This window comes from Sturnira hondurensis, unplaced genomic scaffold (assembly GCF_014824575.4).
Source record: "Sturnira hondurensis isolate 20B ecotype Veracruz unplaced genomic scaffold, ASM1482457v3 Scaffold0004089, whole genome shotgun sequence".
NCBI classification, from domain to species: domain Eukaryota; kingdom Metazoa; phylum Chordata; class Mammalia; order Chiroptera; family Phyllostomidae; genus Sturnira; species Sturnira hondurensis.
In genome coordinates this window covers 491,851-631,493 of record NW_028076720.1, presented here as the reverse complement: position 1 = coordinate 631,493, position 139,643 = coordinate 491,851, and the positions used below count along the sequence as shown (strand labels likewise).

Sequence of the window (139,643 nt, the reverse complement as noted above, 5' to 3'; positions counted from 1 at the left end):
CACCTGTGTCTCTGGCCACTTTTTGCACACACGGACACTCCTGGGACACTGCAGGGACAGACTGTCCCCAGGTGCTAGTGAACCTGAACTCCCTGATAGAGCTGATTTCCAGTCAGCAGTGGACTGCATCCTTCTGGAGCTTGTGATCTCCTCGGCCTTTGTGTGACGTACAGCTGGGGTCTGCATATTTGGTTTCTTGGCGCTTTCTCTGCAGGTGGGAGGATGGGTTTGTGCTGTGGGTCTTTGTGAGAGCAGGTGGTGGGCTCTGAGATGTTCTTTTCCAGCTCTTTTTTGTCCTGTGAAGCTATGGTGTTGTTTATCATCTGAGGACCTTTGCCTCCTGCCACAGAGTAAGTCGTGGGCTGTTCCACTGAGGCTTTTAGATTGAACCAAGAGCAGAGTATGGCGTTTCTCCTGGCCAGAATTTAGGAGCTTGGCAGTTGGGGACAGTCACGAGCTTGGTTTATTTTCCCACCCATCTACAGCTTTGACCTCCCATCTCCTTTCCTCCCCACCTCTGGAAAAGCAAGCGGTTATGAAGGTGGGAATGGTTGGTTGGAAGGAAGACGGGACACTGACACAAGGGGAAAGCATTTGGGAAAAATGATGGTGACAGCTCCTGGCAGTGGGCAGATAGGCCTCAGGCTGTTGAGGGCTCACGCGGGACTGTGGCCAGTCTGCAAGCATGTGTAAGGTGCTCGGAGTTGGCAAAGGCGAGGCAAAATGTAGGCTGGTCTGGTTGCCAGCCCTGCTCTTCTTCACACCCAGCCACACCTCCTCCTTTCCTGGGTTCTGGCAAGCAGACTCGCAATTGGTGAGCAGTGGAGGTGTGGCTGAATGTCATGCTAGGCACAATAGATCTTTCTCTGCATTCTGATGATGTTGGGAAGTTTTCTTGTGGGAGTTGGCTGTTAACACTGTGACATAGTCTCTGTGTCTAAGAAAGTCTTTTGTTCAAAACTTGTGCTGAAGGAGCGCAGCAAAGGAGAGCATCTCTGTTTATGGTGCCTTTTCAGGTGTCAGGACAGGCATTCTTGGTTAGAAGTGAGCTGGGGCTGTCTTCTGCAGTGCAAGCCAGGGAAGTTGACATTGCTTGGAGGGGTGTTCCTGCCAGATGAGGTTTATTTATATGGCCAGTGGCATTCTAGGAGTCTGTTTGTGTGTTTTCTGTTTGTTTGTGTTCCGTTTCAAGGAGAGAGAAGCTTCTGATTTTTAAGAAGGAAAAGTCTGACCGCATTAACCTGGCATTTTCTTTACAGGACAGCCCATTGGGGTTATTAGAACATTTATCCATGTCACTGTGGGCATAAGTTTATGTGTGGAAAACGCTGATGGAGGGTAGAGGAACTCCAGGGCCTTTCAGGGCTACAGAAAGTTCCCCCTGGACCCTGTGCTGCTCTCGAGGATTTTGCACCTTGCCCGGGGAGCTGCTGTTTCTTTCGGGGGCACACAGGCCATGGGCCAGCAAGGACAGAGTGCAGCTCAGTGCACATTGAGGTTGAAGGACACAGGAGGACAGGGCAGAGCTGGTGTGTCAGGGTCAGTGAGGGGAAGGTGATGGGACTGCTGCAGCAATCAGAGGAATGGGAAGCACTGAGGGTCCCCATCCCGGCAGAGGGGACCAGAGAGGGGGAGGGGTGCTGGAGAGGAAGGATCGGTAGGGCCGGAGCCCCAGAGAAAGGCTCTCATTTCATTGGAAGTACCACATGCTTTAGGTTTTATTTTAGCTTTTGCCCTTGTAGTCTTGGAGGCTGAAGGGTTTCTGTAAGGTCCTGGGGTCGGAAGCTGGAGAGTGGGAAAGAAGAGGGAAACAGATTCGCCCAACACCTGGTGGGCTCACCTCATCACTTACTTACCAGATAATCTATTTTTGATCATGTTAGGTGTTGCTCAGATTCACAAACTAGATCATGGGGGGAAATGTTTGCGGCATAAACGTAATTCCCAAGGAAAGGTTTGTGTTTAACTGGTGTGTAATTTATGTGACTTAAGTTAGAAACTCAGTTTCTCCTTTAGTTGTCACCTTTAACATGTTAGATGATTAATTTTAGCAAAACAGAAGGCACGAGACTGTCGATACTGTTTTCTGGCTGATGGTAGATTTCCCTGGGTAAAGCTCTTAATGCATTCGGAAATCTTCAGTGTACGAATTGAATTAATTACCTTGAAGTGCTACTGCTTTTTTCTCATGCAGCTCCAGGATGACAGGCTTGAGAAGCAGAAGTAGGATTTCCATGCCAGGTCCCTACTGATTTCTGCCCCTCCCGTGGGACCTGTGTCTAACATTACCAGTTTATTCATTCGCTCGTTAGCAAATACTCCTTATACATCTGGGTCCTTCCTGAATGTAGGATCTGATGAACCCAGAAGAGAGTTCAAAAGGTCTGCGGGCCCCAGGTGATATCACTAGTGTCTCCTGGTAGGTGAGCAGGTGAGCAATGAGATGGTCGCTCCGAGGTACCCACCCTCAGGGAGCTCCCCTTGCTGTTTCTGCTGACCCAGTCCATGTGGGGTTTTGTCTTTGTCCTTTGTAGCTCACAAGGTTAGTAGTTACAGAGAACCAACCGGATTGTCTGTCTTTCCCTCACCCAGAGGTCATCATTGTTTCCTTTCTGTCTTCTTTTAAACAAATTAGGCCCTCTGTTGTATACTTGACTGTTTTTTCTCCTGCTGTTTTTACTTCACATTTTTCAGGGGCATTTCTTGCACACTCCACACTGCCTAGTATTCCCCCTCTCTGGGTGAACCAGAGTTGCCATGGTCCTATTGGTAGACATTTACATAGGCTGTTTCTAGTTTTTAGGAGTCATTTCTTAATGAATGTTTTCTTAATATAAATCTTACTCTAAATTTCTGACGGTTTCTGCCAGATTCTGTGTAGAGGAATGTGCCAGGTCAGAAGAGCAGAGAAGTCTAAGGTATTACATGGTAATGATTACTGACTGCTTCCCAGGAAGGTCCTGCCAATTTAGGGCTCCCCATTCCTCAGTCCCTGGCTGACAGGGAGTGTCAGTATCACACGGAACCTCTACTAACTGGTACTGAGAAGGGTTGAAAGCAAGGAATTTGAATAAGGCTTCACTGTTGGTTGTGTGACTGTAGACAGGGACGTGCTTTGTGCCTTAGTGTCCCCACCTGTGAAAAGAATGCCAGTGGTTTTCACACCAAGACTTTTTTGGAGGAGTAGCCATGATGACACATGTAAAATGGTCAGAAGAATGCATAGCAGATGGTAAGCACTTAAATTTAGTTATGATTTCTAGAAGTGGAAAATGACATTAATTTTATTTTGAGCAGTGGTGTTTAAAGTTGCATCTATAAGGGGTATATATAATTATACAGAAATTTTATTTTTATTCCCTGACTCTGAATCGAACTCACAACCCTTTGGTTCACAAGCCAGCATTCAGTCCACTGAGCCACACCAACCAGGGCTGGAAAGTTTAAAGAATGAATATGAACTCACATGTGCTGACCACCCTGCTTTAAATGTAGGATTTTCTAGGTTCTGAGAAGCCCTGGCCAGTGGCCTTCCTGATTGTAATCTTTCCTTCTCTCGCCCTGAGGTGACCTGTATCCCAGTGTCTATGCTAATCAGGTTTATGGCGTGTAAAGTATATCGTTGGACAGTTCCAAAGTGCAGGGAGTGAGCAGAGCATCAATGTCCATGCCACGAAATCTTGTACTTGAGCATTCATTGTACATTTGTGGTGACATGCATGCAAAGTTGATGTTGATGGTGCAGTTAGTAAAATGCACAGATATGGGTGTTTACTGAGTCCTGAGACCAGTTATCCCTGAGGACTGGATGGCCAGCTGCTGGCAGCCTGACCTAGTGTACTCTGCCCGTCTGGCCTGCCTCTCGCTGGGTGAGAGGCTCCAAGGGGCTGGAGGAGACAGTGAGAAGACAGATTAGGTGACCACTAATGGGGGCGAGGTGGAGAGCACCAATTGAACACTTCTCCCCCCCCTTCTCATCCTTTCGTCACCCTGTTCTATGGCCCAGAACAAGCAGTCTTAGTCTGGTCTTCATTTAAATCTAGCCAGGCACCACCTGGAGCTTCAGCTCCTAAGTGTGGGTTCATGCTGGTTAGGACAAGCTACGCTTTGCTGTGTGTTGTTCTGCACAAGAGCATTGAGGACCACTTGTCTCCTGTGTGCCAACTCCCCATCTGCCCTCAATCAAAGGCCCAGGTGGGCAGCATATGTGGCACGGTCCATGTTAGGAGCACATGCAGGCAGGATCCTGGGCCCAAGAATCCCCTCCTGCAACCTTAGTCAGTAAGCCATGCCCTGTCTTCCCCTTGAGTGTACAGCATACTTCTTTCACAAAGTGCCTCCATGTATGTCTGTTGCTGGTGCACCCAGGGTGGGTCAGTTTCACGGACCTGGAACTTGGTCCTTAGTTTTGCTGCTCCCCTGTAGTTCTTCACAGTGAGAGTCTGGGTGTGGGAGAGGCTGCCGTGGTTATTGCCCCAACCTCTGACTGGTTTTCTGTGGCGGGCCTAAATTTCTGAATTTTCTGGGGGTGAGAAGAGGTTCTTAGCAAAACATCATTTGTTGGTGAGCACAGCTGACCTGAGAGCAGAGTCCCTTTAGGGATGAGCTGGTTGGATCTGATGGCAGCCTCCTACCCCTTTTACACAGGGTCCCGGGGGGAGGTGTTCCCTCTGGTATATTGAGGGTACCTGTCCGGGTGCCTTCAGAGCTCCAGAGTGCACTCCATCCAGACAGCACTTAAAGGCATCTTTCCTTTTTGAGTTTGGGATCGTTTCCCTTGCTGACTGGAGCCTAAGCTTTGTGACAGCATCTTGCCCATACAAGGCCCTGGTTTTGATTTTGATTCCTCTGCTGGTGTGTTAGGGGAGCTCAGCCTTTCTATATTGTTTTTTCTGACTCACAGTTAGAATTGGGCCTGGTGATACATTATATACTTAATTTAGTTTTAGTTACAGATGCATAAACGGCACTTGGAAAGGGCTTGAAGGACTTATCTTATGATTTGATGGCCCCTGCTTTGGAGAAACTTTCTGTTATCTTCTGTGTTATTTAATTGTAAAAGTGTTCCTGGCAGCCTCAGCTTGAGTGCTTTTTATACATTTACTCATTAAATCCTCACAGCAAGCCTCAGAGTTCCCGTTCTTCTTACCCCTGACTGTGAGGTAAAGGGTCTGAGCCACAGAGAGGTAACATGACTTGTTAAGGTGAGACAGCTGGTGAGGAGCAGCGCTCACTCCAGCAGAATGTGTGTTCTTAAAGTTCTGTAATACCCTTCTCTGCTGGTACCTGTAACTGTTGTTGTCTACCCGAGGCCCATGTCTAAAGGTTTACACAGTTTAGACACTACTGATTAAGATTTTGGATCTATTTATTCTTTTCTTTTCCCTTAAAGATTTATTTTATTTTATTTTATTTTTTAGAGAGAAGGGAAGGGAGGGAGAAAGAGGAGAGAAACATTCATGTGTGGTTGCCTCTCACATGCCCCCAACTGGGGACATGACTGGCAACTCAGGCATGTGCCCTGACTGGGAATCGAACCATTCACCCTTTGGTTCACAGGCCAGCACACAACACACTGAGCCATACCAGCCTGGGCTATTTATTCTTGTGATATCCTGGAATTAAGGTTCTTCCTCAGCGGGTTTGTGGAAAATTCAAAAATCTCAAAGAGCCAAGACACATTTAAAGAATCCAGTTGTAGCTGCTGAAGTATGGAGTGTAGGCCCCCAGCTTTGAATCTTTGGTCCCTGTGAAGATCTAGGGTCTCCCTCTCTGAATGTGTGACTTTCTCATCACATTGACCCAGAGTCTAGCTGCAAACTCCCCCAGCTCAGTCTTCACACGAAATCCTTAGTTTGCACTTCCTCCTTTCTGAAGAGTTAAAGAGACAGATAAAGTCAGATCCAGGAGGGTCTGAGGAACCATCAGTCAAGCTTCAGGTTCACCGGTTGGCCCTCCTGGCCCTCCTCTTCTAAACCACAGGGTTCAGGCAGGATTGGGCATTTGGTGGGTGCTCGGTGACTCTCAGTTAGTGGGGTGCATGGGTAAATCACTTGTAATTGCCAGGTATTTTCATTTTAAAATGGGGGACAAGAAAAATCATGAGTCTCCCATCATAGCACAACTCCTGCAAAGCATTTTGGAGAAGAATGCTCCTCCTCAGCTGGGCTCCCTCCCCTGTGTAGACAGATGCAGGAGCCCCGGTTCCGCCCCTGCCAACCTCCTGTGGGCTTCTCCCCCAGATACCTGCTGTGGCCTCCTGAAACCTGAAGGAGTTGTCTCACCTCTCCACTTCCTCCTCTGCTCAATGCAGCACTCTCCTGCCACCAGGTAATTAAGGAGTGTGAGGTATGCTTGAAAAACTTGGCTCTGCATTTTAAAAATCAGCTCCCATCTACCGGCAGTTAGGTAGGGAAGTGTGCCACTTTGGAGGACATGAGGTGTCTGCTGTGAGGTTTGATGGCAGGGGGAAAAGAAATCCAGGAAAACCCACAGGTCATTCATTTCCTTGCCCCAAATTCATTTGCATTTCAGTCTATTTGTCAATCAAATGTTTGGCACATTTAACAGGATTGCACATTGGGTACTGGATATTTTGATGCCGATATGTTCCTAAACTCTCTTAGTGGCCAAGCAAGGTACTACATAATTAAATGGAGCCTCGATATGTTTTTGGTGGCTATGAAAATGTAATTCGACCTCAGAGTAATTTTCCCTTCTAAGAGGAGACTGCTGGACTCAGTACTCATGAAGTTCAAAATGCTGGAACTCCGAAGTTCTTACATACAAGTTGTGTGAAACAAATTGAAGTCTACAGATTACTCAGGAACTATATTGACATCTACAGGTTACAGATGGGCTGTATTTTTCAAGTTCCTTTGGAAGTCAGTGGTTTAAAACTTGTCCTTATCTTCCTGTCAGAAATGCTGTGCGAAGGGATGGTTGTAGTCTTCTCGAGAACCCCGTTCGCTGGCTATGAAAAAGTGGGGCGGGCACAGCAAGTGGCAGTTTCACTCTCTGATTCACCATGACATGCTAACAGGTATAGGAGGAGATTTACATTGGGTGGAGTTGAGTGGCCATGGTGAGACCCACTTTTCCAGAGACTCCAAAGGTGTTAGTGTTGATGGCTGACTCTTCCTGACCGAATTCATTGGCAGCAGCCATCCTTCCTTGTTCTTGATAGAGCTGTGCTGGGGGCACACCTTCCTCAGTTCTCTGAGGCGGTGCAGGTATGGAAGCTTGTCCTGGCAGCACACAGGAAGAAAGGAGGGGTCTTATTGTGGGAGGGGCATGGGGAGATGGTTGGGGTACTATTAGTGGGAAGTAGGGGAGGAAAAGTGGGGACTGGGGCACGGCCTGTGGGAAAGGAGTGTCTTTGATGTAGCGCGTTGGCCACAGGGAGTCATAGGTGGTCACAGCCTTTCCTTGGGTGTGAGGGTCTTGGATTTGGGGTGCATGCACATCTTTGTGTAAGAAAGCTCAACTGTCATAGCTTGTGGACTGGGCAGGGAGCTGTGTTGGTCTCTGTGACCAGCTTTGTTTTGTTAGTGGGGACAGGGTTGAAGGACAGGCACACCTATGGTTTTGTTGCTTTGAATTTCTCTAGAGATTGAAATTTCAGAAGCTGTTGAGTAACCAAAAGTATTTACCTACCATAATTTTGGGTCACCAAGCAGACGGCCAACCAATTGGGCTGTGCTGAGAGGGAGTGATTTACTCACAGACCTGGGTCCTCCAGGCTCCCCAGACTGTGCTGCCCCTGCAGGGCTGAGGGCTGGCAAGCTGGAAGGGGGCACCTCAGGAGCCTGACCAGACCCCACCCACCCTGACACTCGGTCAGCAAGTGTCTTCCAGATCCTAGAGGTGTCAGAGTGCTGTTTGTGCAGCTTGGATACTGCCTCAAGATGTTTCCAAAAATTAGTCCTTAGAATAACAGCTATAGTACAAGTAAACATGTGGACTTTTCACACTGGAAGAGAGCTTTTTTCCTTCGCTTTTCTTTTCACAGTTGATGCTTTAAAGATGCTTTACAAGGTAATATTGCAACCATCATTTTTTTTAATGCAGAAGTAAAATTGTTTATGAAACACACCCATGCCAGTGAGTTATGCCTGTGGGAAGAGAAAGCCTGAGCACTGAGCTGACGCTTCGAACATCTCCATCTGGGAGAGGGCTGACTGCTCTTGTGCTGAGGTGCTTGGCTGGCGAATGTGACCGAGGCAGGAAGGAAATCACACAATTCCACGAAGGAGGAAGGCTGCTCATGATGAATTTCTGTATCGTCGTGCCCACAGTGCTGGAGTGGAGGGGATGCTGCGGGGATGCTTTGGGAGTGGCAGTGGTTTGTTTACCAGCATCTCAGAGCCTTGGGTTGATGCTGGACAGCACAGTGTTGGTTAGGTTGTCATGAGACCCTGGTTTAGGAGGAGCCTGGGTCCTCATGGGCAGCTCCATTTCTCAGGGTCCCAACCCTGTGGTTTGAGGTACCTAGAAGGGATGTTTCAGAGGTACCCAGGTCCCTGCTTGGCACCCAAGGGTTTGGAGGTGGTCTGTGCCATGAGACAAGCTGGACCTCTGTGTGCCTTGGGACCTTTGCACTAGCTACTCCTGGGCTGGGAACACTCCCCCCCCCCAGGTTTCTTTAGGGCTCTCCCACCTCCTCAGGTCTTTGCTCAGATGTCATCTTCCCAGTGAGGGCTTCTCTGATTGTTAAATTTACACCATCCCCATGCAAATACTCCTGTCTCCCTTCCCTGCTGTGTTTTCTCACAGTAATTATCATGGTAGGACACACTATAAATTTTGTTGATGGATGGAAAAAGGCAGCATGGTCTCAAGAGCACTGCATTTGCCTTGAACCATTGAAGCTGCCATGAGATGCTGGTGGAGAGCCTGCTATTTCACATAAAGCATGTGATGGAACATCAGGGGTGTGTGTGTGTCTGTGTGTCCATGTGTCTCTGTCAGTATTACATCATCTGTTGTCACCATTTCCCAACTCCAGCATTCTTTCTGTACTTGACTTGGGTGTTGATTTCAGAATAATGGTTTTTCTTCCTGATTCATGAAGGCTGCTGTATTTTGAATCTGAAACATAGGGGAAAGTGAAACTTAAAATGTGTGATTAGCTCCCCCTGCCCTACATTTCACTTTCTCAGTATTAGTATCTCCAGCCAAGCCTCCATCGCCCTCCCCTGGACAGTGCCACAGCACTCCAACCATTCCGTCCGAGCCCATGCTGGGGTCACAGCAGCCAGGGGTCTACTCCGTAACCCCCCCGCACTTGTCCAGCTCCACCACAGTTACCCTCACATCTTTAACCAGCTAGTTCTGTAAATGACATCAGGCTGGTTACTCCATTAAGGTGTCACTTCTTAGGGGTAGTGACCACCCCTAAGTGGTCACTAAGTGACCTAAAGCCATGTCCCTGGACACTAGCTGGCACAGTGGTCATGGTTGTTGAGTAGTTGGCTTAATAACGTAGTTGATTTACCTCCTTTAAGAAACTCTGATGCATAAAATGAGTGCATAGATTTTTGAAAAAATATATTCTATTGATTATGCCATTACAGTTGTCCTATTTCCCCCCCCTTCATTCCCCTCCACCCTGCACATCCCCTCCCCCACCTTTCTCCCCCCTTTAGTTTATGTTCATGTGTCACAAGTTCTTTAGATTCTATATTTCCCATACTATTCTTGCCCTCCCCCTGTCTATTTTCTACCTACTGTCTATGCTACTTATTCTCTGTACCTTCTCCCCCCTTCTCCTCCTCCCACTCCCTTGTTGCTAACCCTCCATGTGATCTCCATTTCTGTGTCTTCACTATTGATTAAGCTGTCCTCTTGGTTTGCCTTTGTTTTAGGTGTGGTTGTTAATAACTGTGAGTTTGCTGTCCTTTCACTGTTCATATTTTTTCTCTTCTTTTTCTCAGATAAGTCCCTTTAACATTTCCTATAATAAGGGCTTGGAGATGATGAACTCCTTGAATTTGACCTTATCTGAGAAGCACTTTATGTGCCCTTCCATTCTAAATGAAAGCTTTGCTGGATAGAGCAATCTTGGCTGTAGGTCTTTGGATTTCATGACTTGGAATACTTCTTTCCAGCCCCTTCTTGCCTGGAAGGTCTCTTTTGAGAAATCCGCTGACAGTCTGATGGGAACTCCTTTGTAGGTGACTGTCCCCTTGTCTCTTGCTGCTTCTAGGATTCTCTCCTTCATTTTAATCTTGGGTAATGTAATTATGATGTGCCTTGGTGTGTTCCTTCTTGGGTCCAAGTTCTTTGGGACTCTCTGAGCTTCCTGGATTTCCTGGAAGTCTGTTTCCTTTGCCAGATTGGGGAAGTTCTCCTTTATTATTTGTTCAAATACGTGTTCCACTTGTGGCTGTTCCTCTTCCCCTTCTGGTACCCCTATAATTTGGATGTTGGAACGTTTAAAGATGTCCTGGAGGTTCCTACGCCTCTCTTTATTTTTTTGAATTCTTGTTTCTTCATATTTTTATGTTTGGTCATTTTTTCTTCCTTCTGGTCCACTCCCTTGATTTGAGTCCTAGTTTTCTTCCCATCACTATTGGTTTCCTGTGCATTTCCCTTCATTTCAATTAGTTTAGCCTTCGTTTGTTCCTCTAATTTGTGACTACATTCAACCAGTTCTGTGAGCATCCTGATCACCAGTGGTTTGAACTGTGCATCTGATAGGTTGGCTATTTCTTAGTCACTTAAAAGTATTGGCTCTGGGGCTTTGAGCTCTTTTTCTACTTGTGCCATAATGTTTTGGTCAGGTGGTGCCTATTACATATGAGGGGCGGATCCTTAGGTGTTCACCAGGGTGGGGCAATTCAGGTCATTGGGTTGTGATGCTGTATGTGGGGGCGGGGTCAGAGAGGGGCAATGGCGATCCCCTCTGCTGCTTCCCACAAGCCCCTGGGGTCTGTCTCACTGCTTGCTCCTTCGCCTGGTTTATCTGCGCACAAATGTGTGGCTGTGGTCAGCCAGACGTCTTGTGCCCTCACTGGGTCTGCCTTTGCCACCCCGCACCTGGGATCTGCCAACTGCCGGCTGTGTGCCTGGGTTGGTCTGGCCTACTTTTCTTGTATGACCCTGCTCCGCCAGCCACTGGCTCTGCCACTCTTACCAGTCTGGCTGAATGGTTCGTTGTTGTCAGACTTCTGTACACTTGAATTTTCTATGTTTTGGTTGCATTTTTGTTACTAAAACTTTGTTGTCTTTAAACTTGGTTGTGCGAGGAGGCACAGTGTTTCCACCTACACCTCCATCTTGGTTGGAAGTCAGATTTTTCTGAAATAACAGGAAAACTGTGGCTTTGGCGAGTCAGGTGTACTCTGAGAAGTCACTCCACAGTCTGAGCTGTCTGTGCCGGGTGACTTAAAGGTCTCAGGGCTGCCCTTGACCCTCCCAGGACTGAGAATGCAGAGTTGTGGGGCGTGCCGGAAGCTGCAGCCAACATCGGAATGTGCCTGCCAAGCTGGGTGCCAGGGGGGCACTAGAGAGGTTCCCAGGGTGATTCTCGGAGTCGTGGGAATTTGAGGTGGCGCAGGATGGTGGCTGTGTGCCATGGGTGCTGCCAGTGTCCCCTCCCTGCCTCTTCTCCTCCTATCCAGGGTGCCACCTCCTCCCCCTCTGGCACCTCTGCACACACTGCACCGTGGTCTCTGCTCGGACTCTGGTCCCCCGAAACCAAAGCAGGCAGGGCTCCGCTCAGGCCCCAGAGCATTCTGCACCCACAGAGCGTGCGGATGGTGTCAGCCAGCCACCAGCAACAGTAAGGTGACTGACTAGTGTATGTCAAATTATAGTGAGGTGGCCCGTGTGCCTTAAAGGAGAGGCTTATTAACACCTTCTAACCTCTTGCTGGAAATGTGCTTTTGGGCTGAGTGAACTTGCCAGGCATCTTGTAAAGTAAAAGTTAGTGTCAGGTGTATTGATGTTTACAGGTGGGGAAAGCCTTGGCTTAAACCTTTATGGTGGGGCAGAGTCTATAAAGTAGGGGTGTCAAACTCATTTTCCCCAGGGGCCACATCAGCCTCACAGTTGCCTTCAAAGGGCCAAATGTAGTTTTAGGACTGTATAAATGTAACTATTCCTTAACCAGGGGCAAGGAGCTCTATGCTGCTGCCGGGTAGAAACAAGGTGCTGGGCTGTATAAAACAGGGTGGAGGGCCGGATTCAGCCCTGGGCCTCGTGTTTAACACCTGTGCTGTAAAGGATGCAGAACCCACTGGATCTCAGTCCTAGACCCCCCACAGGGGACAATGCTATGAATAAGGACAAGGGATTAAATCTTAATGCTTTTTACCTGCCTGCTGTCTGGGGGCTCTCCTTCCTGGAGAGGTGCTTCTCCACAAGAAGGGACAAGGTGCCTGTGCTCAGATGTGTCTCCTCACACACAATTTTCCTGGCTGGGTGTGTTCTCCTTCTGCAGTGTGGCTCGCTCTATTGTGGAATAATCAGGGTGTCCCTCATGGCAAACAGAGGGGCTCCTAGTTGTGTCTTTGGAATTGCTGTTCTTATTGAGAGCTGTGTCATTAGTAAAAACTAACTACTAACAAACAAAAACCTTAAATCAGAGAAATTACTGGGTATAATCTCATGGCTAGTGAAATGTCCAAAGCTGGCATTTGGAAACAGCAACATCAAGCCGAGTTCCGCCCAAACTTGTGTGTTTTGAGGCAGGAGTCCAGGGAAAACTGACAAAGGGAGCAAGTGCAGTCCTTGTGCCTTGACAGCGTGTCTTTGGGCCTCGGCCCTGGGGCTGCTGTCAGGTTTAGGGTTTGCTTTCAGGGAGCAGGGGGTTGTGCTGAGAAACGTTTGGACGAATGCGTCTTTGCCCGGTTGGTGTCTTATCCTCTTGAGAGTTGAATGTGGATATGGCTGCTGAGGAAGTTGGGTGACCCCTCACCTCCAGTAGAGGTGTGCCCACTCCCTCCTCAGCCTCCTCCAGCTCTCTTGGCCACTCCCCACGACCTCCAGCCCTCCTGCATGTCCATTTGGCTCAGGAGGACCACGAGTGCTTTCTTCCACTCACTCCTGTATCTCTCAATGTAAAGTCACAGCCCTGGTTGGCCATCTTAGTGTGAGGCCTCATTAATACTGCCGTTTTATACTGATTACGTCATAGGTAAAAGTTTCTTGTTTCCAAAACACAATCTTGTGATTTTTTTAACATGCCTTTAAGCTGGTACTGCAGTTTCGCGATCTCAGCTTCTTGTGCTTGAGCGTCTCTCTCTCTCCTGCTCTAAATGGCAGTGCAGGGTCTCATTGCACAAAGGGCCTGCCCAACTGCTGAGTACTTTGAAGGCGGTCACCAAACACTGGTGGGCATCTTCCCGCAGAAGGGGGTGTAGAGTCTATGAGGGTAGACCAGAGCCTCTCAGATGGGAGCTGTCCTGTTGAGTGTAGGGGTAGTGCAGTATCCCTGCCCTTACACACCAAGTGCCAGTAAAACTTTTCTTCCTCCCATGGTTGTTACAACCGAAAATGTCTTCCAGGCATTGCCAAGGGTGGGAAGAGGGTAGAATTGCCTCAGTGGAGAACCACTGGGATAGAATATGCATCAGGGATCCCATGGTGTGGGCTCCCTCCTACTGGACTGTACTTAGGTGTAGCCCTGGCGTCTTCCAGGATGAACCCCACACTGAGGGCAGCCACAGGACTGAGCCCATTGCCTGTTCTAAGGTTCACTCTCATGTACTGGACACATGCACTCACCTGGATTTTGGTAGCATATTTGGTCTGACCAGGTGTTTTTGGCACTGGGCTGCTGCAGCATCAACCTTGAAGTCTTCTATATCCACATGTGTGAACACGAAACAGCACATCTGACACTTAAATTCTGCAGAGACAAGGGCAGCTCTGCAATGCCATCTCTGTTGCTCTTCTTAAAAGATTTTTATTTATTTTTAGAGAGAGAAGGAAGGGAAAAAGAAAGGGAGGGAAATATCAATGCAAGAGAAACATTGATCCGTTGCTTCTTGTGTGCACCCCAACCAGGGACCAAACCCGCAACCCAGGCATGAGCCCTGACCAGGAATTGAACTGGTAACCTTTTGCTTTGCTGGATGATGCCCTACCAACTGAGCCACACTGGTCAGGGCTGTGTTGTTCTTTATACTTGAATCATGTGTTACTGTCTACCATACCAACAGATACCACTAGTAATTACAAAGCATTTCACTTTTTGTCTTTCAAATCTCAGTGTTATCTTACCTCCTGTCTCCTCTCTCATCTGCTCAGATGTTTGGGGGCTTTTTCCATGATGCTTACCATCCTCACATGTGGATGGGTGACAGAGAGGACGTGAGCAGGTTTTAGCCAGCACAATGTTCCACTTGCTCCCTCTTTAGTGGGTAGCCAGGTGCTGCCCTGTGTCACTGGGCCTGTTGGGTGAGGTCCAGCACGGAGCCTGGGAATGGGCAGAGGTGAATGCCGAGGTGAATGCCAAGGGCCACCTACTTGGTTGACACCTGCACTCAGGGTTGGCCTGGCCCAGATTGATTTTAAACCTGCATTTTTTAAGGGGCAGTGATATGTTCTGGAGACTTTTTTTTATTACCAAAGATATCACTTTGATAAAAGAAATCTTTCAGAAACATTAACTCATAAACCAGACTTTCATTAGATTTAACCTTCTCATTGACTTTGAAGGATTGCTCTTCATGGGCTGGACACTTGTTCAGTTAGCACTCAGGAAGCTTGTCTTGGTAAGTGTTCCTAAGCCATGTTCACTGTATGAAAGCCCTCCAAGAGTGTTTGAGGTCTGGGTTGTCTGTTGAAGGGGGATTGTACCCAGATCTTCAGTGCTCTCTTGCTTCCTCTGGATTCAAAAACACCTGCTGCCGGCTGTCCCCTGCCTCCCCAGGCATTGCAGCTGACCCTTTGGGAAACTCCTTACTGCTCTTGGATGTTGCTTATGGTACCTCCCAAAGTTGAGGTTCTGCCCACTGAGAAGAAACAATGGGCTGTCCTCTGCCTGTGCCAAAAACCATTATGTGACAGATTTGTTGGTACCTTTATTGGATTGTCTTTGAGAAGCATGTGATATACAATAACATTTTTCCAGATCCATCACATTTTTCCATCACATTTTATTGTTTAAAAACTTCATGTTTCACATTTTATTCTGTAGTTCACATGTCAGTTTTGAATTAAAAGTATTACTTGTCACTGTCCTGTGTGCATCTTCAATTGTCTCCTCGAGCCTTGCTTAGCAGATGGCTGGGCACCCAGGTGAACTTAGGTGAGGCCTGTAAACAGTCCCATGTCAATCTGGTTTGCACACTTAGTAGGACAGGTGTGGTGGGGCGGGGCATGACAGAGACAAGTGGTGCCCTCCCTTCCTCTGTCCTGCGGGGGAGTGATGGCTACCCAGTGGGCATGGGCCAGAGAGATCGCAGCAGTGCTGTAGTGCCCAGGACTGCGCTGTGTGAACGGCTGGCTCCTCCCTTGCATGTGTTCCTTCAGGTCACACAATCCTTTTGCTTTTTGGTCCCAGGATGTACTTAGGATGACCCTGGAGACTCAGAGAGCATTTCCCTCTTGACTGTGTAACGGGAACTCCATGAAGTACTCAGCGCTCTGTGCACAGCCCTCACTGGTGAAAGGTGAGGGTACTACTAGTAGTGCTGGTGAAGGCAGTCCAGGCCTAGCATGGTTATTGCTGGGCCTCAGCCTGCCGGCTGTGACCTCTTCTCCATTTACCACTGCTCCTGGGAACAAAAAGTTCTTACTAATCTCTGGGGAAGTCATTGAATGTGAATGTACTTTTGTTATGATTGTATACTTTATTTTGTTTTTTTAATATATTTTATTGGTTTTGCCATTACAGTTGTCCCATTCCCCCCTTCATTACCCTCTACCCTGCATACCCCCTCCCCCACCATTCCCCCCCCTTTAGTTTCTGTTCTTGTGTCACAAGTTCTTTAGATTCTATATTTTCCATACTATTCTTGCCCTCCCCCTGTCTATTTTCTACCTACTGTCTATGCTACTTATGCTCTGTACCTTCTCCCCTCTTTTCCTCCTCCCATTCCCCTGTTGCTAACCTTCCATGTGATCTCCATTTCTATGGTTCCACTCCTGATCTAGCTGTCCTCTTGGTTTGCCTTTGTTTTAGGTGTGGTTGTTAATAACTGTGAGTTTGCTGTCCTTTCACTGTTCATATTTTTTCTCTTCTTTTTCTCAGATAAGTCCCTTTAACATTTCCTATAATAAGGGCTTGGAGATGATGAACTCCTTGAATTTGACCTTATCTGAGAAGCACTTTATGTGCCCTTCCATTCTAAATGAAAGCTTTGCTGGATAGAGCAATCTTGGCTGTAGGTCTTTGGATTTCATGACTTGGAATACTTCTTTCCAGCCCCTTCTTGCCTGGAAGGTCTCTTTTGAGAAATCCGCTGACAGTCTGATGGGAACTCCTTTGTAGGTGACTGTCCCCTTGTCTCTTGCTGCTTCTAGGATTCTCTCCTTCATTTTAATCTTGGGTAATGTAATTATGATGTGCCTTGGTGTGTTCCTTCTTGGGTCCAAGTTCTTTGGGACTCTCTGAGCTTCCTGGATTTCCTGGAAGTCTGTTTCCTTTGCCAGATTGGGGAAGTTCTCCTTTATTATTTGTTCAAATACGTGTTCCACTTGTGGCTGTTCCTCTTCCCCTTCTGGTACCCCTATAATTTGGATGTTGGAACGTTTAAAGATGTCCTGGAGGTTCCTACGCCTCTCCTCATTTTTTTGAATTCTTGTTTCTTCCTTCTTTTCTGTTTGGTCGTTTCTTCCTTCTGGTCTACTCCCTTGATTTGAGTCCTAGTTTTCTTCCCATCACTATTGGTTTCCTGTGCATTTCCCTTCATTTCAATTAGTTTAGCCTTCATTGGTTCCTCTAATTTGTGACTACATTCAACCAGTTCTGTGAGCATCCTGATCACCAGTGGTTTGAACTGTGCATCTGATAGGTTGGCTATTTCTTAGTCACTTAAAAGTATTGGCTCTGGGGCTTTGAGCTCTTTTTCTACTTGTGCCATAATGTTTTGGTCAGGTGGTGCCTATTACATATGAGGATCCTTAGGTGTTCACCAGGGCAGGGTGACCCAGTTGCTGGGTTGTGATGCTGTATGTGGGGGTGGGGTCAGAGAGGGGCAATGACGTTTGCTCTGCTCTCTCTCTCGGATTTCGGTCCCCTCTGCCCCTTCCTGCAAGCAAACCAGGCCCCCCTGGTGCTGGCTCCCTGGTGTGTGGGCCTATGCACCCTCCAGGACCCTTTGGGTCTCTCCAACAAACTCTCTGTGAGCCTGGAAGCTTCTCCCAGTACCTTGACCCTGAAAGTTTCTCCAGGTGGTGCTTTCAGGCTCTAATTCCCATCACTGGGGCCCTGGCCTGTGCGGTCTGTCTCACTGCTCGCTCCTTTGCCTGTTTTATCTGCGTGCGCGCGCGCATGTGTGGCTGCAGTCAGCCAGCCACCTTGCGCCCCCACTGAGTCTGCCCGCCGCCACCCCACACCCAGGATCCTCCACTGCCACCTGCGCTCCTGGGTTGGTCAGGCCACTTTTGCCTGCCCAACACTGCTCCACCAGCTGCTGGCTCTGCCCCTCTTACCAGTCTGGCTGAATGGTTCGTTGTTGTTGGACTTCTGTACAGTTCAATTTTCTGTGTTTTGGTTGCGTTTTGTTACTAAAACTTTGTTGTCTTTAAACTTGGTTGTGCAAGGAGGCACAGTGTTTCCACCTACGCCTCCATCTTGGCTTCTGTTCCAAGGGATTCATGTCTGTTTCAAGACATGGAGTCAATGCTCTCCTGGGTTCTTTCAGTGGGGGAGTACTACTAGAAACAGATCTGGGTGCTGAGTTCATTTTGTGTTGTTCCACCACAGTCTGGGGTGAGCAAGCTAATGATGTCACTTCTCAAACACTTCAGGGTCAGAGCCAGAAAATATTTTTTAATGGTTATGCATACAACTTATACATATTTCTGATTTGAGGCTATCTAATCTTTAAAAAATTTTAAGTTGATTTTACAGAGAGAGAGAAATATTGCTTTGTTATACCATTTATTTATGCATTCCTTGTTTTCTTGTATGTACCCTGATTGGGGATCGAACCTGCAGCCTTTTTGTGTCAGGATGATGCTCTAACCATCTGAGCCAGGGCCTGGGCCAGGGCTGATCCTTTCTTACTACCCTACTAAATTTGTAACTGTATTTATACTCACTTCTCTTCAGTGTTTCATTGATAACTGTTCTGTTGTCACTTTGTTGACAAATTACCAAATTGCCTTCCAAAAATATTTTAACATCAACGTAGGATTGTGGTGCCAGCTGCACTTGTAGGTATATATGAGGTCTGTCCAGAAAGTATCCAGTCATGCAATATGAAAAAGAGACATTTATTGAAGAAGATACAATGATGCCTCAGTCCCCTTCAAAGTAGTCACCTTGGGCCCTCACACAGTTCTCTCAATCGCCATCAGCTGCCCCATTGTATTTTCTTGAATCTCATCAATGGTCTGAAATCTCTTCCCTTTCAAAGGTGATTTTAATTTTGGGAAAAGCCAGAAGTTGCAGGGTGCCAAATCTGGGCTGTAGGGGAATTCAGTCACCTGTGTGATTTGATGTTTTACAAACAAACAAAAAAACTCTCCATGAAACACAATGCATGAGCAGGTGCACTGTCATGATGAAGTTGCCAACAGCCCATAGCTGTTGCCTTCTTAATCATTCAGATGGTTTCTGCAGAGGAATGTTTAAGCTTAAAGCAAAATTTGATACAGATTTGTTGCTTTACTTGCTCAGTCACTTTGAATGTGACAGCCACACAGTACACATGCTCACTCAGTGACATCTACCACTCCCACTGACTAGTACATTGAAGTCATCATCTTTCATGCATGTGAATTCCAGTCCACTCTCCTTGGCTGCCAGGTTATAGCTATGTAGAACAAACCTTTCTCATTATATTAACAATGGTTGGACTTTTTCTGAACAGACCTTGTACTTGATTTATCCTAGTCTTGCCAGCTTTGGTTGTCTCTGTATATTGAAAATATATTTAATCATTCTTACCTATTAATTTACACCCCCTGTTGAAAATGTTCTGTGCAGTGTGCTGTGTCTGGTTGCTTTAAATCATCTTTGAATACCATGTACATATTCTTTTTCTGTAATTGTGTTTTGTTTTTATTTTTGTAACACGAAGAGGGAGGGAGAAGGCAAAGTGGCAGGGTCCAGCCACATCCCCACAACAGTTTATGAAGCACATGTCTGTCTGGATTTGTTTTGAAAAGACGATTTCAGTTCTGTGTTTCAGGAAAATTCCCTGGACTGTCAGTCTTAGTGCAAAGAGCTTAAAATGAAAACTTTTTGTCTGTTACACAAGGATCCAAAAAGAGGTACAAAACAAACCTGTTTGGAAAATGCCCCCCTTAACAGAAGGGCCAGGCTCTAAGGATTCATTAACACAGAGAACCTTCCAGGAATCAAGTTGGCTGCAACTTCACAAAATCAAAAACACCAAGTAACATTTCCAACTGTAGAATGCTGGCTTAAAAAAAACAACTTGACATAAGGAGGATCACAAAATGCACAGGTGGGGGTCCCCCCAACACTTGCCTCTTGTTTCTATTCTGAACAAACTCATGGACTAGAGCAGACATGCAGTCTGGGTGGAGACACTCGAGTCTCTGGGAGATACAGGGCTGGCCCACTGCCCACCTGCCTGCCTGGCTTCTTTTCTGGCTGACCTTCTTTCCTGCTGGTGCCTGGGGTCCTGCCTCAACCCCGGCCACCAGACACACTTTGCCCACTACCCTCCAGGCCTTGGCCTTTCTGCCACTGCAGGCCACCACAGCCACAGCCCTTGGCCACCTCCTTTTCCTTGACCATGTCGATGATCTTGTTAAGGATGCTCAGGCACTGGATGGTGCTGCCAGGGATGTAGCACTCGGGCATCCGTCAGAACTTGTCCCTGTCCCTGGATGTGCAGATCACCTCACACAGGCTGATGTTCATCCAGTTGCCACAGCTTACCAGGTGCTTGTTGTGTGTCTCCCCATTTTTAAGCTCCACCAAATGGGGTGATTCTGAGCCCTCTTCAGCAGTGACCTGGCTCACTGGTCACTTCCATTGCCACCCTACTGTGTACATTTCTCTCTCTCGGTTACCTGAAGTATTTTGGTGCCTACCCTTGCCCATTTCTTCATTAAAAGTCTTGGTGATTTATAGATCTGAACGAGTTCTTGTATATAAATTAATGCAGTCATGTGTGATACAGCTATTTTTTATAACATCTCATTGAAATTTAAATCATACATACAATACAGCTCATTCATTTAAAATGTATATCTTAGTGGTTTTTTAGTGTGTTCCTGAAGTTGTGCAAACATCTCAACCATCCAATTCCAAAACCTCATCATTCCAAAGGGAAGCCGCAGACCCATTAGCAGTCACTCCCCATTCTCCCCTTCCCCCAGTCCCTGACAGTCACTTAACTACTTTCTGTCCATATAGATTTGCCTGTTCTGGACATTTCATCAATTGAATCATATAGTATGTGGCCTTTTGTACCTGGCCTCTTTTACTTAGCATCATGTTTGTAATGCTCATCTATGTAGTAACATGTAACCATACTTTCTACCTTTTTATGGCTGCATAATATTTGATTTTATGACAGTACTACGTTTTGTTTATCCACTTATTTGTTGTTGATGGACATTTGGGATGTATCTACCTTTTGGCTGCTGTGAGTAATGTTGCTGTGAACATTCTCGTACAAATGCGTTTTTATTTCTTTTGGGTATATACGAAGGAGTGGAATTGCTGGGTTCTGTGGTACCCGTTCCTCTTGAGAAACTGTCAGATGGTTTGCCAAAGTGCCTGCACCATTTTATATTCCCAGCAGCAGTGCATGAGGGTTCCAATTTCTCAACATTCCTATTAACACTCATTATTATCTGTCTTTTCTATTCTAGCCATCCTAGTGGGTCCAAGTGGAATCTTATTGTGTCTTTGATTTGCATTTCTGTAATGGCTGATGATGTTGAGCATCTTTCCATGTGCTTGTTGGCCATTTGTATTTCTTTTTCAGAGAAGTGTTTATTTGGAACCATAGCCTATTTTTAATTGTGTGTGTGTATTTTTGATCGATTTGTAAGAGTTCTTTATATAATCTGGTTACAAGTCCTTTATCAGATATATGATTTGCAGATACTTTCACCCATTCTGTGGGTTGTCTTTTTACTTTGAAAGGACCAACTTCCTTTGTGGACAAGGGTTAGCTGCAGATGGCATGTAAGCTGAGCAGTGATGGGCAGGCTAACTGGCCATTGGGTGGGGTGGGAGTGTTGGCGATTTATGCAGTGCTAAGGGAGGAATCTGGGTGGTGGAGTCAGTGGGAAAGCAGGACAAGGAGGGCTGGGATTTGAGCAGGGAAGGGACTTGGAGGAGGAGGACAGCAGCCTGAGCAGTGTGGCAGAATGTCAAATGGCCTGCTGGTACTTGGCGTTTGTGTTTCAACAATGTCGGTACTTTAGTTCATGCGTTTAGGAAAAGCGAGCTGCTTTGAGTCTTACCTATTTTTCCTGTGTCTGCCAGTATGACACCGTTCCTATTCAGTCCAGCGTGGTGTTATGTTCCTGCCCATCTCCATCAATGGTGAGGACCCAGACTGAGTCCGGCACGGCCCCCGTTGTTCCCAGTGGTGGTAGCAGGCAGGGCCCCACCACCATGGACAGCACTGCAGCCGAGTCCCGACCAAGTGCCAACTCACTGCAACACGCCGCACAGCCACCACCACAGCCTCGGAAGAAACGGCCTGAAGACTTCAAATTTGGGAAAATTCTTGGTGAAGGTTCTTTTTCAACAGTGAGTCCATGCTGATGTTGTTTGTTGAATGAGTGTGTTTTCCTCGGACAGGCTGATCTTCCAGACTTGGAGCTGGGAGACCCAGATACCAGAGTGTGTTCTTTCCCTGGAGGAGGGTATGAGGCCCCTGGGGGTTCTTCTGTTCTGAGGGTGACTTGGAGCCACCAAGCACATCACGTGGCTTAAATACCTAAACCATGATTTTGTAGGCAAAAGCATTAAAAGGCATCTTTTAATCCTATTTTTTTTTTAATGGCAGTTCATTTAATTCTAACCAGGGATCAGCAGGTTACATTCCATGTCCTTGTATCACATTGGCAAGGCTCTGGGAAGGTTTCTGTTCCTTAGATTAAAAGTTAGTATCTCTTCAGAGTTTGGGGCAAATATGTACCAACCTTTATTATTTTTCTTATATTTTTAAAACTATATATGAGCCCTGGCTGGCGTAGCTCAGTGGATTGAGCGCGGGCCTGCGAACCACACGATCGCCGTTCGATTCCCAGTCAGGGCACATGCCTGGGTTGCAGGCCAGTTCCCAGCAGGGGACCCACGAGAGGCAACCATACATTGATACTTCTCTCCTTCTCTCCTTCCCTTCCCTTCCCTTCTAAAAGATAAATAAATAAAATATTTTAAAAAAAACTATATATGACATTAAATCCTTGACACTTGGCTAGAGTTACAGCATAAGACTTGCTGACCTCCAGATTTTTGTGTCCTCGGTGTCATAAACAGCTGTTATCAGGGCACTCTTAAGTCCCACTCAGAGTAACTCTTTTGACTACTTGAGTGAGTTGTGTCTGCCCTGTGGTATTTTTACTTTAAAAGCAAAGACGTAAAGGTTCATAGCAGCCCCTCTGTTGAGGTGGTAGCCCCATGTGGCTATGGTGGGGGGGGTGCTTGCTACAGGCTCGGCGGAGGCCTGAGTACCTGCTCCCCAGCTGGCGTGTACAGTTTAAGTCTATGCCTTCACATAAAGAGACAGTGTTGTGCTTCTGTGGTCTCCAGGTGTGCATTGTGGGCACACCAGGTAGTGGTGCTGGAGCCCCTCACTGCAGCGGGGTTTCTGAACAGTGAGCCTTCCTTGCCTGGCCTTTGTGGAGAAACCTTATATGAAAATTGTTTTCTCTATTTATATTTATGAAATATTTCAAAATATAAGGAAGAACATGAAATATTATAGCTCATCCATGTTTTCAACATTGTTTTAATTAACGTTAGTTAATTTTTGCTCCCTTTACACTTTTAACTTAGATTTTTTAATTGGCAGTTTTTATTTAAATTATGAAAGAATTGTGTCCTTAGAATGAAAACTTCTAACTGTGAGGATAGCCCTGTTCCTTCTGGTAATTACAGATTCTTTCAGAAAGAAGAAACCATTTTGAGGAGAACCTTGGTGTTCTTCACAGCATCTTACAACAATGCAGTAAAAAAAAGAGTTCTTTGGCCCTGGCTGGTGTGGCTCAGTGGATTGAGCACTGGCCTGCGAACCAGAGTCACTGGTTCCATTACCAGTCAGGGCACACACCTGGGTTGCGGGCCAGGTCCCCAGCAGGGGGTGCATGTAAGGCAACCACACATTGATGCTTCTCTCCCTCTCTTTCTCCCTTCCCCTCTCTCTAAAAATAAATAAGTAAAATCATTTTTTAAAAAAGAAGAAGAATTCTCCCCTTTCTCAACTTCACTTCATTGGCCATTTATCTTGACTGGGAGATAGGGCTGACTTGTGAATTCTCCCCGTGTCTGGTTTTCTGAGGATAATCATGATGTTCACATTAGTTCTGCCATCAGCAGAATGTGTCATACCTTTTTCTGTGGATGAGGGGCACTTCCTGCCCTGTGCCTCTATGTGAAATGCTGAATTCACACAATAGAAGGATGACATAACTGTCTTTTTCAGAAAGATTTCCGTTAAATGTTAGTACTCTTTAACAGTTCTTTTTATTTACTTACATAGCTGTTACATGCTCCTGTGAAGAAATTTAACATAGTATAAATATATAACCAGCTGACTCCCTCAGCACTTCCCAGCACCTGAAAATGAATAGTCCGCACAGGTACATTCCTCTGGAAAGACTTTTGAGATCTTTCTTCTTGAGTATGCACAACCCAACCTCATTCTTAATGACTGCAGGGCATTTCACACAGTGCTTTTCCAGGATTTCTTTTGATGAATCCTGGTGAATAATTCTGTAGTGGCATATAATTCATACCCAGGGGCCTCCTGAGGTCTTCCCAGAAGGCCCAGGGATATCCCAGGATTTGGGCAGGTTTCCATTTCCTCTCTGGTCCTTGGGCCATCCCCCTGGAGGTGTCTTAGGAGAGGCATTTGTACCAGCTGGAAGTGGTGGGGGCTGCCTAGCATACCACCAAACTGGGCTCGTTGGGCAGTTGCAAGTTGTGCTCAGGTTGCGCCCAGGGTTCGCTTGTGTAGAAAGGCCTCTCCCGTGTTGTGCAGTGCCCCATTAGCAGCTCTGTCCGCCAGGTGGAGTTTGAGCACCAACTTGGGCCTACCACAGAGAGGACCCGGCTGGCTAGGAATATGGCTGCAGCCTGTGATGAGGGAGCTGGTCTGGATGTTTCTGTGTGTATACTTTGGTGCACAGTGGGGACTATTGGCAGCTGATGAAGAACCTCTTGGAAATATTGGAGAGAGATATGTGTTTGCTGTTAACTATTAGAGTGCATTAACTTGATCATTATATCCAGCTATATTTGTTAGCACAGGACCAAAAATATTTAAATGTAATTTTACAGTGGGAGCCGGGTAGCCTGTGTGATTGGTTGTGGGGTAACTTGTGAGACTCACTGCCCTGGTTACATTTGGTATTTTTTCTCTTCTCTTCCCCCCCTTTCTTCTCAAACCAGGTTGTCCTGGCCCGAGAACTGGCAACCTCAAGGGAATATGCTAGTAAGTACTGACTCCAGCGAGCTGTTTCTGGGACGCAGAAACAGCACACATCTGGGCTGACGGCCACCTGGCTGCCCAGTGCTTAGGGGTTTCTGTGCTGCTTTTAGGGAACAGGACACGGTTGGTCTGTCTTAGAGACCATGAAGCCAATGGCTTCGTTATGTGAAAAAAATGAAAAACTTTATACCAGTTACCTTTATGTGTTATATCTTTAGTATTTTCTTACCATTTCAAATCGTGGTAACTCACTTCTCTCTTACCTTAAGTTAAAATTCTAGAGAAACGCCACATTATCAAAGAGAACAAGGTCCCGTATGTAACCAGAGAGAGAGATGTGATGTCGCGCCTGGATCACCCCTTCTTTGTTAAACTTTACTTCACGTTTCAGGATGATGAAAAGCTGTGTATCCTTTGAATAGTCAAAGCGTTCTGAAATCACACAGTGACACCTTATTATTTTGGCATCATGACACCATTGTTGTTTGCCAGTAGCCCCTTCTCCCAGAAAGGAAAAGGGCTGTATATTCTAAACACAAAGGAATTCACAGCATGGTTGGGGCCCCTGGGATTATTTGAAGGGAGACCATCACAAACATTTTTTTAGTTTTTTATTTATTGATAAGCATTGTATCCAAAAGATTGTTATTATTTTAACATGGTAGCTATACATTTATTCAGAGGCTTTCCTCATTTCTCTAACCAGCATTCATAGATTATCTCTCAGGTGTCATGTCCTGTGCTCAAAGCAGGGAAGTGAGGGAGGAGGTATGATCTTGGGCACCCATGGCTCCTTGAAGGTGGGAGCCTATCTGCCCTCTTTGGCTCAGATGTGTGAGATTTGGTTAGAAGGGATATCTTTACCAGGCTCAGCAGTCAGGTTAGAAGTCTAGGGAGTGAACCATAGGATCCCAAACCCTTTTTCCCTGTACCTAAATGCTGTCCCCTCCATGGGGTCTTCACCCTCCTGCCTCCTGCCTCCTGCGGCATCACTCAAGTCTGCTCTTACTGCCTGTTTCAGTCTCTGATCACTCAGTGTCTCTGGCTCTCCACAGCTGTGCAGCTGCATCTCCATCAGAGACATCATACCTGCTGATTCTTTGCTTTATTTGAGGGCTTCTTATGTTCTCTGAATTCTCTTTTAATCCTTGGAGTATTGTATTTTTTCTCTTTTATCTTTGCTTAGGGATCAGGAAAGCAGCACACTATGGCAGTCAGGATGGGCCACACACATCTGCATCATGCAACTTATCTCAGGGCCTGCCCACTGTGTAGCCAGGCTGGCCAGTTTTCTCCCCACTCCTCAGTTCCTTTCCTGCCATTGTTCTTCTAAACCAAGACTTCCTTCAGCCCCTGTTTGCCCAGTGACTGTTCTTAATCCCTACAGATGATCTTATTTTCTGCTCAGCTGAGAGAGATTGGACTGTCAAATGAAGTTGATTCAGAGCTTGTTCACATTTAAACCTCAGTCTTTGCATCTTTTCTTTTTCTCCTGTTCTCAGGGTCTCCAGAACCCTTTCCCCTCACCACACTACTTGGAAATTGATCCAGTGTCTGAGGGTTTACCTACCTCATCTCTTCTCCCCACCAGTTCAGGCTTCCTTTCCCCACCTGTCTACACACAGATTCTTCTGGGTTAAAACTTTGCTCAGTCCTGTTCCCCTTTAACACTATTTTCTGGCTTCGTCAACTGTCAGCTGAATTTATTTTGTTTATTGAGAAGTCTTTGCTGAGCTCTTGGTGGTGGGCATGTGCTGATGAATAATGTGAGGGCTCTGCTTCGTGGAGTTTACGTTTTCGTGCAGTTTACGTTTTCGTGCAGGAATTAGCACAGGTGACCAATACCTGTATGGTAAACTCTGAGGGGCTGAGAGTAGTAAAGCCAGGTAAAGGAGTGTCAGAGCATGCTGCTGTTTTAGCTCGAAGGGCTGAGTTGACAGTATCAGGCAGAGGCCTGGATGGAACAAGGACAGGAGCACATATGTGTGGGTAGGCTTGGTGGGGGTTAGCTCTTTGAGCTACAGAGGCCTGGTGAGAATTTTGGATTTTCTTCTGAGTGTGGCAGGGAGCCCACAAAGGTCTCCAGCGGAGCAGCCATTCACTCTGGCTGCTGCTTCACTGAAGTTTCTTATAAATAAATGAGTGGGGGGAAATTAAGTCAAAGTGGCTCTTTGGTGTGGACCCAGAGCCTGGGTGCGCAGTGGTGCTGTAATTGAGCAGAAAGAGACTGGAGAGAGGCCAGGCCAGGGGTGGAGGTCACATTAGCATTTGACACATCCATAGGTACTTGCTGCTGAAGGCCAGGTGGGCTGCTGGGTGGTTGCCAGCAGAGCTCAGGGAGGACTTAGGTCTGCCTTAGCAGCCTGGACAGCGACTGTGAGAGGGTGCTCAGTAGGGGGAGTGGTCCGAGGTCTGAGCCTGGGTCACCCCCACTCACAGAGATTGGCATGGACTATGGAAGAGACTGTGGAAGGGACCCTTCTGGAAGGTGGAGAAGGGGACTCGTAGCCAGCGAGTTGAAAGGACATAGACCTGAGGGCCACAGGACCGGTCTAGTGCATTGAGCCTGGGCCTGACCTATGGCTTGTCCCCTGTGCAAGTTGTTGACAGTGGCAGTTTAGAGGTGGGAGGAGGATTTGAGAGAGAGGTAGGGAAATACAGACAGTGCACAGGGCAAGTTCTCCCCAGTGGATTTGCTATAGAGGGTAGCAGTAGTCTGGTAGCCAAGGGTGTGTGGGGAGGGGAGGGGGTTTCTTGTTGGTCTGTTTTAGGTGCTATGGAATGTTCATTTCTTACCTGGTTCCAGCATCACTCCTTGTCCCCACTGCTCTGCTGTCATGCTGTGCAGCAGCCGTTAGTGGCCTACTGAGGACAGACATTGACGGGTCCTTTTCATGTCTGTTCTGTATCTCTTACCTCTGAGGCCACCTTGACCCTTCGCTCCTTGTGCTCCCTGGGACTACTGTGACTGTGTTCCTCCTGGAGCCTATGGGGAGTCTCTGACTGCCAGAGTTTCTGGAGGCCCAGGCTGCGCTTTCTGTAGAGCCCATGGGACAATATGTCTTCTTGGTTGGGGAGCTCCAACGAATCACATGTACTTGGCTTCATCTTCTCCCAGGATCACATGTGGTGGGATTAGGTGGCTCAGGGTCTAGATGAGCGAACTTGCTCTCTGACCAGACAGGATGAGGTGGAGGGGACTCTAGGTCTTTGTCCAGCAAAAACTGTTGCTCTTAAATTTTAAGGGTAATTCCAACACCTGTGAAGGCCCTTGAACCCAGGGACTTCTGCACTGGTTGAAACCCTTAGTGGCATGCATTGTATTGGGAGAAAGAAAAGGAAACTCTCTGCCTGAAGAAAAGCCTCAATATGCATACCACTCTCCCTTTAGCCATAATTTACACATTGAAGAGAGCCTAGAACAACTGCAGGAGCAAAGTCCCCTTGGGGCAGGTGAGGCAAATCCTGGGGACACCCCTGTGGCAGCCTGGAAACTGGGGCTCTGGAGATTCAGCCTGACCAGACTCAGCCCCTGCCCCCAGGACAGGGAGCTGACCTCCAAGACACTCCTGAGCACACGCGCCCACCCTTCTTCCCAGGCTCCTACAGGGATGTAGACTGAGGGGTTTCAGAGGCTGTTATTCAGTTAGTCTGCATTTTTCCTCCACCCCCAACTTGCTCATCCTTGTGTGTCCCCTCTTGCAGCTTGAGGCATGTACCTAGGCCTCCGGAGGCTGTGCTCCAATACTATCTCCTTGACTTTGTGACCTTGAGTCAGTCTCCTTGCTTAGCCTCTCTGGGCCACATTCCTCTGCAAAGTACAGGCCTTGGGCTGACTGGGCTCTGGTACAGGCCTGGTCTGTGCTTACCATCCTGGGAATTCACCCTCTCTGTGCATTAGCACAGACTTCTCAGTGCCCTGGGGCATCAGCTGTGCTGAGGGAGGTAGAAACATTCTAGGATGGGAAATGGACCAATGAGGTCTGAAAAAGTGCTTCTGGAGGATGAGAAATGTGTGCGGTTGGAGGCAACATAGGCTTGGAGCTGTGATCCTCAACATCTGTCATATTCAAAACTTGTTAATCACCTTAGCTTCATAGCTGAGGAGAGAACTGGAAGTGTCCCTCACATAGGAAACAGGAACTCGGGGAATGGTCAGATAAGGGGCAGAACCTGTGAAGCAGGGAGAAGCACTGTGGCTGTGGCCAAGCCTCTGTGGGCTGCAGGCTCCTGGGAGACAGCATTCCTAACTGGTGAAGCTATTGGGCTGGTCCAAGTGGGGCCACCTGCCCAGGCAGCATTGAGCTCCTGCTTGGGGTCGGGTGGTCTAGAGTAGCCTTCTCTGTAGAGGGGACAGAGCAGGGCAAAGAGGGAAGGAGGCCTGGTTGAGCCCCTTTGCATTCCTGAGAAGTAAGGTTTGTTTTTTACCTTCAGGTTCCTGTTAAACATCGTTGGAAGGGTTTGGGTGGCCGCATGTGGGACTGGATGCAGGGCAGGTTTGGGCAGCTTTGGTGGCCAGTCTCTTCCTCCCAGGCTTGTCTTCACTGTACTACAGCTTCAGGTTCCTTCCTTGGTGGGATATGGTAGTAGTGGCTTGGAAAATAGAAGCAAGATGAAATGCCCTGAGCACAAGCCAACCCCTTCCTGTCCTTGGTTGCCAGGGGGCAGCAAGGTACCTGTAGATTTCCATTAATGGGCTCAGATGTTTGGTGTTTCTAGAAGGAAGAAGTTATGTGGGATCCATTTATTGTTGCAACCATTAGTCCTGTTTAGAAAAGAAAATAGAAATAAAACATCACACTTCAGTAGTGTCCAAAGGAAAGAAGGCTTTGTTCCTTCAGTGATTGCCCAATAAATAGATTGAATCAAGATGTTAATAAAATGGCATTTCCGTTACAAAACTTGAAAAGAGTGTTCACTTGAGAAGCCTTTACATGAATTGGCTCTTAGCACAGCATGTGGAAGGCAGCTGGTACTCAGTAAATGTGTACACGTTGTGCAGGTGTGGAGACTGGACTATGATGGAGAGGCCCCATCTCCACCTGCACCATACATAAACCTTGGCTAGAGCCTGCGAAGAGATATTAGATTGCCATCTTGAGCAGCTTTTTTTCATTGGGGCCACGGTGCCTTCTGGAGCCTTTGGGGTCCAGAAGGGGCACTTGGGCTGAGAGACTCTTGTCATTGTGTTTTTGGTAAGAGGGCCTTGCTGTGGAGCTGGGGTCTAGAATTCCCATTGGCCATGGATCTGACCATGGCAGAGTCTGACTTGAAAAAGGGCACTTGTCTTGGACAAGTACCTTAAATTTTTATTAATAAAAAAAAATCCTGCCCTGATCAGTGTAACTTAATTGGTTGAGCATTATACCACAAAGTGAAGGGTCGCTGGTTCAGTTCCTGATTGGAGCTCGTGCTCATGTGTGAGTTGCAGGCTGGTCCCCAGTTGGGGGCATATAAGAGGCAACCTATCAGTGTTTCTTTTGCACATCGATGCTTCTTTCCTCTTTCTCCCTCCCTCCCCCTCTCTCAAATTAAATGGATAAAGCAAATATTTATTAAAAATTCCTATTGGATTAAGTTTTTAAAAAATGACTTTTGCATTCTTCCTTAACTGTGCAATATTTAGATTTTGGCCTTAGTTATGCCAAAAATGGAGAGCTACTTAAATACATTCGCAAAATCGGTTCTTTCGATGAGACGTGCACCCGATTTTACACAGCCGAGATGGTGTCTGCTCTAGAGTACTTGCACGGCAGGGGCATCATTCACAGGTACCAAGCTCAGGACTGGGGCTCTGCTCACAAGGTCCGGGGCAGCTCTGGTTTGTTTAATGGAGGGTGGGATGCCTCGTGTGAGAACTAAGAAGAGTTCACATCACCCTGAGTTTGAGAGCCTCACAGACCTTAAACTTTCAGATGAAATTCCTCATATGGCTGTTATTAGGCTAACAATTTTCTCACCCATCTTGACTGCTGCTTTTATTTTTGTCCCTTGTAGTTTTTGTGTGTACTTGTTCTGGTCTCACTTTCCATGACTTTCTGATAAAGTCAAATTTAAAGTATTCAAGTAAGCTCCCCCCACTTTTTAGTGATTTTTTAAAATTGTGGTAGAAAACACATACTATAAAAGTTACCATTTTAATACTTTTTTCAGTTTTATTGAGAAATAATTGACATACATCAGTGTATAAATTTAAGTTGTACAGCATGATGGTTTGATTTACATATATTGCGAAATGATTACCATAATAGGTTTAAAAGCTTTTTACTTAATGGGTTAAAAATGATGGATTATACTTCAATGAAAAGTTTATTAAAAATAATAGATACAACTATGAAGTAATGTAATTTGAATATCTGTATTGATTGTGAACTTTAGACTTATATTCTTTATTGTTAGTCTGTAAAGATTATATGTATTAACCAGTTCATTTTTTTTCAGCAAAATTTATAGTAATAACTATAAATAGTAATAACATTAATATCGTAATAACATTACTATTGTGAATATTTCTCTCAAATGTAAAAAATCTGCTTTCACAGGGACCTGAAACCAGAAAACATTTTGTTAAATGAAGATATGCATATCCAGATCACAGATTTTGGAACAGCAAAAGTCTTATCCCCAGAGAGTAAACAAGGTGTGTGAATGCTTTATTTCCAGCAAATCCTTGTTTAGTGTTTAGATCGAAAACAACCACTTAGCAGTGCAGTGAATTGCATTGTGTTCGTCACAGCGACAGGTGTTTGTCACATCTTTGTTAATGTAAGATAGGTGCTCGTGAGCTTTCCCAGGGGAAGCTGTGTTCCTGGTGTAGTGGTGGGAAGAGGGGCTTCCTAGGTCGCTGTGGTTGGTCTGCCTGGCCTTTAGTGGGGGTGCTGGGTCACTAGGCCTTCTCTGCATGTTGTTATCACAGGTCCTTTCGAGTACCCTTGAGGGCTCTTTGGCTGACCCTCCTTAGTCTTAGAAGATGCTGGGGTGCCATATTTGTTCCTGGTCTCTCTTGCAAGGGCGTGGGGTCAACGTGATCAGCTCTCAGCATTTCCGGTTGGTACTACAGCTTGTAACTAGGAAGGTGGGGCTGAACTGCCTCTGTATCCCTGTGCCTGCTGGCTTTGTCTTTCTCCCTGCCTCCTGTGTGCAGCTGCCAGTGGTGGCCCAGACACACCCATTGTAGTATAGGGTTCTACAGAATCACACAGCAGGGGCTGAGTTTTACTTGCTGGTCAAGTATGTTTCTGATTGTCCTAATTATTGTTCCCCTCGGGTGCTTCCTAGCATTGGATTACATAGTGTGGCAGCTCTGTCACCTGGAGAGGGGTTGCTGACTTGGGCCAGAAGAGCGTCCTGGGTATTGTTGCTAGCCAGGGGGCATTTCAGCAGAGGCTCGCCCTGCCTTTCAGGTGTTTTCTAGGTGGAAATCAAACTCTGGAAGTATAAAGAAGGCAATTTTACTTCTGAAAATTGTTGTCAAGTGTTGACGTAGAGAGCGGGTAAAGAAAGCTCTTTATGGTGAGGTTTGGGGGAAGCTGAGGGTCACTGTGCGTTAGTAAGTGACCTTGAGAATAAACTGGGGTCTTGGGACAGTTGTGACTGTCAGAGCCACCCTTACCCAGGAGGTTGTTGCGGGGACCTCCCTATACTGCATGCACCTCTCTGCCATGAGAGGAAGACCTTGGTGAGAAGTGCTTGAGCTAATGGGTGTGCTGGGTGTGAGTACAGGGTTTGTTGGCAGAAGGGTCAGACTGTGAGCATCACATAGCAGTGGGGGAGAGCTTGGTTTTTCAGAAAGCCCTCTAGCTCAGCTGGCCTGGCCTCCTCTGGCTTGAACTTGATTTGCGGCTGGATTAACAACCTGTCGGGCAGCCACTGAGCTGACCCCTGGTGCCGCTCATCCCAGCCAAGTGTGAGCAGAGACACAGACCTGTGCTGCTGGGAAGCACCTGGTGAGCCTGCCTGGGCCTCCATGCGTTTCCTATTGCATGGTGCCTTGTCTTTCCTTTCTGGTGTTTTTCCAGCCCCATGTTTTCAAACAGAGGATTCTTGTGAAGAGTGTAGTTAAGATTCAGTTAGTTCACCCTGACCAGTGTGGCTCAGCTGTTGGGGCATTATCCTGTAGAGTGAAAGGTCACCAGTTTGATTTCTGATGAGGAAACATGTCTGAGTTGCAAGTTCAGTCCCCAGTTGGGCACATAGGAGAGGCAGCCAATCAATGTTTCTGTCCCTCTTTCTCCCTCCCTTCCCCTCTCTCTAAAAATAAATTAATAAAATAAAATCTTTTTTTAAAGCAAGGTTCAGAAGGGTGCAGGGCAGAGGGGGGATAAAGGGAGAAAAATTGGGAAAACTGTAATAGCATAAATAAGAAAATATACTTAAAAAAAGATTCAGTTAGTGCTTTAATCTCTGCACAGATACTGTGTTACCAAGACAACATCTTGGATTTGGGAACTTCCCTGAGAATCCTAAAGCCCCACACTTTTGGGGCTGAAACAAAACTTGCCATCATGGGACAAGTTATTATTTTGTCAACAAGTCTTAATCCTGGCCTCACTTGCCTGCCTTTTGTAGCTCCCTTCCCTCCTTCCCACATGGGGTATCAGAGGATGGGTGGCCTCCCACCTGGAGACACCCTAAAACCTTGATCTATTCTACACGTGCCTATTATATAGTAACATCTTCTTGACCAGTAACCATGTTTTTATGGATATGGTATAACTCATAACTGTATCATTGTCCATGACAGATGCAAACCAAACAGAAATAGCTATGTCCCCAGAAGTTTTTGTTAGGCTGCTCATCACCTCATGTGTGACTTCTGCCATGGGTCCCCCAAGTAAGCCTTAGAAGACACCCACTTCGAGGTCCAGTCTGTCCTTTCTTCCTTCACATAGGTTTTCTTCCGAATCTGGTATTCGGTACAAGCTAGTCCTGTTACCCTGTAGCCATTGAAAAAACATAAGAATTTAAATGCATTGGTGAAATAATGAAATAAACTTGCTTTTCTTTTTTTCTGGAAGCACAGGCTAAAAGTCCTTATATTGTAAACCAAGGAGAATTGCTGAATATAGAGATGAGTTGATTTTTTTTCCTTCCTAGAGGAAAAGGGAAAAAACATGTGGTTATGCAAATGATTCATTTTAGTAACTTACTCTCATTTTCTGTTTGAAGTACTTAGGGATTTATTCCTGTTTTAGCTTTTTAAAAATTTTTTTAAATATACTTTATTGATTATGCTATTACAGTTGTCCCATTTTTTTCTGGCCTTTATTCCCCTCTTCCCTGCACCTTCCCTTCCACCAGCATTCCCCACGCCTTAGTTCATGTCAGTGGGTCATACATATAAATTCCTTAGCTTCTCCACTTCCTATACTGTTTGTAACCTCCCCCTGTCTATTTCGTACCTACTATTTATGCTTCTTATTCCCTGTACCTTTTCCCTCCTCCCCCTCTCAGCTGTTAATGCTCCATGTGATCTCCATTTCTGTCATTCTGTTCATGTTCTAATCGTTTGCTTTGTTTTTGTTTTTTTAGGTTTGGTTATTGATAGTTGTGAATTTGTTGTCATTTTACTGTTCATATTTTTGATAATCTTCTTTTTCTTAGATAAGTCCCTTTAACATTTTATGGAGTAAGGGCTTGGTGATGATGAACTCTTTTAACTTGACCTTATCTGGGAAGCACTTTTTCTGCCCTTCCATTCTAAATGAAACCTTTGCTGAATAGAGCAATCTTGGCTGTAGGTCTTTGAATTTCATGACTTGGAATACTTCTTTCCAGCCCTTCCTTGCCTGCAAGGTTTCTTTTGAGAAATCAGCTGACAGTCTTCTGGAAACTCCTTTGTAGGTAACTGTCTCCTTTTCTCTTGCTGCTTTTAAGATTCTCTCCTTATCTTTAATCTTAGGTAATGTAATGATGATGTGCCTTGGTGTGTTCCTTCTTGGGTCCAACTTCTTTGGGACTCTTGAGCTTCTTAGATTTCCTGGAAGTCTGTTTCCTTTGTCAGATTGGGGAAGTTCTCCTTCATTATTTTTTTCAAATAAGTTTTCAATTTCTCGCTCTTCTTCTTCTGGTACCCCTATGATTCAGATATTGGAACATTTAAAGTTGTTCTGGAGGTTCCTCAGTTTCTCCTCATTTTTGTGAATTGTTATTTCTTCATTCTGTTCTCGGTTAATGTTTACTTTTTCCTTCTGCTCCAAAACATTGATATAAGTCCCAATTTCCTTGCCTTCACTCTTGGTTCCCTGTGTGTTTTTCTTTATTTTTCTTTGAATAGCCTTCACTTTTTCCTCTTGTTTTGTGACCATACTCAGCTGTTTCTGGTGAGCATCCCGATTACCAGTGTTTTGAACTCTGCATCTGATAGGTTGGTTGACTATCTCTTCATCGCTTAGTTCTTTTTTTGGAGCTTTGATCTGTTCTTTCATTTGGGCCATATTTTTTTGCCCCAGGACACCTGTTATGTTGTAAGGGGCGGGGCCTTAGGTATTCCTGGGGCGGAGTAACCCACATCACTGGGTTGTGGTGCTGTTTCTAGGGGCAGGGTCTGAGAAGAAACAACACTGCTTGCTTGGCTCTTGGCAGGCTTTCAGTCACTTCCCCCACTATTCACAACCAAATTGGGCCCTTCTGATGTTGATTCCTGGTTGGGCGGGTTTGTGTATGTGCTAGGGCCCAGTGGGTCTCTCCAACAAGCTCTCCTGTAAGGCTGGGAGTTTCTCCTGTGACTGCAACACCCACAGATTTGTGCAGCTTGAAGTTTTTGTTTTTGTTTTTTTTTTAAATATGTTTTATTGATTATGCCATTACAGTTGTCATATTCCCCCCCTCCATTCCCCTCCATCCTGCACACTCCCTCCCCCACCATTCCCCCCCTGTAGCTTATGTCCATGTGTCACAAGTTCTTTAGATTCTATATTTTCCATACTGTTCTTGCCCTCCCCCTATCTATTTTCTACTTACCGTCTATGCTACTTATGCTCTGTACCTTCTTCTCCTCCCTCTCCCCTGTTGCTAACCCTCCATGTGATCTCCATTTCTATGGTTCCACTCCTGATCTAGCTGTCCTCTTGGTTTGCCTTTGTTTTAGGTGTGGTTGTTAATAACTGTGAGTTTGCTGTCCTTTCACTGTTCATATTTTTTCTCTTCTTTTTCTCAGATAAGTCCCTTTAACATTTCCTATAATAAGGGCTTGGAGATGATGAACTCCTTGAATTTGACCTTATCTGAGAAGCACTTTATGTGCCCTTCCATTCTAAATGATAGCTTTGCTGAATAGAGCAATCTTGGCTGTAGGTCTTTGGATTTCATGACTTGGAATACTTCTTTCCAGCCCCTTCTTGCCTGGAAGGTCTCTTTTGAGAAATCCACTGACAGTCTGATGGGTACTCCTTTGTAGGTGACTGTCCCCTTGTCTCTTGCTGCTTCTAGGATTCTCTCCTTCATTTTAATCTTGGGTAATGTAATTATGATGTGCCTTGGTGTGTTCCTTCTTGGATCCAAGTTCTTTGGGACTCTCTGAGCTTCCTGGATTTCCTGGAAGTCTGTTTCCTTTGCCAGGTTGGGGAAGTTCTCCTTTATTATTTGTTCAAATAAGTTTTCCACTTGTGGCTGTTCCTCTTTCCCTCTGGCACCCCTATAATTTGGATGTTGGAACATTTAAAGATGTCCTGGAGGTTCCTAAGCCTCTCCTCATTTTTTTGAATTCTTGTTTCTTCATTCTTTTCTGTTTGGTCATTTTTTTCTTTTAAGTCCCAGTTTCCTTTCCATCACTATTGGTTTCCTGTGCACTTCCCTTCATTTCAATTAGTTTAGCCTTCATTTGTTCCTCTAATTTGCGACCAAAATCAACTAGTTCTGTGAGCATCCTGATCACCAGTGGTTTGAACTGTGCATCTGATAGGATGGCTATCTCTTGGTTGCTTAGAATTATTGGCTCTGGGGCTTTGAGCTATTCTTGAGCCATAACATTTAGGTCTTGTTGCACCTGTTACATGTGAGGGGTGGAGCTTTAGGTGTTCACCAGGGTGGGGCAACTGGGTTGCCCCACTGGGTTGTGATGCTGTGGGGGGGGGGCGGGGTCAGAGAGGGGCAGTGGCATTTTTTCTGCTCTCTCTTGGATTTTGGTCCCTTCTGCTGCTTCCTGCAAGCAAACTGGGCCCTCCTGGTGCCAACTCCCGGGTGTGTGGGCTTGTGCACCCTCCAGGACCCTGTGGGTCTCTCCAGCAAACTTTCTGTGAGCCTGGGAGCTTCTCCTGGCACCTCAACCCTGAAAGTTTTTCCAGTTGGTGCTTTTAGGCTTTAATTCCCGTTGCCAGGGCCCTGGTTTGTGTGGTCTGTCTCACTGCTCACTCCTTTGCCTGGTTTATCTGCGCACGAATGTGTGACCACAGTCAGCCTGCTGCCTTGTGCCCCCACTGGGTCTGCCTTTGCCACCCTGCACCTGGGATCTGCCAACTGCCACCTGCATGCCTGGGTTGGTCTGGCTGATTTTTCCTGCCTGACCCCGTTCTGCCAGCTGCTGGCTCTGCCCCTCTTACTGGTCTGGCTGAATGGTTCGTTGTTGTCAGACTTCCATATAGTTCAATTTTCTGCGTTTTGGTTGCGTTTTTGTTACTAAAACTTTGTTGTCTTTAAACTTGGTTCTGGGAGGAGGCACGGTGTTTCCACCTATGCCTCCATCTTGGCTGGAAGCACTGTGCTGCAGCTTGAGGTTTTGAGGCTTTATTTCCCCATGCTGGAACCCTGGGTTGCGCGTCTGTCTTGCTCTGCAGTTGCTCCTACCTATTTATCCACATGCAAATGTGGCACCACACATCTGCCAGCCACCACCTCATCCACTTGGTCCTCCAGCCACTGCCTTGCTACATGTCCTTTCTACCCCAGCTGCCCATCTTTATGCCCCTCCTACCAGTCTGAATGGTTGTTTCTTCTTTAACTTCTTCATTGTCAGACTTCCATACAGTTCAGTTTTCTGGCAGTTCTGGTTATTTTTTATTTTTAAATTTGTCGTTGTCCTTTTGGTTGTGCAAGGTGGCAAAGTGTGTTTACCTATGCCTCCATCTTGGCCTAAAGTCTTAGCTTTTTATAAAAACTTTTGTGCAAAGTTGGTTCCCTGAAAACATCTTAAAGCTTCCAAAAGGAAAGTGTTGGTGGGAGCTCAGATTCTTTAGCTCTTTAGTAAGCATGTTTCACCTTCCTCCTAGTAAGAGGCAGGTTTACAGATGTCCACCTTTACAGACATCTGTCCCAGTGGGTTGCTCCTGTCAGGGGTATGAACCCTGCATTTCTCACTGCTGCCTATTGGGTCAGAGTGGCCTCCATGCCTGTAATGGGCAAGGGTGGGAGATAGCAGCAACTGTTGAGGGCATATAGGGTTGATGAGCACTTTCTAGCACAGAGGGCTTATGACTTCTGACATTGCACAAGGACCTCACAGACATATTTTGGGTGTCAGTTTAATCACATGGAGAAGCCCCTCTTGTGTGGCTGTGTCCCTGGCCTTTGCCCCCTTTACAAGAGGCTTGGGTTGCTTGGGGGCTCCGGAGGTTCAGACTGGGAGTTTGTGCCTGAGAAACTGTCCTGCTCTGTGCAGGGTTTTCTGGTACACAGCCAGGTGTGGAGGCTCCACTCACCAATAGAAGGGGTGGGTTGGCCAGGGTGGGGTGCAGGACAGCTGGACAGGAGACAAAGGGGGAAGGCTTCAGAGCTGAAGTCATTCTGTCATTCCAGCTGTACCTTTTCCATGTGACCCCTCTGTGGACAGCCATTGTCCAGATCCTCAGACCAGCACCAGTCCCCTCTAGGTGTCCTGTGGACTCAAGACTCTCACAGTACCTCTGTCTTGTCACTCTTCCAACACAGGCAGGGCCGCCCTCTTCCTTTATGGAAGGGCTGCTTTGAAACAGATTTTTTTCCACCACAAAAGCACAGTTCTCATGACAGAGTAAAAAGTCAAGGCTATACTTACACCACCAAAAACAATTCTTAACCATTAAGGAATGGTTTACTCTGGCTTTTCATATTTTTATTGATACAGTCATAGCTGTGACTTACGGAGTTTTCATTTTTAAACAGAGTACCTGCTTTTTTATAAAAAATTTAAACTATACATGTGACCCAGTTCCCATTGTCATTGATTTGTTTTCCCTATAAATATTTTACTAGTTATCATTAAAATGTAAGCATCTTTTTAAAAAGCAACTATAATATCATACTACTTTATAAATAAAAAATAACAGTAATTCCTTAATACTTCAAAACAGTGTTAAATTCCCAATTATAATTTCACATCATAATTTTTTTGGTTGTGGCTTACTTGAATCAGGATTCGAGTAAAGTTTTTACATTTGAGTTTAGCTAATTTGTCTCTTAAATTTCTTTTAATCTGTAGCTTCCCTTCCATCTTCATTTTTCCCCTTGTAGTCTGTTGAAGAAACCAGGTCATTGTTTACCAAAATTTGCTGGCAGGATCTCTGGAGTCGTGTAACATGTTTCTCTTCTCTCTGTGTGGCCTGTACGTTGGCGGTCAGAGCCAGCCACTCCGACCACGCTCGAGTTCAGTCCTCTCGCACCAGAGTCCGGCGGTGGCGCCTTCTCTGTGGGAAAGCATCTGCCACCCACTAGTCTCTTCCTGCGTGGTGTCAGCAGCCCTTTAAAGCCATAGTGGCTTAGATCCATTAGGTCAGTGAAGAATACAGAGTGATTATAATCAATAATTCTTTCATGAGACGGAATTCTTCCTTAAAGAGAAACTTCTCCAAAGCATCTATTTGCTTAGCTAGTATTATTGATTGTGCAGGCGAAACAGTATAAATGCTTGCTCCTTTCCGTTTATTTACCACTTTTGAATACCATGAATTGGACCACCATCATCCTCCAGTGATGACCAAATCATCGAAAACATTCTTACCCCTGCCTCACAATATACACAGACATTAACTCAGATGTTGGATAAATTGGGGGTCTGAATGTAGGGTCTACAACTACTAACACTCTTGGAAGAAAGCATATCAGTAAATCTTCATGACCTTGGGCGAGGAAATGGTTTTTAGGTGTAACACCAAAAGCACAAACAACAGAAGGAAAAAAATATGTAAGTTAGACCACATCAAGTTGTAAAACTTTTGTGCCGTGACACCATTGAGAGTGAAAAGAGCCCGACAGTGTGGCTCAGGTGCTGAGCGCTGTCCCGCAGAGTGGGAGTTCGCTGCCAGTCCAGTTCCTGGTCAGGGTTGTGGCTGGTCCCAGTTGGGGATGTGCAAGGGGCAACCAATCGATGTTTCTTTCACACATCAATGTTTTCTCTCCCTTTCTTTCTCCCTCTCCTCCCCTCTTTCTAAAAATAAATGAAATAATTTTTTTTAAAAAGTAACAAGGCAACCAACTGAATAGGAAATAAAATCTTTTGAATCATATGTTTGATAAAGGACTTGTAGAACTCCTAATTGCAAACAAAAAAAACATTAAGAAATGACAATGAGTCTAAAAAGACATTTCTCCAAAGAAGATAAACAAATAGACGCTAAACACAGGAAAAGGTGCTCAGTGTCATTAGGTAAATGCAGATCAAGACCACTGTAAGTACCACTTCATACTCTCAACAGCAGCTACGATCAAAAAGATAAGTATTAGCGAGGACGTGGAGAAATGGCAGGCGGGAGTGTCAAATGGTGCAGTCAGCTTTGGAAAACAGTCTGGCAGTTCATCAGAAGTTAAATATAGTTACCTTATAATTCAGCAGTTTTACTTCTAGGCATATGTCCAAGAGAATTCAGTGTACGTTCACATAAAAAGTTGTGTGAGAATGTTCATAGCAGCTTTATTCCTAATGGTCAGAAAGTGGAAACAACTCAAGTGTCCAACTAATGAATAGATAAAGTGTGGTCTATCCATTACAGTGGAATATTATTCAGTCATGAAAAGGAAGGAGGTCCTGATACATGCTCCAGTCTGGATGAACCTTGAAAATACTGTGCTAGCTGGGATTTTGGTTGGAATTATGTTGAATGTATAAATCAGTTTGGGGAGTGCAGATGCCCCTTAACTTATGATGGGGTTATGTTGAGATAAACCCATCATAAGTTGAATATATTAGAAGTTGAAAATGCATTTAATACACCTAACCTACTGAACATCATAGTTTAGCCTAACCTACCTTAAATGTGCTCAGAACACAATATGCAGACACTTTGGCAATGTGGGATACTGTGGAGTATTGGTTATTTACCTTTGCGGTTGCAGGCCTGACTGGGACCTGTGGCCCACTGCCCAGTGTTCCACATACTGCTTGTCTGGGAAAGGATCAAAATTCAAAGTACACAGTCTTGTGTCATCATGAAGTTAAAATATCATAAGTCAAACCATCTTAAGTCAGGACTGTCTGTTGTCATCTCAACAATATTGAGTCTTTGCCTTGGCTGGTGTCGGTCAGTGATTTGAGCGCTAGCGTGTAAATCGAAGGGTCACTGGTTTGATTCCCAGTCTAGGGCACATGCCTGGGTTGCAGGCCAGGTCCCTAGTGGGGAGTGTGCAAGAGGCAACCACACATTGATGTTTCTCTCCCTCTCTTTCTCCCTTTCCCTCTCTAAAAAATAAAATATTTTTTAAAAATTAAAAAAAAACAATATTGTGTCTCTGATCCTTCAGCATGGGATGTCTTTCTAATCCGTAATTTCTTTCAAAACTCTTTCTCAGAAATCTAGTTTTCAGTGTATAAGCTTTGCAGTTGTTAAACTTATTCCTAAATATTTTATTTTTTAGGCTCTTATAAATGGAAGTTTTTTTCATTTTCAGATTGCTCACTGCAGGTGTTTAGACACACAGTGATGTTTGTGTACAAGGTCGTGTCTTCTGTGATTAGAGGTAGTTTACTTCCTCCTTTCTAATCTGCATCCCTTTTATTTCATTTTCTTGTCTGTTAGAATCTCCACTACAACATTGAGTAGAAATGGCAAGAGTGGCATCCTTGTCTTGTTCCTCATCTTAACGGGGATGTTTTCCATCTTTCACTATTACATTGTTTATCTTGGCTTTCATAGATACATGTCTTCATCAGGTTGAGGAGGTTTCATTCTGTTATTATTTTATGTATAGGAAGATACATATTATGTATCATGAAGAATGTTGAATTTTTGTTAGATGCTTTTTCTACATCTCTTGAGGTGATCATGTGGTTTTGTCCTTTATTCTAATGATACGATATGTACTACTTTGGTTGATTTTTATATGTTGAATCAGCCTTGCATTCCTGGGATAAATCTCCTTTGCAGACTCCTTTTTATGTGTTGTGGTATTCCATTTTCTCATCTTCTGTCCAAAAGTTGACCACATTTTGTGGATGTTTGCTGTCCTTCATGTTTGGGTTTATGGGTAAGACACTAACAGTCTGCACTGTTGGCTTGAAAAGAGTGTGGGTATGTCCTGACCTCAGAGACACTTCTTCAGGTTCCTTCTTCCCCACTGGCTTCTCAGTCTGACTTACAGATCTCTGGTGGCCAGGGTAGTCCATGGCCCAGGATGCTGGTCACTTTCTCTAAACCACTTTGAGGGTAGAGACAATATCCTCCTCCTTTCCCCTGACCGTGCGGCCTATAGGTGAGGGCCTCAGTGGCACAGAGGAGCAGCGTTGACCAGCAGTGGGTCCTGGGCCTGCTTTTCCAGTAGCCGGAGAAGTTTGACCTTTGGTGTGTCCCTAAGCTTCCAGGGGGAGGTGACTAGATGACCTCTGTGGTTTCCTAATGTTCTTTCTGGAGCCTTTACCCTGATGTCACAGAAGCCAGCCAGCCAGGAGAAAATTACTGGTTTTTATTAAACTTTAAGTGAAACTGAGCATTTCCTTCAGTCAGGAAGGTAGGCAACAAATATCTGTGCTAGTTACACAGTGCCGGCCTGGAAGGTCATGGGAGGTAGGTTGCTCTCAGTGGCATGTGGCCGCTCTCCTTAGAGAGTCCATTTGCTCTGGGGGAGGTGGGTGGCTCTCATACCAGAATTCATGATCCTTCGTCCTCCAGTCATGGGGAAAGGCCGAGGGCAGCTGTGTGATCCCTAATGCCAGAGGACGCCACGTGGAGGGTGCCTCAGGAGCAGTGTGGTGGGGCAGGTGACTCTTGCCTGTGGTTCTTTGTCAGGGATGCATTGACGAAGTCCCTGAGGTCCTTGGGGCCTACTGGGGTGACACGGGTGTCAGTGCCTCCTCTCTGGTGATGGGTGGTTCCAGAGGGTCCTGCTGCTACCCTACCCAGGTCTGCAGTTGAACTTTGTGAGCCTTGCATCACACAGTCCAGTACTAGAGGTGGCAGGATATTGGGTCCCCAGCCAGGACACATGAGTCTGATTCCCTTCATCGCTCCTGATTTCCCTGAACAGTTTGTAAAAAGAGAAAGTATCCCTTCCCTGTACACAGCCTGCAGGGACCCTGTCCTTTCCTGCATCCTGCACGTGTTCATTGTGTGCCTGCTCTATGCCCGGGGCTGTTTTAGGCACCACAGGCTCCTCGAGATACTCCAGCTGAGAGAATGTTGGGTTAGTCTCACTCATGTTGGGGAGGGGGTCAGGAGGAGCCACCCTGGTGGTCAGGGCAAGTGTCACTGAGCAGGTGACCTTTGAGCCAGACTTGGCAGGACAGGGTCTCAGAATGCAGTGTGAAGGGTGGGCCTTGGATGAGACAGGCTTTTGGGATTGTAGTCTGATTCCAAGTGACCAGTGCTGTGCTGACAAAAAGCTCCAGTTGGTGTCCATGCCAGCCATTGTGTCTTGGTAGATGAATGTCCGTAATGGTAAGTTCTTTGTGTCTCAGCATGACCATTTGCTCTTCTCATCAGCCAGGGCCAACTCGTTTGTAGGAACAGCCCAGTATGTTTCTCCAGAGCTGCTCACAGAGAAATCGGCCTGTAAAAGGTAACCTAATTTTTTCTTTTTTGATCCATTTTTTTATGCTTTGAGAATGGATCTTGTTCTCTTGGAACAACTGTTCAGTGGGGACAAGTGTGGCAGACAGGTCTGTATTATTTAATGAGACTTCTTGCTTTTCCCAGAGCCTGGGGATCCTTGGTGCTGCCTCCAGTTCTGGCATTCTGGCATTGGTAGCAGCCGCAGGTCAGCTGCTTAGTGTAACAGACCCTGCAGACTGTGGGAAGAGTCTCAGAAGGCAGTGTGTGTGAGAGGGGACGGAACCATTTTCCTGGGGCCCAGCCAGGACGAGCCAGCCATGCTCAAACTTGGGACAGGCCTGGAAGTAACTGTGGGATTGAGGGTGTTGGTAGTTGCAGAGTAAATTATGGTATAGAGGACGCTGGGGCTGGGGTTTTGCTCACAAGTGCAGAAATCTGAAGAGTGGAGAAGGGTTAGCAGGGCAGCCAGGCAGTGGAGGAAAGGAAGGTAGGGGCATTTGGGCCAAGAGTGGGAAGAAGTCTGGGGAGCTGTCCGGTAGGCATGAAGCAGGTGAAAGACTGAAGTGGCAGTAGAATCTGGGATTTCAGGTGTTGGGGAGCAATTCTAGGCAGTGACAGGTTCTGTGGTTAAAGTTTGCCCTTGGATCCTTCCTGCCCAGGCCAGCCAGGCAGGTGGGCTCCTGGCACCCTTCCTTGAGTTGATAGAAGGTCATAGGGTCACTGACCTATATTGACAGGCTGCCATCCTAGAATAACAGAGTGACATACCAGAGGCTGCAGAGGAGTGAGTGGTTCCAGGGACCACAGCTCTGTTTCTGAGTGTGAGAGCTTTTAAACAACTCTCTAAGGGGTGGAGCCACAGGGCAGGAACATGATGAAGGATGCTCTGAAAGATTAAACTGGGTCTCTAGGCTCTTGGATTTTGAGCTCTTACTGAGGGCCAGATGCTGTGGTAGGCTAGGGCTTCCTAGGTGGGGCACTTCTTCCCAGGGGACACTTGGCTTTGTGTGAATAGTTTTGGTGTTACAGTTTGGTAAGGGTTGGGATTGGCATCAAGTAGGTGGAGGCCGTGGGCGCTGCTCACTGTCCTGCAGTTCAGAGATGGCCCCACCGCAAGAATGATTGGCCCAGATCTCTATAGTGCTGAGGCTGAAACACCCTCCTCTGGGTGGTACGTGCTGTTGGCCAGAGTCTCAGTGTGTGTCACTGCTTCGTAAGAACTAGCTTTTCCTCAGTGTGGGGTTTACTAATAGGATGAGGCAGCTCATTAACACTGATGGGAGAAGATCTCCAAGCTCCACTGAATGAGATAAGGAAGTCACAGAATGACCACTTTCTGTGTGAAAATGGGAGGGAGAATATCTACTCAGATCCATTTGTTCATGTATTTATAACTCTCTAGAAGTCTGTACAAGGAATGGGTAACTGTGATAGTGAGGGAACAGGGTTGTGAGGAAGATATCAATGCATATCTTTTTATGCTTTTTAATTTTTTAACACATGATATGCAAAAATAGTTAAGATTTTTGAAATGATTTTAAAAATGACACAGGGAACATTTGATTCAAGAAGAGGCGTAAGTAAACACAGCTCACCTCTTCACACAACCACATCAAAATTACAACTAAATTATAGACCAGCAATCACTCAGAACTATCAGAAAGCAAGTTGAATGGAAGCCTGACAACTATTGGAACTAAAGAAAGCACATCAATCCGAAAGGGTAGGAGACACAGAGAGGCAGAACAAATGGGTCCCTGCACCCACTTGTGGTGGGTAAAAGTTCAGGAAGAGTATCTCAGGAGCTAGGGATTCCAGCCCCACACCAGACCACCCAGCCAGGGTTCCAATGCCAGGAAGATAAGTCCCCATAACTTCTGGCTGTAGAAACCAGCAGGATTTGAGTCAGGGAAAAAAACTACTGAACATCCTGGCAGTTCCTCTTAAAGAGCCTGTGCCAAACTGACTCAGATGCATTCCTCTGAGCTCCAGCACCATTGGGTAGCAGCTTGAAAGGCACCAGTGGCTTATGGGGAGGAACTGAAGTATCTGGTATCAGGGCAAGAGCTGGGGACAGCTCTCTCCCAGACAAAAAAGTAGACAGAGGCCATTGAGTCTTTTCTGAGCCCTCCCCCAACAGAGCCACAGAACAGGAAGGTGGGAGCCATATCTGAGACCCCATCAACCTGGTTTACACTGTTTGCCCCACTCTGGCATTTACCTGAGGCTCTACCCTAGCTTACAGGCTGCCCCCAACCCTCCTACTAGCAGCCCCAGACCTAGCATTAGCAGCAACAACTTTTGCATCACAGTTTGGCTCTGCCCGCGGAACCTCCAAGCCTAGCACAAGTAGCAGCAGCCACCTGTAGATTGCTGTTTAGCTCACATTGGTGGCTGGCCCTGGGCCAAACACAGGCAGTGGTTGACTCTGGTCTGCACCTCCCAGAAAACCCCAGAGCCTGTGCACCTCCCATAGACCTGCCAACAGCAGTCAAGGCTCGACTATAAGAGGAGGGTATACTCAGCCCACATGGAGGGCACACCCCTAGTATCCAGTTTGGGTGATAGTGGAGGCTGTGCCACTGGACCCTACAGGCCACACTACCAAGACAGGGAATCAGAGCAGCTCTACGTGATCCATAAAAACAAACACAGGCTGCCAAAATAAGGAGACAAAGAAATATGGCCCAAATGAAAGAACAGATCAAAACTCCAGAGAAAGAACTAAACGAAATGGAGATAAGCAATCTATCAGATGCAGAGTTCAAAACACTGGTTATAAGGATGCTCAAGGAACTCAGTGAGGACCTCGGCAGCATAAAAAAGAGCCAGGCAGAAATGAAGGATATACTAAAGGAAATGAACAATTTACAGGGAATCAGCAGTAGGGTGGATGAAGCTGAGAATCAGACAGATGATTTGGAACACAAGGAAACTAAAACCAAGTAGAGCAACAAGAAAAAAGAATTTAAAAAAAAAACTAGGATAGTGTAAGCAGCCTCTGGGACAACTACAAGTGTACCAACATTCGCATCATAGGGGTGCCTGAAGGAGAAGAGAAAGGGCAAGAAATTGGAAATCTATTTGAAAAAATAATTAAAGAAAACTTCCCTAATTGGATGAAGGAAATAAACATGCAAGTTCAGGAAGCCCAGGGAGTCCCAAATAAGATGGATGCATAGAGGCCCCCTCCAAGACACATCATAATTAAAATGCCAGCCCTGGCTGGCATAGCTCAGTGGATTGAGCACTGGCCTGTGAAGCAAAGGGTCGCCGGTTTGATTCCCAGTCAGGGCACATGCCTAGGTTGTGGGCCAGGTCCCCAGTAGGGGACACATGAGAGGCAACCACACATTGATGTTTCTCTCCCACTCTTTCTCCTTCCCTTCTCCTCTCTCTAACAATAAGTAAATAAAATATTTTTTAAATAATCATTAAAATGGCAAAGGTTAAAGATAAAGAGAGAATCTTAAAAGCAGCAAGAGAAAAGAAGTTAGTTACCTACAGGGGAATTTCCATAAGACTGTCAGATTTCTCAAAAGAGACTTTGCAGGCTAGAAGGGATTGGCAAGAAATAGTCAGTCATGAAAAGCAGAGACCCTACAGCGAAGATTGCTCTACTTAGCAAAGCTATCATTTAGAATCGAAGGGCAGATAAAGAGCTTCTCAGACAAGAAAAAATTAAAGGAGTTCATCATCACCAAACCATTATTATATGAAATGGTAAAGGGACTTTATTTAAGAAAAAGAAGTTCAAAACTAGGAATAATAAAATGGCAATAAATACATACCTATCGACAACTGAATCGAAAAAACTAAGCAAACAAGTAAAGCAGAGAATCATGGATTCAGAGAGTGTTTTGATTGTTGCCAGATGGGAAGGGGTGTGGGGGAATGGGAGAAGAGGTGAGGGGATTAAGCAGTACAAATAGGCAGTTACAGAATAGCCGTGGGGATGTACAGCACAGCATAGGCAATGGAGCAGCCAAAGGACTTACACACCTGACCCATGGTCGTGAACAATGGGGTGGGGACTGCCTGAGGGAGTGGGGGATCCTTTGGGGGGCAGGGCATAAGGGAAAATTAGGACAACTCTAACAGCACAATCAATAAAATATATTTTTAAAGGTGATAGATATTCATTGAAAAGAATTCTTAGAAAACACAGAGAATAAAAAAAAAAACAAAATCATTTAGTCTCCAGCCTATTTAAAGTCACAGATAATGAGTTGGTATATCTTCCCAGCTATGTTTTTTCTATGGGTTTTATATATATTGGGATCATATTGAATACTCACTTTTGAATGGTTATTTGACAACTAATAAGTATATAGTGATTATTATCTAATTGTTAAATATATAATCCTTGTGATTATATAACGAACACTTCCCCATGTTACTAAAATTATTTACAGTCATCTTTAACAGCCGTGTGGTGTTCCAGCGTATGATTTACTGTTGTTTATCAAAGTCTTTCCTTGTCACTGGATGTTGAAGTGGTTTTGTTTATGTGACACAGTCTGGCACACCTGCTGTGTGCTGCCTGTTCTGTGTGTGGGGGGGGGGGAGGGGGGTGGCTGGAGGGCACCCCTGCTCATCCAGTGGGAGGGACGGGCTGCCTCCAGGCTGCCCCATGCTCCTCTGTTGAAGTTCAAGAATTTCATGAATTTCAAGTAGAATGACGTGGCCTACCTGGACATTTTAAAAGTCTTTAGTACATACTGGTATTTAGAAATGTTACACTGGTTCCTCCTTTAGGTTTTATTATATTAAAAATCATTTAAAATGATAAGATACCCACTGATGGTAAGACATTCAAAAAATTCGCAAGTGAAAAGTTAGCCCCAGAGCAGGCTCTGCCAGCACTCCTCCTCCCTGGAGACGGACGACCCTGTGGGCAGCAGAGGCAGCCCCGCCCCACAGCTCTGCTGTCCTCTGGCTGCGTCCACGCAGAATGGTCAGTGCTTTGCTGTAGGTGTTTTTCTTGCGCAGCTTCTTGTTAACTAGACTAAACAGTACAGAAAATCAAGTGTAAAAGCTAGTTGCTGTGTAAAATGCGATTCACTTTTTAAATGTCCTTCACTCTGTCTGTGTGTTGTGGCTCAAATTTCTGACCTGTTACATTTCTAACTCACATCCAGAGCCTCATCTGTCCCAGGCAAATCCTGGCACTGCAGTTGGCCTGTTGGCTTCACCCACACCCCTTAAGTTCATTTTCCAGATACCAGGCTGTGGCCTCTTTCAGAAACTGCCTCTGTCCAGCCACCCCTGAGCCCTACATACGTTTCAGGCTGGCAGATAGGGAGAGGCAGCTGGCAGTGCAGGGCAGGGAGCAGCTTGATGCTTTCCTCAGGCTGAGGTGTAGGGACAGAATGCAACCCCTACAGAGGAAATTAAAGATGCAAAGTAGACGTCAGCTGTGAGCTCCAAGATGGCACTGAGAGGACAGAGAATGGACGAGTGCAGGTGGGAAGGAGGGGCGACATCCAGGGCAAGAGGTACAGCCTCGCCTCTAGGGTTTTTGCCAGCTGGTTCTGGAAATGACTTAGGGCAATTTAGAACTGCATTGTGTTTCTTTTGAAATGTATAATTAGAATGTTTATAAAGAAGAGGCAGGGTTTTGGAGTCCAAGAAGGGATTACTTTGTGCACATCCTATACGTTGTCTCCTTTGGCTCCTTGGTGTATGTGAGCTTGTGCCTATGTCCTAGGGATAAACACTGAGTGAGTTACGAGAGAATCTCTCAGCATCCCCCATCCCCCCAAGCACTGCACTGAAAGAAGGTGTGAGCAGGATGCCGTGGGCCCAGGCTCCCCCTTAAGAAGGGCCTGGAGCAGGTGCCCACCCTCACACTGACCTGGTTTTCTTGATAGGAAAGCAGTAAATTGGAGGTTTAAATGGGGTGGTATGAATAGAGGGGATGGAGATGTCATTGAAATTTTACAAATGCCATTCTTTGTTTTTTCCCTCCCTTAAAGTTCAGACCTTTGGGCTCTTGGATGTATAATATACCAGCTTGTGGCAGGACTGCCACCATTCCGAGCTGGGTAAGAGATACCACCCCCCTCCAACCCTCTACCCCAACCTTCTACCCACCCTCACACCTCTCCCCGTTGGAGCAGCCAGGGCAGGGGAGGGGCCAAGGTGGGAGGACTTTTACCATGAGTGGTTGATGAATATAGTGGCTCTGTGGGGAGAGGGAGGCCACTGCCCCAGAAAAGGTCTAGCTCTGTTCTGAAAGGTTTGTGTGACCCTGCCCAGAATAACGGTTTCTCTTATTTTACAGAAATGAATATCTTATATTTCAGAAGATCATTAAATTGGAGTATGACTTTCCTGAAAAATTCTTTCCTAAGGCAAGAGACCTTGTGGAAAAACTTTTGGTAAATATTTTGAATTTTCTTCTGGTAAGATGATCTGAATAGCCATACCCGGAGTCCCTCTGAACCTGTGGTCGGAGAGGCGTTCTTGAAGGCAACTGTCTTTGGTAAAAGGCTGTTTTAGGATTAATAGAGGTTAGATTTGTATCTCTTATTTTATCTCATCATAAGCCCTTTCCAATCGCAAATGCCTGGTTCTTTACCTTAATCAGCCAGGAAATTACGTACCATTTTTTTTTGCATTTGCTCATCAACATGTATAGCTCATCAACATGTATAGCTCATCAACATTTGCTCATCAACTTTCAAGTCACCTGGTGCTGGAGCAAGTGGTGCATCGAAGTAAGTCCTACTTAGTGATATCTGTGGGTACCAACTCCAGAGTCAGCTACATGAGGTTTTCAAGATCACTCCAGGCAGTATATAGTAAAGGCAAACAGATTTACCCAGGAAAGTCGTGTCTTAGGTTCTAGAAATTGCACTGTCCCTACCCATGGGGTACTTTGTCTCTAGAATGTCCCTTACCGTAATCTTGGGTCAGTCCTGCCTCAGCAGTGGGAGAACGCTGTAGTCTGCCTCTCCGAGTCTGTCCCCTCAGTGGCAGGGTGCACTTGACCTTCTCTGGGTAGGGGGAGTGGGAGGATGCAGCCGGATCCTGGAGCAGACAGTCGTGGGGCCGTGGAATCAAGCGCTGGTGAGAGACATGCCTCTTTGCTCCTGGTTGCAAGAGATCACCATCCAGACAAATTCTTTGTTGTCTTTTTATTAAAGCCAGGAAGTTCATTTTCTCTTGTTTCAGGATTTTCAATTCTATATTTTAAAATAATACTTGCTGCTATTTTTAAAATTTTGAGATTGTGGTTCCTTTTTATCTGTCAGAGGGAAAGGAGCAGAAACTCAAGAGCAGTGAAAGGACTCCTAGAGAGTGACCCCTCCTGTCCCTGGCCCAAGGTGGGATTAGGTGGGATCGGCCATGGGCCCTTTCTAATTCTAGGAGATACCGGGAATTGAAAAGAACTACTCAAAAAGAATTTTTATCAGAATTACTCTTTACCCCTGACACTGACTTGTCTCGACTTTCCTTTAAGGTTTTAGATGCCACAAAGCGATTAGGCTGTGAAGAAATGGAAGGGTATGGCCCTCTGAAGGCTCACCCATTCTTTGAGTCCATCACGTGGGAGAATCTGCATCATCAGACACCTCCAAAACTCACAGCCTACTTACCAGCCATGTCAGAAGATGACGAAGACTGCTATGGAAATGTAAGCTGGCTTGAGTATGTCGGGGATAACCCAGACAGCAATGAATTCTGCTTACCGTGCTTTGTGAAAATGCTTCCTCTATGCACAGGAAGTTTGTGCCCGTGGGCTCCAAGACTTTGATTCGTGGGGTGAAGGGCTCAAGGGCAAGCCGGTGGTGTCTGAACAGTTTGCAGCCCAAGCCTGAGTCTCTCACCAGGACTGGCCCCAGGAGGCTTTGTCTGCACTTCTGTCCTGAGTGCAGGTCACCAGGCCCTGGGGTAGTTGAGTCCCTTTATCTCATTCCTTCTAGTTACTTTTTACCCATAGGGATTGAACCAGAGCCAGACGTTGGGTGGGGAAGTCTGGAGCTAGTGGGAGCAGCATCCTCCTTCCTCTACTTTTCCCCTCTGGGCTCCTGGGTACCGAGTCTCCTCGTAGCATCTGTCTTATGCTCTTGGCTGGTAGCATTATAATCATGTGTCTGGACATTCTGGAGTGCTTCTGATCTTTCCAAGAGAAGCTTGGGGCGCTGCTGCTTGGAACTTTGGGGGGCGTGGTATTGAGATTGGACACTGGTCAGTGTCAGCTTTTAGTGCCTGATAGAAGCCCACGGGTGCAGCACCTGGGCATGTGCGGGAAGGTGTAGTCACCAGCTTGATCTTGGAAGTAGGGTCTGAGTCCACTTGTCCCTCAGTTTTTCTTATAGATGAAGTGAAGCAGATGGGAGTGGACAGGGGAGCGCCACGGGCTGCAGTGCACCCACTGCCCATCTTCAGGTGTTGTTATCGTCGACGGTCCATTTTTCTGGTTTGAGTCCTGTCATTGTGCTTATTGTAACTAGTTGTGTGTAGCATGTCACTTTGGTTGAAATGGGAATTCTAGGCTCTATCTAAGAGTTAAAATTATTGTTACTGGTATCACTTCTCGGAGGTCAAAAGCTCCTTATATCTATTGCCTGCTGTTGTAAGCAACACATCTCCCTTGGCTTGTCCTGAAATATCCTTTGTGCCCAGACTTGAAGGGAGCCTGGTCTGCTTCTGCATTGCAGTGGCCATGGCCCCAGCTCCCCGCAGCTGTCCTTCCTAAGTCACAGCCAGCAGGAGCATGTTAGCGTTTGCAGTGCCTTTGGCAGGGATGTCCCAGGAAAGCAGTACACTCTGCTTGTTGAGCTCTGACAGAGCTGACTAGGCCCCACTTGTCTCGGATCTCAGTGCCTGGGGAGCTCGGCTTCAGGTAGCATGTGTGTGTGTGTATGTGTGCCCGTTTGTGTGTATGTGTGTACACACACACTTAGTGTCTTTTTCAGGCCCTCCGTCTGCTGTCCCATTGCCTTTGCCATGGTGAGAGCTCTGGCTTCTCAGGACCCAAGCGTTGCCATCTAAAGCTGGCTCTGCGTCATCAGCAGAGCAGCTCGCTGTCATCAGACGGCTCACCCTCATTCTACAAGCTGTCTGGTTTGAAAGCCTTGGAAAGTGTTCAGGCTGATTTTCCTGTACCACACTTCACATTTGGACTGTTTAGTGAGTCTTGAAAAAGACTGGCCTGGAAAGGCATTAAATACAAAGGAAACCTGCTCAAGGAGACACTCATTCCCTTCCTGCAGGGGTTGGCATTATGTCATGGAGGGGACAGTCTCACCATCCATGTGGCTCCAAGAGAGCCTAGTGTCCTTTTCAGCAGAAAGGGAGCTTCCTTCTGAAAGCGAGGAGCAGAAGCTGTCTTTATTCACAGAATGAAGAGAGCAGGCGTGCCGTTCTCATCTGTGCTCCTAACCCCATGCTGGTGACTGACAGTGGTGCTTGTGTTTGGGCTCCCAAGTGGGCCGGGCCTGGTGCAGTGCTGCCTGAGGAACATTCAGTGTCTGGTGCAGTTAGGTGTTTCCTTACTGTGTGCTGGTGAGGCCTCCACTTCAGCCCGGTGTCATCCCTTGTCACGTGTCCTTTCTGAGCTTGGGGTTTTGTGCTGCTGGTCTGTACTAGGTGCTGCCGATGGGGAGGAGAGTGGCGTACAGAGGTAAACCATCTGGAGCTTTCCTTGGGGAACATTACAATGGAGACCCTAAGGCAGGACCCACCTAGCAAGCAGCAGTCATGGTGGTCACCCAGCAGTTCTGCTGTGGGAGTGAGGCGGTCACTGCATTAGAAAGACAAAGCGGACTAGTTCTGAATTCGATGTCAGCTGTTGGGTTGTGACCTTGGGCCAGTTCTGAGCTTCATTTCCTCATTTCAGAAATGGGGATGATGGTAACAGTCATCTCACTGGCTTTGCAAGTCTCATTGAGACACCACCCAGAGGTGGCCTTGGCCAGTGTTTTCAGACGGGGAGTGGAGAATGTGCCAAGCCTTAAATGGAGGGGTCACAGGAATGTCCTGGGTCATTCACAGCTGGGAGCCAGTGAGGCAGGGTTGAGGGAGCCGTGTGTCCACGTGGGAGCAGGCTGCATGGGCAACACATGGGGAAGGCGGGCGCAGGGTCTGCGGGAGGGTGAGATCCCTCTGAAGGCACAGGGGGCTTGGAAGGACACACTGCACTTTCATCTTCACTGTTCCTGGTAGCGTCTTTCCTTTTCCTCTTCGACAGCCATTGAGGGGCAGGCTGTCCAGGGGACCGCTTCTGCCCAGGTCTGTGCAGGGCTGTCTGGCCCACCCAGTAGCCCAGGAGTGTGTGAGTGCACAGGCCTTGCCTGTTTGGCACATTTGTGAGTCATTCCATCTTCTGTGTCCCCAGTGGTTTGCAGCTCTCTCCAGAATAGCAGGCAACTTTGTCTATATTCAAGCTTAATTAATATTTGCTGAGATTAAAAGGAGTATTTTTTTTTAATTGAACACAGTCTAATTGGAATACGTAGTGACAGCCACAGACTCAGAGATGTAGGACCGAGGGGTCAAAAGAGGAGGGCTCTGAGCTCCCAGGGTCTTGCCACGGAGCCTCTGCATCCTGCAGGGCACCAGGTGCTCATTCCTCCTCTTCCCAGAAGGCACCCTGACCCCTCTGGTTGGAGCAGCATGGGGGCTCGCAGAAGTCTTCCCTTCCTAGGGATGGAGGTTGAGGGTTAGCCACTCTCCAGGGCAAGCATGTTTTGATGTTTCCCTCACAAGGGGGACCCAGGCCAGGCAGGATCCAGCCCTTGGATCAGTGGCCAGCCATCCAGTGGAGGAGAGACCAAAGCTGCCCACGTACTGGGAGAAGCAGAGCTGGGCTGGGGCTTTGGGGCTTATCTGCCACCTGGGCTTTGGGCCTTCAGACTGTGCACTTGCTGGTATAGGGTAGGTCAGAGTGTGTCTGCGTCTTTGAAGCCTAGGAAAATTAAGGCACTGTTCTCACTTTTGCCTCCTCTCTGTGCAGTACGACAATCTCCTGAGCCAGTTTGGCTGCATGCAAGTGTCATCGTCATCCTCCTCCCACTCCCTGTCTGCTTCAGACACGGGTCTGCCACAGAGAGCAGGCAGCAACATTGAGCAGTATATCCATGACCTGGACACTAATTCTTTTGAACTGGACTTACAGTTTTCTGAAGATGAAAAGAAGCTATTATTGGAGAAGCAGGCCAGTGGAAACCCTTGGTAAGAATTTATAGGCAAAAGCAGTGCTTCCTTTAGAAATGCAGAGTGGAATACATGGGGACATGAGACGCGGTAAACAGAACAGGCATCCTCGCCTTCATCACTGCTGCCTGTGAGGCTCTGCACCACCTCAGGCCTCCCACAGCTACCACTAATACTGCGGAGAGGCCCCTCAAAGGGTGCAACTGGGAGTGAGTATTCAGAGGCATTGGGCCAGAAGTGAGTGTGTTTGGGACTGTCCAGGCCCTGGCCCTTGGGATTCAGCAGGCCAGGCATGCTGGCATCTGTTTAGACATGAATTCAACATGATTTAAAAAACCACTGCCCCATGGTGAGATGTTTGGGGTGTTCCAGAGTCTTTGCTGTTCTAAGTTATCCTTTGCACATAGCTTTTACCACTTGTCTGAGTATTTCTTTTAAGGTGGAGTCCTGGGGTGGCAGGTGGAGGGACAGTGTGTGCATTTAAGAAGGCAGTGGTTTGCACTGTGGCGCTTGAGAGCCCCTGTTTCCCCAGTGGCCATGCCTGCCCTTGAGCGTTTTGACCTCTAAAAATGGGCCCATGTGAATTTGTGTTTATATTCTTATCAAGGCAAACATTTCCTAGATTCATTGGCCGCTTGTATTTATTTTTCAGGCTGCTTTGTGTGCCTTTCCTATTTTTCCTCTTGTAAGTGTTGCTTTTATTTTATTTTATTTTTAAAAGATTTTATTTATTTATTTATTTTTAGACAGAGAGGAAGAGTGGGAGAAAGAGAGGGAGAGAAACATCAATGTGTGGTTGCCTCTCATGTGCCCCCTGCTGGGGACCTGGCCCGCAACCCAGGCATGTGCCCTGACTGGGAATCAAACCAGTTGACTCTTTGGTTCACAAGCTGGTGCTCTATCCACTGAGATAGACCAGGCAGNATTTTTTAAAGATTTTATTTATTTATTTATTTTTAGACAGAGAGGAAGAGTGGGAGAAAGAGAGGGAGAGAAACATCAATGTGTGGTTGCCTCTCATGTGCCCCCTGCTGGGGACCTGGCCCGCAACCCAGGCATGTGCCCTGACTGGGAATCAAACCAGTTGACTTTGGTTCACAAGCTGGTGCTCTATCCACTGAGATAGACCAGGCAGGGCTATGTTGTATTTTTTAAAAATTTACTTTAAGAGCCTTTGATGAGAATATTTCTTTGTCATCTATTTTGCAAACATTTTTCTTCGGTTAATATCTTTGGTCTGTTTGTGTATGTTTTTGTATGGAAGTTGAAAATTCTTACAGAGCAAACCTGTTTGTGTTTTTGTTTTCCATTTTGGTGATGTTGAGAAGAGCTTCTCTACCCTGACATTATCCTCATGAATTTTTGTGGTTTCACCTTCCTCAGGGGCAGAGAGGAGCCCAAGGCCAAGGGTCGTAGTGGGGAGTGTCTTCCAGGAAGTCATGGAGTGAGAGGCTGCATGAAATGGAAGGAGTGGCAGGGCAGGGTTTGAGGGATTGGCTCAGCATGAGAGGATGCGTGTGACTTCGGAGCAGTCACATGGAAAGAAAATAGATGCGGGGGGGAAAAGCAGCTTATGGGTGAAGCTAGGATGTGCGCCAGTAATGTGCGCCAGTAATTTCTAGAAATTATTGTGTCTAGAAAATATGAGTATTGATGGTTGCCAACTGAACTACTCTACACTTCTCAGGAATCTATATTTCCTAAAGTGGTATTACTAGGAGTATTAATATGTACTGAGAAAGAGGGGAGGGGCTGTGACCGAAACAGTTTAAGCGCTGGTGGGCCACATGCTCCAGGTAGGTCTGTGTGTGGGTTGGCAGGGGCTTCCTAGGACAACTGTTTAGCCCTTCCCAAGGGTGTGGCCGGGATCGGAGCACTGGAGAAGTGCTGGTGCAGGCATGTGGGGGACTCCTCAGAAACCCACTTCCCTTTGCCCTAGGCGTTTTCAAGAGGCCCCTCATGGCACAGCCCCTTCAGCCTGCACTCTGGACTGAGTTGCAGGAGCAACTGATGGCAGGTCACAATGTGCAGCCTCTTGCCTCCTCTCTTGGTTCTGGGCTGTCTCCCTTTCCTTGTGGTTCAGGCCCTGTTGGAGGCTGACGAACTGCAGAGAGCTTGAGGCATCACTCATTTGGTCAGTGGGGAATCTGTCAAGCACTTGGTTCTTTAGAATAGTGGTTCTCAGTGTGTGGCCCACAGACCGTAAGAATAACTCTGTAATACTATTAAAATGATAATTTGCTTTTTTTCCCTTGTACTCTCTATGAATGTAAGTAGAGGGGTTTTTCAGAGGCTACACACTGTAGGGATGACATTTTTGCGTTGATGGCTAAGGAATGTGTTTTCTTGTTTTTTGGTTTTTTTAAAAATCTTGTAAAGAAGTAGGTTCATGGTATAAGTAATTTGCTGTCTACCCTAAGCAGAAAGTCAGCTAGGCACTCTGTCAAGAGAAGGGAAGGGGTCAAGAGAAGGACTGCAGTCTGACACGTGCAGACCTGGGGAGCCACTGGCTGGAACGGGGCAGTTCTGTACAGAGGGGACAGGACAAGGAGGGGAGGGGCCCCTCTAACCCCGGAGCTCTGCTGGAGCCCAGGACTTCCTCCCTGTAGGGTCTTGGGCAACCAGCAAAGGGTGTGAGAGGGCTCCTCCCACAGGCCCTCCCAATTCCTGTCTTGCTTAAGTCTGTCATAAATTTTGACAGTGCATTTTTAGAGAGTATTAAGTTCTTGGTATTGCTACTAGGCTCATAGTAGCTGTCTTCAGTTATACCTGCTCTGATTACTGTAACTTTATATCATTCAGTAAATCATTTCTTTGAAATACTAACGTTTTCCTTGTGACTAACGTGGAAATACAACAAGAAGTATACTTTGTTGACTTGTTTTACAATATTAAAAATTTCCTCAAAACTTTTCTGAATGTTATTTGCACCCGCTACTTTAGATTTTAATTAGCTATTTTAAAAGAACATTTATAATATTTTTTATATTTAAGTATGGGTCATTGACTTGAAAAAGGAGAAGACTTGCTTTCTCAGCCCCGTAGCAGCCTCACCCAAGTCTACAGGTGCTAAGAAGGAGACACTGACATGCCCAGGTTCTCTCTCTGTCTTGCAGAAGGGAGGAATCTGCCCCAGAATGACTGAGGGACTGTACATATAAAACAAACATAGGCCAAAAGCTGTCTTTCCCTTGGCTTTATAGGTATAAATACTTTGCCATTTTGTGTCTGTGAACTGAACGTTTTTGCATGCTATTATGATGCCAGTTAAGTTGCAGTATTTTAAGAACAATCGTTTAGTTTTTAAAGATAAAGGAATTGAATATTTTAAATGTACACATGATGAGCTCTTTCAAAGCCAAATAGTAAAGTGTCACTGAAGCATCTCACAGAGAAGCGATGTTGTTGAGGTTGGAGAAATGCACGCAGTAGCTGGAAGACTAAAAAGCTTTGGGCCCTCAACACTGCCCTGTGGCCCCCGGGTGGAAGTTGGTGAGGAAAACCCTGGGACTGCCGAGGTCCGTGATTCACTAATGCACTGGGTAAAAGAGGTGGCTGCAGACAGGAAGAGTGAGTTGGTATCTCTGCCTTTGAGTTGTACTCTTGCCTTGATAGTGGGTGAATCTCCAGACAGGGCTAGACTAGCTGCTTTGCTTGTATTTGCCTGATACCAGCCCCACCTTTCCGTAAAAGAAGCTGTCTCCCCTCCCCTGCCCAGACCATTGCAAAGGAATTGATTGCACTTTTTTTCCCTAGCAGTGAAAGAACCAGTTGAAGTCAGGGCCTGGCCTCTAGGCTATTGCTGTGACTCTTATCCCCAGGTGGCTTGTTCCCCTCATGTGCCCAGGGATGGTGGTATTCTTGTCTTTTTTCATGCTGTCCCGAGGTCTGAATGCACTCGCTTGAGGAAAGAGTAACTGGAGCTACACAGGAAATCTGCCTGGGACAGTCAATTCACCTGTGCCCATAACTGCTTTTGGCCTTGAAATGAGTTAATGAAGGCAGAAGACCTTTCTCCCTGCTTTCTTTCCCTTCCCATTGCCACAAAAAGTTGTTCATCCTCTAGGCTCAGTAGGCTAGTTGAACCACTGGAACAAGTGTTATAGAGTAGGTCTGTGAGGGCTTGAGATACCCCATGCCAGGCCAAACCCTCCTCCCTTCCCTGCCCTGGTACAGGGTTTGGACAGGAGGGTATGACGCTGCTCTGCACAGCAGGTACTCAGGCTTATCAAAGGGGCAGCCGGGCATCTTGCACGAGGAAGAATCAGTGATGACTTTCCACAAGATTTTTATGGACCAAAAATACATTACATAAGAACAGATCTGGTTGACGTAAATCTAGTTTTATAACCTAATCCTGGATCAGGCATATAAATAAAGGGTCCCCTCATTGAAAAGCAGATTGTTTTCACAGACTGCTTTTTTATATTTTAAAAAGTCATCTCTTGTCAGAAGGTTTAAACCTTCCACTTTGATCTTAAAAGCATGTCAAACAATGCACATCAGATGCCATAAACATGTACCGGAAGAGAAAATGGTACAGTGAATCAAAAGGGTTTGCTCTCCTTAGAATGTGCCAAAATGTCAAGGTGCTTGTGTTTGTGAACAAATAAAAATTTATCTTGCACTATAGAAAAAAAAGCTCTTTTACCTAAGTGCATGGTAGGCAGTAAGCACAAATGGTGCCAAAATGGCCAGCGGTGAGCGCCTCGTGGTTAGTTCTGGAACAGCTGTGCTGATGGCGCTGACGCACAGAAGCGCGGTGGTAAGACTGTGGCACCAGGTCCTGGGTCCAGGCCACGGCGCCAAGCGGTGCTAGGAGACACAGGTTCTTCACGGCCACATGCTCACAGGGAGAAAAGAAAAGCCAGACTCACTTAATGAGTAATTTAAAAGTATTGATTTTATTATTAATATTCTGTATAATGAAATGCAAAGGAAGCATAGGCGCTTCCGCCAGCCTAAGTGTGGCGGTTATCTCAAGTGAAGCATTTGCCTGATGGTTGGGGCTGTTTTCCCAGAAGTCTACTTTCACTGGAAGTCTGACTGACGAACCGGTTGTTCAGACTTGGCTATCTGGCTGACATTTTTCTGGAAAATGAGCCAGTATTTGTTACCAATGATAAATCAGAATCTTTGAGTAAAAATTAGAATTTGGGGAAACTATCTGTCACTGTAAGCTTGCTATCTTCCCAATACTTACAGGCTTTTTTTGAGGAGAATAGGTAGTGATGTTAATGGATTTGTTGATATGATAGCATGGAATTTGTCAACACTTGGAAGATCTCCATAATTCAGTGAACTACAGTTTTCCAGATAACCAGTGTATGGCACTGTACAGTTGCAGGGTGGAAGACCTGGTCAAAGTGCAAGGTCACCTGATGGATTCCAGTGTCACCGAGTATGAAAAATTCATTGTCGGGCGTTCAGATTCCACATAGCAGCTAACTTTGAAGAAGCTATGCTTGTCAAGCTTGGGTGTCGTATCAAAGAATTCCCACAAATATCTGAAAGGGCCGTTAAAATACTCCTCTCTTTTCCAGTGACTTAACTGAGTGAGGCTGATCCTCTCGTGCACTTTGGCCCAGATTCGCACAGCTCGGCAGAGTGACGGCAGAGGCAGGGGGTCTGTGGAGTCACGTATCAGAGAGATTTGCAAATATGCAGCAGTGCCATGCTTCTTAGTAATTTTGTTTTGGAGAAAAAAGTTTTGAATGAAAATGTTACTTATAGTCATATGTAATGGGTTTATTGTTTTTGTTAATTTTTTTGTCTGTTTTTAAATCTTCACCTGAAAATACTGTTTACTGACATTATAGGGGGAGAGAGGAGGGTGGGGAGAAACATCAGTCAGTTGCCTACTCTATGGTCCCTGACAGGAATCAAACCCATAGCTTTTGGTGTATGGGATGATGCTCCAGCCAGCTGAGCCACCCAGCCAAGGCTCTTTTTCCTTTTTATTAAATTTATTGAGTGACAGGTTTATTATTTTTTAATGAATTAAAAAATACTTAAAAATACCTATTTTAGTTTCTCATAGTATCAGTGGATATAACTCAATTTAAGGAAAGCTCTTTGGCATCTTCCATAAGGTTTAAAATTATAAAGAGGGGCTGGCATGGCTCAGTGGATTGAGCACAGGCCTGTGGATCAGAGGGTTGCTGGTTCGGTTCCCAGTCAGGGCATGTGCCTGGGTTGCGAGCCAGGTCCCCAGTGTGGGACACGTGAGAGGCAACCACACATTGATGTTTCTATCCCTTTCTCCTTCCCTTCTCCTCTCTCTAAAAATAAACAAAATCTTTAAAATATATTATATATATAAAGGGGTTCTGAGACCTGAAGGTTTGAGAGCTGCTGTTTAGGAGCAAACTGGTCACTTGGTTCCCCTCACCTGTGTAGGAGCCCAGTGTGGAGCGCCCTCCAGGAGGCGGCCGTGTTCTGAAACGGACCCGCTTGTTGCCGGCTTCAGGCTCGCATCCTTGAGGCTGGTCTTCTTAGAGTCTAGGGGGGCCGGGCGGGTGATAAGGAGAAGGCCCTGGCTGGGATCAGGAAACCCTTCACGGGGGGTTTATACTGTCACCCCTTGTGAAATGACTGCGGGCCAGGAATGAGACCCTCAGCCCCTGTGTTGACATCTGTAATGAAGTGATGATAAATGTGGCCTGTGGGGGAGGCAGGAGGCTATGTATGCGCCCAGGAGAATGGTAAAGCCTCTTATACATGCTAACTACATGCCAAGAGTTAAGCATGTCTCTGACTTAGGTCTGCTTTCAGCTCTGAATCTGTAGAATGTACCTGCCACCTGTCAAAGTAGATAAATACCTAGTAGCCTGTTTAAGCCAGCTGGATAGTTAACTGAATGAATGGACTGTGGTTTTGTAGTAAGGGAGCGTCTGACCCTCTCTGTCCACTCCCTCGAGTCCTCAGCTCACTCCGCCATAGCCGATGATTAGGGGCCCGGGTCATCTCTCACCGACTGGGTCATCTCTCACCGACTGGGACACCAGTGGCTCTCCTGTGTCCTGTCATCAGAGAAGCAGGGAGAGGGGACTCTGTGCTGGTGGGCATTTGTGAGAGGGAGAGAGAATGTACGTCCATCTGCCTCAGAGGGACTGGTACTTGTCATTTGGGGTCCTTACTCTGCAGGGACAAGGAAAGGGCTTTCCTGTTTCCATGTGGTGCCAGAATGTTCTGTTGCTGAACCACAGTAGATGCAGGTGCTCCTGGTCTTTGCTTGTCTCTTCTTCCTTAGGGTAGATTTCTGGGAATAGGACTACTTGTCAGTACATTATTTCCAAATTGCTTTTTCAGCAAGCCCTCCTAATTTCAAGTCTGTTGGTGCCGGTCAGAGTGAGATTACCCCACCCACACACCAGTGCGCCTCAGCAGAGCACGTGGAAGTGGGGCTCAGTTTCATTTCTTTATTGAGAATTTTGGGGGCCACTTAATTCCTCTTTTGGGAATGTCCGGTTTGTATCTTTGGCTGTTGAGGTTTTAAGCCTTTTATGTCAATCACTTTGTAGATGGTGGTTGTATTTGCTGAAAATCTTCTCCAGTGTGTTTTCTTGTTACTTTTGATTATTTTTGCAGTTAGAGATTCCTTTTGTTCTCATGTGGTCGTGCCCATTTACTCTGTGTTAAGTGACTTGTTTTATTTCTAGCTTAGAAAGTAACCTTTCCCAATTAAGCTTTACCAATATTTCCTCCTCTTTTTCTTCCAGTTTGTCTTGTTTGATTTAATATTTTAAAACTGTGTCTCCTGTTAATCCATCTGAGGCTGCAAAAATGCCAGGAGATCCCTTCTTTTCTTGCCTGTCCGTGAGGCTTCCCTGGTGATATGGTGCTACTGGCCCAGTTCCCCAGCAACCTGGCCGAGTTTCTCAGCTGGCCTGGGATTACACTGACCTCCTCCTCCCTGCCCAGTATAATTTAAGTTTTCCCCATATTATTAATTTGTGATTCTTTATTGCAATTTGAGTTCTTACCTAAGAGGACCTGTTGGTTGAAAGAAGCAGTTAGGCTCCATTGTTTTTTCTATGTACTGCATTTTGCCATGTATCACTCATACTTTTTTGCCCAGATTTTTGAGAGGAAAATAAGGACGCACATTATACTTGGGTATAATGATAACACGCCATGAGTATAACAATCCCGTGTATAATGCGCACAAAAACCACGGAGGTGTGTTGTACACAGCAGAGTGCAGTAACGCTGTGCTGCGGTCGAGTCTCATTGAATCTCCTTTTCAAAAAATCTTGTGTTTTGTTTTTGGTTGTTTTGGGTTTTGTTTCCAATCTTACCCAAGGGCACCTTTTCACTGCTTTGAGAGCCAGAGGAAGGGGGAGAGAGAGACATTGATTAGTTTCCACCTGTACACACCCAGACCAGGGATCGAACCTGCAACCTAGGCATGTGCCCTGACTGGATATCGAACCTGAACCTTTTGGTTATGGGATGATGATCCAACCAATAGAGCCACACTGGCCAGGGCTCTCCTTGATTATTTTTCTGTTTCAAGATTTGTTTTTATTTTTTAAGTACCTCTGAGTGAGATGTACTGTACTTTTCCTTGAATAGGTGGTCACAGTCACTTTTACTATTAGTGTTTTTAGTTGCTTTCAAAATCCATACGATGCTACATCAGTTTGCTTGAGGCTGCTTTCTCAGTGATGGGGTCTCAGCAGGCAAGCCCAGGGGGCTCCGGGGTGTGGGCCTTCGTCTGCTTGGGTCTGGCTGGGCCAGGCACACTCAGTGGGGGAGCATGGTCCCACCAGCTCCACTAGTCTCCCCGCGCACGCACCAGGTCCCAGAAGGAAACAGGGAAGCATGTGGGTGCGCTTAGTTAGATACTTATGTGGTAAAATTGTCACCATTTGAAATGACAGCTGTCTTACATGTTTTTCAAATATGAAATATTTTGTGTTCCTACAGAATCTTGGGTCAGGAATTTCAGTCAAATCAGAACATAAGCCAGTAACTGTTAGCTTTAACCAAAAGAGGTAGCCTGCAAACCAAGGGGATACCAGTTCGGTTCCCAGTTAGATCACGTGCCTGAGTTGCGGGCCGCGTTCCCAGTGCAGGGTGTACAAGAGGCAACCATGCGTTAATGTTTCTGTCCCTGTTTCTCCCTCCTTTCTCCCCTCTCTAATACATAATAAAATTTATGTATTTTTTTAAAAACCTCTTAAAGTGACGTATATTTTGCTAATTGTATTAAATCAAAAGCTGTATTTAAAGCTTTTTCTTCCATTCTGAGCAATGACTTGGGGGTCCCAGTTTGTGGGTGACATATGAACAGCCAGCTTCATCCTCAAGTTGACTCCCAGTGAGCTCTGCCCTTTTAAAGGGGTTTTGTGTCTCAGTCCCACTTTGTTTAAAATAATGAGGACTTACGTGGCAGGCTCAGCCCTGCAGCCCTGTCCCCCTCTACCTTCCCTTCGTTGTATGAAGGCTGCTGAATGAGAAGGGACAGCAGGTAGTGTTTCTGGCATCTGGTCCAAGTACAGATTGAAAGTTCCATAAAGCGGTGGTGCTCTCGTGCTCAGTTACAGTTGGCCTTTCCTCCTGTTACCTGAGTGAGTTTGGAGCTGTGAAGCGGGAGGCCTGGTTAAAGCAAAGTTCACAAATGCCACTGGGGAATTTGTTTTGGAGGGAGGAGTTCGGAGAATTTCTGACTTTGACTTGTGTGAGTGTCTCATTCTTGTTCTTTTCTTTTGTAGGCATCAGTTTGTAGAAAATAATTTAATACTAAAAATGGGCCCAGTAGATAAGCGGAAGGTAAGTCAGACCCCCATTCCTCCTGCCGTGTGTCGGCCCATCTCCCTCCTGGTTCTGACTCAAGATATGTCTTCCTCTCGGCTCCTGCTGTAATTCAGTGCATGCAGCATCCTTCGTTTCGGTTCCCTATAGAGATCATCTCTAGATTTGACGGCTAAGGGGGGTTTCAGCTGATCAAACGCGAGGCTGCAGTGAGAGAGATAGAGCCTCTCGCTCCTTCTTGGAGCCAGGCTTCCAGTGTCCCCACGAGGCCGGGGTCACTTGTGTCACACTCTCTGTCCTGTTGAGGCTCCACTTGACATCCCCACAAGTCACCTATCACTTTATAAGAATTGTTTTTGAAACTTGTTATTTAGTATGTTTTATGGGTTTTAGATTAATTTTATCAGAACATATCAGAATCCATAAATGTTCTCCAGCTGCTGATATGTGCCCTTCTAAGCTCAGGCTCCTGGCCCCCATTCCTGACCCACCCTGGGCATCCTCAGCAGATGAGAACCCCCTTGAAGGTGGGTGAGGTGTGAGCGGCCAGCAGGCAGAGCTCTGGCCTTAGTGTGGAGCAGAAGACACAGGGAGCAGTGGGGGCTGACCACTGGTGGTGAGCCTGCGGGGGGTGGGACCCAGCTCACCAAGACCAAGCAGTCAGTGCTCCCACTCTCTCCGATCCAAGGCCGGTCCACACGGGAGGAGGTGCGCACACTCCCTTTGTCCCAGGTGAGCAGGCAGGTGGCGGCAGTGGCCCCTGGGCCTTGACGAGCAGGGTCCTCTTTTTCTATTTTCCGACCAGGGCTTGTTTGCACGACGGCGACAGTTGCTGCTCACAGAGGGGCCGCACCTGTACTACGTGGACCCCGTCAGCAAGGTTCTGAAGGGCGAAATTCCGTGGTCACAGGAACTCCGACCAGAGGCCAAGAATTTTAAAACCTTCTTTGTTCACACAGTGAGTTGGTCCCTCTGGGTTCTTTGCAGAGCGGTTGGAGGCCTTTATACTTCCTGTCTGAAGCGCCCAAATGCCGTAGCCCGAGGAGGCGGTTGGCGTCAAGGCAATCGGTTCCCCCTTTCCCTGTGTCAGAGGCCCCATGTCCATGTCACAGGTGTGAGTTGGGCTGGGAGACCCGCTGTACTTGTTTTGCACTTTGGGGGTGACCTAAGTGGTCTGTAGGTCATCACCCCCATGTTTAACCTCTGCACACATGTGGAAGGAGGACATCCACATGTTCGTGTGCTTCCAGAGGGACCTGCAATGGCTGCTGGGACAGCAGTTTCTTTATACCCCGGCCTTGGGGAGACTCCCTTGGGAACATTAAACGGGTTCTTTCTCTGCAGCCAAACAGGACGTATTACCTGATGGACCCGAGCGGGAACGCTCATAAATGGTGCAAAAAGATCCAGGAGGTGTGGAGGCACAGATACCAGAGCCACCCAGATGCTGCCGTGCAGTGACAGCCCGCAGCCGCTGCCCTCGCTGCCAGGACATGCGCCCCCGCGCAGCTCACCGCCGTCCGGGACGCTTCCAGGCCACCTGCCAGCCATCCCAAGGGGAATGCAGACAGCAGAACCTTGCGGCTTTTTTATTTAAAAGAAAAGAAGAAAAAAATACCCAACCACACAAAGAACAAAACCAATAATGAACAGGAATTCAGGGTCGCTTTGCTTGCTCTCTGTGCTCTGTGGAGGATGCCCCGAGCTGTCCTTGCCATCAGCGCGTCCACCTGATTCCTACCTGGGCCAGTGGACCAGTGTCACCAGCTCTCCACAGCGCGTCCCAGTCACCTGCTGGTTCTGCTGTGGCCTAGGGAGGAGGGCGTGTGTCCGGGGTCCCTAAATTATCACAGAACTCATCACCAGGGAGTTGAGCGTGCCTCTGCTGGGGGTGGCCTCTGACATCCATGGGGTGGGAGGGTTCTTGGCTTTTGTCCACGTGCACTTTTCCTCACGTCCCTCATTTGGGGCTCTCCCCTGTGCTGCGGGCCCCTTGCTTTCCTCCTGGAGTAGTTCTTGCTGCAGGATTTCTGTGGTTTTGCTGTCCGCGAGTGCTCCACATGTTGTGCCTGCCAGGCAGGCTCCCGGTGGTGGGATGTGGAACCAGTTGTCAGGTGAGATACCAGCCACTGTCAGCAAGGTTCCTCCAGCCTGTCATCCCTCTGAGCAGTGTTGCCCTCCGCAGCTGGAACCGAGCACACGCCTGAAGGGGATGTAGTTAGCAGTGGGCCTGACTGGCACCAGCTGCACCGGGAGATGGCACTGCCTGTCCCGTGTGAGGCTGGGGCAACAGGGCCCGGTAGCCTCCATGTGGAGGAGTGAGTCCAGATGAGCCGCTCTGGAGAGTTGTTTCCAAAGGTGAACATGTAGGCCTCCCCAGATCAGTTAAATAGGAGCTAAGAGACTCCTGGCCTCCCAAATTGGATGGCACTCTGTGCAGGATCCTGGCCAGCGCACCCATCCTTTTCATGTTGTGATTGAATATTCTCACAGTCTAACGTTTTTACATCCCAGCTGTAAGAATCTAAACACCTTCTCGTGGGGCCAGGTCATCTGGTCCCCACCGCGCGGTTCCTGCACCCTGCCTGAGGGGCAAGACCACCACATGGGAACCCAAGCACCTGGCCTGCTCTCCTTTTGTTTCAGGTTCCCTCTTTCAGCTGCTTAGAGGCAGTGCCCACCCTACTGTAAAGCACATGTGGTCCAGGTCCTGTTAGTCCTTCAGTATTCTTTGCTGCTGCTCCCCGGACAGGGAAGGTCTTGGCCATTCCTCACCCTGGCCAGGTGTCACTGGAGGGTAGTCCTTGGTGCCAGGTGGGAGAGGAGCTGGCCCTGTACCCAGGGCATGAACACCCTTTTCCTTTGGATTTTCACCAAGGTACCAGCAAAAGGCTCACACAGGAAAGACCGCCTCACCACTTCCTTGCCCCATGTCGTGTCTCAAGCCCACTGATCTGTCACCCATGGTCCAAATGGAGAGGAAAGATGCCTTTTTCACACTGTTTGAGTGATCAGAGTGGCTGTTCTTAAACTAGGAAAAAGTGTGGATGTGAAGGGTACTGTTTGGGCAGGGAGAGCGGTTCAGGTGGGGCCAGACGTGGTAGCCAGGTTTGCGCTTGTTACTGCTCGGGCCTGCCCTCCGCTCTGTGAGGGCTGAGACAGCTCCTCTGAGTGTGTGGAGCAGCGGAGGGGAGGTCCGAGGTGTCAGAACCCGCCTGCCCATGGATCCAGCTCCCTCCTGTCCCTCCTCCTCCTCGCTTTTGATAGGCTTGCCTGTGTTCACCTGCTTTTCAAAAAGTGAGCCTGACTTGTCCCTCTTGAGAATTTCACTTCAGGCTTACTCCTATATTTACACTTTACTCTTCGCAAAATACCCACCTGCGTGTGCAGTTAGACGCACTCTTGCGCAGCGTTTCTCCCAGTGTCTCGTTACAGGAAACAAGCGTAGATGGTATTTGTCTTTATCAGGCGCACTCAGCTGGGCTGCTAAGGAGACAAGTCCTCCCCTAGCGTTCTGCCCTCTGGATAGCGCCACTACCTCCTGGGCTTAACCAACAAGCTCCATCTGAACCTCTGAAACCAGAGAGTAAGGGCCTCAGGGTTGAGCTCAAAGCTGAGCCAGTGACAGTTGAACCCTTCTCTGTAAGTCAACTTTCTCTGCTCGCTCAGAGTCTGGGTTTTTGTTTGTTTGTTTGTTTGTTTTTGGCCCATACATATTCTTTTCTTAACCCTGCACTTCTGTCAACTCCAGCTTTATCCAACTCATCCTTATAACCATCATCTCGGCATGCAGGTGCCTTAACATTCTGAGCTGTGGATGAGGGTGTCGGTCTACGAACATCACAGAGACACACGGAAATACATACACGGATTTATCCAGAGTGAGAAAGAAAATGCCCTGTTTAATAGACCCAGGAGCTGTGTGTCTCACTGAGAGAGGGCAAGGACAAGTGTTAGTGCCAAACCAAGTATCCTCCAACTGGAGACAGTCCCACACCATATTGCCTCTCGGCATGGAGGGGAGGGAGGACAGCCAGGAGGTTCTGTGGTCCCCGCTGTGCCTTGCCTGTCTCTGGGAACTCGAGGAACCTGGGTTGTGTAGGTTTCCTTTCCTCTTTCTGTAGGCCCGGCAGGGCCGTAGGCAGCAGGCCGCCCCTGTGGAATACAGAGCCCCACTGGAGACTGGTACCACCAGCTGCCTGCAATTCTGAACCCGACTCTCCAGCAGGTTGTGCCAGGCTCGCTTTGGGAAACACAGGTCCCGTGGTCATGCCAACACTGGCAGGGACCGCACCTACTCCAGGCCCATGGGACACACTGTGGTATTTGTGGCCCAGACCTGAAGGGATTGTGGGAGATGCCCCCGTGGCACAGTCATACACTGCCCCCGCACACCCCTGGGGGCTCTATTGACTCAGTACTTTTGAAACATTTGTCTTCTAAAAAAAAATAGTCAACCCTATGCTTACCACCCAGAAAAGACCACTGTGAACATTTTGGTATATAGCAAGCTCTCCCCACCACTCCCCAATACTTTTGCTTTTTTATCTAAACTGGGAATGTACAACATACACTCTTTTGCATCCAGCTTTGATAATTTTATCTTAAGCATTTCTCCATGTCATGAACAACGATTCAGAAATATTTTTATTGATTGTAGAGTTTTAATGATTAGAAATTTTACCATAATTTATTTCCATTATAAAACATTTAGATGGTTTCTGGCTTTTCACTATTTAAATAATGCTGTGATGAATATCCTCCTAAATCTTTGATTTTTTTCACTCCAGTCCCCCCCTCATCCCAGAAGTGGTGTTTTCAGTGAGTGCATCGTGTTGGTCCATCTGTCTGGGTCTGGTGCTCGGACGCCCAGAGCTCTGCTGTGATCCTTCAGATTTTGAAGAATGAATTCTCGGTAAACTCTGTTCAAACTCTTAAACAATGTTTGAATAAGACTGCTCTTTTTCTTTTTTCTTTTTTTTAATGCTAAAAATGATGTCATCACTGCAGTCTATTTGTGACAGATTTTTTTCCAAAAGCCAGTTCCCTTATTTTCATTGAAAGAATCTGGTGTACTTGCATGTTAGTTACTTCCCACCCCTGCTGCTACGGCTTTCAAGTGCTTGGTGATATTTTCAGAATCTTGTACTTTGTGTCCACAATGGTACTGAATTTGCATCTGCACAATCAGCAGATAGAAAGTGTTGGACTGTTCTTGCCACATGCTTGGAAGAGGGTTTTTTGTTAAGTTTCTAGACTCAAAGAATGCTGAACCATTTGGAATCAGTGAAGGAACAAAGGCTCTACTTGAAAAAGAAACCGCATGGACAGTTGGGTTTTACTGTGTGTGCCCTGCCCCAGACCCTGGTGCCCTTTGAACCCTGCGGTTTGGTTAGAGGGACTTGGTTCTGCAGCGCCTGGCCAGGCATTTTCATGGGAGAATGTGATTGTCCTGGCTGATGCGGATTCAAAGACTTCTCTCCACTCCTCACCCAGTGTTGCAGGTTATCTGCTTGTCAAGTTCAGACCACCTAAATTTGGTTTCATTCTTACTTTCTCCACTTCAGTTTGGGGCCCATCAATTCCAAAGGCAAACACGCACAAGAGGTTTTTCTAGGTACTGTGGCTCAGTGCCACTTGCCTCTGCCAGAGATTGTGGCTGAATTGTAGAGTCAGGGTCTCCTGCCCTCCTCTGATAACCCCTCCCTTGGCTGGTCAGTCCATGGACTGAAGGTGCTCTTTGCCCAGACATCAGAGGGTGCAACCGCTGGGAGAGTTTGGTGATGGTACTGTTCTTGGAGATGCTGCCATATGCGTGTTTCCATATTGTTTCTTTTCCTATCCAAACCTAATCTGAACCGATGGTGACCCAAATGGGTGTGGCCCTGGCCTCTTGGGCAGCCTGCCTGCAGAGTGCTTTCAGCCAGGGCCAGGGGTCACTCCGAGAGCCTCTGGGGGCACAGGCAGGGTTGTCGATCAGGCTGCATGTGGATAACTGGTCTGGGGCAGAAGGGGTCCAGCAAAGAGGGAGTTTCTCTCGGGCTCTTGATGGCTGTGGTGTGCCGCTGAACAAGCCTATGTGTATGCCTGAATTTTTCCCATTACGCATTTCTTTCGTTTGAGGAAACACCAAATTTGATGTGCAGGCAAAGCTTTTTCAGTTGTGTAATCCACCCTCCTCTAACCCATCTGGCTGAATGGCTATAAATAGGAGTCATTTTACAGGTGAAAAGCCTCTATTACCATCCTAAGTTTGATTGGATGTTGACAAAACCAAATTTTGCAGTATTTAGAGCTGCCGTACCTGTTCCTGATCACAAAATTGGATGAGTTGATAGGATGGTAGCTAGCTGTCTTTCAGGTTGGTGGCAGTTAGAACACGTGTAATATTCTCTACCTGGTCTGTAGCTGTAACTGTGATGTACAGGCAAAGCAAAAGTTTAAAAAAAAACTTATGAAAACAAATAATGCAATGATATAGGATATACACTTTTGTATTTTTATTCTTATATAAGGTTATTTGCTGGCTACTGTTGGCCTCTAATTCAGTCTGTGTTATTTAAAGTCTAATATATGAATTGTTTGGATTGAATTCATGTTCGGGGCCACGTTGTTATATGTATTGATGTACAGCCTTGAATGTGAATAATTACTGTAATCTATATTTTACAACTTTTTTTCTGGCTTTATTATATAAATTTTCTATGTGGTCAATGATTTAATCATATCATAATTTAATGAATCTGTTTCTTTTTTCAAATATTTGTGCTTTAGCTATAGTTGCCAGATGATGAATTTTTCATGTATGCGCGGTAGTCTTGTAATAAAAAAGCATGCAGCGTGCGGGCGCTGGCTGGCATAGTTCTTTTGCTGGGGGTCTGCGGTGGGCTTGACCTGGATTCGGGCCCACCGCCATGTCAGTGCGCTGCACACACTGGGCTAAGGCCAGCAAAATCCTCTTGAACCCAAAGCCGAAGACCATGCTGCATGTGGCTGGGGGGTGTGGGGGTGGGGACAGCACAGCCTGTCAGTTACAGACTTCTGCCCAAGGCTGGCACTTTACGATTGTGGGACACCTCAGAGGACCTTAGTAAAGGCCACAGCTTCCAGTGCAACGGACCTGTGGCAGGTCTTGCTGAAATCATGACAAAGAACCTTGCCGAGCTGCATCCAGGACCCACTGTGTCTGGCTCAACCTGGTGGGCATCTGCTTCCTCAGAAATTGGCAGGCACTGTCCCAGGTCCTGAAATCATTCCTGTATATTTGTGCCAGGCCCACACCAACCTGGATTTGGGCTAGGGAGGGTCAACAGGACAGGTGCACCGCCCCCCCCCCCCCCCCCCCCCCNAACAGGACAGGTGCCCCGCCCCCCGCCCCCCCCCCCCCGGACCCCTAGCGCAATGCACATTACCTGCCCCGTGCTTGCAGGCGTCAACTCCCAGATGGATAGACTTTTACGAGCTATCATTTCCCTTTCACAGCATGGATGTTTCAATTTTTTCTTTTAAAACAGTGGGTTTTACTGCTCGTCAACTAACATGTCTACTCCAGTATTAGTTTTCGTATTCAGACTTTAAGTATTTATTTATATTACAGACAGCGGAATGGAGGGAGAATGGTAGAGAAACATTGATTGGCTACCCCTTGCAGCATATCGTGCCCCAACCAAGGACTGAACCCACAAACTAGGCACGTGCCTTGACCAGGAATTGAACAAGTGAACTTTTCCTTTGCAGGATGATGCCCAACAAACAGGCACACTGGTTGGGACAACATACTGAGTTAGATTTTAAACTGCTCTTGGCCATTGGGTTGTAGGGCAATCACTGGCTATTCAACACTTAAACAATTGATTCGGAGCCAATTAACTAGTTTACACTTAAGTCAATTCATCCCTTCATTGTACTGTTTCAAAACAACTTAAAAAATTAATGCTTTACTGTACCAGGAATCTTCTGGGGGAGGGTAATTAATTTATCAGAATGTATCTACATTCTTACTTTCTCAATTATCCACTTAACCATATTTTTTTTCTAAAATGTAAAACAAATTTAGAACATGAAGGTAAGGTAGAAGTTCCAGTTTCTGTCTAATAAAATAGTTGATAGTAGATTAAGAGTTAGTTTTAGTCACAGATAATGCAAATGTGCCAGAAAGAGTAATGCTAATAGTCATAGTCGTAGGGTTTTTTACTTCAACTGAGGGCATGTATGATACTCGGTCTTTTCAGGTCCCCCCACTTGCCCTCGCCCCAGGATCTGATGAAAGAATGCCCCAGAGACTGCCCCTTAGATAACTAAACCCCAAGTGACCAATCTGAGGATTGTAGGGAGGAGGGGAAAGGGTGTTTGGAGTGGGACACTGGCTCTGCTCCTAATTACAAACCAGAAGACAAACAGGATGTTGATTCGCATGTAAAAATCTCAAGCCCTGGCCTCCTCGTTAGGATTCATGAAAGCACACCTGGCAGATAATCCTAGGGCTGAAGCCAAGTGTTGGCCTGGTGAAGATTCCCTACTGGGCATTTCACTAGTGTTGATGGAGCACCTGGGCAGGCAGAAGGTGGTGCTTGGACAGGGGTTGGGTGGGGAGATGGAAAGGGGAGGAGTTGCGGGAAGACCTGGAACCTTTCAGGAACCTGATGGGTTTGGAGTTCACTGGGACAATGCCTGTGGCTTGCTGTTAAATGCAGGTTCTGGTGGGGAGGTCAGCTGGGGAAGTGGTGCAGGGGAGGTGGAGTTACAGGACATTTCCTTGAGTATTTTTTAATAAGTCAACAGATAGGTTGTTAGGGGAGGATGGGAAGCTGGACCATGTTTCAAATGGTCCCCCCTCCCCTAAGTCTTCACATTCCCTGTCTCAGGACTGAGCCTGGGATCCATTCCCATCTCCCAAGCCCCCAAACCCTTGCCCTCTTGTCTCAAGTTCTGACTCTGGGCCCATTGCTACCATGAGGTTCTCTTTGTAGATACTGCAAGTGCAAATTCTCTTTTCCTGCATCAGGGCTGGGTCTGAGTCTTACTCACTTCACCTGTCCTGGGTCATTTTTCTCTGCCATGTTCCCTTAGGGGCCAGCAAGCTGCAGTAGTACTCCTTCCCGGAAGTGTTTCCTAAATGCTTGACCTGTGATTCATTTTGATTGTCTCTGTACTCTGTGGTACCTGGCCCCTAGGTATCGTTGAACAGGTTAGACTTTGTTTAGAGCTGAATCAGCCCTCCTGTCAGTGTGGAGAGGCTTTCAGAGTTTAAGGGCATCAGGAAATGCTGCTTGGTGGGTAACCACCCAAATGAAGTAGGATTTGAGGGTGTTTGGTCTCTGCCACTGAGCCAGGCCTGGAGAAGACTGAGGGTGGCTCATTTGCGTTTGTCCTCTGACGGGGCTGTTTTCCTGGCTTCAGCATTGCAGAGTCATTGGCGGCAGATGGGTCTTTGAGGAGTGGGGCCAGAGAGGAACTTCTGCTGACATGCCCCTTGCAGTTCTTTGCTTGTGCTCACCGCAGGTGTAGTTGGTGTTGGCAAGTCTCAGGACTGGAAAGGTAGTGAAAGGAATTTTATAGACACGGCTAAAGGGCTAAGTGACGGGGCTGTGGGGTGGAAGTATGAAATTTTAAGCCACTTGGCAAGAGAAGTGGGGGTTATTTTGAGTGGAAATGGCACATTGGGTTTCGTGCAATGAACTCAGGTGAAGGGCCGACGTGCTGAACTGCTGCAAGTGCCTCGTGCACTCAGGAGGGCCGCAGCAGCCTGTCTGAAGCCACGAGTGGGTGTTAGTTCACACTTTGCCTGAGGATGTGGCTCAGGGTATGTTCTTAGCACCGACCGCACATCACGGTTTGTTCAGGACCTGAAGAAACGGTCCCCTTGCATGCGGGCTGCCAACCCTTTCCTCCACTAGTACAGCAGTACTTGCTGCCAGTGAACGCTGAGGTCACTCCTCACAAGCTGCCTCTCTTGAGGGCTCTTCTACCCGAGCCTGCCCGAGAGCCCACGTGGAAAAGTCCTAAGAAAGAGTGAGAAGAACTGGCTTCAGGGCATCAGCCCCCAGGCCACCAGCTGTCCTGCCCTCAGTCCTCTGAGGGTGGCCCTGGAGGAAGTGGCGTCGGCTGCAGGGCAGTTCCTCTTTCTGCCAAATGCACACGCACCCTCCCGCTGCTCTTCTCCAGCAGGACAGTGACTGGTCTTGGTTTAGAGCCAGAGTCAGAACACGGTGGTCTGGCTGATTTTGCAAAGACAGTTGTAGGGACACAGATGCCCGCCTGTGCCAGGTCATCAGTGATTGCTCTCACCTGTGAGTGGGTGCTCACGGCTCCTTCCCCGGGACTCTCCAGGTGAGCAGTCCCTGCGCCAGCAGTCTTTCAAGTCCTCTAAAGGAGCTGGTGCTTGGCGCCAAGGGGGGGTCAGTGTGGCCAGGGTGCCAGCAGGCCACCCTGGGCACCAGTGCTCTCACCAGGCCTTTACTGGGAAGCGCTCCCCACACCACAGAGCACGCACAACATTCCAGTTTGGAGTTGGTGGGATGTGGTTATTGGGTGGCTAGGAGCATTTTCCCAGTTGGCACTCTGGGCCTGACTTTGACTCCACCCACAACTGACCTGGCTGTGTGCCTCTCTGAGTCACAGGGGCACTGTGAGCCGAAAGGAAGATGATGAATGGAACACCTGCCCCACCCAGTGCTTGGTGCTGGGTTATCGTGGTCAGTAGTGTTGGCTCTCGGCAGTCTTTATTTTACTTTGGTACTTTATTTTTAGAAAGAGTATAGCAAGAATACTTCCCCTGAACCCCATGGTGTGTTTTTTGTTATTGCTTCTCTCCTACACATAGCCACTGGCTCACCAGCTCACCCAAACCTCGAGGTGCCTGCCCCCAGTCTTCCTTACTTCCCCGGCTGCTGCTTCCTGCTCCACTCCCAGGCCCCGGCTGGTCTTAAGACAGGCCCTGGAGAGCCAGCTCCCACCGTGGGCACCGGAGCCTGTGCCCCTGGGAGGGGCACAGCTTCCTGTGCAGCCCCTGAAGTTTCTTGCAAGGAATCGGATGCCTTGGACCTGGAGAACACTGCCCCAGAGTGCACATGCCATTGTCGTGTGTGTTGGGATGGGCTTGAGGCACCTAAGTGAGGGACGCACCAACTGCCTCTCCCGGTCCCAGCAGGCTCTCGTTTCCTCAGCATTGGGCCTCCAGGATCTTGGCCTGCTTTTCCAAGTCAGCTTGGGTGGATGGGGATGGTTCTGGAAGGGTGAGCTGGGCCAGCCACTCATTGCCGATAGGTAGTCTAAGGACGGCTTTTCAAAATGGGAGATGGAGGGGTTCTGAGTGCCAGGCAGTCCTCAGGGAGAAGGGGTTAGGAAGCAGAGGAGGTGCGAGCCTGCCCTTCAGCCCCAGAGCCAAGAAAGGGTGGCCCCTGCGCTGATCTGCTAGCAGAGCCCAGCACAGGAAGAGAGCAGAGGCCACCTGGGAGCCAGCAGGGTGGTGGCTGAGGACACAGCTGGCGGTGAGGGCTCGGGTGCCCGGAGGGAACAGTGGGCCACATGCAAACCCCTGGCCAGTGTCCTGGCTGGGGTGTCCCGGTCCCCAGGGGGCTGGAGACTGGCCCTGAGGAGGCCTCACCCCAAGGCTGGCAGAGCCCCAGAGTGTGTGCAGCTGGGAACACTGGGTTCTTCCAGCTGAGACCTCTGCCCTGGGGTCATGGTTCTCACCTGCTCCCTTCTCTAGTTGATTTTCTAATGCCGGCAGTTTTATGGTAAACACCCACACTCACACCACTGAGATAAGCAGTGGGACATCTGTCGTCAGGGATTTGTGTGCAGGTGTTCTGTACCTGTGATGTCTCTAGGGAAGGAAGTACCTGAGAAAACGGGGCAGATGGGTGTCCCCTTGCCTTGTGAGGTGAATGTTCATAACAGATGTGACCCGGGCAGGTGGCACTGGAGCTTGCAGCTTCACCTCAGCATTCTGCTGACGACTGGTCCCCGCTCAGGCGGCCTTCTCTAAGTGGGTCTGGTCCTACCGAACAGACAGGGCCTGTGAACCAAGTCCGCTGTGCCCTGCCCTGGGGGGAACCCCCCAGGTGAGTCTGAGGCCCCTTTGTTCCAGGAGAAGCCTCAGGAGCCTCCTGGGTGGGGGCTTCTGCTGCTGGTGAGCCTCATTTGAGTCGCCTGTGTCATGCTAAATTCTGGGTTCCTAAGCAACAATAGTGGTTTTTAATGATTTTTATTTGAGCTTTACTGTATTTTTCCCATTACCATTTAGTCCCCTTACACCCCTCCCCCGCTCCCCGGCAATCACCACCTTGTTGTCCCTGCGTCGTCCTCTTTCCTTTTCTCTCAGTCCCTCCACCATCCCACAAGCCATCGCCTGCTTTCCATCTGTGAGTCTGTCCCTGTTTGGCTAAGCTGCAGTACTTTGAATGGTGTCCATCTGGGGCTGGGGAGCCAGGCTGGCGGTCAGGCCCTGACGTCTCAGGGGGTTTGTTTCCACGGAGGTGGCCGGGGCAGGGCCGAGGGTCAGAATAGACCCCGAGCCCTGGCACATGCATCCCGTCTCTGCCCAGAGCCCTTGCCTTTCTTTTGTTGCCCGAGTGGGCTGGAAGGTTTCAGATCTCTGGGTGCACACAGGGTGTCATGGGGCCTCCTGTCAGTAAAACGAAGTCAGAACCAGCTGGCACTCCTGTACGTGTGCCGCGTGGTTGTTGTGTGAGGTCGCGGTGCAGCTCTGTGCATCTGGTGCCTGGGACAAGCCTCTGGTCTCTGGGCCTCCACGTCCTCATTTGTAGTTGATGATGTCTCCCACCTCTTCCAGGTCGAGTATTTGAGAAACTGCAGAAGACAGCAGAAGACAGGGCAGAAGTGAAGGTTTTGTGTGCAAATTCAAACAGATAATTTCAGAATAAAAAGTGAGTGTTTCCAGTTAGGTTGACTGCAAACATTTGTGTGCAGAAAACCCTGTGCTTTTGCACATAGATTTCAGTGGGAGAATCTGGCAGAGAGTGTGTCTCACATTTAACTCAGGATGCACAGCCCCCTTAATTTCAATGTCCAGTGGCCATCCCTGTTCGCTGCAACCAAGCAGTGGTCCTGTCCATTTCCTAGTGATGGAAAGGAGCCAAGTGCATACGCCCTGTAATATAAACCCAGGAGGCGGAGTGGGACCTGGCAACAGAANGAAAATAGACGGGAGGGGAGGCAAAAATAGTATGGAAAATGTAGAAGCTGAAGGACTTGTGACACATGGACATAAACTAAAGGGGGGAACGAGGGGGGTGGGAGTGTGCAGGGTGGAGGGGAATGAAGGGGGGAAATGAGACAACTGTAATGGCATAATCAATAAAATATATATATATATGTATTTTTAAAGATTTTATTTATTTATCTGTAGAGGAGAAGGGAAGGAGAGAGGGAGAGAAGTATCAATGTATGGTTGCCTTTCGTGTGTCCCCCACTGGGAACTGGCCTGCAACCCAGGCATGTGTCCTGACTGGGAATCGAACCATGATCGTGTGGTTGGCAGGCCTGTGCTCAATCCACTGAGCTACACCAGCCAGGGCCTCATTGAGGAAATCTGACAGAGAGACTATCCTGTATTTAGCTTAAGACACCCAGCCCTCTTAATTTCAAGTCTCCAGTTGCCATCCCTGTCCTGCTGGTGGCAAAGCAGTGGTCCTATTTTCTGGTGTGTTCGTGGAAATCCAGTCTAGCCGCTGGTCTCCTGGAGAAGTTAAGTCCTTCATTCATGAGCCTGGGCCATGGGGCTGCTGGGCCTGAGCAGGGCAGCCACCAGGACACAGAGATGAGGCCTTGGCCACAGTCTGGAGCAGTGTCTGCAGTCACTTCTCAAGAGTCAAGGGGTGGGCAAAGGCAGGGTGGAGCCCATGTCACTGCTGTCTCAGGAGACCCCTGACCTGGGTTCCCAAAACTGAGGGAGGAGGAGCAGACAGCCCTGACTGGGAACCACTGAGTGAGTCCCACCCTGTCACTCCTCTGAGCCTGCCCAGTGATGCTCTGAGGACCAGCAAGGCACCCAGGCCACTCCAACAGCCCCGGACCGAGGTTCCCTACCCACACTGCCTGCCCAGCAGTAACACCGGCCCTTACTGGGAGGCAGTAAGTAAAGGCAGAATTGAATGCAACACCCAGCCAAGCATCATGGACAAATTGGGGCCCACTTGTCCCTCAGGGCTGCCACTTTGACACAACTGCGTGGTCTTGAAAATGGCAAGGGACAGGGCTTGACAACGTCAGGCTCTCCTGCAAGATTCTAAACAAAATAATTCTGTTGCCAGGTCCCACTCCGCCTCCTGGGTTTATATTACAGGGCGTATGCACTTGGCTCCTTTCCATCACTAGGAAATGGACAGGACCACTGCTTGGTTGCAGCGAACAGGGATGGCCACTGGACATTGAAATTAAGGGGGCTGTGCATCCTGAGTTAAATGTGAGACACACTCTCTGCCAGATTCTCCCACTGAAATCTATGTGCAAAAGCACAGGGTTTTCTGCACACAAATGTTTGCAGTCAACCTAACTGGAAACACTCACTTTTTATTCTGAAATTATCTGTTTGAATTTGCACACAAAACCTTCACTTCTGCCCTGTCTTCTGCTGTCTTCTGCAGTTTCTCAAATACTCGACCTGGAAGAGGTGGGAGACATCATCAACTACAAATGAGGACGTGGAGGCCCAGAGACCAGAGGCTTGTCCCAGGCACCAGATGCACAGAGCTGCACCGCGACCTCACACAACAACCACGCGGCACACGTACAGGAGTGCCAGCTGGTTCTGACTTCGTTTTACTGACAGGAGGCCCCATGACACCCTGTGTGCACCCAGAGATCTGAAACCTTCCAGCCCACTCGGGCAACAAAAGAAAGGCAAGGGCTCTGGGCAGAGACGGGATGCATGTGCCAGGGCTCGGGGTCTATTCTGACCCTCGGCCCTGCCCCGGCCACCTCCGTGGAAACAAACCCCCTGAGACGTCAGGGCCTGACCGCCAGCCTGGCTCCCCAGCCCCAGATGGACACCATTCAAAGTACTGCAGCTTAGCCAAACAGGGACAGACTCACAGATGGAAAGCAGGCGATGGCTTGTGGGATGGTGGAGGGACTGAGAGAAAAGGAAAGAGGACGACGCAGGGACAACAAGGTGGTGATTGCCGGGGAGCGGGGGAGGGGTGTAAGGGGACTAAATGGTAATGGGAAAAATACAGTAAAGCTCAAATAAAAATCATTAAAAACCACTATTGTTGCTTAGGAACCCAGAATTTAGCATGACACAGGCGACTCAAATGAGGCTCACCAGCAGCAGAAGCCCCCACCCAGGAGGCTCCTGAGGCTTCTCCTGGAACAAAGGGGCCTCAGACTCACCTGGGGGGTTCCCCCCAGGGCAGGGCACAGCGGACTTGGTTCACAGGCCCTGTCTGTTCGGTAGGACCAGACCCACTTAGAGAAGGCCGCCTGAGCGGGGACCAGTCGTCAGCAGAATGCTGAGGTGAAGCTGCAAGCTCCAGTGCCACCTGCCCGGGTCACATCTGTTATGAACATTCACCTCACAAGGCAAGGGGACACCCATCTGCCCCGTTTTCTCAGGTACTTCCTTCCCTAGAGACATCACAGGTACAGAACACCTGCACACAAATCCCTGACGACAGATGTCCCACTGCTTATCTCAGTGGTGTGAGTGTGGGTGTTTACCATAAAACTGCCGGCATTAGAAAATCAACTAGAGAAGGGAGCAGGTGAGAACCATGACCCCAGGGCAGAGGTCTCAGCTGGAAGAACCCAGTGTTCCCAGCTGCACACACTCTGGGGCTCTGCCAGCCTTGGGGTGAGGCCTCCTCAGGGCCAGTCTCCAGCCCCCTGGGGACCGGGACACCCCAGCCAGGACACTGGCCAGGGGTTTGCATGTGGCCCACTGTTCCCTCCGGGCACCCGAGCCCTCACCGCCAGCTGTGTCCTCAGCCACCACCCTGCTGGCTCCCAGGTGGCCTCTGCTCTCTTCCTGTGCTGGGCTCTGCTAGCAGATCAGCGCAGGGGCCACCCTTTCTTGGCTCTGGGGCTGAAGGGCAGGCTCGCACCTCCTCTGCTTCCTAACCCCTTCTCCCTGAGGACTGCCTGGCACTCAGAACCCCTCCATCTCCCATTTTGAAAAGCCGTCCTTAGACTACCTATCGGCAATGAGTGGCTGGCCCAGCTCACCCTTCCAGAACCATCCCCATCCACCCAAGCTGACTTGGAAAAGCAGGCCAAGATCCTGGAGGCCCAATGCTGAGGAAACGAGAGCCTGCTGGGACCGGGAGAGGCAGTTGGTGCGTCCCTCACTTAGGTGCCTCAAGCCCATCCCAACACACACGACAATGGCATGTGCACTCTGGGGCAGTGTTCTCCAGGTCCAAGGCATCCGATTCCTTGCAAGAAACTTCAGGGGCTGCACAGGAAGCTGTGCCCCTCCCAGGGGCACAGGCTCCGGTGCCCACGGTGGGAGCTGGCTCTCCAGGGCCTGTCTTAAGACCAGCCGGGGCCTGGGAGTGGAGCAGGAAGCAGCAGCCGGGGAAGTAAGGAAGACTGGGGGCAGGCACCTCGAGGTTTGGGTGAGCTGGTGAGCCAGTGGCTATGTGTAGGAGAGAAGCAATAACAAAAAACACACCATGGGGTTCAGGGGAAGTATTCTTGCTATACTCTTTCTAAAAATAAAGTACCAAAGTAAAATAAAGACTGCCGAGAGCCAACACTACTGACCACGATAACCCAGCACCAAGCACTGGGTGGGGCAGGTGTTCCATTCATCATCTTCCTTTCGGCTCACAGTGCCCCTGTGACTCAGAGAGGCACACAGCCAGGTCAGTTGTGGGTGGAGTCAAAGTCAGGCCCAGAGTGCCAACTGGGAAAATGCTCCTAGCCACCCAATAACCACATCCCACCAACTCCAAACTGGAATGTTGTGCGTGCTCTGTGGTGTGGGGAGCGCTTCCCAGTAAAGGCCTGGTGAGAGCACTGGTGCCCAGGGTGGCCTGCTGGCACCCTGGCCACACTGACCCCCCCTTGGCGCCAAGCACCAGCTCCTTTAGAGGACTTGAAAGACTGCTGGCGCAGGGACTGCTCACCTGGAGAGTCCCGGGGAAGGAGCCGTGAGCACCCACTCACAGGTGAGAGCAATCACTGATGACCTGGCACAGGCGGGCATCTGTGTCCCTACAACTGTCTTTGCAAAATCAGCCAGACCACCGTGTTCTGACTCTGGCTCTAAACCAAGACCAGTCACTGTCCTGCTGGAGAAGAGCAGCGGGAGGGTGCGTGTGCATTTGGCAGAAAGAGGAACTGCCCTGCAGCCGACACCACTTCCTCCAGGGCCACCCTCAGAGGACTGAGGGCAGGACAGCTGGTGGCCTGGGGGCTGATGCCCTGAAGCCAGCTCTTCTCACTCTTTCTTAGGACTTTTCCACGTGGGCTCTCGGGCAGGCTCCGGTAGAAGAGCCCTCAAGAGAGGTACCTAGTGAGGAGTGACCTCAGCGTTCACTGGCAGCAAGTACTGCTGTACTAGTGGAGGAAAGGGTTGGCAGCCCGCATGCAAGGGGACCGTTTCTTCAGGTCCTGAACAAACCGTGATGTGTGGTCGGTGCTAAGAACATACCCTGAGCCACATCCTCAGGCAAAGTGTGAACTAACACCCACTCGTGGCTTCAGACAGGCTGCTGCGGCCCTCCTGAGTGCACGAGGCACTTGCAGCAGCTCAGCACGTCGGCCCTTCACCTGAGTTCATTGCACGAAACCCAATGTGCCATTTCCACTCAAAATAACCCCCACTTCTCTTGCCAAGTGGCTTAAAACTTCATACTTCCACCCCACAGCCCCGTCACTTAGCCCTTTAGCCGTGTCTATAAAATTCCTTTCACTACCTTTCCGGTCCCGAGACTTGCCAACACCAACTACACCTGCAGTGAGCACAAGCAAAGAACTGCAAGGGGCATGTCAGCAGAACTTCCCCTCTGGCCCCACTCCTCAAAGACCCATCTGCCGCCAATGACTCCGCAATGCTGAAGCCAGGAAAACAGCCCTGTCAGAGGACAAACGCAAATGGGCCACCCTCAGTCTTCTCCAGGCCTGGCTCAGTGGCAGAGACCAAACACCCTCAAATCCTACTTCATCTGGGTGGTTACCCACCAAGTAGCATTTCCTGTTGCCCTTAAACTCTGAAAGCCTCTCCACACTGACAGGAGGGCTGATTCAGCTCTAAACAAAGTCTAACCTGTTCAACGATACCTAGGGGCCAGGTACCACAGAGTACAGAGACAATCAAAATGAATCACAGGTCAAGCATTTAGGAAACACTTCCGGGAAGGAGTACTGCAGCTTGCCGGCCCCTAAGGGAACATGGCAGAGAAAAATGACCCAGGACAGGTGAAGTGAGTAACAGACTCAGACCCAGCCCTGATGCAGGAAAAGAGAATTCGCACTCGCACTGTCTACAAAGAGAACCTCATGGTAGCAATGGGCCCAGAGTCAGAACTTGAGACAAGAGGGCAAGGGTTTGGGGGCTTGGGAGATGGGAATGGATCCCAGGCTCAGTCCTGAGACAGGGAATGTGAAGACTTAGGGGAGGGGGGACCATTTGAAACCCAGCTTCCCATCCTCCCCTAACAACCTATCTGTTGACTTATTAAAAAATACTCAAGGAAATGTCCTGTAACTCCACCTCCCCTGCACCACTTCCCCAGCTGACCTCCCCACCAGAACCTGCATTTAACAGCAAGCCACAGGCATTGTCCCAGTGAACTCCAAACCCATCAGGTTCCTGAAAGGTTCCAGGTCTTCCCGCAACTCCTCCCCTTTCCATCTCCCCACCCAACCCCTGTCCAAGCACCACCTTCTGCCTGCCCAGGTGCTCCATCAACACTAGTGAAATGCCCAGTAGGGAATCTTCACCAGGCCAACACTTGGCTTCAGCCCTAGGATTATCTGCCAGGTGTGCTTTCATGAATCCTATCGAGGAGGCCAGGGCTTGAGATTTTTACATGCGAATCAACATCCTGTTTGTCTTCTGGTTTGTAATTAGGAGCAGAGCCAGTGTCCCACTCCAAACACCCCTTCCCCTTCTCCCTACAATCCTCAGATTGGTCACTTGGGGTTTAATTATTTAAGAGTCAATCTCTGGGGCATTCTTTCATCAGATCCAGGGGCGAGGGCAAGTGGGGGGACCTGAAAAGACCGAGTATCATACATGCCCTCATTGGAAGTAAAAAACCCCATGACTATGGCTGTTAGCATTACTTTTTTTGGCACATTGGCACTATCTGTGATTAAAACTAACTCTTAATCAACTATTTTATGAGACAAACTGGAACTGCTACCTTACCTTCAGGTTCTAAATTTGTTTTATATTTTAGAAAAAAATATGGTTAAGTGGATAATAATTGAGAAAGTAACAATGTAGATACATTCTAATAGATTACCCTCTCCCAGAAGATTCCTGGTACAGTAAAGCATTAATTTTTTAAGTTGTCTTGAAACAGTACAATGAAAGGGTGAATTGACTTAACTGTAAACTATAGTTAATTGGCTCAGAATCAATTGTTTCAGTGTTGAATAGCCAGCCATCGCCTCAAAACAACCCAATGGTGAAAAGCAACTTAAAATCTGACTCAATATACAAAACAGGAACACTGGAGTAGAAATTCTAGTGAATGACTACTAAGGCCCACTGTTTTAAAAGAAAATCAAAACAACAGAATACAGATTCATACTATAAAAGGAAAACGATAGCTCAGAAAAGCCTACTTCTATCCTGGAGATGATTGTCACTTTCTGGGAGGTCATTTCTCTTAGCTTGGCCAAAGGAGCAATGGAAATAGCTGTGGGGTGGGTGGTGGGGGGTAGGAGGTGGGGAAGAAGAGGGCCAAAGTTTGACATCTCAAACTCTGATTTCAATCCACGGGGCTGGTTTTGCAGTAACTCAAGAGTTCTCATTTCCTGATCATAGGTGATGCCACCCTGAGAATGGTCTCTGTCATGTTTCTGAAACTTGAAGGACGTGAATTTTTCTGGGAAGCCTAATGCCTGGCCAATGTTGGGCTGGCAAGGAACAAAGTCAAGCGCTATTGTGTAGGCCCAGCTGAGAGACCCAGAAAAGAAAGAGTAAGACTTGTATATTCCCTAGGGTAAATATAGGTAATGACTATTTTTCCAACAGAGCCTTTGCTCAGTTTCAATCTGGTACAGCTTCCGGGATACTCTTCCTCAACCACACAAGCCTTGTAAAGGTAAGCAACAAAATAATTTCTATTACTATCTGGAAAAACAGTGTATTATATTTGACAAAAAGATAAGCTCCAAAAGGAAATTCCCAGCCTTTTGCATGGGCAGTGAAAAGCTAGGGTAATAAGAAAGCAGATTGAAAAATATTTCCTACCTGGCCCTTCCTTGAGGAACCCCATGACTTGAGGGGTTCCTCAACCCCATGAGTTGATTCACGTTCCTTGAGGAACCTATGAGCAACGTTCCCTTTGAAATATTCTATGGACAGCACCTTCTTAGAGTGCCGAATGGGGTGAGTGTTGTGGCTAAAAACTATGGGGCACCAATTCTCTAACAGCAGGTTACTGGGAAAGGCAGGCCACCGTGTTACCGCCGCCCCCACCCCCAACATTAATTCAAACGTCTGGAATGTGGAAAGAACCCAAGCGTCCTCTGATTCCAAAACCAATAGGTACACTGGAACGGAGAAAAAGGTGTTCACACACCAAGGGCAAAAGAATCTAGGGAAGAAAAGAGAGTATAGATTCACAGCAAAGTCCAGGATGTAGGAAACCTCCACCGACGAGCAGTGAGAGCTAGAAAGAGACTGCTAGAAAGAGACGCGACGTGGAGTGACTAGGGATCCTTGAGAGTAGTAGGCGCTAGAGCGCCGTCCTCTTTCCCCCGCCCAGGGCAGGGAGTTTGGAGACTCGGGTCAGCAGGTGACACGGGGAGTGCGGGGTTCGGAGCGCGGAACGCGTCTCCTCAGCATGAGGCAGCGGGGGTAGGCGGGCCGCAGTCCAGGGCGACCTGGCCCCTCCTGGCCGGCCTGCGCAGCCCTCACCTTATCTGAGTCCAGGTCGGGGTCGGCCTGGCACAAACGGTACAGGAAAGATTTCGGATCCCGGCACAGCGTCTGCCGGGTGGTGAGAAAGTACGTGCCGCCGACGTTGAGCCGGACCCACTTGGACACGTTTCCGGGTCGCTGGGACAAGGCGCCGAGCCCCGCGCTGCAGCGCCGGCACAGGCTGCCCCCCAACCCCACCCCAAAACTGCCTGGGGCCGGCTGCAGAAGCTCGCAGTGATTCTCCGCCATGATCCCAGCAAGCCCAGCCACAGCTCTTCTTGGCCGGAAGCGTCCGTCTTTTAATATGTTCCTCTCAGCTCAGTCCCGCCCACGGGTCCGCTTAAGTAAAGCTCCCGCCCCAGAGTCACGCGGGAGGCGAAAATTCCGGTCCGGAATTGCGGGGGATAGTGCCCCCTACCGGCCGGAGTCCGGTGTGCCCAAGGGGGAGTGCGTTAGCCAAACCCGGCAGGGGGCACGGGGCTACAGAGGGTCTCATTAGCCTTCCCCGGGCTATCGCGAATATCCAGGGCGCGACCAAGACCTACTGTGACCAAAGGAAGAGGTACACCAGCCAGCGTCTACACTCCACATGCTTTTTTATTTTAAGACTACCGCACATACGTGTAAAATTCATCATCTGGCAACTATAGCTAAAGCATAAATATTTGAAGAGAGATTCATTAAATTATGATATGATTAAATCTTGACCAGATAGAATATTTATATGATAAAGTCAGAAAAAGTTGTAAAATATAGATTACAATAATTATTCACACTCAAGGCTGTACATCAATACACACAACAATCTGGCCCCCAACATAATGAATTCAATCCAAACAATTCATATATTAGACTTTAAATAACACAGGCCAACATAACCTTATATAAGAATAAAAACACAAAAGTGCATATCCTAATATCATTGCATTATTTGTTTCCATAAGTTTTTTTTAAAAGATCTTATTTAATTTTAGAGAAAGAGGAAGGGGAAGAGAAAGAAAGGAGAGAAACATCAATGTGTGGTTGTCCCTGCACTCTCTGCTAGAGAGGTGGTGGGCAACCCAGGCAGGTGCTCTTGACTGGGAATTGAACCAGCAACCCTTTGGTTGATAGGCCGGCACTCCGTCTACTGAGCCACACCAGCCAGGGCTGTTTTTCATAAGATTTTTTTTTTTAATTTTTGTTTTGCCTGTACATCACAGTTACAGCTACAGACCAGGTAGAAAATATTACATGTGTTCTAACTGCCACCAACCTGAAAGTAGCTGATGGTAGCTAGCTACCATCCTATCGACTCATCCAATTTCATGATCAGGAACAGGTACGGCAGCTCTAAATACTGCAAAATTTGGTTTTGTCAACATCCAATCAAACTTAGAATGGTAATAGAGGCTTTTCACCTGTAAAATGACAGGTGAAAATTTATAGTCATTCAGCCAGATGAGTTAGATGAGGGTTGGTCACACAACTGAAAAAGGTTTTCCTTCTGTAAAAAAGCTTTGCCTGCACATCAAATTTGGTGTTTCCTCAAACTAAAGAAATGCATAATGGGAAAAATTCAGGCATACACATAGGCTTGTTCAGCGGCACACCACAGCCATCAGAGCCTGAGAGAAACTCCCTCTTTGCTGGACCCCTTCTGCCCCAGACCAGTTATCCACATGCAACCTGATCGACAACCCTGCCTGTGCCCCTCCAGAGGCTCTCGGAATGATCCCTGGTCCTGGCTGTAAGCACTCTGCAGGCAGGCTGCCCAAGAGGCCAGGGCCACACCCACTTAGGTCACCATCGGTTCAGATTAGATTTGGATAGGAAAAGAAACAATATGGAAACACGCATATGGCAGCATCTCCAAGAACAGTACCATCACCAAACTCTCCCAGCGGTTGCACCCTCTGCTGTCTGGGCAGAGAGCACCTTCAGGCCATGGACTGACCAGCCAAGGGAGGGGTTATCAGAGGAGGGCAGGAGACCTGACTCTACAATTCAGCCACAATCTCTGGCAGAGGCAAGTGGCACCAAGCACAGTACCTAGAAAAACCTCTTGTGCATGTTTCATTTTGGAATTGATGGGTCCCAAACTGAAGTGGAGAAAGTAAGAATGAAACCAAATTTGGGTGGTCTGGGAAGTCAACAGCCACAGCCCTAGCTGGTGTGGTTCATTTGGTTGGAGCATCATCACCCTCTAGACCAAAAAATCACAGGTTCAATTCCTGGTCAGGGCACATGCCTAGGTTGTGAGATCTATTCCCAGTTGGTGCACGTAGAAGAGGCAACCCATCAATTGATGTCTCTGCTCTCTTTCTTTTTTGCTTTCTCTCTTTGGAATTAGGAAAATAAAAATAAAAACAGGGGAAAAAAACAATGGCCACAGACATGGCGCTGCAGAGCTGCCTTCTCTCTGCAGAATTTAAATGTCAGATGTGCTACTTAGCGTCCATGCATGTGAATGTAGAGGACGTCAAGTTTGACACTGCACCAGCCCAGCACCCAAACACCTGGTCAGACAGATGTGCTACCAAAGCTCATGGGTCCAGTCCATGAGCAATGAACCTGGGAACAGGCAATGGGCTGTCCTGTGGCTGCCCCAACGTGGGATTTGTCCTGAGACCTGCCAGGGTGTCGCTAAAGTACAATCTGATAGGAGGAAGCCCACCACCGTGAGCTTCCAGGCATAGGAAGTTTGGGGTTCCTGATGCATATTCTATGCCAGTGGTTTTCAACTGGAGTGATTCTGCCCTCTGCCCCCCACCCTCCCAAGGAACTCTTGGGAGACATTGTGGGTTCCCATTACCAGGGAAGAGAGAAAGTATTACTGTCATCTAGCGCACAGAGGCAGGGATGCTGAACTGCCCTATGATAAACAGGACAGTTCCCATTTGAGAGGTACTTGTAAACTCTATCCTCCCTCCCCCAGGAAGAACCCCACCCAGAGAACAGTCACCACCCTCAAAGCATTCAGCAGTAGGGCAGGTTAAGGCAAGCACTGTACCACCCCTTAGAGCAGGAGGGAGAAAGAAGCCCAAGCACCGGAAGCTGAGGTCTACAGAAGTAGCTATGCCCACGTTGGAAAGGGCGTGGTAAAAATGTTAATGCTGCCCCAGCAGATTGCTTAGTTGGTTGGAGCATCATCCCGATATACCAAGGTCGCAGGTTCAATCTCTGGTCAGGTCACATACAAGACCTAGCCAAGGAATTGCATAAATAAGTGAAACAAAAAGTTGATGTTTCTCTCTTTCTCTCTCAAAATCATTTACAACAAAATCAGAACAAAAAAATTAATGCTGTTCTCTGTGATGCCTAGAATGTGGCAGAAGTGATGATGTGTGACTTCTGAGCTTAGGTTATAAATGTCACTGCAGTTTCCATCTCAAGTGCACACTTTCTCTCGAAACATTCACTCTGGGGATAGCCAGCTGTCATGGTATGAAGACACCCAGGTAGTCCTGTAAAGAGTTTCCCACTGGTGAGGAATTAAGGCTTCTACCAATAGGTGAGTGAATGGGCAATCTCTGAAGTGGATCCTCTGGCCCCAGTCAGGCTTTTATTTTTTTTATTTTTATTTTTTTTAATATTTTATTTATTTATCCTTGGAGGGGAAGGGAAGGAGAGAAGGAGAGAAACATCAACGTATGGCTGCCTCCCATGAGTCCCCTGCTGAGAACTGGCCCGCAACCCAGGCATGCGCCCCGACCGGGAATCGAACCATGATCCTGCGGTCCGAGGGCCCGCGCTCAATCCACCGAGCTACACCAGCCAGGGACCCAGTCAGGCTTTTAAATGACTCAGCCCTGGCAAACATCTTGACTACAACATCATGAAAGACCCTGAGCCAGAACCACTCAAGATGCTCCTGGATTCCTGATCATCAGAAACCATGAAATAATAAATATTTGCTGTTTTATATCTTTAAGTTTTGGGGTAACTTGATCCACATGTTAGGTAATTAATACACTGGCTGGGTGACATTAGGCCAGTTTCTGTTTCCTCCCTTGTGCTATGAGGGTTATGGGAATGAGTAAGAAACAAAATAGCACAGGACTGATGCAAGCACGAAATCTGGTTTGCAGTGAGTACGCTGATGGGCCATGTATCTACAGCAAACTTCCAGCCCACTCCCAGGGTGATTATGGTCATTCTCTTGCCCCTCCCTGGGTGGAACTTGACCTGCCAATCTCAGACCAAGCCATTGCACTCTTGGCCCGAGGTCACTCTTCACCACAAACAGAGGCTCTGGGCAAGGAAGCAACAGAGAAAAGCTGGGGGCTGTCCCTCCCCTTCCTCCAGACAGGATGCCTACAAACTCTGTTGGGCCAGGTGAGTCCACCTCCCTTCCTGCCCACTGTCCTGGGAGGAGCAGTCAGAGCCAACCCACAGAGGGGATACCCTGCCTCTCACCAGGACTGAGGATTGGACTGGCCTGGTTGCCACTCAGGCTGCACAAGAACTGAGAACTGTCCTGCCATCCTCTCTCAGCTGCCACGCTTGCCCTGCTCATGCTCTCTGCTCAGTCACCTTTCTCAGGACCACATCACCCCTCCCCTCACCCCTTCCCTGAGGGGCGGGCCCTGAGGTGGGCTCCACCTGCTGCCCCACTAGGCTCTAGTGTTCACTGTGTTCTTTCTCCCCTTCCTCTACTCTGAGTTACTCAAGAACTTCATGGCCATGCTTTGATATAATAGGCTCTGACTTTAAAAAGAGTTAAAAGACTCCAGTTCATATTCTGCAACTTGTTGCTTTGCCTTCAGAGCTTTGCCCTGTTCTTTTCAGGAACTACATAGAATTTTCCAGCCTGGATGTACCAACACTTATCATTCCTAGTAGGGCAGCAGGTTGATAAGAATTATGGATGTTTCCTCTTCACTTTTTATGTCACATTAAAGCCATGCCATTGCAAATATCCACACCCAGCTTTACCTTCATGATTGAGAGCTTCTTAGAATTTCCATGAAGAAGACAGGCTCATTTTATTAATTTTTTAAATATGGAATGCTTCACCAATTTGCCTATCACCCTTGCACAGGGGCCATGCTAATCTTCTTCGTATCGTTTCCATTTTGGTGTATGTGCTGCCGAAGCAAGCACGCATTTTATTACTCTTTATTTCCATCAATGATACAGAGGCCAAGTGGTTCTAAAAATGCTTGTAATGAGAAACAGAAGCCTTGCCTCAGTCTCCATACTGATATTCTACTTACTACAGGTTTGAATGTTCTTCTTGTGATTATGTCCATCTTCCTAAATAATATCTTTTAAAATATATTTTACTGATTATACTATTACAGTTGTCCCATTTCCCACTCTTAATTCCCCTCTGCCCTACACACCCCCTTCCACACTCATTCCCCCCTTTAGTTCATGTCCACGGGTCACACACATAAGTTCTTTGGCTTCTACATTTCCTATACTATTCTTAACCTCCCCCTGTCTATTTTCTACCTACTTGTTCTCTTGTACCTTTTCCCCCTCCCTCCTCCTCCCACTCCCCCACTGATAACCCTCCAGGTGATCTCCATTTCTGTGATTCTGTTCCTGTTCTAGTTTTGGGGGGTTAGTTCATTTTTGTTTTTGTTTTAGGTGTGGTTGTTAATAACTGTGCATTTGTTGTCATTTTACTGTTCATATTTTTGTCTTCTTTTTTTCAGATAAGTCCCTTTAACCTTTCATATAAAAAGGGCTTGGTGATGATGAACTTCTTTAACTTGACCTTATCTGAGAAGTATTGTATCTGCCCTTCCATGTTAAATGATAGCTTTGCTGGATAGGGTAATCTTGGATGTAGGTCCTTGCCTTCCATGACCTGGAATACTTCTTTCCAGCCCCTTCTTGCCTGGAAGGTCTCTTTTGAGAAACCCGCTGATAGTCTGATGGGAACTCCTTTGTAGGTAACTGTCTCCTTTTCTCTTTCTGCTTCTAGGATTCTCTCCTTCGTTTAATCTTGGATAATGTAATTATGATATGCCTTGGCGTGTTCCTCTTTGGTTCCACCTTCTTTGGGATTCTCTGAGCTTCCTGGACTTTCTGGAAGTCTATTTCCTTTGCCAGATTGGGGAAGTTCTCCTTTATTAGGTTTTCGAATAAGCTTTCAATTTCTTCCTCTTCCTCTTCTCCTTCTGGCACCCCTATAATTCAGATGTTGGAACATTTAAAGATGTCTGGGAGGTTCCTAAGCCTCTCCTCATTATTTTGAATTCTTGTTTCTTAATTCTATTCTGGTTGAACATTTCTTTCTTCCTTCCAGTTTAAACCATTGAGTTGAGTCCTGATTTCTTTCCCATCAATGTTGATTTCCTGTACATTTTCCTTTATTTCAGTTAGCATAGCCTTCATTTTTTCCTCTGATTGGCAACCACATTCAACCAATTTGGTGAGTATCCTGATTACCAGCGTTTTGAATTGTTCATCTGATAGGTTGGCTATGTCTCCATTGCTTAGTTGTATCTTTTCTGGAGCTTTGATCTGTTCCTTCATTTGGGCCATTTTTTCTTCTTGGCACCCCTGTTAAGTAAAAGGGGCACGGAGCCTTAGGAGTTCACCAGGGTGGGGCAACCCTCATCACTGTTATGATGCTGTATGTGGGGGAGAGATTCAGGAGGCAACAGTGCTGCTTGCTCTGCTCCCTGCCAGTTTTCAGTCACTTCCCACGCTACCCACAATCAAATTGGGCCCTTCTGGAGCTGATTCCCAGGTGGGTGGGTTTGTGCGCGTTCTCGGGCCCTGTGGGTCTCTCCAATGAACTCTCTTAAGAGACTAGGAGTTTCTCCGGCTGCCTCAACCCCCACAGGTGTTTTCAATCACAGGTTTGAGGCTTTATTTCCCTGACCTGAAACCCTGGGTTACTCAGTCTATCTCTATCCTCTGTTGTTCCTCTCAGTTTATCTGCACAAGAGTGTGGGACTGCCCAGGCCCCAATCTACTACCTCGCCTGGTCCGCCACCCACTGCCTTGCCTGCCCGGTCTTCCTGCCGTTGCTTTGACCGTAGTGCTCTCCAGCATGACTGTCTCTGCCCCTCTTACTGGTCTGGACAAATTTTTCTTCTTTAACTCTTTGGTTGGTGGACTTCATTACAGTTTGATTTTCTGTCAGTTCTGGTTGATTTTTGTTTTTAAATTTGTTGTTGTCCTTTTGGTTGTGCAAGGAGGCACGGTGTGCCTATGTATGCCTCCATCTTGGCCAGCATTCCTAAATAATATCTTTTAATTGAGATATTTTATGTATTGATTCATCACTTATAGTCACTATCTATTGCCTTTCTGGAAAAAGTGGTGAGCAGTCAACTGACTCCTACTTTCCTTCATCTCCAGGTCCTATGAAGGGGGAGTGTGATAATTACTGGTTGAATCAGTGCATCTATACTTTGAGTAAATATCTGACAGCTGAGATGAGATGAGTTGAGATGCCTAGGAAACTGTGTTTACGCTTATTCTCCAGTATGGCTGTTTTTCTGAGGTTTTCCTCATCTCTCTGCAACCCAGGCATGTGGCCTCCCTGGGAACTGAACAAGAGACCTTGCCAGTCAGGGCACACACAGGAATCAACTAATGAAGGCATCAATGGGTGTTTCTCACTCTCCCTCTCTCTTCTCTCCACTCTCTCTCTAAAACCATTCCATAAGTTAATTTAAAACCCTTTATGTGGCGAAACCCACTAGAGAATCTATCACTTTCAGTATTTTTCTGAGGCCCTTGAGTGTGTGCGTTCCCCATTCTTACCCAGGATTTCTCCTCACTAACTGTGCAAAATTGTACCAACTCCCTGCACACTCTTGAGTCCTCCCTTCGCTGATTTTCTTTCTCTCCCACAGCACTTACTACCTTCTAACATCCCATAAGATTTGTTTATTATGCTTGCTGTCTCCACCCCCACCCTGAACCACAAGCCAGTGGTATTGGAGTCCCACAAGGGCAGAGATTGTTGTGTTTTGTCACCAACGAATAGCTGATATCTATCACAGTGCTTGGCATGGTGGGGACACTCAGCACGTATTTGTTGAACAGACAAAACCCGAGACTCCTGTCGTCATCATCCTCCTGTGAGTTCTCCTTCCTGCTTCCTGGATCTCATGCCTACTGTCTTGGCTTACTGGCTCATTTAGACCAGCACAACCTTCAGTAGGTTTCTGAGCAAAGCTGCTTATGAGATACACATTCCACAGTAGGGAAGTAGGGGTTATTGATGTCGCTTAATGTACCCAATGTTCCCAAATGTTGGGTGTGGCTTGGTATGGCGGCAAGGACTGGCATTTACCTTGACCTTGTCTTTGTGTCCACCGAGAGTGAGAGCATCTGGAGAGGGGCTGGCAGTGGGCAATTAGCAGCATGTATCAAAAGTCCTGAGAGGAATGCCTGCCCTTTGACCCAGCAGTTTCATCTGCTAAGAAGTTATACTAAGGAAATAAATAAGGGTATGCCTGGATTTAAGTGCAAGGCCTTGTTCATGGGGGAAAAGGCTGGCAACCACTTCACTGTAAGGTAGGATGGAGCTTTATCAAGACATGGATCTATAAGCTCTGGGCTTCGTCCAGTAGAGTTCTCCTGGATGATACATTGTTAAGTGAAAAGGTGAGTATCAAAGCAGCAGGAGCCCTTCTGGGGGACAGGGGTTATCCCTGCCTTTTATTTTTTACTTTTTAAAAAGATTTTATTTATGTATTTTTAGAGAGGGGAAGAGAGGGAGGAAAAGAAGAGAAATATCAATGTACAGTTGCCTCTCGAGCACCCCCTACTGGGGACCTAGCCTGCAACTCAGGCATGTGCTCAGACTGGAAATTGAACTGGCCACCCTTTGGTTTGAAGGCCAGTGCTCAATCCACTGAGCCACAACAACCAGGGCACTTTTATTGTTCTTAAACATAAGTAATTACGGAGGACTAGAAGTTGGGACAGTCAAACACACAGTGGTCCAAGGACAGCCTCTGGCAAGTGAGTATCAAGATCCTGCTTCTGGCACTAGGAGAACAAGGGCAAGTCACAGAGCTGCACTACGCCTCAGCTTCCTCATCTGAAAAGCTGGGCAAGATAACTACATGCTTATGTAGAGTAAATGAGATCAGACATGAAACTTCTTTACCAAGAGTAAGTGCTGCTGAGTAAATGTTAGCGGGGCTATTACTGCTATCCAACAATTGATTCTGGCCAGTGTGAATGAAGGGCTCAGTTATTTCATAGTTACTGCTCTATTCCCTAAAGTGTTATTTAAAAAAAAATACATAGACTTTTGGAAATAGAAAAAAATTATTTTACTCCAGGTAACAAAGATGACTCTAGTTTTAAGACATCATCTTAGCCCCACAATGTGAATGTACTTAATGCCACTGAAGCGTTCACGAAAGTGGTTAATGTGGTAATTTTTAACTGCATTTTAGCACAATTTAAAAAGCCAACAATGGCATCATTATGCACGATAACAACCTCAAAAAAATTCAATATCATCAACCACAAAAAAAATATGAGCAAACCAGTTCTGAAAGTGTTTCTGGGACTATTAGGAGAGATGAGATGAGGCTTGTTTTCTGCCTTATCAATAGGACTTGAGAGCCTAAATATCCTACAGCAAATACTTCTTAGTTTTGAAACTAGTAAAGGTTCGCTTTCCGGTGTTGACGCAGAGCCCCAGCTTCTGAGTCCAAGAGGTGGGTTGGAGCCCAGCCTTGCCTGTTAATCGGGTATGACCTTGGCCGGCCGGCCCGGCCCCGGCGCCGGCCCCGGCCCCGGCCCGGGCCCCTGCGAACCTCCTTCCCGCCCCGCCCCGCCCCGCGCCTGAGAGCCTGGGTGACAGCTCGCCTCCTCCACAGCCCGTCCCGCCCAGCGGCCCTCGGATTGGCTCCCACTGGGTCGCGCCCCCCCACCCCCAGGCGGGCCAGCGGCTCCAGCCCGCTGGGCCTCAACCCGGAAATGCGGCTGGGAGGTGTCGACCCGGCCAACTAGGGCTGCGGCGGTGGACGCGACGAGCCGGCACCACCAATGGGTGCCCGTGGCTGCGGCGGCCCAACGGAAGTCCCGCCCAGCGTCGCGCGAGAGCGGGGCGGTGCTGGGGGGCTGTGAGCGGCGGGGCGGGCGCAGGATGAGGGCGGCCATTGCTGGAACTTCGCCGCGGGCAGGAGGACGCTGAGGAGGTGCGGAGCGCACGCTGGGTCCATGGCCAGGACCACCAGTCAGCTGGTGAGTGCGGTCGCGGCAGCCCAGGCGCACTGGCCTGTCACCTCTCTGAGCGTGGTGGCCGCCGGGGTCCGGCGAGGCGAGGCGGGCCGGGCGGCGTCTCATCTGGGGCCCGGCAGGAGGGCGGAGGACCGTGGGCACTGTGGGGACGCCGCTCAGCCACCGAGGGGAGCCGGGTCCGGGTGCGGCGTGCGCCGGGCCAGCTGGGGCCCTGACAGGCGCGCTGAGGGCGGGGGAAGCCGGGGAGTTGTCACCGGCCCGTCGCGGTGGAAGTGTTTGGAAAGTTTGTTTTCGGCGCGGCCTGGAGCCCGGCCTCCGGGGTTACCTTTGGTTCTGTGTGCGGAGGAGCTGGAGGAGCTGGAGGAGCTGCTGCGAGCCTTCGCCTTGGAAACGGGGTCCCGGTGCCTCTGTCCGCAGCAGAAGCGGGAGGTGCGACTTCTTGCTCAAAGCACCAGGTGCCCCGGGCCTTCCAAATTCCTGGTTAGCTTGGAGTCTGACACTCCTTGCCTTGCCTGCCTCGCGGGTGCTTTCCTGCCCTGAATCCCTTCTCTGGCACAGGCACAGGTGTTATGGGAAGCTCCTGGGAGGCTGGGCTGGAAGCTGCTGCGGGGGTAGGGGGTGAGTGGGGGGAGGGACAGTGACAGGGAGGAGGGATTTGGGGGCCGGGGGAAGCAAAGGCTTGCTGGGTTAAAATTTTTGCTGAAAGTATCGCTAGTGTTTCAATGTTTTCCCTCTGTTGCTAAAAGAATCCCTCGTGTTTTTATGGTTTTTGTTTTTTTGTTTTGTTTTGGTTTTTTACTCCGCTAAATTCTGAACTCTTGGGAAGACAAATTAGAGATGTATATATCTTGTGTGCGCATGTGAGGTGGGTGTTGGAAGGATGTCTAGACAGCTTGCCAAGTTTGGTTCAAAAAGCAAATCCCTTAAAGGAAGGAAGACCCATGAATGTACTTGACCCCTTCCTTCTCTTTTTGGGGGGGCGGTTATGAGCTTCTTTGAGAATGTGATGGAAGGCGTGCGTCCTCCCGTAAGAACAGCACACAGCTGCGTGGAGTTTTGTAATTCAGGAAGCTCTTGAACTTCTGCAGCCCATCCGAGGACTTCATGTTAAGAACACTTGACTTTGTAGAGCTGGGTGATAATCCAAAGTCTAAGAGCAGGAGGACCTGTTCTGTTGAGCAAAATGGTGAAAGGCAGGAGGGATGTCTTGGAACATTGCTACCTGTGGCGCCTGAGCTAAAATGCGAAAACTCAGTTTCGGATGCTAGGAGGCTGAGGCCGAGGATAATTCCTGACGTTTGTAAAATAAACTTTTGCACAATGATGCTGTTGCAGTGCAGCGTGTGCACTTTGATGGCATCCATCGGAAGGGGAACGGAGTGCATTTTCTCAGAGTTTTGGTAGTTCCATGTGAGTATTCTTGTGTGGAGTATTCTTTCCATAGGTCAGCTTTTTAGTGCAAAAAATGCTGGAATCTGATGGGAAGAAATGGATTACAGAATAAAGGGTAGATCTCCTGTCAGGAAGTGAGACGAAGGAGGTTTTTGTGTCTGGAGCTGGGTTCCATCACATGCACATATGTGTGTGAGGGTATGCCGTGTTTGCCACCTGTACTGGCAGAGATGCCCCCAGTCTTGGATTTTTCACGTGAGGACAGGTAGAGTTGCATGGTTCAAGTGAGTTTCCTGTTCAGGTCTGGAATTTTCAGGTGTCACTGTATGAGGATGCCCTGTCCAATGATTAATTTTCCCATTTCTTGAAGTGTGTACAGCCAATAGGGGGATCACTAGCAGTTGTGAAGTCTGAAAATGGCCTAGCCCAGCTTAGAGGAAGGTGGGCCCGATGCTGTAGTACTACTGATTGAGCACTTCCTTTAAGGCAGGCACTTGGCTGGAGAGCTCACACGTGTGGCTTGGCTTCTGCCAGCAGTGTTGGAGGTGGGTTTCATTCCCATTTGACAGATGTGGAAACTGAGCAATGGCAGAGGCCCAGGTGCCACCCTGCCCCTCAGGTGAGGAGTGCCAGGGGGAGGGTCTGCTGGGCACCTCAGTGCAGCACTCAGTCTAAGGAAGTCCTCGGGGCCACTGCCCAGGAGGTCTTTCCCGGGGATTGTGCCTGAATGTCCTGACAGTGCTGAGGCCGGAGGGACATCGTCACATGGAAGGACCGCACATGTACTTGTTTGGGCAGATAGCTGAACTCTGTGACCCCCGGAGCCTGTTGCAGTCTCACCCTATCAGAAAGCAGCTGTTTGGAAAGAGGTCCTGGGTCATTCTCATTTGAGGGCTGATATTGTGAATGAGTGAGGCCTGGAATCTTCCCTTTGGAAAAAGAACTGCGCTGCAATTTTGTTAAATGTAAAATCGGCGGCTGGACAGGATAGCTCCCCGCCACTCTAGGGTGGCTGTGTGTTGGCTGTATCTGTGCAGCCCTGTAGTGAGGAAAGCAAAGAACCTGGAAAGAAGTGGGTTCTGACTTTCACTCTCCCTGTTAGGTAGCTTTTTCTCATATGGCCTCACATAGCATGAAGCATTCCTGTCCCCGTGACGCCCCTGCAGCAGTTACTGAGCCGAGTCCAGAGCTGGTGAGGTGAAGTCCCCATGCTAATCAGAGGTGGAAGTGTAGGTTTGTTCCCCTGTGCAGACGTGAGTTTCATAAGAGGGGTCACAGCAGCAGCCTGCAGGGATGTGGGGCCTGAAAAGAGGCTTGGGGCAGCTCGTTAAGGCAGCTCTGTGTCTCCAGGTTTCCTTTAGCACAGTTTGGGGAGGAGAAAAAGCCATCTCTTGGATGTGTCTGCCTTGAGTTTGTGCCCTTGTCTCCTGAGCCACCTGATGCAAGGTTTGAGTGCAGGTCGGGCAAGTGCATGATGACCTGGGAAGCACTGCCAAAAAGGCTGGGGCACAGGGGGCAGGAAGGCTTGATCCTTTTGAGCTGATGGTGTGTGGAGAGCCTTCACTGGCCCTCCTCTGTACCCCGTTGTCAGGGGTGCCATCTGTGCAAGTGGACTTTGACTAGAGGAAGGAGCTGATGCTGAGGACACTTGAAGCAGAAGTGACTCCCCCAGCAGGTGTGGGGGTTAGGCCCCTGTCTTGCGCCTGCCTCTGATGTCAGCTGGCCTGCCATAGGGGGTGTGGAGTGCAGTAGTTTTGAAGGCAGGTTCAAAGGGCAGATCAGCAGGGAGGAAGTGCTGGTGTGGAAATTGAAGTTTTGGATGAGTATGGAGTATCAGTAGCGCATTCGTCTTTAATCAGGTAGCATTCTTTACTTTTTCAGTGTGACATCAGGCTCTCAAAATTTGTTTTCAGTATTGAGAACCAATGTGCATCCTCGCTATCTGAATCAACAAAACCCAACAGGCAGAATACAGTTTCCCCAGAGTAGGGAGGGGGCAGGGTGTTGTGATGCTTGCGTTTTAGAGGGGAAAGGCCTGTTGGGTTCATGATGGNTGTGCCTTGGTGTGTTCTTTCTTGGGTCCAACTTCTTTGGGACTCTCTGAGCTTCCTGGATTTCCTGGAAGTCTATTTCCTTTGCCAGGTTGGGGAAGTTCTCCTTCATTATTTGTTCAAATAAGTTTTCCACTTATTGCTCTTCCTCTTCCCCTCCCGGTACCCCTATAATTCGGATGTTGGAACGTTTAAAGATGTCTCGGAGGTTCCTAAGCCTCTCCTCATTTTTTTGAATTCTTGTTTATTCATTCTTTTCTGTTTGGTTGTATCTTTCATCTTTCTGGTCCCCTCCATTGATTTGATTCCCAGTTTTCTTCCCAAGACGATTGGTTTCCTGTCCATTTTGCTTCATTTCCCTTAGTGTAGCCTTCACTTTTTTTCATCTAATTTGCGACCAAAATCAACTAGTTCTGTGAGCATCCTGATCACCAGTGTTTTGAAATATGCATCTGATAAGGTAGTTATCTCTTGGTCGCTTAGAAGTATTGGCTCTGGCACTTCGATCTGTTCTTCTGTTTGAGCCATAGTGTTTTGGTCTGCTCGCCCCTGTTAGGTATGAGGGGCGGGGCCTTAAGTGTTCACCAGGGTGGGTGAACCCAGTTGCTGGATTGTGATGGTGAATGTGGGGTCGGGGTCAGAGAGGGAGCAATGGACCTTGTTCAGTGCTCTCTTGGATTTCAGTCTCCTGTGCTGCTTCCCACAAGCAAATTGGGCCCTTCTGGTGCTGGTTCCCGGGTGGGTGGGCTCGTGTACATTTTAGGACCCTGTGGGTCTCTCCAGTGAACTCTCTTGTGAGACTGGGAGCATCTCCCAGCACCTCAACTCCCACAAGTTTTTTTTAATCGGTGCTTTTAGGCTTTATTTCTGAGTGCTGGGGCCGTGGGTTGCACAGTCTGTCTCACTGCCTGTTTTTTACCTAGTTTGTCTGCGCGCAAATGTGTGTCCATGGTCAGCCAACCTCCTTGCAGGTCTCACTGGGTTTGCTCATTTCCTCCCCGCACCCGGTTCTGCCAGCCACCTCCTTTTCCTGCCCAGACCCCTCTCGGCCAGCTGCCGACTGGGCCCCTCTTACTGGTCTGCATGAATGGTTCATTGTTGTCGGACTTCGGTACAGTTCAGTTTTCGGTCTGTTCTGGTTGTGTTTTTGTTTCTAAATCTTTGTTGTCCTTAAATTTGGTTGTGCTAGGAGGTACAAGTATTTCCACCTATGTGTCCATGTTGGCCAGAAGTCCTATCTTTTCCATTTAAAATAAATTTTTTACTAATTTCAGAGTGAGAGAGAGGGGAAAGAAGAGAGAAAGCATTTATCTTCTTCATGCCTTTAGGGTAGACGTAAAGGCAGCCGTTCACAAGTAGGTCATATGCTAATCCAGTGAGAAGTGGGGAAGGTCAATAGCGGGAAATGATTTGTCCTGAATGCAGTTTTGTGGAGGATGCGTCTTAATTGTGGCTCTTGTACCAAAAAGAAAGAGAAGGGGAACCGGAAAGGAGAGGGAAGAGAAGGGAAAGGAAGAGGAGGGAGGGGAAACCCATACTTACCGTTCTGTACGTGGAGCACTTGCTCGTCATGTGAATTGGGGAAAGGACAGCAAGAGGGAGGAAGAGAGATCCGGGAGTCTGGCCACCCATCCAGTGTTTGTTTGTTTGTTTGTTTGTTTGTTTTAAGCAAACTTTCATCGTCTAGAAGTGTATATTTAAAACATTCCCCATAAAAGGATGCTATTCTCTCATTTCCCCATCTTCTTCCTCTTCTCCAACACCCTGCTCTAAAAGACATTATTAGACGTTATTTAAACTTCCCCCAGGTGTCCCGACAATGCCCCAGCTATGTACTCCTCTGTGTTTGCAAGCTGCAGGTCCACAGCATCAGCAGATACCGGGCAGGCTGTGCACTCTATTCCCCACTTGAATTTCACCACTGCTGGCTTTCCCGTTAATCCACTGAGGAAAGGTTTGGGATTGAGGGCAAAGTCATAGCAACGAGGAGCAAATGCTTCAGGCTATGCTGCCAACCCAGCCCTCTGAGAGAAACACTGGCCTGCCACCAAGGCACATGCCCTGACTGGGAACTGAACCCGCGTCATTTCGATTTGCAGGCCAGCACTCAGTCCACTGAGCCACACCGGCCAGGGCTGGCCACCGTTACGTCTTGGCCCACGTCCCTGCTGTCTGAGTGTGACCACCTCAAGTGTACGTCATCAGGGTCTCCTCCTGGGGCTGAAGCAGACTCGAGGAGTAACAGAGTAACATTAGTGCAGCCTGCCGACAGCTGTGCCTCAGTCACGGCCCGGTCACTAGTGTAGACGTCACCGAGACGGTCCTCTCTGTGCTGTGCACATTCCTGACTTTGGGGTTTTTTGTATTTCTGTGTTCCGTGTTTTTCTTTATTTCTACATTAGCAGCACAAGCACGTGAGGTGCCGAGGGGGTCGAGGCCTGGCCTGGCACACATGTCAGTCTCGGTCTGGTGGCTCGCCAGCAGCGATGTCTGAGGGCACCTGTCCCCGGCCCACCCTTGCCGGCCTTCCTCGTCTCTGGAGCAGGCTGCTCACGCTCGGATACGAGGCTCTGACAGTGTTTCTCACGTGAGAGCCAGTCTGCCGTCCACTGGGCTGCAGCTGGACGTTAGAGCCTGTGGACCTGCGGGCATTGGTATAGGGCCCTGGCACTTCCTGCAGAGGTCAAAATCTTCTTCTGGCAGTTGAGCAATGAGGGCACAGCTCCCACAGGCTGCTGCCTGTTCTGTCCTTACCCTGCCATCTCGGCCGTGTTTGTTAATGAGGTCATCCAATCACAACAGGTCCCCAAGAAGAATTAAGCTGGCACGTGCTGACATGACTCCAGGGGAACTGCTCATCAGTCAAAGCCGGACAGGCCGGCTTGTCATTGGCAGGGGCTGGTGCAGCGGGTCACTCAAGGGCACTTGTTCTTTGGCATTTTGAGGTTCCCCTGTGAACCCGCAGCTCCAGGCCCAGGCAGGTGGGCCTTGAGGCAGGCCTGGGAAGTTGGCTCTGTGGCTTGTCCCTCCTGGGAGGGAACACTGTGGCCCCCGTCACTGGGACCAGTGTGAAGGCAGCTGCTGGGCTGAGTGTCCCACCCTCAGAGCCCGGTGATGCCTGAGCAGACCTGGGGCTCAGAGTTGTGCCACATGGGAGACACAGAATGACGAGGGTCCGTTCTAAAGCCCACTCTGGTTGTGCGTGCCCTCTTGGAGGCCAGCCCAGCAACAGGTAGGCCTGGAGTGACTGGCAGGTTCTGTTTTCCCCAGAGTGCTGGCGTGCGTTCCTGCTTGTGGAAGTGTGCCCAGCTCTGGGCTGTCCGGGTTCTGTGTGTGTCTGAGCGCCCAACCCCTGGGCACCTCTCTAGAGGTGGCCTTGGCCCGAGCCTTGTAAATCAGTGTGTTTAATCTCGTCTCTCAGTGTGGCTTCCGTGAAGTTTATAGGAGGACATTTTTCTGCTAAAAATAGAACAAGGATTCTAGTGAAAAATTGACATGGGTTTTTAAGGTAAGTCAAACAAGTCACTGCTTTTACTGACTGGAAGCTGCTGAGTCTCCGAAAGTCACATGCAATGTGACCCTTGAGGTCCTCCCAATCCCTGCCGTTTTCTGGATAAGACTCACATTTCGAGGCCCAGGCCCAGTGCCAGCTCCCCCGTGCTCAGGCAGCTGCCCCTTCCCCTTACCCCAGCCTGCTGGGTGCTACAGTTCTGCTGACTTGCCTGTCTTTTCCTCCTTTTTTATCCTACTTGGTCCCCGCAAACTTTTAGGACTGGGTCACCTTTGTGTATCTCATGCTACTCGGCATGCTGTTGGCACTCAGTAAATGTCCTTTTCTTGTTCTGCTAGGTCCCTGCTCCGTGTGCAGTGCCTAGGTTGTAGCTCATGTGGTCTTGAGTCCAGGGTCTGACCACACTGAAGTTGGCCTTGAGATCTTGGTACCTTGTGACAAGGGAGGCTCCCTGGGGTGTCCTGAGGGTAGAGATGAGCCTCATCCCCTCTTATCTTTCCTACATAACCTTCTCCTAGAACCTGTAAGGTAGCAGCGAGCCGATGAATAATTCCTGAGCTTGGTGATGTGCAAATGTCATCGTTCGTCCCTTTTCAGACATGGGAGAGGCAGTGCCCCTCCATTCCTTCTTCTGTCCAGCAGCTCTGTCCCTTTCTTTCCAGACCTCAGCTTCTTTGTTGGAAATGGTGGTGTTTTAACCAGTAGGGACACTGCTGAAGCAACATTTTTCCGGAAGTTGGTCTGTGGGGTCCTTTAGTCTGGCTTGGAGAATAGTAGAGGTCCAGAGGCCCAGGCGGCAGGGGCCTGTGGGATAGTGTGAGACCAGTGCTTCCTTTAATACGGGGGATGGAGCCAGAGAATGAATTTGAGAAGTCTTTGTCGTTGGGACACTGCCCTGGGGGACAGGAAGTTTATGGTGGGGAGAGGGAGCAGGCAGTGACTGGAGTCTGGACCGAGAGCCGGGCTTACAGGGAGAAGGGCACAGGGGAGCTCTGGGCTGAGCAGGCCTGCACACAGACCCGTGAGGGTCCAGGTCCAAGTGCTTTCATGTCCGGAGCCCTAATTGATAATAATGTAAGAAGAGCAACTTGGTAAAGGTGGGCTTAGTGAAGAAGCCCTCAACACTCTCAAGTTTTACCACACAAATTCCAGAATTTAATGTTCATGAGTGAAAAATAAGGTCCTAAAATGGAGTGATCAGGATGCTTCCAGCCTCCTGTGTGCTCTGTGGGGCCTGTGGGCATGGCATGTCTAGAAGGGTGAAGTGTTTCCACCAGGCCACCTCTCCCGCAGAAATGCCTGATGCTGTTCTGGGGCTGCAGCCAGTCAGCTGCTCTTGTATTCTTAGTGGCCTATACCTGCTAAGGACCTCTTCTGAGCTCCCCAAGAGCCACTTTCTGGACAGGGAGGCTACATCGACTCACACTGGTTTGTGGAGTCAGTCTCAGGGTGGAGACCTTGGCACCCTCTCCTTTCCTTGGGGCCACTGGTCCAGGTACCAGACTCTGCCTGGGGAGGGCAGGGTTCTCAGTGTGCTGAATGCGCTGGTGTGGATGGAGAAGGTGTTGGGCCCCTCATCTAGCCAGTGGCCCCACTAGAAGGCTGCCTACGTGGGTCATACTCATCAACCCAAATTGGATGTCTAGCCCACAGGTCTGCAGTATTCTGGCAACATCGGACCCATTGCCTTGGGTGGATTTCAGTCCCTGTCACGCCCCCCATGCCTATGTGACTTGTTTGCCATAGATTCCCCCACGTTTGTTACTCTGTACTGCCTCCATGGGGTCTACTTTGGTGGTGTCATTATATGGGGACTGTATCTACCTCCCCTGGCCACGGATGCATCAGCCAGAAGTGCTATGGTTGGAACTGACTCTGAAGACCCTCTGTGGGTGGTGAGGGGTCCCTGATTGTCAGAAAGGCCCCCAGTGCTGGAGTGTAGGAGGAACGCCCTCTGATGGTCTGTTCTGTAGACAGCATGGACTCCGTGGCCACTGTCCAGCAGGTGAGGCGCCCTTCGTGGTCAGCAGTCACTGGGAACCTCTAGGGGAAATGAGGTTCTGTTACATGTGCCACTGACCTGGACCATCATTACTGATGCCCCACCTACATACTCGCCTAGGGAGGTAGCCCAAAATGAGGACAAGTCCTGGCCACAGAGGCCATGTTTTGGTGTCCTTCAGAATCAGACCAGGTAGTGTCACCCCTACCTTTAAGAGCTTGCCATGAAGGAGAGTCTGTTAGTGACTGTGGGACCATTTCTAAAATGAAAAAGAATCAGCCTTTTCCTAGAACTCTTTGGAGCTGTGAGGAAAGAGGCCCCATACATAATCACCTTGCCTCACAGTGAATAAAGGAAGGTTATCTTGTTACAAAACATAATTTAAACTTGGCTTAGACCTCTTATGGCTGGTGTGGCTAAGTTGGTTGGAGTGTCATCCTGTAACTAAAAGGCTGAGTGTTCATTTCCTAGTCAAGGCACATGCCTGTTGCAGGTTCGATCCCTGGTCAGGGTGTATACAGAAGGCAATCAATTGCTTTTTTTCACATTGATCTTTCTCTTTCCCTTCCTTTCTAAAAAGCAATGTTAAAAAAAAAAGTTCTTGGATAAGGATTAAAAAAAAGAAAGCCCTGGCCAATGTCAGTTGGTTGCTCATCATCCTGCGGAATAAAAGTTTACTGGTTTAATTCCGGGTCGTGGCACGTGCCTGGGTCGCAGGTTTGGTTCCCAGTCTAGGCACATATGAGAGGCAGCTGATCAACATTTCTCTCTCACATTGATGTTTTTCTCCCTCTCTTTTTTGTTCCCTGCCCCTCTCTCTAAAAATAAATAAATGAAATCTTCAAACAAACAAACAAACAAAATTTGGCATAGACCTGAAATGGTGACAGGTCAGGGCTGGAGGCTGTGGATAGCAGGAGGCAGAGAGTACCACTTGGGGATTCCCTAAAGTGCTATGAACATCGATCTGGTTGTGGGTTAAAGAGACACCTCAAATGCCTCCAAACACCTTTCAAATGTGACCTGGCCAGGAGTCAGCTGTGGGACTGCTGCTTTCTTGTCCAGGATTCACGTTGGTGCTTTGTTCTTTGTAGGATGAAACAGGTGCCTATTTAATCGACAGAGATCCCACCTATTTTGGGCCTGTGCTGAATTACCTGAGACATGGAAAGCTGGTCATTAATAAAGACCTCGCAGAAGAAGGTGAGTTGACGGCAGGATCTGGTGAAGGTGCCAGCTGGACCCCTCTGGGCCTGGCCACCTCATGGAGCAGGCTCTGTGCACTGGAGCCAGGCTGGCATCCAAGTGCCCTGCCCCTTGCAGAGGTTCTAGTGCCCAAGTCCCCTCACTTGCCCCCCAAACATGTCCCATGATACAGCAGACTTCAGAGAGGTGAGAGGGTTGATGGGCACATCCTGTTTGCCTTCTCTCCTCCAAGAAACAAAGGCTCACGAGAGCTAGGCTGGCCCATCAGGACTGCAGTCGCAGCAGGGCCTGGGGACTTGGGGCCAGGCCCCTGCAACTCTACTCCTGGGCTGTGGGCAGGTCTACGGGCTACCTCTTTCAGGTGTCTAGTGAGGAATGAGTGTGGGGGCTTCTCCCTTGGAAGACCACCCATTGTCACATGCACTTTGACTAAAACAGTCTGAGGGCCGTGTGTAAGGGACGTGCTCACTCTGAAAGTCTCTCAGGTGTCCCTCAGAGTCCCTGGGCCTGCTCTGTTCCAGGGCACTACTGTGCCATCGTCTCTTGAGTTCTATCTGCAGTCTCAAATGCTGTACTATGTTCTGATTCTGGTCACAAGGGGCAGGGATGCCAGGCACAGCCCTGTGGGTACCAGATCTGAGGCTGATGTCTGCATGCTCTGGCGTGGGCTTGGTCCCAAGCACCAGGGAGGTCTGGAGAGGCTCAGGACACTCACTCAGAGTGGGCTCTGGCTCCTCTGCTCTGCTTTCACCCTGGAGTGACTGCCAGTACTGGACTGTGTCCTTCAGCTCTCATCATGTCTTACTTTATGTCTTTTCTGGATCCCTGGACTCCTTTTTTCTTGCGCACACACGTGTTTGGTTTGGGACACCATTTGTGTTGTGTGTGGGCATCTGTATAGTTCAAAGCTGAACTTCACAGCCTTTTCCCAATGTGATTTGCTTAGGAAGGGGTACTTGATGTGACCAAGCCCTGTCACTTGGCCCTGCGTGCCTCCCTCCCTGTGGCTTCAGACAGTGTCATCAGGAGAAATGCCCATGTGAACACCATTTCCTGTTCTGCCCTTCAGACCATAGTGCATGGAGCATCCAGGTGAAAGAAAGGTGTGCCCTTTAGGCCCAAGCATTTGTCTTAAAGCTTCTGGTACTCATTTGCAATGCCCCTCAGTCCTCACTCATGGATCTGAAGGGAGAGGTTGACAGTGATCTCAGGTCATTCTGAGAAGTGACAATAGATGTGGCCTGTCTTTGGACAGCCCTGAAGAAAGACACCCTGCCCGAGAGGTTGCTGCCCGCTCCCACCCTCGCCCTCTGTTGCCTCACCTGGTGACCTTGTTAGGAGGCAGCTTGAGCGGGTCCAACAACTGGAGTTCACAGCTCTGAGCTTCTGGTGCTGCCAGTGGAGGGACTGTACCATGTGGAGTGAGCTTGAGCCAGGATGACCAGGCATGGCAGCAGAAGACACACTCTGAACCTTCTGGAATACCCATGAGGAATCCCTGAAGCAGAGCCCCTCCAATTTGTTCTTGGTTTCAAGTCCCTAAATAAGGTGCATTACAATGGCCATCTTTGGGAAGAATGGAATTCCTAAACTGGCCAGAGTCCCAGGGCAAGGAGCCACCCCCTCAACCAGCCAGTCAAATGTTCGAATAGGGAAACTGAGGTGTCAGGTGACTCAGACCTGCACGAGGCTGCTGGGCCAGGCCCAAGCCTTTTGTGGAGGGGAGGGAAGAGTTGGCCAGCCCAGAGCAGACAGATGTGGGCTGTGGAGGGACAGTGCTGTGTTTATCCCATGTGCCCAGCATGGAGTCCACAATCCACACTTGGGGACCTGCACGTAAACCAGCTGTTCTGTATGTGAGTTCTGCACCCAGCAAGTCACTTGAGGGGCATTCGTGCAGGAGTGTGTCGTAAACACACTGTTCTTCATTTGAGCTGTCTGCCCCAGTTCTGGTGAGCCGCACCAGGAGCCAGCAGTGTCTGCGTGGAGACTCTTGGGGTGTTAGGACCGGCCGAAGAGTCATTAGTGGTCCAGGCACAGGCCACAGGTTTACAACAGGGCTGAAATAAAATGTTTGTTCTTTGATTTGGTGACAACTATAGTTATTTTTCTCTATTCCAGGAGTGTTGGAAGAAGCAGAATTTTATAATATCACCTCATTAATAAAACTTGTAAAGGATAAAATTAGAGAACGAGACAGCAAAACATCACAGGTGAGACCATTGACTAGAAGCTTCTGCTCATAGGCGCATATGTATGACTCCTCCCCCTTCCCTTCTCACTGTCCAAGGGCAGCTGGTCAGCCTCCTTGTGAGGCTTTGGGATCTGGCTGTCCTATCTTGGTGACCATCTTCCTCTGTAATCATCCCAGCATCTAATGGCACTGTGGCAGGCATGAAGGGTGAATTCAGCTAGCCCCATCCAGCCTATCCTCAGGATGCCCCACTCCAGTGGGAAGGGACAGACAGCTGCTGGCGTAGAAAGTCAAGTCCAGTGAGGGTGAGGAGGTGGCAGGGGACAGACAGGAAGCCCCTGAGGGGAGTGAGTGTGGGCAGTCAGGTCACTAGAGTGCAAACGGCCTGTGGGCTGCACGCTTGCCCATTTGGAGGGCCTGTGTGTGGGAGGGGGGGAGAAGCAGGGAGCGCTGGTTTTGAGCTGGGGCAGATGCAGGGGTCCTACAAATTTATGTCGGTGCAGTGAGAACTCAGCTTTCTGGGAAAGAGGGCTTGTTGGTTCTCTTTGTGCCGCTTGTGTGCCTGGTAGTGCCAGAGCCAGCATAGCCACGCTGCCGCCCATTAGGTCAGCACTGTTTGAAGTGGCCTGGGTCCGGCACCTCTGAGAAGGGAGGCACCAAAGAATCTAAGGATTAGTCTTTGTTGATGTGCCAGCTCTGCTCTGAGAGCTGTCAGCGAGCCCACGTCCAGTGAGTTCAGCTCCTCGGGGAGGATGCCGTGAAGCTGACCATTCCTCAGAGCTGCCGTTAATATCCGGAGATTCTTGGTCCACTTAAAATCCTTTTGCACACCTCCCCTGGCTCCCAGGGGTGCCAGCAAACCCTGAGCCAGAGTTCTTGACCTTCATGAAGAGGCTCACTGACAGCCCTCGCAGAGTGGCTGCTCGGGGACCGGGCCTGGGAAGGGGCTTATTGCAGTGACAGCCTAGGAGGCTGGGACCACCGCCCTGATGGCCCCCAGCCCTCCTGTGGGAGCCAGTGGGGCTCAGACATGTCCACGAGCTTGCTGGTCCTCTGCAGACAGTTCACCTCCCCCTTCCAGCAGCCCCACTTGATGAGTCATGTGACCCAGGCTAGCACAGCCTGTGTCCTCACTCCCCCTTTGCATAGTGGCATAGTGGGGGCAGAAGAGACCCTTGTCACAGGGCCATCGTGGGGATTGGAGGGCCCAGGCTGGGTAGTATGCCAGTGTCACTCATAGTCTCACAAATGAAAGCAGTTTCTGGTTGTGACCCTGCCATTTGAGTGTCACTGGTAAGTCACTGCCTTAACATCAGAGAACAGCCTGGTGCTCCTGCAGCCCCTCTCCTATGGTGGCACACATGTTAGGTGTGGTGGCTGCCTTGTCCTGCTGCAGTAGCAGCTCCATGAGGTCAGGCTTCCCCAGGGGCTCCTGGTACCAGACCCCAGGCCTGGAATGGAGCTCAGGGAAGGTTGGGTGGCGGCTGGGTCAAAAGACACATCAATTTTTTGGAAGCCCTGTCAGTCCAAGGGAGGGCCCGTGTCTGAAAGCTTTGCTGGGCGCAGGGCCAGGTTGGTCCTGCATTGCTGTTAGGCCTCCCTGCCTGTCCTCCCCCAGCTGGTGGATTCAGGGACTTGGTGTGGCTCCCCGGTGGAACAGGTCCCTTGTGGGCGTCCTCGTGTGTTCACAGCTAGACACAGGTACTCTCGGCATTTCAGGAACATGACTCACTTTACTTTGGAATTTGGAAGTAGACATATATTTGGAGCAGACAAGGAAGCAGAAAACAGCAGCTGTTCTGGCCTGTTTGTTTTGTTTCAGCATATGTGTTTGGGGCTGCCTTAGGCATCGTGACCTGAGCCTGAGAAGTAGGAGGACACGTCAGCGTCACCAGGCCTCCTGTTGGGCTGTCCCAAGAATCCGCAACTTGAGCAAGATTGCTGGACTAGGGCAGGAGCAGCATGGGGCCCATCTCACCTGTGGCCCTTGTTCTTGCAGGTGCCGGTGAAGCACGTGTACCGTGTGCTTCAGTGTCAGGAGGAAGAGCTCACACAGATGGTGTCCACCATGTCTGATGGCTGGAAGTTTGAGCAGGTAAAGGCCCCTCTGCCACTCCCTCGCAGGCTCGGTTGGTGAGAGCCTGTTGATGACAGTGGTCCCACCTGGGTCCTTAGGGCTGCTGGCCCCAGGGACCAGTATGCAATGAGGCATCGGGCACTTGTGGATTCTGAAAATGTGGTTCACTGGCTGCCTGTTGCAGTGGTGTTTGGGTGGGGAGTGTGGGGCTGTTCTTAGAGCACCTCCCCACCTCCCACTTCCTCTCTATTGATTCTGCAGTTATTCTTCTTGCTCTGATCCATTCTTTTGAGGGGACTGTTCTCTGAGCTTCTGTCTGGCATCTAGTGTGTATGTGGTTCGCCTCCTGACCACATCCTGGCCTGGCCGGGCTTCCCTGTCTCACCTCATGTCTGCCCTGCCCCTCCTGTGCTGGCTGAGCAGACGGACCTCCGGCTCTTTCTGTGCTGGGGGTGGTGCATATGCCCTTCCTGGTGGGGCTGCTCTGTAGCCTTCAGCTCCTTTCTTGTCCTTGATTGGAAAGATGTTGCTCATGCATGTCAGCTTTCCTCCACTCTTGCCACAGGCTGGGACTGATGGGACAATGTGTGAGTCCTCTTCCCCGCCTGCCCTGCCTCCCAGCATCTCTATACACTGCCCTCATCCTGAGCAGCTGCACTTGGTGCCTGTGGCCTTGGAACAGTTAAGGGTATTCTCTGGGTGGCCAGCACTTTCCTACTAGTGTGTCATTGCTATCCCACTGTTTTAGGCAGAGACTCTGAGGTTTGGGCTTTGATACTGTTTGGCCCCCAACCCAGCTACTAGTTGTGAAAGGTGGATACTGGGGCTGTGACCCCAGCCCCAGGTAGTGAGTGCCCACCTCAGCAGGCCCCCTCTGGCCTCTGGGAGTTTCTTCTGTTGCTAGCTTCCACCAAGGGCAGGTTCTATCCACAGCGAGTGGTGCTCCCCAAAGAGAGAGTGGGAAATAACATCCCTCCTAATAAAGTTCACCCCTGTTCTTTGGGTATTGAAATAATGGATTACCTTGTAGAGCACTTGGAGTCCCCTTAAACTGTCACTAAACACAAGTGCAGTCAGCATGTGTGTCCCTCCCTCTACCCTGGGAGCAGCCACCAGGGCTGCTCTGTGTGTCCCTGTTCTGATGGCATTGCAGTTTGTCCTGCCCTGCCCTTGCCCTGAGGGGTCTAGGCAAGGGCCTGTGGTCTGCGTGTGTTTCTTGTGCTCTGACTTCGTCAGAGTCCCTCCAGAGACTCATGAAGGAATAGCAGTCTCCTGCTGGCCCTCATGTTGTCCCTTGGTGTGCTCCTGGACAAGGGCTAGAGAGGCAGGAGCTGCAATCACCAGTTCAGGATCAGTGAACTAAGTCACCCTCAGGTGGAGTGCAGCACCTCTCTGGCTCATGCTGGGAGGGAGAGAGTACCTCCTGCCTTTTGCATGGGCGTCTTCCCCCACACGACTAGCTTTGGGACTTTGTCCTTAGTTCTTCTGAGTAGATCCTAAATCCATTGAAAAGAGCTGGGTCCTCTCTTTTCAAGTCTTACGCCCTTTGCCTGGTTTCTCCCCTAAGGACATTGTTCATGCCAGCAAAATCCCAGAACCAGAGTCATGTTTTTGTTTAAAGAGAAATGCTTTACCCTCAGCAGGAGCTGGACCTGTTGCAGGGGACGTGGGGTCAAAGCCCAGGCTCAGCAAGGTGGCAGGACTGAACCCAGGGTCACCTAGTGGTCAGTGACAAGGGGAGAACGAGGTTCTAAGCAAGGTTCGGAAGAGGCTCACATGCTTTGTGAGAACATGCCTCCAGCAGACCCATTCATAAGCGACTGCACCCCAACTGCCCTGTCTGTGTCCAGGGCCAGGCACCACTGTGGTCCAAAGGTGACAGGGCCCATCTCCTGAGGGGCAGCTGTGAATCCAGAACAGACTTGCAGAAGCATGGGGAGAACGTGTCTGCCCCTTTTTGTATGGGCCCCCTGTGCTTTCTCCTCTTCTGGCCATGCTGGCCTCACCACTCCAAACGTCCCTCACCTGGCTGTGTGCACCACCTCCACCTCATCCTTCCCACGTGCTTGTACCCAGAGCTCCCTCCTGCATTTGGCCTCTCATAAGCAGAGATCCATACTTAGGGAGGCCAGAGATTGAGGGGCCTTCCAGGTGTTCATTGGCTTGATTATTATGCCATTGATGATCTAACTACAATTTAGTGTTTTTCTTCTAACTGTGCATTTAAAAGTACAGAAGCCCTTGGTGGCCCTGGGTAGGTGGGGCAGGCAGGCCAGTCCTCAGCCCCACATGGTTGTGGTGCTGACTGGGAAGCCCACGGAGATGGCTCACACAGCCTGATACTGGGGCGTATGGAAGCCACAGCTTCCCAGCATCCGTCTCTGCGATTCAGGCAGCTCTACCTCCTGTGGCCCTCCTCTGCCAGCCTTCCCTCCCACCACCGGAGTGTAGGAGTGTAGTCCTTCTCAGTCAATAGCCCCAGGGGAGTAAGGGTCTATCCTGGATTCTCCTGGGAAGGCCTGGTGGCCGTGGTGAGAAGCAGAATGTCTGGGAACTTGTCCTCGAGTGTGCATGTATGTGCACACACATATGTGTGCTCTGGGCCCATGTGAAGGGAGCAGCTGATGCTCTGGATGTCCCACTTCTGCCACCTGCCCGAGCAGACCAGCTCTGAGCACGATGCCCCCACCCTGCTATCCTCTGCACCCTATTTGGCATCATGCTCCCTTGTCCTTACGATCAGTCACATCTCGGGGGCCCAGAGAGCTGAAAGGAGCAGGCAGAGAACGCCTGTCTTGCATGAAGTGTACGTGTGTGGTGGTGGTGTGGGTGTGGATGTGCCTCAGTGTGGATGCGTTGGGACTTTATTTTCCTTAAGTTTATTAGAAAACTCTTGGCTGAAATCTGTCCCTTAATCTCTCCGAGTGTTGGCTGTCTCTGCCGTGGATTTTCGCAGGTTGGAGCTTCCTACGTTGGGGGTGGCCTGGTCCTGAGCCGGGTGTGTGCGTGGCTCTGCCCACATCACACCTGCCTTCTCTCCTCCCAGCTGGTCAGCATTGGCTCTTCCTACAACTATGGCAGTGAAGACCAGGCCGAGTTCCTCTGTGTGGTCTCCAAGGAGCTACACAACTCCCCGTATGGTACGACCAGCGAGCCCAGCGAGAAAGCCAAGGTGAGTGATTCTGGGCCAGTGGGCAGGCAGCAGCAGTGAGTACTCTGGCCTCTTGCCAGTAGAGGGGGTTTGTGAGGGTGGAGTACGCCCTTCGTAAGGTTGGGTTTGTCCTCAGAGCTTTATCATTTGCTGTTCTCACCACACTCCCAGCTGTGTGGGCTCCCTGGCGGCCCGCTCACCTGTGCTTCTTGTTTATCATCGCATAATTCTTGCAAGCGTGTCAGAAGCAGAGTCCTGTATGGAAGGACATATATTGTCCCACAGGATGTAGGGGGTGGATTAAGGGATCTTTGGGTGCAGCGTCCCCAGTAAGGTGAGCCCCTATGGCTTCTGCAGCCTATACCCTCTGTCAGCTCCCTCTTCTAATGGGCAGAACTGCTCCTGGAAGTGTTGTGGCTGTGCTTTTCAGTGATGCCAGCACTGTGGACTGCTTTCCTGGGGGTTTGGGACTAGGATTCTGCTGGGAGGGGTCCCTGAGTGGCACCTGCCTTGGCCACACCCACTGCTAATTGGGAGTCAAGTTTGGTTTGTATAGGGAGTGGATATATTAGAGTCCATGGAGTGTGTCGTTGGTCTGGTACGGGCTGGTCCTTCTGTAAACTGGCATCACTCCTGGGCACTGGTTCTTCGCTCTGTGGGGAGGGCAGTACAGCCAGGGCAAAAGTGGGACTGCTGTGTCATTTGCTTTCCAGCTAGCCTTGTGGCAGGGGGCAGTGGCTGGCCTTGCCCAGAGGCAGAAGATTCTAGTGGCATCTCCTCTGAGTGTATTTCTGAGGTTAGGGATTCCAGGACACGCAGAACCTAGCATTGGCCTGGGCTGTCTGTGCCTGGCAGGACCTCCAGGACTTTGAGGCAGATGGTGGCCAGACAGCCCTGCAACCAGCCCTGAAGAGGATTCAGGGCATCCTCGCGGCCTTCACAGAACCCAGGACAGGATAGTGTGAGGGCTGGTGCAGGTTCCTATGGGGCTGGGCAGCAGGCAGGCACGTGGGACATGAAGGAGTTGCAGGGCCAGCCCTGGGGTTGTGCTTCCTGCAGAATCTGGGGTGGAAGGCGACCCCACCTCCCTGCGATCCCCCAGCCTCCCAAGGAGGCACATCTCTCTCTAAGCAGTTGCAGGGCTCTTTTGTAAGCTTTTTATTTTTAGAAGCTTTTATTTCTGAACTTAAAAATTTGTCATAGCCAAGCTCCCAGGGCAGCTGCCCTAGCTCGTTTCCCTCAGGTGGCCTTTTCACTGCAGAAAAAAATGCTTCTGTGCTATGAGGGAACTCTAAACATGATCCCAAAGCCCTTTGCCATTGAAAATACAGGCCTGTTTCTCTCCCTAAAGCGCCTGGCTCTGAAGTGTGGTGGCCACAGTGAGTTCTAAGCAAGGGCAGTGGCAGGAGCTCCCCAGGATGAGGAGCACGGTCGGCTCCACTGGAAAGCCATGGAAAGCCATAGGGGCTAGGTTGAGGATGCTGCTTTGGGGACACCTGTGTGCAGCTTGATGGTCGCAGTGCTGCACGTTCTGAGGACAGTGGGTGTCCCTGCTGTGGATCTGCTCACCAGGTGAAGGCCTGCAGCACCTGATAGCCTCCCAGTGCTAACGGGTCAGCCTCCCTTGTCAAGGCGGAAGTGAGTGGAGAGAGCAGGTGGGGTGGGGCGGCTCAGCAGGGGAATGGTCCACACAGGAGCTGCTGAGTCCACCACCAGCTACAAGTTCAAGGACCTCCCAAAGCACTTTTTGATTCCATGGTTTGCTGGAAGGATTCACAGAACTCACCACTCTTAATGCTCATGGTTATGGTTTATCACAAGAAGAATAGAGCGAGGATTCCACACGCACCAGGGAGAGCGCATGGGAGCCATGCCAGATTCGGCTTCTTTGTGTGTGCTCCTCACAGAGTCAGGATGCAGGGCAGCATGAGCAGAACATTGCCTGCTAGGATGCTCCCTTAGCCTCTGAGTCCAGAGATTTTACTGGGCTTGGTCACACAGATATGATTGACCGATGGTTGATCACCCAGGTCCCTGCTGGTAGTCGCCAGCCCCCTGGCCAACTGATCCTGCCCCCCAACCCAACACTGTTAGACTATCCAGTGTGTCCTGGAAGTCATGATCTCCCAGGGGCCAGGGCAGAAGCCAGAGCTCAGTTTGGGCAAAGTTAAGTTCTTGACTATGAAGGGGGAAGAAAACCTGGCACTTGGGGAGTGCCAGGGCCTGGGGACGATGGGGCAAGGGAGATGCCTGAGCCCTGTGTTCCTCCATGGTGTGATCTGGGAGTGTGCGTTTGGGGCCTGGGTGCCCAAGATGAGGCTGTTCTGTGCTTCGCTGCAAAGTACAGCAGGTGTTCCTGACTCTGAGTGCCCACGGTCCCTGAGGTCTCTCTGGGCCACCTTTGCTCTGCAGCCTCCCTGCCTTGCCCTGCACTGACGGTGTCCTCTCTTCTTCTCTTCCTGTGCTGCGTGGTATGTGCTGAACCAGAGTGATGAGGAGGAGACGGGTCATGATGGGAATGACTCAGATTAAGTGTAAATGTCCTGGTGAGCTCTGCTGACCCTACAATGGAACCCATACCTTAGTCTCCTTGATCCAGCCCCTCCTCCACTGTCCCTGTCCCATGCATGTAGTTGACAGAACTTTCCACCCTAGATGCCAACTGTGTAGATCTATAGTAGAGCTGGCTTGTCTGGGAGTGAGGCCGTCTGTCTGTCCCCTGTAGGAAGCCTGTCTGGGTGGGCTCGGGGCCTTGGCTGGGTTGCTTGAGAACCCTGTGTGTCAGGCTTCCTTGCCATGGATGTCAGTGGGCAGGGACGGGGGCTTGTACTTCCTGGGGGTCGGGCCACCCCCAGCCCTCCAGCCTTCCCATCCTGGTGCTGACCGTGAGACTAGGAGGTGACAGGGCCGAAGAGCTGAGGCTGCGCTACGGAGGGTGGATGCCGGCCCCGAAGTACCCATGCTCCCCAGGGCCTTGGGCGAGGGCTGCTGGTGGAGAGTCTGTGTGGGTCCTCCTTCTGTTAGCCTCCTTCTCCCCCAGGTGCTCCTAGCTTCCCTGTCACCTCCTAGTCTTGCCTCATTGCCTGAGCTGATTCCAGGACTTGACTGCTGTTTTCCCCTCCCAGGAACCACCTCGCCTACTCCCTGTCTTGCATACAGGGAGTTAAGGCCCAGAGAGGGCAGGGCGCAGTTTGGTAAGCCCAGCACCATTCTGGCCCCCCCCCCTGCCCCATGGGCTGAGCCTTGCAAACTGGGACTCTCAACCTCAGCCCTGGGAAGAGCTCAGAAAGGCACAAGGCACTGAAAAACCAACCTCCAGCTGTGGGGAGTGTGGGCTGGGGACTTTTTTACACTTTAAGTGGTTGGGATTTGGGGAGGGAGGGTCATTATGTAAGTACATAACATCCTCAGTTTTACCCTTTGACCCACCAATCCTAAAATATGTACTTACTATTTGACCCTTGAAGAAAATGTTTGCTGGGCATGGGTCTGGACCAGCCGCAAGAGCCCGAGGACAGGCAGCAGGAGCTCCATCTGTTCTTTTAATCTCTCTAGTGGCCGTGTTAAATAAGCAGACATGTGGAATTTATGCTAATAATCTTTCTTAATCCACTACATGCAAAAGTATTGTCATTACAACCTGAAAAGTAATTGAGACACTTGACACTTCTTAGCAGTCTCTGAGATCAGGCATGTATTTGCATCTGTGGTCCTTCTGGGCTGGGGTGGCCACAACTTAGTCATCTCAGTAGCATGTGGGCAGCAGGCCCTTGACTTTGGCCTGCCCCGATGGTGACCAGTGCTAGAAACTGTGATAGGAGCCAGCTGAGCATTGGGGGAGCCTGCGTGAGTGTGGGGGACCTGTACCTGCTAGTTGGCTGTGGGGTGCTGGCACTGGGCCAGCATCTGAGAGAGACGGGGGCTTCTTTCAGCCCCCCCTTTCCAATTACTGACTTTGTATCTGCTGGCCAGAGCTGCTGTTGTGGCCCTCATTCAGATCTGGGCTACGGGAGGGGCGAGTGTGGGCTGATCACAGAACAGCCTGGAGCTGCCCTGGCCTCCAGGTCTGCCGGTGGGTGGTGCTGCTTGTGGTGTGTGGCCTGCCCTTGGCCCTGAAGGAGGTGGCCCAGGCGAGAGCTCTGTCCAGGACAGATGGCACTGTGACTCTCACAGGTCCTGGGAGGGATCTTCTGTTCATGTTAAAAGACAGTTGTTGGGCCCTGGCTGGTGTAGCTCAGTGGATTGAGCACCAGCCTGTGAACCAAAGGATCTCGGTTTGATTCCCAGTCAGGGCACATGCCTGGGTTTCAGGCCAGTTCCCAGCAGGGGACCAATGAGAGGCAACCATACATTGATAGTTCTCTCCCTCTCTCCTTCCCCCTCTAAAGATAAATCCATAAAATCTTTTTTTAAAAAAAGATTGTTGTTGGGATTCTGCTCTGGTAAGGTGGCCTCTTCTGTGTTATCTTGTTCCCATGCCATGTTATGGTTGTGTGGACCTTACTGTTTTCGCCACTTAGTCCTGCGAGCTCAGAAACTCTTCTCCTGGACTCCCACAAAGTGAAGGCAGCTTCATGGGCCCCCATGTGCCTTAGCTTTCTTTGTAAACAGCAAAGATAAGGGGCCAGCAGAACCCCCTGCCCTGGGACTGGGACTAGCACCTTGTGGGCAGAAGGGAACCACAGGGGCTGACAGCACCTCCGGGGCTTTCCCAGTGACTGAATCTAGGGACTTGCCCTTGTCTGGCCTGTGGAGGGGCGTACAGTCTGGGGCTCTGCTCTCCCAGCACAGTGGAAGGGGCGCCTCGCCTTGCAGGGACTATAGCTTGGGCTGTCTGAGTAGCCCCAGAGCTCTCAGAGACTCAGGGGCACAGGGCTGTGGACCAGGAGGGGTGTGAGGGTGTCAGGGGACAGCTGGAACAACTCTCAAGAACTTGTGCCTTCTCTTGAGTCACTTGGATGAACCCTAGGTGACTGTGAGGGATGGCCACCCTGTGTGGGCAGCCACCCTGGCTGGTGAGTAGGGGGCCAGCAGGATACTTGCTATGAGCTTGAGATCATCAGCAGCTGCCTGCAGGGCCTTGGTGGGAGGCAGTGTCTCTGGCCAGAGCATCAGTGTGGGTCTGGGCCTCGCACAAACAGGGCTGGCTCCCTTCCAAGGCATATCCCCATGTTGCACCTGGGCATACAGTATCCTCAAAGCCATATCTCTCAGCTCTGAAATTCAAGTGCAGAAAGCTCCAGGGCACCTTGTTCTCTTTCACTGCTGATGGGCTCCCAAGGAGGGTAATCTTTCAGTATTGGGCTTGGCTAGGGTGGGACATATGGCCTCTCTGCCCAGGTTACCTGATGCTTAGTATCAAAATAGCATTATTTGCCAGTTCTGAAGCCCCCCCCCTCCCTCTGGGGGCACAAGGTCCCACTGCGTCCACCTGACCTGTGTAGGGTTTGACTCCGTGGGCCTTTGCCGGTGCACATGCCGGTCCCCAGGTGGCTCCAGGCCTTTAGGAGCTCCCCAGTCTGGTTTGGAGGTGGGAGGAGTACACAGATGATGCCAGTGGTGAGAGAAGGGCTAGGGTCAGGTGGAAGGGCTAGGGTCAGGTGGCAGAGATGCCAAGGAAGAGTGGGAGGGAGAGGGGTGGCAGGCTTTTCTGAGCGGGCAGTGGGGTCAGGTATGTGTTCCAGAGAGTCCTGTCTGGCTGCAGCTAGGAGGGAGCTGGTACTTTGAAGTGGGCAGTCTAGCCACAGGGACACCAAGCTCTGTGCAGTGAGACCTGAGCTCAGGCAGGCAGCGTGCGGTGAGCTGGTGGGTGTGGGTGGAGGGTAATGGGGCAGTCCTGGGAGCCTAGGGTTCTGGATAGTGTGATTCTGGGTTCCGGGGTGGAGGAGACATGGCTTGCAATGGGGCACGAAAGAAGGAAGAGTGGCAGATTGGGGAGGGGACCTCTGGAATCTTGGGGGCCCTAGTTGTACTTATGTGTCTGCAGCCTAGGATCAAATTAGGCTGCAGAGGGATTTGGGAGTCAGTGCTTGTCAGGTGGGCAATTAACGCCCCTGGGTGGGCTCTGGCACCCTTCAGAGGGGAGCAGAAGGTGCCATTGAGGTAGATGCTGCTGGCAGTCCCTGGAACCTGATAAGGAGCTGTACCCCCTCTGGCTGTGCCTGTGTGTTTCAGGACTTTTGGAGGAAGCTCAGGGAGGTACCCGGTGGAGATGGGGGTGTGTGCCTTTCTAATGTCAGGTTGGATGGAGAATGTGGAGAGTCGAAGGGCCAGCCCCTTGTGTAAACCAGGAGATATGGGAGGCAGCGCTGCATGGTGAGGGTCACCTGGGCTGCTCCCCAGCCTGTTCACAGACCCCAGCTCTGGTGCTGGCTTCCTCAGGCCCCTCTGCTGAGCCATCAGCAGGCTCAGCTCCCTGGAGCAGGGCCCTTGGCTCCAAGGTTGCATAGCTCCCGCTTCCCTGTGCAAGACTTGAGTTCTCATTCTCTGCACTTGACATTTTCAGATTTTGCAAGAACGAGGTTCAAGGATGTGAGGAACACAGTGTTGACAGCTGAAGAAACATTTTACTTTTTCCAAGATGCAACGAACTGCCATGTTGAGGAAGCTCGGCCGTGAGAAGAAACCTGCTTTTAACAATTTCTATAGAGATCTGGGTGTGAATCCTTTTTTGCCTCTGATGTGGGTGGTGAGAGACGTGACCAGCTGTCTAAGGCCAGGCATCCCCCACTAGGAGGAATCGCACCGGCCAGGAGGGCATTCCTGTAGGGGCCTCCTCTGGTTTTTCCAAGCGCCACACTGGCCTGAGGCAGGATGCTCTTGACTGACCCCTTTAATCACCGGAGACCATTTAAAGGATAGCGTTCTTGGTGCTACATAAACTGTCTGTAATGGGTCCGGGGCCTTGCCGGTAGGAATCGGACGCAGTGTGGTGGCCCTGGGCCCTGGGCAGCTGCTGGTCACCCACACCACACCAAGCCCTGGTTCTTGGGTCAGAGTCATGCTCAGGTGTGGCTGGTTGATGGTTTCTCACAGTCTTGAGCAGCTTTTGACAGAGTGGCCTCCATGTGTTCACTACTTGCCAGGCCCCTACTCTAAGGCTGGGCCTTCTCCGGAGCCTTGCTCCCCTGGCCTGACCTGGCCTAACCTGGCTGGAACAGTCAAGGCTTCTCCACTTGTATTTTCTAGGCGAGAGACTTCCGAATCTCTTATTTCTTGGTGTGGATAGATGTTCCCAATGTTTTTACTTTCTAGAAATGCCTAAAAGTGTTGCTGCATTTTGGATTGATCTGTTAAGTCACTTAAAGGGAGGTGGAAATTGCATCTTGTTCATCCCACCCACGGTTCATGAGGACCCTGGCGCTCAGCAGCACATTGTCTTGCCCGGGCGGAGGTGTGAGTGGGAGGCCTGTCCGACTGGCTGCTGGAGCTGAAACTCCAGGTCACACTGAAAATCGGATGTTTACAGCGCATCACAAATATTTCTCTTTCTTGCCGGCTGTTTCATTTTCTTTGTATAACTATGCAGTTCTCTGACATTTCTGGGATATTTGAGGCTTCACCTGTGGGCTCTGCCCACCTGACGTGACATCAGAGCTACCAGGATCCCTCGGAAACCCACTGTTCACATGCTTTGAGAACAGACCTTTCTGAGCTGGTTATGGGGACTGCAAGATTCTGGGGGGCCTGGCTCGGACAAGCAACTCTCCGTTTCCTGCCCTTGGGCCTCCCAGGGGAGCTGTGCGCACTGGCACTGGGCTGCTGACACGTCGGGCACGGGCTCTGACACGTCCGGTTTCAAATGCTTCCGGAGGCATCTCACCTGTGCCCTCTTCTCCTTTGCCAATAAATAACCTGATTAACCAAGTTCTTCAGCACCTAGGACTTACCTACTCCTTTGTGTAAGGCCTGTTGTATGTTGTCCAATGTTTGGCTTCAGCCATTTACAGCATCCTTTCTGTGGGGTGCATTTCGCTCTTGGTGACCTGTCCTCACAGGGCATTGGGCAGAGGGCAGCCCTTGCTGGCCTCCAGGTGTTCCTGTGAGGCGCTACGTTGCTTATTGTCATTTAATTTGTGACCTTGACATTTTAGATAGGCTTTTTTTTTAATTTAAAGATATTAAGACTTAATTCACTAAAATTTATTCTAAGGGGATATTTATACTTTTATACTTTTTTAGGTATCTGTATTTTATCAGCTTACAGTTTAATGCCTAAGTTTCCCCTGGAAATAGCAAATAAAATTGTGTATTTATGAATGAGCAGAGCAACTATTAGTGTCTTAAAATGCACGGAAAAGCTCTTGACGACAACTGGACAGAGTCGGCGGCCAGGGTGGAGCTGGCCCCCCACCTGTCTGTCACTGTTCAGGGAGGCTGGCTGGGGTTTAGCACAGCACATACTCAGGGACCAGGAGGTCATCTCTGAGTGACTTTGTGAAGTACCAGTGCCTCATCAAGTTAAGTGTGTCCACCTATTTTGTCTCTTACTCTGGCCAGAAGCATCTACTTCAAGTTCCTCCAAGCTCCCCAGCCCATTCCTCTCCCGACTCCTGCCCCTGCCCCCCATAGTCACTCTGGCTCCCACTGGTGGCTTCTGTTCTGCAGCTCCTGGAATGCTCTCCGAGCTTCAGGGAAATTTCTGTCCCCTTGTCCCCTGGAGAGCTCTGGCTCCCTGAGGCTGGCTAGGATGTCCTTGACCCCAACATGCTGGAAATCTTGGGTTTTCCAAACTTCTGGTCTCTCAGAATGTCTCTCCTGTTTCCAGGTGCGTGGCCAGCTTGGCCAGGAGTCCTGGGGTCCTGGGAGGAGACCTGTGCTGCCTGCCCAGGCGGGGGGTGGGAATGGCCTGCCTGGGGGCGGGGCTCCTCAGCACTTGGTGTGCGGCTGAGAGCACACAGGGAAGGATTCCCAAGTTCTACTCTGAGGAGTTTGCTTTCTGGACAGATCAAACTTGGCATCACCCACCTCCCTGATGCCAACAACGAACCTGGACATGCCTCTGGTTCCTGCTGCCAGGTGGGTACTTGGGAGGGGTTCCAGAGTATCTCGGGTTTCCCCGTCAGAGCCCTGATTCTGTCTTGTGTTCGAGCAAAGGACTGAAAAGGAGACAGCCATCTAATCTGTGTCCCAAGGTCGAGGAGGGAGCCCTACCCCTTGGACCTTGCCCTCCAGGCAGCCTGCCTACCCTAGGGGGGTGGGGAGGGGCAAGAAGCTCGAGGACAACGGGAGAGGAGGGTGGGCGCTTGGTGTTTGCAGGCCTCCTGCAGAGCACATGCCTTGAGTCTTCCAGGGCTCTGCACAGGGACAGGCGCCACCCCTTGACCTCTTGCCTTGTCCCTCTTCTCCCTGCCTTTACTTGTGTCTACCCAACAGGTGCTCTGGCATCTTTCATCCTCCTCTGAGCTGATGGCAGCTGCTGGCTGGTGTCCCATTACCCCTTGGTCCCTGACCCCAGTTGAGGCAATAAAGGGCTGAGTCAGCAGGGCAGCTGTTGCTCACCCACAGAGCCTGTGTGCCGAGGCCTGTGGGGCCTGCATCCTTCAGCAGGAGTGGCTCCGCTGCAGTAGCTTTGGAGTGAGCTGTGATTCCCTGAGACACTGAAAGTCTGGATGCTGGTGCGTAACCCCTAGGCAAGGAAAGGTGGGGTCTTTGGCTTTGGGGGCTTTGATTTGCATCCTCCCTTTGCCTTCCCCTCCTCCATGCCTCACGAGTGGTAGCATCAGACCTAGGGCTCAGCTCAGGGCACACAGCCAGTCTTATGATGTCAGAGCCATGGTTGAACTCTGGTCCTTGGGGCCAGAAGGGGTCTAGCTCAGCAGTTCTCATTCCTGGGGCTCCTGTGGGTTAATCATAATGCTTACGTGTGCATGCCTGTGTGTGGGTGTGTATGGTGTGTGTGCAATGTGTGTGGATTTCCAGGCTTGGTTACGGCCCACGGGATGGGTATCTGGTATCTCTCCAACTCGTGCTTCACCTGTAGGCTGCTGTGGTTGCTACAGGGTGGGTCTTTCATCGTGGTCCTTGCCCTGGGTTGGGCTTGCTCCCTTCTACCCCTCTGTGGGGGCAGCAGATAGTCTTCAGTTCTCCAAGGTGTTCTTTGGGCTGCTGACCTAACCTGGCACTGCGACCCACCACCTGGCAGATGGCTCTGAGGTACTGCTTGGCGACAGTGTGGCGAGTTGTGTCTGAGCTGTGCCACTGCCAGGGATGGGGAAGGGGACTGCCCACAGGTGGGGATGTGTCTCCTTAATCTCTCTCAACACAGCATGCTCTGAACTGTGAATGGCGTGAAATAAACCTGCTTTCCCTTTTAATCTCCTGTTCTCTTCTGGAGTGTTGGCCTTTCCTCTCCGTAGCCCTCTGGTTGAGCATCTGCCCCGGTCCAGGTGGAAACAGTGTTGGGGAGCCTGGCGGTGGAGCCGAGTCCTAGGTTGGCCACCACCTTGGAGGTGGCAGCTTGCAGTAGCTCAGTGGCTACATCAGAGGCCCTGCCCAGGACCCCAGGCTTCCCCTCCCAACCCAGCTGGGTGTGGTGCTGCTGAGGGCCAGGCTGCCGAGGTGTCCGTGCCCTTCTTCCCTGTTAGCCCCACAGGACCTGACCAGACCCCTGCCTTGTAGTGGGAGGACTGAAGGGGTGCTGAGGGACTCCGGGGCACTCAGAAAGCCAGGTCAGGAGGAGGCAAAGATGGGATGTTGAGTCCTCCCAGAGGAGCCTGGGTCTTGCCCACCTCCAGGCAGTGAGGCTTCATTCTGGCCTCCCCACAGAGGCTGCGGAGGGGCCTCCTTCCAGAAACCACCTAATTGCGAACCAACCCCCTACCACAAGGCCTGAAGCTTTTTGACTCCAGAGCAGGGGGCCGGGGTCGGCCAAGTCTTTTTCCAAGGCTTCAGGACCCAGGGTCTTTCCCTGGTCCCAGCCAGGATGATCCAGAACTTGTCTCTAGGGCTACCCTCAGGACACATACTTCAGTTCCACCCCCCAACCCCCACCTTGGGGCCTTGGTATACCTGCTGCTCCCGGAGGGACTCAGAGCCCTCCTCTGGTCTAGAGGAGGCGCGCAGCACGCAGTCTAGTCCCCAGAGGGTCACAGCAGGGACCCGCCATCAGGCGAGTGGAGCCACCATGAGCCTCTGCCCATCATTGCACCTCCCGGTGGTATTTCCTGCCTGGAGGCAGGGATGCACTGAGCAGAGTGGAGCACCGAGGGGAATTAAGTATTTGTTCCCACTCTGTCCCTAGGGACAGTCCTCAGCAGGTGCGTATTGATTCTTCCATAAATACCCAGGTCTGCTTGCTTCCTGGCACCAGGCTGGCAGGCTGCCTGTGTATGCACCAGCCATGTGCATGTGTTTGTGTGTGAATGCATTATGTGCTAGTGGGTGTGCACATATGTGAGTGAAGGCATGGATATGCACAGGTGTCTGCATGAGTGCATGTGGTTGTGCTAAGGAGTGTGTCCATGAATGTGTGGATGTGTGTGCGCAGGGCTGCAGTAAATGCATCCCTGCCCTTCTGAGGAGTCTCGTCCAGTTCCCTATCAGCTGTCAGCATGGCAGGTAAGCCCAGGTCTCTCTCAGAGTCAGTCCACATAAGGGGGAAGAGCTGACCATCTGGCCACATAGAGGGCCTGCTGTGGATGTGCTGGAGCCAGCTGGACCGAGGCTGCCCTGTGGGCACATGGGCCCTCGCAGGAGGGCCAGCGCACGCTGGATGCCAGAGCTCCAGAGGCCTGTTTGCATTGGGTTCCTGGCGGTGAGCAGCTACAAAGGGGCCCACTGGGAAGGAGGGGCAGAGAAGGGAGATGATGTGGGGTTGCCGAGGACAGGAGGGTGGGGGCGCAGAGCTGGGCCAGGCAGGGTGGGTAGGCACTCCTAGTGCAAGACAACGGCTCCTTTCTGAATTGGAGGGGGGTGTCCTTGCACAAACCATTGAAGACTTCAGCAAATATAGCCTGAACTCCCAAACTCTGGAAGGAGGAGGAAGGAGTCCCAGCTTGGGGATCCGACAAAGCTTCAGCCTCCATGACTCTACGTGGCCTGGGCCTTGCCTCTGTGTGACACCTGTCACAGTGCTGACTGCCCATGCAGTGTGTGTGAGCTTGATGGGGCCACAGTGGTCCCTGCACCCCAGAGGTTTGGGGAAGTCCAGCCTCTGGGGCGTTGGGGCTGCAGGGTCCCAGTGAAGCAGTCACCAGGGAGTTTCAAGGACAGTGTGGAGCCTCAGAGGGAAGCAGTCAGGCACCGGAGCCCAGAGAAGGATCCGCATCTCCATCTCCTGGCCACACCTTCTGGCGGATTCACCATCCACCCAGTACCCCTGAGAGGCAGGTGGGGGTACTGTCCCAGGTTACAGGGGAGAAGTGGGCTCAGAGGGGATGGTGGTTTGTTCCATGTCTTCCAGTAGATGAGAGCCCCAACTCCAGTCCCCCACCCCCACAGCTTTGGACTCACTGGTGGGGAGGTGGAGGCTGAGGGAGGGGTAGAGGAAAATGAGCTGGGAGTCAAGGGGAACCTGGGGAACAGGGAGCCCCTGGGGGCCCCTGCCTCCTCACCATGGAGGTAGGAAACCATGGTTGTTATTTGGGGAAGTCTTGGGGTGATTCAGACATAGAAAGTAGGGGATGTGATTCCCCCGTGCTCCACAAAACCCTCCTCCTCCAGGACCCTCTGCCAGCCATCCTCCTTTCTACTGCGAGGGTGGTGTTGGCAAGGACAATGAAGCAGCCAGGGGTGGGAGCAGGGAAGCCCTCTGTGAGGGCGTCTTGGGGCAGGTGTCATGGGACACTGAAGACCTTGAACTCCAGTGACATCTAGCCTCCAGTGTGCCTGCTGCAGCTCCCTTCTCACCAGGACCCTTCCCTCCAAATGCCCCCACCCGGTGTTTGGTCCAAATCACAGCTCCTCAGTGACCACCCCCCAATTAGGGGGCCCTCTACTCCCCTCGTGCCCTGAGGCTCCACACCTGGGCAGCTGGCATTGAGTTTGGGTTTTTATTGGATGGTGAGCATAAAAATAACGATATTTGAGTAAAGAGAATCAGCTATTTACAAATGTACACATGGACTTGGGCTGCACTCACCCACCTGCCCGAACAAGGCTCAGAAGCAGGAGAGCAGGGCCGCAAGCACCAGGAGGACGGTGTGCGCAGCCAGGCAGGGTGCGAAGTTCTGCTTTGCACCCTCGTGGGGCTGCTGCCCCCGGGGGTCCCGCTTCTGGCCGCCTGACCCAGCGTGCTGGAACTGCAGTTCTGGGATGATGCGATGGATCCAGTTATAGTGGGAGGTAACCCGGATGTAGACACCTGGGCGGTTCCGGCGGGCACAACCCTCACCCCAGCTGATCACCCCAGCCTGCAGCCACGACTGGCCCACGAGGCACACCAGAGGGCCCCCTGAGTCACCCTGCAGAGGAAACAGGCACCATCAGAGCCCACAGGGGCCCAAGAGCCAACAGGTGCACATGCACGCACACACCTGTTTTCCTCCCTTTGTCCCTCTCCTCAACTCCCCACCCTAGGAGTGTCCCTGCCTAGCTCCCCTTGCCCCAGTGGGTCCTCCCTTTTCTGGCTTGGGTTGCCCATTTCTCTAGTATCCCCAGTTCACTTGCTCAGAGGGGTGTTTTGAAATGTGTTTTCCTGAGTCCCACTGCCAACCTGACTGCAGCCCTGGCAGCGCGGGGCGGGGAGCGGGCAGGATCCAGGAATCTGCTTTTCCCAGCTGACAGGATGCACAGCTTTGGTCTGGCTGTGGACCAACCTACCAGGCTGGGTTGGCTCCCACCTGGACCTAGGCCTAGGGAGCAGGGCTCACCCTCCAGTGTGGCCCATCCCAGCTCCTACCTTGCAGGCGTCCTTCTTGCCCTCAGCGAAGCCAGCACACAGCATATCATCCTTGATGGTTTTGGGCTGAAAGATAGACTCAGCATCTTTGCTGTAGAGTAGGTTGCACTTGGGTGTGTCAATGATGGGCACTGCGAGTTTCTGCAGGATTCGAGGGTTAGGCAGGCGGTCTGTGGAGGGGCAAAACAGCCTGCAGCTCAGTGGACGGTTCTTAAAAACCACAGCTCTGCCCTTCCCCATTTCTTGCTTGGGTTCGGACCTCTTCTCATTTGGGGCTTCGTGGAACAGAATTCCTTCTTCCCTTCTATGCACCAGACTGGACTCTCTCTGTCCTCTCTCTACTTTCCCACAGCCCCTCCTTCTGCATCTGCTGCCCCTTCCTTATACCCATCCCACCCGAGTAGAGATCATGGGTACCAATAGCAACAGAAAAAGACTGTTGCTTCAGGACGGCCCCCAACCTGCCCGGGACCTTCTCCAGGCATGTCCCCCACTCTGTCCTGCCCCTGCCCCCTTACCTTGTTCACTGGGGCTGCCCCAGCCGGTGACCCAGCAATTCATGCCCGTCTCAAAGACGACTGAGGGGTCAGGCACGCACACGGGGAGGATGTGATTGGTGAAGGTCACAGGTGCCTCCAACTCCACCAGGGCCACATCGGCACTGGAGGCCATGCCCTGGTACAGGGGGTTGCTCTCCACCCGCTTCACCTGTGCATATGTGGCATGTGGCCCTGGCTTCACCAACTGCCGTGCCCCCAGTAGGACCCGGTACAGGGATGTTTCAGAGGTGCTGGTAAGAAAGAGCAGAGAGCAGGTGTGAGGGGACCCCTCTGGGGTCTCAAAGAGGGGACTGCTGCAGATTAGATGGGGAAGGGGAACAGAGGCGTGAGCATTGTTCTGCTGCTGCCAGATACCGCCCTCCTGGCCTCCAGGTCCGCACCTGACAGGTCTTTGCACACTATCTTCACAAAAGCGGTCTCCAGGAGGACACACATCAGGGCGAGTTGTTTAGGATGTAAAACTAAAGCAGCTTAAATTTCTGGCTTTAACTCCCAGCTCCACCCCTGGCCAGCTGGGTGACCTTGGGCAAGTCACCTTTCAAGTTCTCTGTGACTCAGTTTCCTGGGCTATGACAGGGGGACAGTAAAAGACCTGCTGTGAGGGGTGAAGGAGTTGACTGCCCACAATGATGCAGCTGGGGCCAGCCAGCTGGGGATCGGGCCCAGCCTCCTGGTGAGCCTCGGGCATGTGAACTACTCCCTCTGACCCTGAGTTACTGAATTTAAGATGGGAGGTTTTAAAAGAATTGTAGTGCTGTGGTGAGGCAAGAGTGGAGGTGCCTGGGAAACCCTGGAGGTCGGGGCCGGTGTGGTAGTGGGGACGAGTAGTCTGGGCCTTTGGTCAGAAACGCTGTGGGTGTCACTCCCTTTCTCCTTCTCTCCCCCTCTCTCTAAAAATAAATAAAATATTTTTAAAAATTAAAAAAGAGAGAAGTGCTATGGGTGATCTTAGATGGGGGGTGGGAGGAAAGGACGTTCTACTCCAGTCCTTGGGCTCATCTGTAACCAGAGACTCAGCCAGAAAAGGGAGTGTCCTGGATTTGAGGTGTGGGAGAAGGAATCAGGATAAGAGCCAGGGTGTGGGAGGAGCCTGCCAGCATTGGCAGGGACAGGGCCTCAGGCCTGGCCAAACACCTCACTGATGAGACCGCAATGGATCTCCTGGATGGGCCACAGGAAGCAAAGACTGGGAAGCAGCGATTGAAGCCAGAATTTAGCCTCGAAGTTAGACTTTAAGGGAGCTCTGGTCAAGAAGGTGGGCCAGAGCTAGACAGGTGTTAGTTGCTGGCCGAGGTGCTGAAGCCTGGCAAGGTGTGGGGCTCTGTCAGCAGTGGCCCTGGTGCAGAGCCTGGGTGGTCGCAGGCAGTTGGTGGTGAGGGAGAGTGTGGTGGGTACTCACTTGGAGAAGCAGTGTGCCGCAGTGAGGACCCACCGCTCTGTGATGAGGCTGCCCCCGCAGAAGTGGCTTCCGTTTCGCTGGATGCTGACTTGCCATGGCCACTCGCCCTCCAAGGCATCCTGCCCACCCACCATCCGGTTCAACCTTCTCGGGTGCCCGCAGACTAGGGGAACACAGCCGGGGCAGTGCTCACTGGGGTTAGTTCCATCAGCTTATTCCCCACCCCAACCCCACATTCCAGCTTCTGCTTTCTGCTCAATTCAGGGCCCTCCCCGTCTCTGACCTTCTTGGGGACCTTGGGCATGTCAGATGCCTGGGCATCAGGTCAGCCTCTGACACAGGCATACCCCTCCCAGCTGTGAGAAAGGACCCCACCCCTGTGGGCCTCACACTCCCCACCCGTGAAATAGTGGCATCATGAGGAGGGTTGAGGTAACGCATGCAGAGGTCTTATCCCACCATCTGACCAACAGGGGCTCCCAAAGGACAGTGGGTACTGGGAGGGCCCTTCAGATTCTATCCTCAGCTTCTTCACTGTCATTTTTCCTGCCCCCATCTCCATGCTTCATGCCTAACTGACTCTCTTGTGCCATCTGCAATGTATATGAGACCTTCTTCCGGTCTAGGCTCCAATTCCATGGACCCACAACTTTTCCTTGGGGATTCCCTGTGCCCCACCCAATTATTCTGAGTCTCCTTCAGAGTGAGTGAGAGTGTCTCTGACCAGTCTTGCTGCTCTAACAAGCCTGCTCCTGTCCCCCACACCAAGAGTCTTAAGGCTTACCACTCAGTGCCTTGGCCCTCCGAGTCCCTGGAAGGGAGAGAAGAGGGGGTGATCAGCTAACTTTGCCAAAACCGGAGTCTGATCCTCCCCTGCCCACTGCTGGGCAAGGTGGCCCTCTTTTACTCCACACCCAGCACCCTGACGACTCAGGGCAGTTCATGAAGGGACCTGGCAGGAGAGGCTAGGGGCCTTCAGTTCTCCTACTGGACCTCCCTTCGAGGTCTACAGGCCCAAGCCTATGGGTCAGACCTTGTCTGCAAGGGCAGACAGACTCCTTGACGTACAAGGAAGTAATCAGAAGACGCCAGTAAGAGAAACCAGTCATGGTCACGTAGGGCAAGATGGCGTCTGTCATCCCCTTGGAGGCCTCTTCCTTCACACCCCACGCCCGTCCTTGTCTGGAATCTCTGCAGAGGACCCAGCCATAAGCACTGGTGGTGTGGGGCCTGCGTTTCCCACTTCGGACAGCCCAGAGCTAGGATAAGGGATGAGTCCCTGGGAGTCGCCTTTTAATTTCAGAGGTCTGGGCCTTACACAGTCTGGTCTGAGGCGCAAGTCTCCAATCTAACTTCAGTCCTGAGGCTGCAGCCCAGCCCCACGGGTCTTTCTGGTCTCAGGGTGGCAGAGAGAAGCCAGTCAGTCAGAGGTCATTGTGGGTCAGTCTTCCCAAGATTCCAGATTCCCAAGAGCTGACCCCTCTATCAGGCATTCCAGCATGTTCTGCAGTTGGACCCCAAGATTGTTTGCTGGGCCATGGCACCCTAAGGTGGGGAAGGTGAAAGGACAGGCAGAGGGGTCGGGCTAGAGCCTTTCTGGGGGCCCATTTACCCAGGATCCGTTGTCCCCCACATCTCTGGACACAGGCACAGGGCCTGCTGCTAGGCCTCTACAGGAACCTCAACCCCAGCCATGAGACACCAGCCACAGCGACAGTCTCATCCAGTGCCGGCAACAATCTGGAGATACCTGCCCCTAGAAGTGGGACCCTGCACTGCAGAATCTCTGGTTCACTGGGGGCAGAACTGAGCAGAGCTGGGGTGTGGGCTCAAGACAGCTGCTCCCCACCCTTCACCATTTCTCCCCTACTTCCCAACTTCTTTGGGGGCCTGGAGGGTGGGACAGCTGCTACGGAACCTGTCTTCACTCTGACCAGAATGGTAACCAGCTTCATGGAAGTGAGGGGCCCCGTGGTGGGAAGCACAGGGCTGAGCCACACATCTCCGTGGGGTGCCCAGGGACCCTGGGTGGTTTGTTTGTTGCTGTGGTTTTTTGATCCTCATTCTTCCAGCCAGACTCAGTTCAAAGGGCACACTCCCCAGTGCTGAAGTGCTGAAGTTGGATGGTGCAGTGCGAGGGGAGAGCTATGGATGCGGCAAGAGGAGGGGGACACTGCGGGGGCTGAGAAGACACAGGTGGGAGTGGCCACTCTTCAAAGTAGGGGTGCCAAGCAGAAGTGCCAGGGCAACAGTTGGATCAGGCTGGGCCAGAGAATAGAATAGGAAGTCTGCTGGACATTCTGTTCATGGATTTGTGTTCATAAGGAGCCTTTTGAAAATGCAAATATTCCCTGGGAGAGCTGCACCCTCCAACACCCTCATCTTAGTACAATATAATAGATTAATGACACCCGACTCCCTGCTCTTGCTTCTTTTTGCACATGATGCTCTGGTTCTCCCTCATCTACTCACCAACACTAACATACTTGCAGGCTCATTTGCTCCCTGTGGGAATTTTTCAGACTTGTCCTGGTTCTCCCCACAGCCATCCCTTTCCCACATATGCAGACAGATCCAGGGTCCACTCCCAGAACCAAGTGTGCATGCCTGTGGCCTGGCAGGACTGCTTTGAGGGCTTGCTCACAAGACCGCTCTTCCCAGAGGCCCTTTACTTCTGGTCACTACGGGTCCACATCCTACACGTTCTAATCCGGGTCCTTGAAGAGCTCTGCCCTCCTTGCTCCCCCTGAAGGTAGAATCAACTATCTCACCTACTGGCCTAGGAGCTCCTTGAAGTCATACCCACCCCCAGGGGCCTGAGCCCAGGAAATATAAGACAGAAGGAGAATGGCTGTCAGGGCTGGGCTGTCCAGGAAGGGATGAAGTGGAAACCTGGGCTCTGCACGGTGGGTGTCATGTGAGGGGCTGGGTGAGCCAGCCAGGAGGTCAGGCCTCTTGTCTGGGCCCAGGGTCCCCATGCTCCAGTAGCTGGTGGGGATGGGAGTGTCCTAAAGCTCTAAGAAGGAAGAACTAGAGGTGGGAGTGAGGAGGGTGTTGAAGAAGTCAGGCCTTTGGTCATAGCTATATGTGAGTCAAATGCAGGCCTCTGTTTCCACTTTGGCAATGACCTTGATTACTCAATCCAACAGGAGCAATCACTGTTACACCCCCTGATGGAGATGGGCTCCCTCAAAGAACATTGTTATTCTTATGCCAGGAGGGGAGACCTGGGGGGCCAGGAGAGGCTGGCCCTCCCCAGTGAAGTACCACCCTGAGGCCCTCCAAACCCTGGTGGGAAGCCTCAAGCCATGGCCAAGTTGTGCCCTCAGGGACCCAGCCCAGCCCTGGGAGGTGACTTGAGGACAGGGAAGTGAGGTGGTAGCTGGGCTGGCCAGGCTGGCTCAGGAATGCAGGAAGGTTTCCCTGGTAGAGAGTAGCCTGCCCCTCCAGGAGGGGCCTGATAGGTGGAGCTCCCTGGCTGGCACCTGCTGACCCTGACCCAGTATTAGAAGAGGGGAGAGGGATGCAAGGCTTGCTCCTCTGCAAACGCTTCCTCTAGTAGAAAGAGGAGCCTGCATCCCTAGTCCTCACTCCCCCAAGGCTTCCCATTGAGTCCCTGCCAGCCCCCTGGGGCTCCCAAGCTCAGGCAGCAGCTCAGCCTTGTGGGGGCCCAGCTAAAGGACATTCAGGGGTTTGGAACCCAGTGGGCCTGTGTCTTCACATGGAAGATAGGGAAAAGCCAGCAAAGAGGCAGAGGCAACAAGCAAAAAGCTTGGCCCATGAGTGTGGAGACAAGCAAGGAGAGGGGAGTAAAGCCCCTGTCCGTGTCACTGTCTCTTGGTCCTGTGCCCACACCCCACCCTGTCTTCCCCACTTCACTGTCCCAGATGGGACATCTGGACCTTCCCACTGCCCGGGAGGCCCCACCATTAAGGTGGGGAAGGGAGGCCTGCCTTCAGCCCCAGGCCTGGCCAGGGAGTTGGGGGCTTAGCTAGAGCTCCAGGGAGGGCAGAGGAGGCCCCTGTGGGAGGGGAGGAACAAGTTCCTGCAACATCCAGGACTCACCAAACCGCAGCAGCAGCAGCAGGAGCAGGGCCACGGCTGGTGGCCACCTCATGATCTCAGGCCTGGCTGGGGCACCAGGTGGGGGACAGCAGTGGTGGGATCTCCTGGAGCACTAGAGTGTGGTGCCGGCCTCCATGAAGTGGGGTTTTATGCTGGAGGTGAGTGTCGGCTTGGCTATGTTGCCCAACCTGTCAGCCTGGCCTGCCCGGCTCCTGTTGCAGGAAGGAGGCACCTAGAACCTTGATTCCTCCATGACCTGACCCTGAACTCCCTGTATCCCAAAGGGCCAAACCTTTCACCCTAACACACCTCAGGGTCTTGGAGCAAGGGTGCACTTGCTCCATTTGGGCTCTTGTGGCCTGGGGTTTTCTGCTTGCCACCATGAGCTGACCACAGACACCTTCCAATTGACCACAGGTCTCCCATAAGCAAGCTGTCTGTAGTCCAGAGGAGAACTTTCCTGTTTCATTCATTTATTTGTTCACTCATATTTATTGAGCACCTACTATGTACCAGGCATCAGTGAGCCAGAGTCCAGACAGGGTTTTACAATAATGTGTGTGTTGGGGGCGCTGGGGAGGGGGGGTAAGGTAAGGAAAAGTCCTGGTTACCTGGAAGAGCAGGAGAAAGAATTGGGACATGGGGGGTGTCCCTTGCTGACCCCAGTGCCCCTCGCAGGCTTTCCCCCCAGGAAACTAAGTCCCAGAAGCGCCCACCCAAGCGTGTCGTCCCAGGACCCACCCCAGAGTGGCCCCAACGCCCGTCCTTAGGGCTGCACCCTCTCTATCCCCGGGGCTGCACCCTCTCTATCCCCGACTAGGGGCGGGGTGGGGGAGGGGGCTTTCCGGAACCCGCAGGTCCGGGCGGGCGGGGCGGAAGCTGGTTCTGGGAAGGCCTGGCAGGGATAACCCTCCCCTGCGTCCCTGCCCTGGGCGAGGCGGCCAGGCTCCAGAACTTGTGGTCGTGATGGCGGAAGCAGCTCCGGGAGGAAGTTATTTGGCACAGGGTGCTGACGTCAGAACCCGGATTGGGGCTCCGGTGGCCACTCCCCGTCCGGGCAGCGGGGTCAGCGTGGGGGCGAGGCTCTGTGTAAGGTCTGGAGCTCCCCAATAGGCCTGGGGTGGAGAGGGGCGCTGGATGGCAGGCCGAATGCCGCCTCAGTTTCCCTTCCTGAGCAATAGGTGTGTGCGTGGATTGGGTGTGCTGTGGTGCACCGCAGGAGCAGGAGGCAGTGAAGGCCCGGGGTCGCTGGCCCCTGGGCGGAGCTGGGTTACGGCCCCCACCTCACTCCAGCCTCGATCTGGGCCTTGGCAGGCGCTCCTGGTCAGTGCGTCCCAGTGCTCCAGTGGACGCCATTAGCAGCGCCTGGCCAGCCTGGCAGGATGCGTGCGGCCAAGTACCTCTCCGGCCTCTCACTCCACCCCTTCTACGGGGAGGTGGGGCACCCTCAATTAGGGCTTGCCAATAGGTGCTGGCCCACCCTCTCCCATTCCCTGCCTCCCCCGCCCCTCCTCTGCACCTAACCCGCAGTGTCCCTGCGGTACGTGGGTGGGGTGTGTGAGCCACCTGCGGGGGCCGCAGGGAATGAGGGAGCGCAGAGTTTGGGAAAGATCCCAGACTCGTTTGTTCATTCATTCCTTCTGTACTTTTTTAGCGTATTTGCTGCCCAATACTGTTCCAGTTATGAGAAATAGCGAGGTGAACAAAACAGACTTTAGCTGAAGGTGGGGAGGATATGGCAACCCACAGTTTAGGCTGATCACAGACTGTGGAAAGTGGTTTGAAACGTCCAGGACCACGTTTCTCCAAGCACCTGACGGTCAATTCCCGCATCTCACTGCAAGTTCTGACTCTTTTGGTCAAGTGCTTCCGCTGCCACGCCTACTTTTAAAGCCAATTATCTAAGGGGTAGCTCTGCCTTAAAATCAGACGAGCAACAAAAATTAAGGTGTGATCGTAAGTAAGGATGTCACAGAAAGTTGGACTCAGAGGACCCAGATAGTCACTCTGGTGACTGGAGAAAACAGCAGCTTGGACTTAACCCGACACCCTTGGGCCTGAGTCAAGGCTGAGGTGGGAGTCGGGCAGGGGGCCCGCATGGGCAGGAAGCCTGGTCCATTCCTCACCCTCTCCACCAAACAAATGAGGAGTATTGGGATCCAGAGGGATTCAGAGATTTAAATATGGTTTAAGAAGTGAATCCTTACCAAAAAGAAGTAGAAGAAGTGGATATTTATCAGCTCTGGAAGGGGAAGCATTTTCAAATATTGGAAGTCAGTGGACAACACAACAGAAAAAGAGATGTCGGTCGCCTTTAAGCTAACAAATGCCAGGAAAATTGGTTACAAAATCAAAAGGCAAAAATAGGAAAAATATTAACAGGAAATGTAGCATGGTACTCAAGAAATTGATTAAAAAACAAAAACAAAACCACTGTGATCTCTCCTGGTGGGGTGGGTCATCTGGTTGGAGCATAGTCCTGTGCACCAAAATTTGTGGGTTCGATTCCCAGTCAGGCACATACCTAGTTGCAGATTCGATCAGTTTGGTCATATATGGGAGGCAACCAATTGATGTTTCCTCTCTCACATCAATGTTTCTCTCTCTCATCCTCTACCTCTCTCTCTAAAGTCAATAAAAACGCCCTCAGGTGAGGACTAAGGGGAAAAAAGATTGGTTTAGAAAAACACTGAAACACTAAAGGTGAAATTAATGAAGGACACAGGTCACAAAAGAGGAAACCAATTTGGTTAATGGACAAATGTTCAGCCTCAGCAGTTAAATGAATGCAAATCAAAAGCACAGCAAAGACAGGCCAGTTCTCTGTGGGGTTAGCATGGCACTGGAGGAATGCTGCTCGTCAGGGCTGTGGGGAAATGGGCCGGCTGGTGGGCATGTAACTGGCACAGCCCTTTTGTAAATCAGTTTGCCAGTCTGTGGCTTCAGCTTTTTAAAATAGTTATTCCTGCCCTGGCTGGTGTGGCTCAGTGGATCGAGCGCCAGCCCAGAGACCAAAGGGTCACCAGTTTGATTCCCAGTCAGGGCACATGCCTGGGGTGTGGGTTTGGACCCTGGTGGGGGTGCATACAAGAGGCAACTGATCAATTTTTCTCTCTCACATAGATGTTTCTCTCCTTCTCTTTCCCCCTTTCTTCCCCCCTCCAAAAAAGTCTTAAAAACAACACTTATCCAAACAAATAACAGTTAAAAAAGATAACATTTTCATGAAGATTGGATAAATATGAAGAATGTTAATGATATAAGGGCAAATAAAAAAAGGACAGGCATGGCCCTGGTTGGTATGGCTCAATGGATTGAGCACTGGCTTGTGAACCAAAGGGTTGCCTGTTCAGTTCCCAGGCAGGGCATATGACTGGGTTGTGGGCCAGGTCTCCATTTGGGGGCGCATGAGAGGCAACCACACATTGAAGTTTCCCTCCCTCTCTTTCTCCCTCCCTTCCCTTCTCTCTAAAAATAAATAATAATAATAATAATAGAGGACAGATATGAAGATTTGTAGAAAGTATAATTGCTATGAATTTCAAAGGAATAGCAATATTCAAAAGAAAAGCAGCAGAATGTTCATTCAGCAATGACCAGCCAGGAGTGGCTCTGTCGTCATGTGGAGGTTTTTCAAAAGCAGATGACAGGAACTTAGACTCATGGAACACAATGGGTGTTCATGGGACCTTTGGTCTTGGTTAGTGGAACCCAGTTCGTGGGACTATCCTGTGTTGCCCCAGTTGAAGGAAGAGCTGCAGGACCCAGGGTGGTTCTGCAGCCTCCCGTTTAACCCAAAGGATGCTCTTCCTCCCTCTAGCAGGGATTGCATTCTGTGTTCCCTCAGATGACTCCCTGGGCTGGGAACATGGCCACCCACTGAGTCTCTTCGTTAGGAGATGTCAGCTAAGAGGTCCAGAGCTACTTTGCCTCTGTCTGCAGAAAGATTGTTCATTCGGAATGAACAGTCCCAGGGAAGGACGTTAACTGGCCCAGCTTGACTCCTGGCCCTATGTCGCATGGCCCCAGGACAGTTTGTTCGAAGAACAGAGGAGGAAGGAAAGATGCTGGTCAGTTAGCTGTAACAAGCACCACACTTTCAGTCAAGTGTGAGAGTGAAATAAAGACATTTTCAGACATGGGAGATATCAAAAAAGATACTCCCCATGCACTATTCTTGGGAAGCCACTAGAGGAAAAATGTTTTCTGACTAAGGCGTAAACCAAGAAAGTAGGAAATGTGGGCTGTAGAAAACAGAGATCGAACACAGAAAATAAGTGAAGGGAGTCTCCGGGATGCTGGTGAAGGGAGAATCCAGAATGGCAGCTGTGCCACAAGCATAGAGGGCAATCAGTCCCGACGGGAACACAAGAGACAGGAATGCTGACCTTGTCACCATCATGCTCTCTGACGTCGCACTATCTTTTCAATCTGATGAAACTACTGAATGGTGTGCTCCACCAAAACAAGATGTAAATGAAGAAAGAGGAACTCAAGACACCTAGGACATAGGCAAATGGAATTCCAAGGATGACATCTAAAGGGACAACCCAGAGAGAAAGAAAATGGGGATCTCAAGGAAGGATGCAACAGAGAAAAGGGGAAGAAAAGGAAGCGATATATTTCCTAATGGAGTTGACCTGGTGGAAAGTCTGGGTAGGTACAATAGAAATGAACAACAACAAAGGCAATTATTTACTTCAGTAAAAAAATTTAAGAAAGGAAATATAGTATACTACAAGGCTTGGCCAGCACCCCAGAGTTTCATCCCATTATGGCATCAGCCAGGCTCAAAGTCTAGGATGTCACTAAATCAGATTCAGGTGCAGATGAGGCTTCTCAGGCATGGCTCCTCACCATCTGAAGAACTGTGAACTAAAGAGTTCACTTTGCGTACCCAACACACAATGGTGAGAAGGGGCAGAATAACCACAACAGACAACCCCCACCTGTCAATTACCAGTCCATAGCATTTCTGAAGTCCAGCTAGGCACATGCTGCTACTTCTTTCTACTCCGGGAGCAAGGCATGTGTGTTGTGTAGAATCTCTGGGAGTGGTTCTTCATGACTCTTAACTCTACCTTCTGGGCTTTTGGCTCTGGCTTCTGAGTCATCCATCCTTTTCTATAAGAAATTGTCCATGTCTGTGGCTGAATTACTTTGCCAGCCAGCTACTTGTTTGTAGAAAGTTGAGAATCTAAAGAACCCATCTACTTCAGTTCAGGTCCATATAATTTGCTGACTTCTAATCAGTAATAATGGAGGCCGGAAGACAATGGAATATCTTTAAAGTGTGAGAGGATGATAATGATGATGATATATGTCAAACCATAGGTCTATACCCAATGAAAATACTCTTCAAGAATTTGGGAGAGGATGACTTTCATACATGGCCACATCTGGACAGGAGATTTTTGGAGAAGTGCCACAGTTGTCCAGTCTTGAGGAAGTACTTTGTGTTTGTCAGAAGCACATAGCTAATGTGATGAGAAATGTTTATCATTAATGAACTATAATGTGAAATTCTCTGGAACCCTTCGTATGAAATGGTAAAACCCAAGAGAAGGCTAAGAGGCAAGCTGAAATCTATAAGCAGCTTTTAAAAAATGTGAGCCCCAAATTCTGGCCAAGATGGAGGCATAGGTAGAAACCCTTTGTTTCCTTGCACAGCCAAAAGGAGGGTAACAACCAATCTACAAGCAATAACCAACCAGAAGTGCCCGAAAATCAAACTGCATGGAACTCCAACAACCAAGGAATTAAAGAAACAGTCAACCAGACCAACCAGACCAGTAAGACAGGCAGACAGAGAGAACCTGCAGCAAGGCAACAGACCGCATGGGCGGGGCTGGCTGAGAGAACCCAGGCCAGACATGGACCTTGTGGGAGGGGCTGGCTGCGGTGGGGCAGTGGACTGGGCTATTGGGGCTAACTGAATGGGAAACTGAGACTCAGAGATGACTAGGCAGTTGCCTCGGTGAAACTCCCAGTCTCACACAAATTCCTTGGAAAGTGGAGCTAGAGCCCAGCAGGCCAGCTGCATTCTTCCCTCTCTGGCCCTTTCCCCACAGAAAGCTCTTCAGCCCAGCAAAGAGGGTTGCCCTGCCCTGCCCTGATGAATACCTAAGGCCCTGCCCCCTTACAACTTAACAGGTTCAAGGAGACAAACAAATAGGGCCCAAATGAAAGAACAGAGCAAAACTCCAGAAAGAGAGCTAGGCAATGAGGAGAGAGCCACCCTATCTGATGGAGAGTTTAAAACCCTGGTAATCAAAACACTCACAGAAATGATTGAGCTTGGTTGAAAAATGAAAGAACAAATGAAAGATACCTAAAATGAAATAAAGCAAAATATTCATGGAACCAACAGTGACAGGAATTA

General features: G+C 49.6%; 4 protein-coding genes, 3 long non-coding RNA genes, 1 other non-coding gene and 1 pseudogene across 8 annotated transcripts; 3 read left to right on the top strand and 6 right to left on the bottom strand.

The window, feature by feature from the left end:
- Positions 1 to 19,717: 19,717 nt before the first annotated feature.
- LOC118985124 (U6 snRNA-associated Sm-like protein LSm4) lies at positions 19,718 to 20,767 on the bottom strand (annotated as a pseudogene).
- Positions 20,768 to 21,572: 805 nt separating this feature from the next.
- On the top strand, positions 21,573 to 71,431 carry PDPK1 (3-phosphoinositide dependent protein kinase 1). The gene is made up of 13 exons (XM_037043449.1): positions 21,573 to 21,865; positions 24,734 to 24,776; positions 25,043 to 25,180; positions 30,400 to 30,544; positions 31,316 to 31,413; positions 43,595 to 43,670; positions 49,642 to 49,710; positions 49,950 to 50,046; positions 51,132 to 51,305; positions 54,630 to 54,847; positions 64,549 to 64,606; positions 65,394 to 65,546; positions 65,933 to 71,431. The coding sequence occupies exons 1-13, from the start codon at positions 21,653 to 21,655 to the stop codon at positions 66,047 to 66,049; spliced, it is 1,599 nt and encodes a 532-aa protein (XP_036899344.1). The 5' UTR covers positions 21,573 to 21,652; the 3' UTR covers positions 66,050 to 71,431.
- LOC118985112 (uncharacterized) lies at positions 63,117 to 73,392 on the bottom strand. Its single transcript, XR_005066059.1, has 2 exons — positions 73,053 to 73,392; positions 63,117 to 63,146 (listed from the first exon to the last, which is right to left on the bottom strand). It is a non-coding gene; the product is annotated as an uncharacterized LOC118985112 (long non-coding RNA).
- A 1,938-nt stretch (positions 73,393 to 75,330) lies between these two features.
- On the bottom strand, positions 75,331 to 77,401 carry LOC118985110 (uncharacterized). Its single transcript, XR_005066058.1, has 2 exons — positions 75,632 to 77,401; positions 75,331 to 75,524 (listed from the first exon to the last, which is right to left on the bottom strand). It is a non-coding gene; the product is annotated as an uncharacterized LOC118985110 (long non-coding RNA).
- Positions 77,402 to 78,396: 995 nt separating this feature from the next.
- LOC118985109 (uncharacterized) lies at positions 78,397 to 81,268 on the top strand. Its single transcript, XR_005066057.1, has 2 exons — positions 78,397 to 80,967; positions 81,075 to 81,268. It is a non-coding gene; the product is annotated as an uncharacterized LOC118985109 (long non-coding RNA).
- A 9,365-nt stretch (positions 81,269 to 90,633) lies between these two features.
- On the bottom strand, positions 90,634 to 90,740 carry LOC118985128 (U6 spliceosomal RNA). The gene has a single exon (XR_005066062.1). It is a non-coding gene; the product is annotated as a U6 spliceosomal RNA (small nuclear RNA).
- A 9,789-nt stretch (positions 90,741 to 100,529) lies between these two features.
- Positions 100,530 to 102,018, bottom strand: LOC118985122 (small nuclear ribonucleoprotein F-like). The gene is given in 4 exon segments (XM_037043455.1): positions 100,530 to 101,028; positions 101,031 to 101,259; positions 101,844 to 101,898; positions 102,011 to 102,018. Coding segments are annotated over 4 exon segments (342 nt in total). The 3' UTR covers positions 100,530 to 100,978.
- Positions 102,019 to 104,745: 2,727 nt separating this feature from the next.
- Positions 104,746 to 121,289, top strand: KCTD5 (potassium channel tetramerization domain containing 5). The gene is made up of 6 exons (XM_037043454.1): positions 104,746 to 104,772; positions 105,864 to 105,972; positions 108,097 to 108,188; positions 110,169 to 110,264; positions 113,293 to 113,418; positions 119,903 to 121,289. Exons 1-6 carry the CDS (start codon positions 104,746 to 104,748, stop codon positions 119,930 to 119,932), a joined length of 480 nt encoding a protein of 159 aa, XP_036899349.1. The 3' UTR covers positions 119,933 to 121,289.
- Positions 121,290 to 126,374: 5,085 nt separating this feature from the next.
- PRSS27 (serine protease 27) lies at positions 126,375 to 133,408 on the bottom strand. The gene is made up of 6 exons (XM_037043448.1): positions 133,262 to 133,408; positions 129,981 to 130,007; positions 129,197 to 129,359; positions 127,756 to 128,027; positions 127,238 to 127,407; positions 126,375 to 126,800 (listed from the first exon to the last, which is right to left on the bottom strand). Exons 1-6 carry the CDS (start codon positions 133,311 to 133,313, stop codon positions 126,498 to 126,500), a joined length of 987 nt encoding a protein of 328 aa, XP_036899343.1. The 5' UTR covers positions 133,314 to 133,408; the 3' UTR covers positions 126,375 to 126,497.
- Between the last annotated feature and the right edge of the window lie 6,235 nt (positions 133,409 to 139,643).

What these genes read in the sequence shown, in the direction of transcription:
- KCTD5 (XM_037043454.1), top strand. Translation starts at nt 104,746, where the DNA reads ATGGACTCCGTGGCCACTGTCCAGCAG. An exon ending in GAGACAGCAAAACATCACAG is followed by an intron (nt 108,189 to 110,168) that starts GTGAGACCATTG and finishes TTGTTCTTGCAG; the next exon opens with GTGCCGGTGAAGCACGTGTA. An exon ending in AGCCCAGCGAGAAAGCCAAG is followed by an intron (nt 113,419 to 119,902) that starts GTGAGTGATTCT and finishes TGACATTTTCAG; the next exon opens with ATTTTGCAAGAACGAGGTTC.
- PRSS27 (XM_037043448.1), bottom strand. Translation starts at nt 133,313, where the DNA reads ATGAGGTGGCCACCAGCCGTGGCCCTGCTCCTGCTGCTGCTGCTGCGG. An exon ending in GGGCAGCCCCAGTGAACAAG is followed by an intron (nt 127,408 to 127,755) that starts GTAAGGGGGCAG and finishes GCCCCTCCACAG; the next exon opens with ACCGCCTGCCTAACCCTCGA. An exon ending in GCAAGAAGGACGCCTGCAAG is followed by an intron (nt 126,801 to 127,237) that starts GTAGGAGCTGGG and finishes TTTCCTCTGCAG; the next exon opens with GGTGACTCAGGGGGCCCTCT.
- PDPK1 (XM_037043449.1), top strand. Translation starts at nt 21,653, where the DNA reads ATGGTGAGGACCCAGACTGAGTCCGGCACGGCCCCCGTTGTTCCCAGT. An exon ending in AACCTCAAGGGAATATGCTA is followed by an intron (nt 24,777 to 25,042) that starts GTAAGTACTGAC and finishes TCTTACCTTAAG; the next exon opens with TTAAAATTCTAGAGAAACGC. An exon ending in CTGCCACCATTCCGAGCTGG is followed by an intron (nt 49,711 to 49,949) that starts GTAAGAGATACC and finishes CTTATTTTACAG; the next exon opens with AAATGAATATCTTATATTTC.